Source organism: Strix uralensis, chromosome 4 (genome assembly GCF_047716275.1).
Source record: "Strix uralensis isolate ZFMK-TIS-50842 chromosome 4, bStrUra1, whole genome shotgun sequence".
NCBI classification, from domain to species: domain Eukaryota; kingdom Metazoa; phylum Chordata; class Aves; order Strigiformes; family Strigidae; genus Strix; species Strix uralensis.
In genome coordinates, this window is record NC_133975.1 from 104,607,502 (window position 1) to 104,725,142 (window position 117,641).

Consider the following 117,641-nt stretch of genomic DNA (forward strand, 5'->3'; position numbering starts at 1 on the left):
CCATCAGAAAAAAAAAAATCTGTTTCTCAGTGTGGAATGGACTTCTGTGAATTCCAAAGCATAATGGGGCCATATGCAAATAATAAGGATGAGTGGGTTTATATTCAGACTGCAGGGACCCTGAAAAGGCTCACTCTGCAGTTTTAAAAATCCTGGCCTCCTTGTGCCAGATGCTGACTATATGTATGCATATACATTATAATGCAATTCAGCACACTTCTTCCCTAGGAAAGAATCAGATTTTTTTCTTTTTGCCTTTTTAAAATTCATTTACATGGCATTATAGACACATTCTGTCTTTGTCTGCCATGAACGACTTCATGCCTGTATACAGCTATACCAATGCAGAAAGTTGAACTATTTAAAGCCTCATTTTTCACCAGTGCCATGAACTAATGCCAAGAAGCTGTAAGAAGAAGAATATATTATCCAGTAAGCAGAGGTAAAAATCACTTATTCTGAGCTCTGAACCTTTTGAAGGTTGTTTTCTTTGGATTGCATACTGTTATTAATGTAATCATCATAGTGCTATAACAGATTGTAGGCAATCATTGCTCTACACAAATACTTCATTGCAAATGGGTGCACAAGGAGACTGCATCTCCCGTAGCTCCTATAGGACTGACTAGAAAAGAGCCTATAAAGAAGCTCTCTCCTTCCCTGGTACACAGGGGTGCATAGAAATGTTTATAAATAATGTCACAGACTGATCAGCATTTCAGCTGCCTACTCTGTATTTAAAGCCATTGAACTCATCTCTTTTCCTAAACGTCCCTTCTCCTTTATAAACCAGCCGAAACATGAAGCACTTCAGAGAATATTCTGAGAGAATCATTTTTATCACTCTTCCCAATTCTTAGTATGTCTTTCTTTACAAGAAAGCCAGAATTTCTGGCCTCACCTTTGCTCCAGGCTAAAAGTGATTATAAAATGCATTAAATTACATTACAAAATGCATTAAATTATTGTAACAGATTTTATTATTATAACAGAAACAGAAAAACCTTTCTGTTGACATCACAGCTGAGAACAGGGAGATTCTTTTCCCACGTTACTTCTGTTTTTTAAATTTAGAGCTGCCTGGTTTAAACCCTGGGCTGTGGAGGGCAATAGGAATGCTTTGGGATAGCAGCCTCACAGTGGAGTTTTAACTCTATCAATCAGTAACTGCAATGGTAGGAGCATTATGAGAGACTTCTCCAAAGCAGTTTTATTACTCTTTCCACGTCAGATGTTGACAAGTCTGAGGTAAAAATACCAGAAGGCCATTTACAGTAGTGCTTTCATCAGGGCTAGCACTGATGAGTCTTGTCAGGGCTAGGGAATAATAAAATAGATTCAGAAAAAACCTCAGTATAAATAAGGCCTTGTTGATGAAAGTGTGATCAAGAAGGATAAAAAGCAGATTTGCTAACACTGACCTCATACACGTCATTCCTCAAAGGCCAGCTCTGCCCCAGCAGGCAGCACCACGCGGGGCAGACAAAGCAGCTCTTGTCATGTCTTGTCACTGGTGCAATAATGGGTATCAGGAAGGACTGCACAATGCTGCTTATTTTGCCAGAACAGACTGAATGACACTTTCTGCCTAATTCAGTAGATACCTATTGTTGGGGACTATTAGTCATTATTCTTTGTCATTTGCTCCCTGTTATCTTATTTCCTTTTCTCCTAATACTTTTTTGTTTGCTTTTTCATTATTTTTCCCGCTTTTTTAATATTTAGCATTTTTCCTTCCTAATCTCTTATTCCCCTCCCAACCTGTCTCTTCCTTTCTCTTAGTCAGACCACCCCCTTCTGTGCCCTGATTTCCTTTGGTGTTGCCTGAGGGCAACTGTCCTCTCCAGCTCCTTGCAAAATGACACCTCTCCCCCCACTCCCAAGCCTTCAGGTCCTCTCTGTAATCAGTCCCAGCTCATTCTATTTTTGTCTCTTCTTACTCTGTTTTACATTCAGTCTTCTGTTCTCCTAATGTGCTCCTCACTGGCTTCTTGCTCACTTGAATTTCATTTTTGCCCTCTTTCATGTCTGGCAGGTAGCCACACTCTTCTGAGTTCTCCCCTGAAAACCCTGGATGTCTCTTAGCACATCTTATGGATGCCAGTAGTATTAGAGCATCACCTGCAGCATGAGAGAATGTGATGACCACTGACCTGGTCTGCTTGAGGCAACATTCACAAGCTTGCCAAACAATAACCAGGTGTCCTTTGTCTTCCTACACATATCAGGTGGGCCTTACCTGACCAGCATCCTAAAGACTTTCTGACCAAAGAGGTCTCATTCAAAATGATCAAAGATAAAAAAAGAAAAAAAAAAGAAAAAAAAGGAAAACCCCATGTTATTTCTGATATATGTTTACCAGAGAAAAAACTGAGTTTGATAGATGCCATCAACCAGTATTAAAACAACAATCAGCTGAGGCATTATTTAATGGCCAGGGGCAGCTCTTCAAACATGGTGATGTCTGACTCAAAACCAAAGCTGCTTCCATCTCCAGCTGAATCTGTTGTGACACTCATATTACAGCACAGCTGCATGGGAGCAGCCACCCTGAGACACATCCTCTGTTTCATTCGCAGTCTCAAATGCCTGCTTGCCCAGTGGTCCCGCCAAAAAAAAAAAAAAAAAATAATTCTATGCTGCATCCAAATGTGTTCCTTTCTATATAGTATCTTCAGAGGCAGAGGCCTTAGGACTGACTTGAGGGCTAGTCAAAAAAAAAAAAAAAATCAGGCCACGTAGACATTGGCTGGCCAAGCATATCACCCTCTTGGTTCTTCTTTCCTGGTTTAACAGCTATGGAGATGCAGATGTTTGTTAATTTTAAGTTGTGTTGGATAGCCAGCTGCGGTAAGAGGCACGGGTTAAGATGCAGCCGCACAGAGCACTCACTGTTAGGCTTCACTGAAGTTTTACTTCCAGACGTCTGCTTTTGAGTTAACATCTCCTGAGACAGTTTGACTTGACTGATGATGCTCCCTGCAAAACAGCCAAGATGTGCAGGGCGATCGTAATAGCTGCACTGAATAACTGATTCCCACAGTGTGGCCGCCAGCATTTGAGCTTCAGCCCATGCTTCCAGACAGGCCAGTTCTGTCTGGTTCATCACACCGTCTCTCTGGATCTGGAGATGCTGAACGTGAAACAACCATAGAGCGCAGTTTGGATTAAGCCCACCAAAGGCCACGCTGCTGCTGGAGGGGAAGTTGTGCTCCCCCCATGCGCCTACTCCCTCTGCTGTCCCAGCGCTCCCTCAGTGCAGCCCCAGGGGCAGACAGATGAGGGAATGGACCCAATTTACCTGCTTTTCTTGCAGGATCAGTTTCCAGCCAGCTCACTTGAGCCAGCGCAATAGGAACATAGAGTATGAGGGGTAACACCCTACTTTTCAGCAGCAGTGCAGTTTTAGATTTGCTTAAACCAATCAGGAAACCTCCTTTGCCATTACTAACGGATTATTTCAACCTGCACTTCAGTGAAGATGAGCCCACAGGTCCATTACAATAAAGCACCCTGCTATGAAAACCCAGTGGGCACACCAGGAAAAATTCATGTGGCTCCTGCTATGGTGTTTTAGCGTAGTGTGGTGGTTGCATTGATGGGCAGGACATGTCATCGGGCAAATGCACTGAGCCTGTCTCAGCACCAGTTCAGCTGGGAGAGCTTGCGTGACAGAGGAGGTCTGCACAAAGCATGCGTGGCTGCAGATAACAAAAGCGCTTGTCCATCAGCCTCTAGCCAGCACAACTTTATGATGTTGACCAGGCCAGGCTATAATCTGGAATGAAGGCTAATGGAATAGCATTTGGATCTCCATTAGCACTTTACTGAGTTGCAATAGTCCCGTGGTCAAGGCAAAGATAATATGATACTATGAGAGGTTATATCTTTGTAGGCAGAAATTAGAACTGTAATTCTGTATTTGAGAGCACACAAGCCTTGTGTTGCAATGTGGGGAACTGAAGCGTTCAGTATTTGAGACGCTGACCTGTACTGCATGTGGTCAGAAAGAGAGATACTTGTGATGCTCCTGAGCAGGTCCAGGATCAGCTCCTCAGAGAAGACCTGAGCACTGTTACAGGATCAGGTCTTCAGAGAAGAACTGAGCAGTGCTAGGGATGCTTTTTGTCCCAGATGGTCAATGTGTGGTGGAAGGAAGAAAGGAACGCACTGGTGCTCTGATTTTTGCTTTTTCTACACTTGTGCCTTTTGACTTACAGATTTTTGCATCTGAGTGGGTGAATCTGATGATGAACAGGTCATCCATGCTCACTGAGAATTCTACATGTGGCCAAAGGGAATGTTGGGCCACATGGGTGGCTCTGTGAACAGGAACTGAGCAATGGGAACCAGCCTAGGAAATGCTTCCAGTCCTCCCGCTGGGATTAAGCTCTCTCCTTCCCAAGGTACAAGAACAAATCCAGAACATTAGTTTGGGTTTGGGAAGGTCAGCTGTGTTATCATAACTTCTGTGTTCAGATCTGTCCACAATTATCAGAGCAACTGTAAGGCCAAATCCTGCTGACACAAGGAATAACATGGGCACCAAAAATTCTATCAGGGCAGTGTTTGACTCCATACAAAAGGCAGGGGGTTCGATGTCCTGTTCATTGCTGCCGAGTTCCCAGGCCTCCCTGTTAGCTCTCTGACCCTGTGGTAGACACTGTACGAGTTCACAAAGCAATACATACAAAGAGCAGAGCAGGGACCTGTGTCTCAGGGCTGGTGAGGCATCCTCATCCAGGCCATGGAAAAAAGGGAATAAATTCAGACCCTCCTCCAGAGTGGGTTCCTCATACTTTGTGCACTAGGGCTGTTAAAGACAGCTTTGGCGCTGAAAGTAGAAGGACCTGCAGAATGGAGCTACAAAAGAAACACAGACCCTTAATAATCTTTACTTTTGAGAATTACTTCAGGGAGATTACTCACATGAGCGAGACAGTCAGAAATGCACCTCCTTCCACTCAGCTCTTCTGCTAGTGCAAATCAGTGTTTTTCCATTAAAGTCAATGGAGCTTTGCTGATTACAAGAAGTCAAGATCATTATGTACAATTTATTAGCTGTAGTCATTTGATAATACTCTACAATGGGAAATCTTTTACCTCTGCTTCTTTTATAAAACACAGAGAACTCATACAGTTTCAGATCCTTATATTTTGCTCCAGTCCCACCTTCTCAAAAAAATTCCTTTTGTTATTTCTCACTTGAGGGGGCAGCTATGACTAAGTGGCTGAACAAAACCTTCAGATTTACCAAACCTGCAATGCAGTTCATTTTCCACCATTTAAGGTAATGCTATTCTTGGAATTTGCACTTTGAAATCTCCCCACCCAGAGAATCAGTGCTTTAGGACAAAGGTAGGCACCAGTGTAAAGCCCAATTGCAAATGCACCACGTAAAAGTTTGAGGTTAAATTTTGCCTTTCACATCTCATAGAAAAAGAGTTTCTTTGCTGTATTTCTTATTTTACATCTCCATATAATCACTCAACTGTAGCACAGAAGACCAAGGAGTTCCAGCAATACATCCTGGCAATGGATTTCCCCTCCAGTCTGGGCTGACCTTTCTTAGCTCTGGACTTCATGTATTCCTGTCTCCCAGTCATACAGTCACAAAATCAGCTCTGAGCCACCAACAGCTAAGACTTTTGCTTAATCATGACTACTTTATCTTAGAACGTATGTTAATTTCTGCTCCATAAAACACCTCAGTGTGCTGTAGTGGTACAATACTGTATCAAATCCTCCAAGGACAACAGAGTTACACCAAGTCGGTTCCTGTGGGACAAGCTTATGGGAAAGGACAGCAAAAAGTGTCATAGTGGTAATTCATTAGGTGATGCTTTTTCCTCTGCAATGATTCTGAACCAATGTCCTAAGGTACACAGGGCTCTGACTTCCACATGAATCATAAAATATTTTGGCTGCTTGTGTGTGACATCAGTAATCGTTGTGATGAGCTAAAGCAAATAACAAGAGTAAGTAAGGTTTGATCAAGTTCAGTAAGGCTCTCTGTTAAATCTACACTTTTTCAGATCAAGTCCCCTCCTAGCCTTCTAGGAATTCTTCTAACCCCCTCCTCTTTGGGTCACCTGCAGTTCCCATCTGGTTCTGAACCTAAACCACATCAATGCTGAAATTTATTTTAAGGATGTGCAATGTCACAGCTTAGTCTGAAGCGCTGCCAGCTATTGATGCACATTGGGCAACAAGGCTATCATGTAGGGCTCCACAGTAAGATAACAGCATGCCCCAGAGTTTGAAAGTTGGCTAAATGATGCTTACAGAATTTGTGAATGCCACCCACAATAAAGTTTATAGTTGTTTCATTGTTTTCATATTTCCCCTCTTTTGTACATTTCTGAGACACTGTTTTTTTATAATTATTAATAGAATATTAGAGAATCACTTAATTTTTTCTAATTCTTAGCATTTTTATTTTGGATGAAGTACCAAATATTTGGGGCTTAATTTATTGACAATAAAAGTGAGATACCAATCTCTTAATATTAATTTTTAGATATATTCAAGAAAGAGAATAAGTGAACTAGGCAGCTGCCAAAGCATGGACGCCTGAGCTGAATAACAATCAGGATTTTATGACACATTTGGAATGGAAACATAATAAAAGATAAAGCGGGATATGGAAGTGGGATAAAAATACCCACTGATCATTGATTATTATTATTCTAGACTTGTTTGATGTATTTATTTGATAAAATGATTGGCTGTTCTTTACAGAAATAGACACTAGACCTAATCTCACTGGACTCCTGAATGTATTTTGTATAATTTTAATTAAGATGAAAATCAAGACTAATATATGAACTGTAAAGTATGTAAGAAACTGACTGAAGAGGAGTCTTCTGTCAGGAGAAAGGGGAATTATTAATGGAGTTTCCTAGATTCACTCTGGGAACAATCTTAATTAATCTTCTCATTAATGACCTCAGACCAAAAAATAGGAAGTAAATGACCTAATGAAATCTGCTGACAACACAAAACAGGAAGGTACTAGTGATACAGAAGAGGACTGGAGTATCATGCAGGAAGATCTTCATGACCTTGAGGACTGCAGTAACAGAAATAGGATGGAATTTTGTAGTGAATAATGCAAAGTGATCTTAGGGGCCAAAAGAAATTTCTATAAGCATGAAGAAAGAGCAGAGAAGGAGAAAGAAGTAGATGTATCAGTCACATGATATATATCAGACTTTAATGGAAGAAGGCACAGGATCCTGTGATGCAGAGAAAGCAGTGTATTAATATCTTCAAAACATGTGATAAGACCTGGTCAAACATGTTCAGGAAAGATAGATTCAAACTCGACCAGGTACCAAGAGGTGCTGCTAGGACAATTAAGAGGATGAAGAAGGCTATTTTACGAGAAATATTTTTGTGTGAACAAATAAAAGAATATACCATCAGGGGACAAAAAAAGGGAAAGGGAAGGCTGTTCAAAGTAAAGAACAATACAGGTACAAAAAAAATGCCCAAGAATATACTTAGGCTAGAATTAAAATACGGCTTAAAAACATCAAAGCAGGATTCTGGAACATCATCTCCATCCTAGTAGTAGAAAGGAAAAAATTAACTAATTTTAAGGTGAACTTGCTACATTTGGGAATAAAAAGCGGGGCGCTACATGGCTTGATAGCTGGCAATAGCAAGTTGTTGGAATGAATGCCCTACTGGGTGGCATCAAGTTCTTCATTCCCTGTCAGCTGGATTTGCATAGAAAAATGATGCGCAAACTTTCACATGCACAGCATGGAGTCCTGACCTGTACCACATCTGCTTACTGCAGGTTTGGAGCTCTGTGATCAGACTCACAGACATTTCAGGTGCTGTGGAATATCCTATGGCCAGAAATTGGGTAGGGGAATTCTGTGTTCCTTTGGCTGTGGCAGCCCTATGCTTCAGCAGCAATGCACAAGATCAAACAATTCCCATGTGAGAAGAAATGAACAAAATAGCTTTGACCTGTTCAGCGAGTCCACTCTGCAAGCCCTGGCAATGGCAGTAGTGCTGTATTTGCAGCAGGAATTGATTTTTATAGAAGTAGCTTACAGAGACGCCTCTCTCACTTCCCAGACTGTGAGTATGTGGAAATATTTCTTGGCATCTCATCATTGGAGCTTAGGATGAGAAAAACACATTCAACTCTGATCAAAGACAGTGATCAAGAGATGATTTCTGGAGGAAGTAAATTAAACACACAGTCATGTTACGGCATAAAAATAAATAAAGAATTCTTCTGACAACTGAATCTGATTCTTCAAAAATCTGACCAGTCTTATTAAAGAGAAGTACTAAACAGACAAATAACACAAGTAAGGCATGTGTTAGATGTGGAAATGTTCATGTTATAATCTCTTAAGAGCTGAATCTACAAAGTGCAAAATGAGCTGGATGTGCTGATACATCATCACCACGATGATACAGACATCATCATGTCTGATTTCTAGACGTCAGCTCTCTAATCACTAACTAGTGACTTCTTCATACAGAACATTTGTAATTTTGGAGGCAGAAACCAGGCAAACAAGACCCTAACCAGTAACCAGTGTCCTTCAAGATGTGAAGTTCTGCTGCATTTGGTGTGAGGGTGGCTGTGTGTTAAAGCACTTGAGAGGGTGATGTTTGTATGTTGGCAGCATCAAAGGATGAGTCTTGGCTGTCAGGACAGGCTGACACACAGGTATATCAGTGAAACCCCTAACCTGCAGCCTAAACAGAGACTGGAGTCCACAGACCTGGTTAGGCACTAACATGTGAATTAGAACCATAACTAAATGAGATAGAGGTGAGTTCAGGCTTCTTCCATAATGGGTGGATCTTCTAACGTTTTTTCTTATGGTTTTGTATAAAAAAATGGAGGGGACTCACCTATTTTCTAATTCATATGGCAATAAGACTGGGCTGTCCAATGTTTGTGCTGAATGCAGTGCTGTCAGTGCATGCTAGTCACATTCAGAGTACCCTTATTACACTGGGCCACTGGGGAGACTCAGACAGGAGAGCCCAGCTTCTGCCTTACAAACGGGCCTCGATCTCAGTGCTGTTTCAGAACTTAAATTCACAAAAATGAGGTGTGCTTCTGCACACACACGGGACACAAAGGGACGGTACGTGGGTGCTGATCCAAAAAGGTCATAATAGATATAAATGGCTACATGATGAACCAAAGCATTTATCATTGAATTTTGTGCATTTAAAAAGTAAGCGCTATTAGGTTAAATTAATAATGCATATTTAAAATAATCTTTTGATTAAAAGAATCATGGCTGCATTTCTTGTATATATTGAGACCCATCACATTTCAGTCTGGACTATATTATCTTTGTTGTCTAAAGCTGCAAATCTGTGATGCATGCTCTGAAATACGCATAATGCTGGCAAGATATTTATCTTCATCTACTGTACACCCAGAGCATTCCCCTGCTGACATTAACATCACACCATACTGTTCTAATGATTCCAGACACTAATGAACTTGTAATAAGCATTTCTAACTTCTACTGATTTTAATGGAGCTACCCCTGATTACGCCTGGATTACATCAATCCTGACAAAAAACCTCCAACTTTATATATGCTTAGCACATGCGTGCACCGGTTAAATTCCAAATACACATCAGGTGAGCTATTTTGCCTGTTGCTGTTGTTTTCTAACTACTCTGCAGTAAACTCGTAATTTACTTTTCCACTCAAAACACCACTAGATACAATTCACCTGGAATGCTAACAGAAAGCTGAAGTTGAGCAAAGTTTGTCTCCCTAACTAAATGAACAAAGCAAAACCCAAACTCTGTAGAAGTGCTGACCCTTGGATATTCAAAGCTCTGTGACGTGCTGTACACGGAGCATGCTTGCCTACACCCTTAGGAATACTATGGCATGGCAGGACTCCCAGTCTCTGAAAAGCTTGTAGTCAGGACTTCAGAATCTGAGGAATTCAGTTAATTCATATCACGGATCTTCATGGGGGAAGGGTGGCCAGAACACTGTTAAAAGGAGTAAAGAGAGGAAGCAGGAGCTGGAGTCAGGCATGCACATGTCTGATGTAGTGTAACTCCAAGTTTCACCTTAAGTTAAACATTAAAATGCCTTTGTGAGGCATTATCAGCAGCTGAAATTTGATGGACCAAATTTCACCACTTCTGTATATATGTACAGGAGTCAGAGTACTGAAGAATATGCAGTTTAAAGTATGTACAGGACAAGAAGCTGAGATGCAAGTGATCATCAGGCTTTCCAGACTTTTGACTGAGATTTTCCAGCAGAGACATGTATGACTATGTCTGAATCATTCACTACCTACCAGACACAAACATCCAATGTTCTCATCTATGTTACATATATCGCAAGGGTACATATAGGCTGTGTAATATATGGACAGGGAATGTCCAATTCTTCCTGGAAGAGCCAGACTTACTGTCAAGATGTATGTAATACAATAGCCTGGCATTGCCTGAAAATGCACGGAGCAACACGCAGGAGTGCAGTGGCTGACATGAACATGAAGTAAGTTTAGCTCCTCCGCAGACACCCTACATACCATATACTGAACTACCAAGACCAAGGCTATTCTCAGAAACATCTGAAACATTTCAGGCATCGTGCCTTCCTAAACAAGCAAAAAAATAACCTTTCCCCAAATAAGTGAGAAGTGAGGATTCCTAAATTCCCTGCCTGGGGAGGCATTGTTGAGCACCAGTGGGAAAGAGGGGGAGCATTCAGCCCAGCTTCTGCAGAAATCCCCTTCTCATCCCACACGTGTCATTAGATTGTCCTCGCTATGTTGTCGAACAGCACCCTCAGATGGCCCTACTTCATATATCTCTTCATCACAGACTTTTTTCTTTTAAGATCAGGAAAAGGAAATAAATCCTCATGGCAATGCTGTCAGTTTCTAGTGCTCAAGACTGCAGAGAAAAACTTGAGGGGGTGAAATAAGTGTAATACAAGGTTTCAGAAAAGGAAGCAGATTAAAACTGTCAAAAGATATTGTATTAATATAACTTCTGATTATACCAAAGGCTACTTCTTGCCTTTTTTTGATTTTATGAACATGTAAATCCTTGTGATAGTTTTCTATACATTTTATAGTACAGAGATTTTCTTGATTTGACTATGAAGTCTTAACCGATGAGCCATGCAATTAACTTTCAGCTGTCTGTGTTGATACACAGTGTATTTCACACTATTTCTACAGCTTCAGTTTTCAGTATACATAAATTCATGCATCCCTAGCATCTCCCCACACTGTAAGTACTTACCACTTTTGTGAAAGTTAACAGCTGAAACCAGATGCTTTAATGATTGCAAAAAAAAAGTACAGTTTAAGCTTCTGACACTGAAAAAAAGCATAAAATAACCCAATACGGCAATTCCCCATCTAAACGTGGAGTCTGGATTTCAGAGTAAAACTCCATGAGTGGAGTGAAAGTGTTCAAATAACACAAGAGATTATTTCAAACTCTGACACACTGGCAAAATGTAGACAAGTTAACTCTTTCAACCACTGAAAGTGGTCCAGACACTATTTTAAGAAGAAACCGAGAGGATCTGTATTTGCACATGTAAGATGCTGATGCAAAGAGAAATAACTCATCTTCCCAGTTTGCTATTACAGTGGAAAGACTGGTTATTAACACTATTTCTCAAAAAAAAAAAAAAAAAAAAAAAAAGAAGTGGTAAAAGCAGGAAATTCCAGGTTCTTTAAATATCTATACAAATAATATTTAAAGCATAAACATGAAAAGATGTTATTGCATTTCCTGGACATTAATTACTAAACCTTTGGAAAAATCTTATCGTCACTATTTTCCAAAGGATACAGCTGTTAAATTAAAGTAAGATTCTGAATTACTATCAGTGTAATATCCTGAAGATGTCTTGAGATATTAGTCACTCTGACTTCTGAAGTAGGATAGAGCAGCAATGTATGATTCCTAAAAGAGAAATTCCAGAGTAGGCATAGCCTCATGATGTTACAGAGACATTGCAGGGACAGAGCTAGAGTGCCAGATACTTAGACTCTCACCACAGCTTTTTTTTTTTTCTGGACTCTACCAAGACATGTGCACATCTCAAGTTTGACAAGGTCAAGTTTTGTACCTGCTACAACAGCCACGATAGCTGAAAACAGTCATGGTGCCCGCATGATAATTCCAGTGCTGTATTTTGGCCTTGTGCTGCACAGTGCTATGAGAAGCATTCTTTTCTCCTTCTGGTAATCAGAAAAAAATAAAATTCATAGTTGAGATGGTTGACTGTACTACCATAAGAAAGACCTATAATTGCAGTCTCTTCAATCTAGTCAGAATGAAAAACGAGGTGAAATGCTTTAGACATTGATACCACAGTAACCTCAACATATCCCAGGATAGGAAATTTATCCAGCTATGCAAGAAAGCAAAGCAAACTGCTCTGGTGTGAATTCTACAACACTTCTTCAACCCTATCGTGAAGATCTATGGCAGGTGTTCAGTCAGGAGCTCACTGGAAGACCACTTGACTTTTAAGGCAGTTGTCATCCTCCTTGCAAAACAGACCAGGCTATAGAAATAAAAATGATTTAAATTATTACTAATTTTGATGATGATAACTTTTAAATGCTGTTTATGCTGTGTTGTGATCATTATATTGGCAATGCTGAACTGCAGGCAGTTAAAACTATAATGGAGTTTAAGTGACTGAATTAAAATAATAATGAGACCAAAGCAACTATCAGAATTATCAAAAGGTTATATATCTAAATATAGCTTGCCCTGAAGATACTTCCAAACATTACATCTGTCAAAGTAAATCTATAAAACTGGCTAGAATCAAAGTGAGGTGTTTTTGTCTGAACAGGTAAAACATTTTTTAAAAAGTGGTTATCACTGTGACCCTGATAGCTGTTTCACTCAGCCTTACCAGTGAACAAGGCATTCAGCCAGCTTGCTAAGCCTTTATCTGAGAAAAATTAAGACATTCTTCTCTGTTTCCACAAATTTTCTGGGTGGGGCTGAAGGGGCTGATGTTCTCATCAGAATAACCCAACAGTCAGAGATGGCATGCAGGGCCAAGCATGTTCAGTGGCCACACAGTCTAATGCCATGCATTTGTTTCCTATGGGTGTTCTACAAGATGCCTTTCCACTTTAGTCACACAGAATAAATATTGTTTAGGAATTCTGGTTACTTGGAAGGAGAGTTCTGGGAACTGATTTTGAAGTGTGGATGCAGAGAAATAATGCAGCATTACAAAGGGAATTCACCAACGCAGAAGAATAAAAACCTTCAGGTGACAGATTCTGCATCAGTATAGTCAACGAAGAGCTAAAATTATGCTACTGCTTCTTAAAAGAATTTATGCAGGCAATGAATACTGTGGACCAGGAAGTGTTTCATCTCTAAGTCACGCTTAAATAACAGGGCTAAGACTCTAAAATATGACCATAAATTATATTTGTCACTTGTAGTCACCTAATTAAGAACTATACCCGTTCATCCTCACTCCCAATGTAATAGCTTAATTATTGTATTGGGTGTAATCAAAAAATACACATTGTTATAGGGTTGTTCAAATGTGGCTGAGGTCTATCACCTATATGATATTGCTAACCAAGACCCCCATTATAGCATGGCTTCATGTTTGTAGGAGTAAAACAAATTTCACTGATACAGTGCTGTATCTTCACACGTCATTGCTTAAAAGCATTTAGACAGTTGAGACTGGGGAATCAGCATGTTCAGGCAGAGCGAAAGATAACATAAGCTCAGTCTTTATAGCTGCAAGCTCATGCTGAAATTAAAAGGAAACAAACCCTCTGCTGTAACTCTTCTTTCCTCACCCCACCCCCCCCAGATGTACAGGTCTCTATGCAAAACTGCTTCTTCTAAACCTTCCTCTGCTGCTCTGCTCCTTGTTTGCTACACACACATTCAATTTTCTGTTGAAACAGCCAAAATGGAAGAAAAGCTTAGCTCTCACATTAGCCTTAACAGAAGGTCACAGATGAAAGCAGTGCTGCCACTAAGAGGAAGCAGACACAAATAAGGCTCTCTAAACTGGTTCTCAAAATCACATCTCTTTTTTCAAGCCAATGTATACCCTGCAGCTGTGCTCACCAGAGAGTAACTGATGCTTTTAACTTTCTGCATAATAGAAAAGCTTTTGAGGAGCATAATATTACAGTCTTTAGTTTTTCTAAATCAAACCCCTACAATCACAAACAAGAGAGGGGAAAAATAGATACTAAAAGGTACAAGTGGAGATTGTCCGTAAAGCTTTACAGAAGATGGCGGGCAGATGGTAGGGATTTGCAGTGACACAGCTGTTTTTAAAAATAAAGAGGTGGAAGAAGAGAGGCATGGTTACAGCTACACACACATTCCTAAGCCTGTTCACACAAGAGTAAAAATTAAGCTACCAGCGAGAAATTGAAGTTTGTATTTTATTTTTTTTTTATAATCTGAATTGATATTTAGAAACTTTTAAAAATAATCAGCGGCACCTTCAAGTTTCTTTTCCAATCATGAGTTTTCTAAGTAGCTACAAACCTGACAACAGAAATATTTACCTACAATGAGATATAAAAAAGACATCAAAAGTACTTTGAGTGCCTTCAAATAGCACACATTTTTGCTGTAAGCCTTACAATATAAAAAGATAAATCTATCAAATCATCAAATAAACAACATCAATTGTGTTGTTACCTGTTCGAATTTCCTGTGAAAGGCTTTAATTTTTCACTTTAGTTGTTGGGGTTTTTTTCACAGATGTTATTAGTAGATTGCACAGATAAGCAATGCAAGGAGTAGTAAGATGTACAGGGGTTACTGCAGATTTAATGAGCATGGGAGGTGAGGTAAGGAAATGCCTAAATTCAATAGTATCCAGTATCAAGCACTGAATATATAGTAAGAATAGAACATTTTTTAACTAAGCAGTGATTTGCATAAAAATACTTAATTTAATAAAGAGAGCTTTCACTCATTTTTAATGCATATTCTCATATATGTCCCCTACAGCCACATAGAAAGCTTACGTTAGGTAAACACCAAAAAGATGGTTAATCTACAGTGTGAAAGCCTTCTCTAAAGAATCCAAGGAAGCTGTTTCTTGACAGCTTTGTTCACAAAATTAACTCTCTTCCAGTTAAGCTATTCCTAGATCCAAGAAATTTTACATTGAAAGATACCACTGATACCAGAAGGATAATCTTTTGATCATTCTCCATGGAGTCACCTTTTTCACACTGCATCAGCTCACTTTCGAGTATTCAGAATGACTTGTCAGTGTAAACATACTTTTTGCTACCTTTTTAAGTCTATTTTTCTGAACGTACAAGCTGGGACCCAACACAAGAAAAAGGTTATCCAGCATCAACCCACTAAAAACTTCTACCTATCTCCAGAGCCAATGCTGCTGGCTTTTGCTACAGCTGGGTATTGAACTGAATGGGCTGTTAGGTGAAACCCATCACAAAAATGCATGTATTCCACACATCTCTCCTTTCAGCGGCTGGGCTGCTCCCAATCCAAAGACAACAGCAAAGCAATTCATGTAGGGGCTGCCTGGCAGACAAAAAAACTCAACATCTGAAGACATTTAAATTAATTTTATTTATACCAGGTTTTCAAAATCAGAAATATTTCAAAGAAATTCAATACTTATAGACAGGTGCTACATTGATGATCTTTCATCCACCATTAGTGCCATGTTTTCACTCTACAATCATTAACTCGCCACCACAAACTAAGGGGAACTTACAGAAGTTTATAAAAAATAGGCAGACATGAAAATTTGGTTTATACTGGAATTGGCATAAGAGAGTAAAGCTTATTATCAAATTGTGGCAATTGCTGTATTCCATCACTTGTTCTGAGGGAATGGTACAGCAGAAAAAGACTCTTCCACTTTACAAAACACTTTGGGGTTTAACTGAACATATTCAAAATTCATTTAATAATCTGATTAGGAGTGATTCTTACACTCAAGTCCGTACAAATTTAAGCTTTGCATTTCTAACATCGCCACAAGCATAAACCTCAGCTACTCACCCTTGTCTTGGACCGATTTCCCTTTTTGGAGAAATCAAACCCGTATGTCTATACCTCTTCCAGGATTTACCAAATCAAACAAAACAACTGCTGGTTTTGAAGGGTTTTTTTAGAAGAAAAATGCCATTTCTGCACAAGCTATTCTCATGAAAATTTTATTTAACATTTCTTTATCAATAAAATAACTGAAGCCAAGATACCCAAAAGTCACATCTACACGGAGATACACAGAAGATACTCGAGAGGATTTTCCTCCACTTCTCGATCACAATGAGGCCCTCACCATTTTGCATAATGACAGAAAACAACAGCTGACAAACCATTTTGGAACAGATGCCAGCTGTCTCTCATTTGTTTTATCATTCAAACAGTAACAGTTCTGTAGCACTTTATTGGGGTTTTTTTTGTTTTTAAAAGCAAGCCATCTGAATTGGACCTCACATCAGTCAGTCAGTCATTTCAAGAACAAACTGAAGGCAGGCTGATCCTTTTGGATCCAAAACTTGTTTTGGTAGGAATCTTAACATAAATACAGTTTGTGCTTCATTTTTATATCTACTTGGACTGAGTGAATATACACCTAAGCTAATTTTTTTCTTTAAAAAAAGTAACCTTTAATATTCAACTTAGAAGCCACAGACATCTTTCCAGACTGTTTGCAGCAGAGACAAACAATAATTTTAAACACAGTACTGCTTAAAAAAGTTACTGTCTAAAATGAAATCCAAATGGTTTATTAAAATTTAACATTTTCAGTTTTGGCTTTTTCTAAAGAAACCATTTATACCTTGTGAAAAATCAGTTAAAAGATCATTTCATTATACTGTACTGAACTCAAGTCAAACATAAAGCACAAAGTAGATCTTTACATTAAACTGGGCTTTGCACACAACGTGAATAATCAGAAATAGACTATTTTGAGGAATAAAAAGATTTTTTTTTTTATCTAGACAACATGCATACCATCAGTTACTTCTCAACCTTAAAAGGTACCTGAAAGGAGAGTTTTGTAGAACAAAACCAAGACTCATTAATACACTTAGTAAGTCAGTGGTCATCATGCCTTTTTAGTTAAATGCTAGTAAAGTTTAGTCTACATAGAACAGCTAACACAATGAGGTGTGCAAGTCATAGGGATAGCCAGAAGCCTGAAACAAAGTCTTAAAGTTCTACAGGACAAGAGAGCCTAAACATAGTACCACGAGGTTATTTCAACTATTAAAAAAAAAAAAAAAAAAAAGATTTTGATTATCTGTTTCCTTGTTGAAAAAGGGCTATGCACTGAACATAAAGGACCCATATTTAAAAGCTCCACAGTTCTACTCTACCAACTTTTTAAAGTAAGGTAATGCTGAAGAGCATTCCTTCTAGCAGCATGTACAGTTCAGCTGCAAGTGGCTCCCTAACAGCGCTCCTTTATGCATACCAGGAGAATCATGTCCAGTTTTGCCATTTGTGGAGAACGATGACAAGATACAAAAGCATGTGTTTGCCATAAATAGCTCTGGCTAACGGAGGATTGCTCACACAGAGCAGATCAAATTCTCTATAAGGAGAGCATTATTTGGCTCCCAGCCAAAACATGTCCCCAGTGCAAGCCTTGGTAGTGGCAAACACTTTCCAGTTCTATTTACATAGAAGCTAACAAGTAGAACGGTTCATTTAGGCTATTTCTTGTACCAAGTCTGTCTTAACTGCAACACTCAAGAAACAAAAATATCTACCAGCTTCATATTTTGCATATAATGTCATTACACATCATCTTACCAAAAAAGATGGTGAGGTGTTAAGATTTCATGCAAGGTTTTACTCTGACATGTAGAACTTTAAGAACATTCAGGTATGAAACACGCCATGTGTTTAATTACTTTGTATTTTTATGTTTCTGACGCAAGTGTTTCATGGAACTAATGGTCTCTAGTAGTGGTAGCTTCTTCACTGTAATGGTAAACTAGGATCAGAATGATCGAATGATCAGAACAGAGCCACAAAGTATTGTAAAGCTGTGCCTAAATCATGATTAGGAATGAACAACTTGCATTATCTGAGATTAATGATTGTTTATCTTTACAATACTTTCCATGGAAGTTATCTGAAATATGCTTAAATTAAACATACTTAAAAACTGTATTTTCCAATGAAAACAAGGCAACGTTCTGTAATAAGCCACAAGTTTTATTGCAGCGTGGCCATTTTTTGATCTCAAAAAACAATGTTCCATTTAAGGCTCTTTTTAATACAGAAATTGCCACTATGACTGATGTTTTACAAAACTTTAGTGTTTCAAGACTCACATGGTAAACAGGTAACTTCTACTCCTGTTCAGTAGTGTACATTCAATGGAAAACAAAAGGCATCATAACAGCTACTTCATTTATAAAGATATGCATGTAACAGGAATGAAACTGAGGTACTACAATAATCTGATGACACAGTTACAGCAACTTAATTGGCATTCCTTTGGGGGGGGCGGGTCAAACATATTACAAAAAAGTGCTTCAAATGCATAGTGTTGTGTGCTGCCATGTCACAAAAATAGGCTTGTCAAGGCAGGTGAGGTGTATGAATGCACAAGAGCCTCATGGAACTGCAATCAAGTGCAACTGTAAGTAATACTGTATAGAGTCTACCATCCGACCAGTGGACAATACTTTCAAGGCATTCAATTAGCTTACCCTTTGCTGTCTGCTAGACTATTCACATTAACTATCACATTCATTGTACATGTTGCAAGGAACGCCTGCAACGTCAGTTTTGGCTAAGAGTATGACGTGAAAGCATTCCTTGGATCCTACATAAAACTACCAGGATTAAACAGTCTAATGGCAATCACTGGTAGACTGCTTAACAATGACATCTCCTTCAGGGGCATTAGGGAAGGGACTTATTTTTTGAGGAGGGAAGGGGACGGGGAGACTAATACTATTCCAATTGAACGAGCTGCAGAAATGGAAGCTCCTTAGATCCAGATGGCACTTGTCTGTCTTTTTATAAGGGTTTTCCTTCAAGTGACACTACCACGTTGCCTCCCAATTTCTCTCCAAGTGTTGAACGGTCCTTAATATCATCCAAACCATTTACTTGCCACTCATGTTTAATACCTGAAAGACAGACGGACAACAATGTACCTGTGAGAACCTCAACATCTAAACAGCATTATAATTAATGAGCAAAACATTTTTAGGCCCATACCTGTAAATTTCTTTTTAATGGCATCTTTAGAGCTTGCGTAGATCATCTTGCTTTTTAAAGGTGCACTTTCAGGAGCCCTTTAAAGGAAAGAAGAAAACCACAACAGAACAGTTATTCAGTCACCCAGTGTTAACTCCAGAACACGCTTTTAGCAGCAAGCTTCGCTATTACACACCAGAATATAAATACCAGGTCTTCTTTCTTAGATTCCTTTGTCTCGTATGTGGCATCATACAAAGCGTATCGGCAATCATTCAAAGGTAGCAACTTCACAAAGGCTGTATAGGGGTCCTCCACGGTATCTCCAATGTCACCAACCAATATCTGCTTTGACTCCTCTACAATTATTTGTTTTTTGTCATCACTTAAGCAGAAGAGAACAGCTTTCTTTCTTTTTTTAATCTCTTCTGGGGTTGAAGATTTCCTTACTTTCATGTCATTAAAAACCTTTATGACTTCATCATTCACTGTTACTCCAGAAGCCTGTAAAATGAGATTAAAGGAATAATTTAAACAGCAAAAATTAACACTCACCAGAAAAGATGATAGCCCACAGTGCTAGATAAAGAAGTCTGCCTGCCGCCATAAGAATAAGAATACTCTACTCAACCTGAACACACTATGAATTTAGTAATCTTTGCAGGATTGGAGCAGAAGATATAAAGGAGATGTAAATTCTGTACTCTCTTGTTGCAGATCTCAGCATCTTCAGCTGTGATTCTGGATAGCAGGTTTTTTACAACGAGGCACACAACTGCACTACTCAAGCAGCTTTCCACTGCCTTATCACACATTTGGCTTATTTGAGGGGAGGGGGAGAGTGGGGAGGGTGGTAACTGAACATAGGAGAGGAGTTCATAGTTTTGGGTTGGGGGGGTGGGGTGGTGGTGGTGTTGGGTTTTTTCTCAGTGGAACAAATGCTACAGCAGCAGCTTACATCCAGCACTGTCATGACTCTCATTTTGCTGGGTGATGTAAGGCTCTACAAGCAGCAGAAATGTTTTCTGCATTGTGTCAGCTTCAGCACCGAGCTTTAAAAACTCCTGAATTCTACTTCGTGCTGCTGCACGAGTATTGTTTAACCGATGTTCCTTCACACAAAAATACCAGTTACGATGTGTTCAGCTCCCCGTAAGGCTCGCAAGCCGTTCAAAACGCGAGCCTAAAACAGCAAGACAACAAAACACTGACAGGGCAAACGGGGAACTCACAGCAACGAGAAGATAATTTAGCAAACCCCACTGCGAGCGAGCGAAACCCATCTGCAGCGCCCTTGCTCTCGGTCCAACAATCCCCCCCGAGAAGGCGGGCGCTGCCAGAGCAGGCTGCCGGGGAAAGGCAGGTGCGCGGCTCGCTGGGAGCCGCCGGCTTTGTCCCCGGGGGAGCCCGCCTGCCCCCTTTCCCTGCTTTGTTCGCGGGGTCCGCGGTCGCCTCCGGGGAACGGCCGTCCCGCCGCCCCGCGTCCTCCAGCCCCGCTCCCGGCCACCCCCCCTCCGGCCCCAGCAGCGCCGGCGCCTCCAGCCGACCGCTCCCCCGCCGGCCGGGGACACTCCTCCGCCCAGGCCCGGGCCCGGGCCCCGGCGCGGCCGCAGCAGCGGCTTCCCCCGAGGGGGCGCCGGCAGCCCTTCTGCCCGCGCCCGCCGGCGGCGGCCGGACCCCCGCCCCTCACAGACACCGACAGACAGACAGACACACGCACAGACGGGCGCCCGCACGCCCGGGCGATGCCGCAGGGAGCGCTGCGCCGCCCGCCCGGCCCCGGCCCCAGCGCCCGGCCCCGCCGCGGCCCGCCCCGCCGCCCGCTCCTGCCCCGCGGCCGCTCCCACCGCCCCTTCCCCCCGCACCCGGCTAAAATTAGACTAAAATGGCCGCCGGAGGCCGCGGGGCCGGGCCGCGCCGGGCCGGGCCTGCTCAGCTCAGCTCCGCTCAGCCCCGCGCCCCGCCGGGCCGCGCTGCCGCTGCTCCCGCGGGCCGCCCCCGCCGCCCTCCCCGCTCGGCCGCGCCGCGCCACCCTTACCATGGCGCCGGGTCCCGGGGCGGCGGCGGCTGCCTGCGGTGCGGGGCTGCTGCACGCAGGAGAGCGCTGCGCTGCGCTGGGGGCGAGGCGGGCGGGGACTCGGGCCGGGCGGGGGATGAGCCGCGGCGGCCGGGGAGGGCCGGTCACATGGGCCGCGCCGCCACCACGTGCCGCCGGGCCGCGCCGCGCCGGGCCGCCCCCCGCGGGGCCGGGCCGGGCCGGGCGGGGCTGGGCCCGGGCCCGGGCCCGGGCCCGGGCCTGCCCGCGGTGGGGCCCGCCCGCGCGGCGCGGTGAGGCGAGGCGAGGCGCCGGGTGCGGCTGGCAGCGCCCGGTCGGGCCGCTCCCGCCGCCTCCCTGCGCGGCCGCCTCGGCCTGGCAGCCCCGGGCGTGCCCCCTCGGCCGGCCCCAGGCCTACGCCGGCGGGTCGCGGGCTGCTGTGGGCGATGCAGCCCCTCAGCCGGGCGGGCAGCACAAGCAGCTGGCAGCCGCGTCAGGTCGGGGCGCGACGGCGGCGCGGGCGGTCCCTGCCCAGCCCCGCACCTCCTGCCCGGCGCTGCTCCCTTTGCCAGGGCGCCTTCTGCTGCTCTAAAGCCGCGGTTTTGGCATCGCCCCCTGTTCACGCCTCGTGGCCCGTCGCTGTCTGTCCGTCTGCACAGGCCTGACGAGCCGGCGTCGGGGGCGTTTTGTTGTGGCTGTGTGCCATGACTCCGTGTCCCCCCTGAGCAGGAGCGGTGCTGCTGCCACGGGCTGCGCAGGGAAAGGCCGGGGGGCCTGGCACAGAGGCAGTACTGGTGATTTTGAAACAGCTGCTCAGACGTGTAAGTCAGAAGTAGCAGCACTGAAGGACAGGAAGATGACTTACAGGAAAACAAGGAGGGATAACCTTCCCAAGAGTGTGGCACTTGACTGTGCTGAGCTGGACGGGGGTTCAGGCATGGGACATCAAACTCGGAGCATTTTATCTCTAGCCCCTTCAAGTGGACAAGGGGATTGTCGGTGCTGTGCGGCCTTCTGCTCCCCAAACTGCTGTGTCTGAAAACCAAGAGATCCTAAACATGCAGGATCTCGAAACAGCTGTACGTGTGAGCACCCCGACTGTGTTGTGGCCAGTCAGCCATCTCTCCCCGAAACACCTGGATTGCTAATAGTACTTTGGTGGAAACCAGCTAAGTAGTGTTTGTCAGCATGCATGTATGTATATACATACATACATATATCTCCATACTGCATTGCATGAGGGATGTGGGATTTTTTTCCCCTATCCGTTACTATATGCCACCATGCTGACCAGACAAGCCACTGTGTTTCCAATCTCCTTTTTGAGTTACAGCTCACCCTCACTGTATGCAGAATTCAAGACTGAATTGCATTTATCAATAGTTAAAATTTGGCCCATCAGCCTCGAAATCACTGACCTGGAGCTATATTACCCCTTAGCTCCTTGCAGCCACACATCCAGGACTTTCCACCGCCACCGAGCTCAGAATGGCAAGTCTATTAGACTCAACTTTTTTCCAGCTGATGGCCACTCATTTACTGCCTGTTCAGTGCCAGTAATGTGGGACCCGGGAAGGAGTATCTCTTGCATATTTGCATTTAAAGAGTCAGCCATTACCCAATTCAGTTTTCAAATACAATATGTGCTGCTTTTTTGATCAAACAAGTAACTAGTTAGGATAGATGAAAAGTGTTATGGGAATTATTACCACAAATCCTAAACCAGGTAACTCTCAAGACACAGTTTTTTAGTTGTCTTAAACCAAATAAGACCACAGGAATATCTTGACAGCCTTATTTCTGGGCATCTGCTGCTCTTGTGCAGCTTCATGGACTGGGGTGGACTTAAGCTGTTTCAGATCATCATTGTCAGGATGGTTTAACATATCCCAAAACAGCCTTCATGACACTGCAGCATGTCATGGCACACTGTGCATGACACATGCCCTCCTCCATGTCCCAAACAGAGGTCTGTGTCCCTGCAGCCATACACAATGTTGGGAGGCCACTGCGGCAAATAGCAGCATGGGGGTTCCTTCACCTTTGTAAGCAGATGTAGCTGTGCACATGTGCAGTTACACCCTCCAGTGCCAGTGATCGCAGTCACCACCATGGGCTCAGCAGGCTTCTTCTAACACTTGTACAATACCAGGAAACTGCTGGGTGTGAGTGTCCTGATCTCGTGCCCCTGCAGCACACCATCAGCCACCCACACAGGGCCTCTGCACTGCACACCCCAGGCTCGTAAAACAAAAGGTGAAGAAAGCATTAACAGCTCCAGAGGTGTGTGGCCAGCTAGATGCTCCAGGGATGAAAACTCCAAAACTGTGCATATCTCACCCTCCGTCTTTACTACCATGGAAACTGAATAATGAATCAGAAGTGCTCGTTACTCTCTTCACCCCACAAGATGCATACCTGAGGCACCCAGGCATGCAGGGCTGCTGCTGCACATCACCGACCTGGCAGTTGTCAGAGTACAGAGTACATTATGGCTTTATAGAAATCTCTGAGAAAGAAATAAGTTTACCAGAATTGGAGAACATTTCTCAGGCATGAAAAACAGGTCACAGGTAAACAGAAGGGGGCTCCTCATTTTGAAGAAAATGAGCAATGGACTCCCGGAGACTGCAGCGATCAGAGAAGGGACTTGTGATAGAGCCCAGTGGTGACCTTGGAGGCCACAGAAATGGCCAGTATCCAGCCAAGAGCAATAATGACCAAGCAAATCTTATTGCTGGAGCACACTCAGATAAAGCTGGTTCCCCAACTTGGCATCTCACTGCACTCAGGAAGCATTGAGTTTCACTACCCTTGTGCCACAAGACCTGCATCCCACCAGGCACCACTGAAATAGCCCTATGATTCAGAGAGCCCAGCAGCAGCAGCACTAAAAGCTTTGTGAATGATACCCTATGCGGAGCGCATGTCTCTGAGGAAGCCCTCCAAGCCTCCCCTCACCCTCTGTGGATGGAAGCAATGACTCACCATGAAGCAGAAGGCACTGTTTGTTTGGATTCAACTCCTGGATGCTCATCAGTGCGAAGTGATTATAATGGACTAAGTTGCCGTATGCATTGAAGCTCTTTGAAATCATAGTCCTTTCCTTTTGTACGCTTATATCCTCTTTGCTTCTCTGTCAATGTCATTAAACTCAACGTTACCATTTCAGCCTCATTTCCCATGGAAGCAAGGCCTCTGCTTGGCCTCCCCGGGCATCCCCTCTCTCACTTGGGCTAGTCCTTGTCCCAGTGACTTTTTAACTTGTTATCTTATTTGAGTTAAATCTGGCAGAAGGATAGAGGTCACAAAAGTAATTAAGATCCTTAATTAAGTAATTAAGTTTCATAAAATAATTCGTTTGAGATAAAAGAAAGTGGGGCTCTATGTCGACCAGTCAAACTCAGGAACTTGTTGGTTTCTGCTAGGAGACATCAGATCTCTTATAGTGCAGCCAGATTACCTTCAGGAAGAGAACTACAGAGGGAAAGCAGAGGAACTTGCACAGGTGTACACTGATATAACAGAAGGTCTTAATACCATTCAGTTTAAAAAAATCGATCTGTCAAGAGAGAGAAATCCATAGGAAACAGCATTTGATGAGATCTGTTGCTCAGGGCACTTCCCTTCCCCCTTTGCTCTCCTGCATACCTCTGGAAAACGGTCCAGTTTCCCTCCAACAATTCTGTATTTTCAGTGGGAGTGCAAAGAATGCCAGATAAAATAACTTCTTGTAATGTAAGATAAAAATAACTTCTTGTAATGTAACTTCTTCTAACGTAAGAGCGTATTAGAGAAAACCCCAGTGAAAGGCAAACACTGAGTTTTTATGTCTTCCCGTACACTGCAGATACACTTATTTTAAAAAATTATATGATAAATATACTTGACTATAAGTGGTAGATCCTAGCACAATTTTGCTGCAAGTTAGCAGGACCTGCAGTGTCTCCCATGTGTGCTAATCCTGGGAGCCCGCAGCGAGGGGCAGGACGCGTGTGCTGGTGTGGAGCACGGATCCCCAGTGAGCCCTGCTGTTGGACCAGGAGACAGATTTCCCCCTACGGGAAGCTCCAGCTCCACCGTCCTTGGCAGGGTCACTTCTGCTGGCTTAAGCAGCCTCCTCCGCTGCTGTGGTCCCAAAATCTCTCAGGGGCTCCGAGCTATCAGTCACTTCTTAATGACTTGGGCATGGCTGAGGATGAGCAAGGTGCTGGCCAACTCCTTGAGGAGTCGGGCCATGACTGCTGGCCTCTGCCCACTGCAGAGACAGGAGCGAGCTGTGCCCGTTGCGTCACCCTTGCTGGACGCCCCAGCCTCCTCGTGCCAGGACATTCCTCCGGCTGAGTCACAGTCCAGGCTGCCGCCCCGCTCCTGCCCCACTCGCCGGTCCCAGCACGGCCCTGAGGGTGCTGCCTGCCTGCCAGCTGCCACCCCAGCGTGGGAGGGCTGCCTGCTTTCCCCACCACCTTCCCCAGGGCTCCAGGAGTCCGACCCTCCGAGCCTCTCGCTGCAGCACCAAGGTATGGCTGTAAGAGGTGGGGTAAGATTTCCTCGAGCTGCAATGCTGGCTTGAGTGCTGTGATACTTCAGCTGGTTTAAGCAGCCCCTTTCCCTGCCAAGTGGAGCTGCTCTTCTGACCGTGCAGCGATGTGGCTGAAGAAAAGCCCCTTTGTTCTTTTTCCTTGGAAAGCTCTTCAACCGTCCGCCGCGTTCCTTGGCTGGGCTCACCTTATGGCCATATGCCAGGAGAGCAGGCAGAGGGAGGCAGGAGGAAGCAGCAGCGCTGTCAGCCCGGCACGGCCAGCGTGGATGCTCGAGGCACAGCAGCCACATGCATTTCAGGGCAGGGTGGAATTCCCCACTCTCCCCCTGTGACTCTCAGGGCAGTGCTAGTAAGTCACACGTGCTGGTGAATCATAACACCGGCAGCCACTGACCTGTCATTGGTCAATGGACAATAAAAGGGAGATTTAATTAAAATGTTATGTCTTGTAATGACATCATTTTAGGGATGGTATTTAAACATAACAAAAAAGGAAATAAAAATTCCTCCTGTGAGAGAAACGTGGAAACTAATGACAGAAAAATGGCTAAACAGAACAAAAAATTCCCCTGAAGTCAAATACAGGGAAACTTTGCTCAGCCTTTTTAATAAAAACAGAAGATAAAAATTACTTTTAAGTAATTATCACATATTCTACATTCACAAAGGTTTGCACATTTATAGCACTAGAAGAAGTAACTACTATTTACCCTGCTGGCCTTCATAAATTCCTGCATGCCCTGAAAAATGCATTTTTGCCATGAACAGTTTCTTCCCAAGTCTCTCTTCTTGCTGCCTCTTGTTCACAGCTGAGATAAATTTACACTATAACCTCAGGTAAGGAAGGATTTATAAGATCAGCCACAGACTATATCAATTATTCAATTTATTCACTTTTTTTCCCAGACAACTTTCGCTTCTGTGGTAAAGACAGTATTTTTTTTCACTTCTACTTGTAGCATTGTTATTCCAAGGTCTCAAAGCTCTTTACTAAAATTATTAATGAAGTATCCCTTCTTAATGAGAATTATTTAGCCTGTTCGATGGGCTGCCTGGGGTCACTCAGGAAGGCTGTGGTGAGCCCAGGCACAGGGCACAGAGGCTCAGATCCCCATCCCTGATTTAAACCCCTGACCATCCCTCCTGCTAAGGAAGGAAACGTAGGTCAGGCAGAAAAATTATTTTCTTGAACCCTGTGTTTCAAGTGAACAGCAAAGTCAGACTTTCCTTCTCAATAAGCATCCTCTGACAACATGGTTTGAGGAGTTTGATGTTGGCTGTTATCTCCGACTACTGGTGTGTCAGAGAGACACATATATCTGTACATACAGTGAAGCAGAACCCTGGCTATACAGCAGACATGGATGCAATATGGTAAATCCTATCTAAAGAGAGGAAAGGTAAACAGCAGAATTATTTTGTGGGAGCACAGTAGTTGCTGTGCATCACAGAATAATGCTTATTACAGTGAAATGGCAAGAAGGGAGCCAAAGTGACCTTTAGAAAACCAGGCATATATAGCTGACCTATACGCTGGATAAGTAGATTAGGGGAATTGCTGCCAGAGTGCTTTGGAAGAATGGGCTGTAACACTAAACAAGATATGGATTTTATTATTTAATTATTCTAATAAAACAAAAGTCCAGAAATGTTCTTCAGGCAGCCAAAAAGCAATGGTATAATTTGCTAGATGAATCAGTCACCTGGAAAAACCTCTTCTGGATAATCCATTCCCTTTGTATTCTTGTTTTGTATATGTAACTTTTTCCTATAAAATGAGCTAATGGCAGAGTCCCCTAAAAGTGAAAATCTCTTACACTAAAAGCACACCAGCTGTGAATCCAGTATGAAAAAAACCCAAAACGATTTCTGGTACTGCCAGCTTGTTTTCAGCTGAAGCACACCGCTTTTAGTTGGAAATACGTTATTCTCTCTACCTGTGTCTGCAGCAGCTCCTCTGCTGCACACAGGAGGGTAACGCAGGGGAAGTCACACCTGGGAGGTCCTATGTAAGCGCCTTTCCCCCAGCCCACGGCATCCTCTCACAGCTGCAGACAAACCCAACAGCCTCGTGCTCCTTCCCGGCACTATTCAAGGACATGCATAGGATGCCATTAATAGTTTTGCTGGTTTCTGTCAGGAATTTCTAGTGGAGCTATAAAACTGGGATGCCTAAGGTTAACAGGGATGTTAATCAAACCAATGGTCCCAGGAGGTGCTTCTTCAGTAGCAATTTCACCCCTCACTAACCTCTTCAAGTTTATGGCAAAAATTCCTGGCCTTTGCCACCAGAAGAAAGTTGTCTCTTATTGCAGTGGGTGTTCAGCACTGTCGTATGCCTTGTTCAAGCCACATGTCTCTTACTGCTGCTGTCTCCTTTTGCTATACACGTGCCTCAGGAGCATTCAGCAATTTTTGCTCTTTCTCTCATGTCTTACAAATTGAGTGATATTCCTTATGCTGGCATTCTCCAAGTTTCTCCCTCCAAGCTTAGGAAGGCAAATTCTGGTGCCTCTTACACCAGGATTTCAATAGACTTGCCACTGCTCAGAAGCAGAATTTTCTGTTTCTTTAAAATAAGAGTGGCAATAAAAATGTGGTCTCTTTTCTTACTCTGTGCTGTGGCTCAACAGTTGGTTCTTCGCTTGCTTGCAGTATGTAAAATTTAGTACATATATATAGTAAAACTTACATAAGGAATGAGTAAGGACAACAGTAGTGTCACCAAAATAAAGTCCACATCTCCAACTTTCTTAACAGTGGTTTCATCTTGTTTAGGTTTTCGAAAACTTGTTCAGGCACAGAGCAGCAACTCCTCTCAGCGGAGGAGCAGGACAGCTGGAAGGGGTAATTTCTTGAATGGCTTCAGCCTGGTTCGCAGGAGGATGACTGCCAAAAGTTAGGAAGCAGTCAGACGTCTCAGCAGATGACACAATTTAAACTGGTGTACCTCCAGGAAAAGGTGGCAATGATTTCAGAAAGCTCTTTCCCTTCTGGATAGATGCATGCAGACCTTCAAGACACTGGGGCTGGCTGGCACGTAAGGAATATAATGATTCAACTTTGTTACACTCTTCTTTACAGAAGACCCCCCCAAAAGTGGGCCCCCTGAGACAGCCAGGATGCATCCTTGTTTTCCTGTGGCCGGACAAGTGCAGAGCAGCACACAGATTTCAGGCACTAATCCCAACTTTTACAGCCTTGGCCTGATTCTGCTACTAACTTTCATTGCTCCATGCTTCCCCTCCTACTGGGGTTATGTCATCGTGTTGGAATAAGGTCCTTGGAAAATGGACTGTTTCTAATTGTGATCAGCACTTCTATGACACTGTAGGTCTGATTTAAGGAGACATCTTTGCAATACAAAAAAATAATCAGCAGGAAAGGATCAAATCTTCTCCAGGAGATGGAGGAAACCATCACAAAAGTGCCAAGACAGGGGACATTAATTCTGTTTAGACTGGAAGTTGCAAAGGCCAGACAAAAAGGACAGACACCGTTGGTTCTGAAGTTTTAATACTATTAAAATTGCTCCAGACAGACCTAGGACTCAATTTACAGCATTGCATCTGAAGGGAAGGAAATTCTGTTCGAGGAAGGTCAAACCCAAGGGCTGGTTCTAAGAAACCTCTTAGAAGCAAAGATGAACAACTATGGAAACAAAAGAAGTACAGACTAAACGTATTCAAGCATTGCAAAGCCCCCTCGCAAAGTATGTTGCTTAAAAAGTTGGTCTTGTCTTTTAGAAAGGCCAAGTTTTTCTTTTTCACATAGCAATCTAAAAATAAAACATTAGCTAAGCCTAACATGAAATAAAACATTAGCTAAGCCTAACATGCTAAATACATGAGTTGAGATCACTTTCTGGTGTTTGAGGATGGGCTTTAGGATGACTGGGGCACAGGAATATTTATAACAGTTGCTGGATTGCGGGACCTGCTGGTCAGTGCAAAAGTGTCCTCTGGTGACAGCAGCACTCTCGAGTGGTGCCAGAACTGCAGAGCCCAGCATGTGACTGATGGAGGGATCTGCACAGGAATGCTCGTGAAAGGCAACTATGAAGCCCTGATCCCACAGGCAAATCCCCATGCTGCCCGGAATAAAAGGCAGAACTGACATCCAAAACCCAAACGTTTCAACATCCTGGCTCACACTTCTGCCATTTCAAATGCGTGCTTCACAGCAGCCAAGCCACAGCACAGCCTGTCTCTTCAAAGTCCTTTCCTCTCCAAATGAATTTAATTTGTAAGGCACTTGAGAAGAAAAATCGGGTAGCACTTAGATTATTATATATGTTCTTACAGGACTGTTAATCTAGGAAATAGCTATATAAAGCCTAAATAAATTGGTAAGCTAAGAATAGCAAATTGAGAAAACTCAAGTTGGACTGTGTGTTACCCTAGCAGAGCAGGAATACCCTCTATGAGACAACTTTGTTACAACGGAAATTATGGCACAAGCGTGCCCTTTTCAGTTCCTCCACATGGCACTGTTAAACCAGGCTGTACACAGCGCCAGAATAATTCTGCACTGCAACACGATGATAACAACGTGTCACAGTACACAATATGCCTCACGATAATGCAGTGGTACTCTGTTACTTGAATAAAGACCCTTTCTTTCGTGGTTCTTTCATACAAACCTAAGAAAGGAAAGGCAAATGACTGTAGAGAAGAATAAGTGAAAGCTGATCTTCTGTGAGCAGTGGCCAGCACTTTGGAGAGTATGCTGTCATGTAACATCCTTGTAGGAAACTTGGCCCAATCAAACATTTCTATCATCAAAAGTGAGTGACCTGAACAGCTGGATATACTCTGTGAGCAGGGGGGAGGGCGCAGGAAGGGCGCCGGTGCTCGCTGCCTTCTCGCCCTTCTGGCATGGGATGAGGGGAACTCGCGTGGGGCCGAGAACCTCCCACCCCAGCCAGCCTCCTGCCATGCCCAGAGCCCCTTGTGAGGCCACGGCTGATACACGTCTGTCTTTGGAGGCCCAGACACATTTTTTTTTCCTTCTTCTTTCATACCTAAAAAATTTGAAAGATAGAGTTGAACCTAAAAAAAAAGAGTAATTTAAAATTAGTTTCAGCAATTTTCCAGAAAAGCAGCACTACAAACCCAGAAAATTGATACATTACAGTAGAGAAACAAACCCAAAGTTGGCCTCAGTGCACTTTTTGGCAAACGTATGCAGCTGTGACCTTCTGCCACTGAAAACATTTCAGGTGTAGTTTGTACTGATGTTTAGCAATTTAATGCACTCCAAATATTAAAAAGCATTTGTTTGGAAAAATATCTGTTTGTCAGAATGCAGCTATGGGTGTGCCACTGAGGCTGGAGTGTTTCACCACCAGCAGATCAGATTTGTTTGATTACTTAAAGAATAAAACCAAGTTTAAACACAGACCCAGCCACACATTGTCACTGAAGCTCAGGCTAGTGGGTGCTGCAGGGAGCAGGGGGAGGCAGGAGGAAGCGGGGCTTTGCTCCCAGCACCACTCATGGTCTGTTAAATTAGTGCTTTACCAGCACTTCCTCAGGTATTGGAGATGAACTTTTTAAAGACATAGAAGTTCAACGTTCGTGAATGATAACCATTATTTTAATAGTCAGTGGCTTACAGCAGTTAAAAATACAAAACTTTGCACAAGTATATACACGTACATCCACAAATACACAGACCCATTTTAGGGATGGTGCTACTTCAGCATCGCTATTAGGAACCAAGGTGATAACTTTACTCATCCATCTTTATAATTCTTTTGATTTGCAGCATGAGTCATTTTACCTTTTGCATTGGACTTAATCCAAACATCTTCAAACCTTAGTGCCCCAAAACTTTCTTATCAGTGGTAACTAGAGATTCTTCAAGAGGGGTTGTTATACAGGCCTGAGACTGGACATATATACAATCAAGCACTCGAAGGCAAAATTTTAATAGAGCACTGCTTAAGGAAGCACCACATTAAGGGAGGTGTGTTGCTGATGAAGGGCAGGAGGAAGACGACATCACTTGATCCAATGGTAGAGGGCTGAGAAATCTCAGAATGCCCCCTTACAGCAAGCTGGGTAAAGCACAAGGAGCACCTCTGCAGAACTAGACCAAGTCACTGCTGTGAACATCAAGGTGGCAGTTTAGCAGTGCTGGGGAGAGACCTCATGGAACTACAGCAGGCAAGTCAACTGCTGTACAGAAAACCCCCTGCAGTCATCTGGACACTGGCAATTTTTTTTTTTTTTTTGAGTGAGAAGGCTCTTGCAGGTAGAAATAGTCCTTGGTAGCCTCAAGAAGTGTTAGCTGGAATTGTTGCAATCAGTTATGACAGTGATTTACACTAGGCAACATAACCAGTGTTAAATATTATTTATTTGAATACAAACATATAAAACTTAGAAGGTAGAAGATTGTTGTACAATAGGTTAATTCAGTGGTTACATCAGTGATTCAAAAATCATAAACCACATGTGTAATCTCCTAAATCCTAAAGTACTAGATTACCAGTCTAGCAGCAACATGATGTTGGGCAGGACTCTGGTGTGGTCTGGTGTCCCTAAAGATCTGCTCCCTGCACACGTCCGTAGCAGAATCTCCATTTTTGGGCTGTGATAGTTTCAGACATTGTGGGTTGTGAAGCAGGTGGTGACTACAGCAAGTTGGACTGTTCAGGGTCCTGCAATCTCTTCCTCCCTATAATTATAAATGTCATGCTGGTTTTTGGCTGCTTCATGTTGGTTTCTAATGCCTGTATTTGGTAACATTATGCTAAGGTCATCTTCCTTTACTATTAATACTAACATTTATGTGCTCTCTTCTATGATACTTAAAACTTCACCCTCCACACAAGAACCATTGAACACTGGGTGCAGGGGTGGTGACCCCAGCCCAAACCCTTCACAAAAAGAGTGCCAGCTCACATCTGTCACGTGGTCTGCCAGACCAAAGCAGCTCAAGCTTTCCAGCATCATTAAAGGTTTCCAGGAGTTAAACTTCCAGCAGGTGAATCTGACACTGGATATGCTAGTCAAGGTGATCACCTCCCTCCTAATACAGGTGAAGGGACCTGGCACAACAGCTTCCCTACATTGGTGCTGCTAGCTGACACCTAAACATGAACAGCCACCATCAGCTTGACTGCAACCACCACACAGGCTACATCCAGTATTTGAACAGGCCTTCTCCTTCTGACCTCATCCTTCTTGGGTAGGAAGGGCAGCTTCCAATAACGGAAGCCACTGTAGGGATTTGTCTTCTGCATCTTCGGCAGTCTGTGGTGGCTAGGAGGTGAGCAAATTGTCTTTGAGGAAACACTGAGATTTCTTGGGAGAGAGAGTTCTTTAGGTTGGAGCCTAATTCCTCCAAAGGAACTGGGCCAAAGGTTACGAAAGAATTACATACAAAAACGCATCAGAAGAAATTGCCTAGGGTGGTTAGTCAGTAATTCCTAGCCCTGACATGAATGAAAGGGGCAGAATTTGCACAGCAGGAAAAACAGCTGGTATAGCAGTCTCTGGCTACCTGCCAGGGCTAAGGTATATTGGAGCTACCAAGAAGCGAAATACTTTCACTATTGGATCTTGTCAAAATGCTGCTTGGAGGACAGATACTGGACTTGGAGATCAAGGAAGCCTACTGCCTGTTTTCCTGAAGTGTCTGGTAGAGCCTGATTAGTCAGGGCCTCTGAATCTGAGATGAAGCCGTTGACCCTATCCATTTCTGCACCTTTGTGAAACTTTGGCTTGGAGCTCCCTGCAGATACTGCCCATCCCTTCCCTTACTCTGGTGGTAACAGCACACAGGATGGCTGATCACGGTAAGACACGGGTTTGTCTGGGCGGAAAGATGGACGAGGAACATGAATATCTCAGCGTCTAAGACAAAGGCGGAGATATGAAGCAATTTCCCATTTTCCAAAGGCGTATGTGTGTGGGAAATGAACAGCCAAATAAAAAGACATCTTGACATAGCTCGGAAAAAGCACAGCTGAAGTTTGAAGAAGCTGCAATGAAAGTACCAACTCAGGCAGTCAACTGCCAGGAATGGAGGGCTTGGTTCATGCCCTGTGAGCACCACGAAAGCCAAGGACAGTCAGATCTGCACTGCACATACAGCATATATGAATATTTTAAGCACAGCTGCTCAAAGGAGAAGTGGGCACTTTTCTGTATTTCACCCTCAGCATGCTGAAGTAAGGCCTTAGGCTTGCAAACTTAATGACAAACTGATAACTTTGTCAGCAGAAGCATACAACTTTGTAATTGTAATTGATAACTTTGTAGCACAAGCATACAAACACCACCATCACAACCAGAGATTTGGGTTAAACTGTTCTCACCTGCTCTATGCAAACTCAAAATTATAGTTGTGTTGCTGAAGGGAAGCTACTGAAGGAAATAACCTTGGAGAAAGAGTGATAGGAATGAACAGCTGGGAGTAGGATGGGGACAGTAACAATGTAAATTGCATCTGCCACAGATGGACTTGTTCAGCTCAGTGTGCTTCCCACTCTGCTCCCCCCCCGCCCCACCCCAAAAAAAAAAAAAAAAAAAAAATCACATTTAAGTCAATGGGGACTACTCATGGGAACAAGAACTTGCACAACTGTTTGTGCAACCTGCTAGTCAGGATGTTCATATCCTCTTGGGACTACACAGATGCAGGGATATCAAGTACAACCTATACCCAGCAAAGAAATCTTCTGCTGCTCACATCCCTTACAGAATTTAGCATTCTTTGTGGTGGGAACAAGAAATGTGTCTTTGATCTGGACAGGAGAGAGATATCAGCTCTGAACAAGGAAAAGCTTGCACAGAAACTCTGGAGTATTAAGAGACATTTCTAAACAGTACCGCCCAACTGTTCTCATTCTTAGATTTTTTTTTTTTTTTTTTTTAAGAAAAAAACACCCAGCCAATCAAAAATCCAACACTTGAAACTGGTCAGTCTCCTACCTATCACCATCTGTTCCCTAGGCTCAAGGGAACGCCCATGCTTGCCACCTCTAAGGCAAGGTAAGCCCAACAGCAGCAAAGAAAACCCACAACTACATAGCAAGTAATTGTTCAGGTCTGTAGCATGTCTTAATGCTACAACATAATCTAGTGTAAACACAGGGAGAAGAGTTGGTGCAGCAGCAAGCCTCATTTTTCAGTTTTTCCCACCCTCAGACTTCTGCTCCGTGCTGTTTTCTCAGAGTATCACATACCTCCAGGTGGGCAAAACTGGTTTTAAAAAGGTTTTCAAGCTATTGACTCAAACTGAGTTTAATAAATTTAAACAAATAAATACTGAAAGTAAAATTATCAAGGATAGTAAGGATAGTTTAAAGAAGCTGGTGGTCAGCTAAACAAAGCTATGAGGTTTTACACTGTTAAAGATCCTAATTAAAGAACCATACAGCTTATACACATACTTCTTACATTACTCCTCACATACTGATGAACATTCCCATCACTCAGACCAGGTATCACACTGGCTGCAGCTGCCAAAAAGATGCTGGTTAGGATGTGGCAGGTGCACCCACCCAATGAAAACAGGGTTTCTTGGCTGCTGAAGTGTAGCAGCTCCTGATTGCCTTTGCTCTCCAGGCCACACGGTAGTTGGGGCCTTTGGCCAATGGGAGCCGCTATTGACCACAGATCAGATTCATCCTGGGTATCAATGGAGGCCCCTGGGGAGCCATTTTGAGCTCGTCCCCTGGAGCAGCATGCTGTGGTCGAGGACTCTCCCCTTGGGTCGGGACACCACCCAAGGAAACTCCTCGAGGTGACTTGGGTCAGGACGCTGCCCTGAGCAGGTCCTCGAGGTTGAGATAGAGTGTTTTGGGTTGTCATTAAACCCTAGGAAGTTGTTCTGTTCTCCTCTCACAGACATTCGAACCTGTAATTTGCAGAGGGCTAGTTAATTGTGTTGACAGATTTTTAATTTTTGGTGGTTGGCTGTTTGAGAGCCTCCGTAACGTAGGGTACTCACATTGAAACCAAATTCTGCTGTTTTCTCTCCAGTAAGTGAATGGGAAAGATGGTGTAGCAGTGTAACTCAAAAGGAAATGCCAGAGGCTCAAAATACTTTGAAAAATGTGTCATTTTATTTGTACACTTCCAAAGTTGTACGTAGAAACTTATAGTACAGTCCTGTAAATTTACTCATTGCTAGAAGAACTGCCAGGGACAGGGGAAAGTATTTATTCATTGATCATCAAGTTAGAGGGGAATAAACAAAACAAAAAAAAACCTGGAAAAAATTTTTCGAAGTTATGGAACTCTCTCCTTTTTTTTTTTTTTGTTTTTAATCCCCAAGTACAAATTTTATAAATACAAAACAAATTCACAAATTACTTTGAATGCTAAATAAATATCTACTTAATAAACTCAGACTGAATACTTCCAGCCAGCACTGGTACAGTACTTAAAAGATATGCAGTTGTACTCATTCATGTGTAGTGTTGAGAAGATATGCTCAAACAAGTTTTAAACATACACACAGTTTCTTCAACTGTGCTACAGCAGAAGATTTTATCTGAGTTGATAAAGCCCTCAATACCACAGCTCCTACAAAATCTAGACAATGAAACAAGGTCATTTGGTGCAGGAAAAAACAATGTACTTCTGGAAGATATTTGGACACATGAATGTATTAAAAATGTACAAAACCTCTGTAAACCAGTACTGTATCCAGTACATCTATCAAAATTATTAGACACTGAATAAAACTGTAGCAAAGGTAATCTTTCCTACATTCTCCTGAGTGCTTAATATTACATTGAGAATATAGTGCAGGCCACACTTCAAGGTGGTTAAACAGTTGTTATTGCTTTATACAGGTATGACGACTGCGTGATTTAACATTTCATTTTAATGAACATAACAGATTCCCTCAAAAAATCCTTTGGAAGGCAGAGGTTAGATTCGTGACTTCTTTGCCGCAGGAGCGGCGTGGTCCACATTACCAGATGTGATCGGAAGTCCAAGCTTTTGAGCCTGAATGTGGAAGAAAGCTTGAAGTCTGGTTCCAGCTTTTGCTTCACTTGTGTTACGAGGGTTGTATTCAAAGCAGTTCGAAAACATCAGCTCAATGTCTTCAATGAATTCCGCTAGCAAATAAAAAGTAAATGAATTAATTTAGCATGTCTCAAGTCATCAGAGAGCAGTATGATAAAGGAGTATAACACCACTAAATTCATACAGTGATCCTACAGACATGCAACACAAAAAGTGTCCTTACATGTGTGTCAAGTTTCTATCATTGTATTAGTGAAGTGCCACGTAAACATTCTTAAATTTCTCTGTTTATTAATAAAGGAAATACAAATCAAGTAGTAACAACAGTACCTTCTCTAAATATTTCACCAGTGCCACTCACTGACATCAAGGGCTTGAGAAATTACTCAGCTGCTCATTTCTTATCTCTCTATACATCACATATTTTGATAGTAAAAGAACTATGCTCAACGCATCTTATTTAAAAAAATATTAGTAAATTATGTTTTTTTTAAAAAACAACAAAACCACACCACAAAACCCTAAACCAATTACAGCTTTCTAATCCTCTGACACAGCTGTATTTCAGGACAAGAATATATTTTAAAGAGACAGACTGGGGTTCATTACCTCTTTCAATAAATAATACTTACATGCTAACTTATATTCACATTTATTCACTTTTTCACGGATTATGTTTAAGGCAATAGGTTTTTTGATGATATCATAGTAGTCTGGTACCTTTTAAAAAAAAAAAAGAATGATTCATAGATAAACAAATGGAAGGTTAAAATTCTAACTATGTAAAAAATTAAGCAAGTTGTGCATTAGCACAAAGCATTTTGGTTTTGTTTTTAAATAAACAGGAGACCCAAGCAACCACCTCCATTTCCTGAACTGAATATTAGTTTTCAGGTATTGCTTTTCCATTTTTTATATCATTAAAGTATCAGACCACAACAAACATGAGCCAGCAATTCAATTAATAAATCTAATCCTAAATACCCTGTGAACGACTGTAAGAAACTTGCATGAGCAGATAAGCATTACAGTGTTCCAGCCATTCCCATCTGTCAAGTGCAAAAATTATTTCCAAGATTTAAAAACTTTTCATTTTCCTGTAACATATTACAATATTAAAAGCTCTTTAATCATAAGTAACAACCATTTTTACTCCACTACTATTCACCATCTTACAGCCTTATAAGAGAAATGAAATACTGAAATTCCATTTAACTGCGTGGAGGAGAAGGTAGCGAACCTTTCTGTAGCAAGCAGGATACAGTGTGCAAGTACCAGAGATAAACAGCCACTCAGAACAGTGTTTATGTGATATAAGTGAAGGGAGGAAAAGCATTGCCTAACCCTTAAGGGCATTGATCATTTGGATCACAGATTTTGAATTCCAGGTAAACACCAAGATTAGGGTGATTCTGTCTCACTCAAAGAGGGACAGGGAGTGAAAGCATAACCAATCCAAATTTGACTTTTTTTTTTTTTAAACAAGAAAAAAATAACCACCTGCACCATCACCTATGTTTTAAAACCAAATTCTTGGTTATGGCCTATAACTTTTCTATATCAAGGGCAACCTGCAAACAGACCTAGAGAAAGAATTAGTAGAGAAATAGAATTAGATTGACACATTTTTTTATTCCTTTCCCTTTAGGAGTGCTGTTTACATAAGTACTAAAAAGAAAGGTAATTTTCTCTTTCTGGCTTGCTGTGCACTGATCATTCAATGTTTTCTTCACATCGTCTTAAAGGCAGCAAAAAGTTTAAACCAAAATTTCTCTCATGATGAATAATTTGGGTCACTCGGGTATGGATTTTTCTTTCCTAAATATAGAGAGACTATCCCTTAGTGATTGATTTAGGCAAATCAGAATGCACTGAATTCTAGCGGCTTCCTTTCAGGATCAAAATTAAGTTGAATTCTCCATCCCTCCTTAAGAGGCTTTCTTGCAATTCACCAGATTCTTGCACTTTCCAGTGTAATTCCTGTACTCTAGTAAGCAGACACTAGTCTCTGTTTCATTCAAAATTCCTCTCCTCCTCCTCCTCCACACTTAGATCTTTCATTCACATTTGTACATCATTCTTTTTGTCCACATACATTAATCCTTCCAGCTATCTGTGACTCTGAATTCAGAGTTTTAAGTCTTCATTTAACAACTACCATTGTTAATTTTAATAGAGCACTTAAACACTGAGCTCTAGATCCTGCCAGAATGCCTGTGCAGAGTTGCTCCAGAGGGCTTAGAGAGGACAGGCACTTTGTTAGGGTAGTTCCAGCAGTGCCTTACAGCTGACAAGCCAGTGCAGCCTGCAGAAAAAGCAGACACGCTTTGGGAACTTTTACTCTAATGCAAGTCTCTAAATCAGCGCTTACTTTGGTTACGTAGTTTACCATCAAGTATTTTAAAATATAAACAAGAAGGAAATTAAATTAAGAACTAGCTAAGAAATCATCTTTTTACTGCATTATAGTTAACATCAGCATGAAGTTCTTCCTACATTGTTATTTTATTGCAGGTCTGTTCTCAAAATATCTTGGCATAAATTGAAAACTAATTCAACTACTTAACTAATAACCATAAGCTTATCTTTAGCAGTCATGTGCTCTATTTGTTGTTGGTGGTGTTTTGGGGTTTTTTTAAAATCAAAGCATTTCAGTTTTAAATGCCTGATGGCAAACATATTTAAAGTTTTCCCAATAACATGTCAATCGGAAAAATTATTTCTGGCACCAAATATCTGAGCTGAGATGCAAGACTTCTTCCAAATCCTATTGCTTAGCTGTATTCCTGTTTGGGCAATGCTATAAAATCCCAAGTTTTACTGGCAGCAAACAGGATTCTCAGCCATTACCATTCCCTCTACAGTTCTATCAGTTACCTGGATTTTGGAAACCAGTTTCATGAAAGGCCAGCTGTCATCATGTCGTACCAGTTCCACTACGAGTTGCTCAAAAGCTGAGAGTTCATGCACTCCCCCCTGACGTCCTGAACTTCTCCTGTTCAATGAGGTTTGAGGAGATGATTCTGGAAAAAAAACAACACCCCACCAGATAAACTAAAAACCTGACAAGTAAAATAATAACAAGAAAAGTGAAACATCAATATTCTTGGGTACTAAAATTGTAGTTTCAAGGCACAACTCATGTAGTTTGGCTTCAGGTCTTAACTATCCTTCAGCCTTGTTATTAACCACTAAATGTCTCTCTTGCTGTACAAAATGCTAAGTACCAAGACTTAGCTGGGTTCCTCCTCCATTATCCTTCACTGCATTAATTTTGGAAAGGATTTTTTCACTGATTTCAATTTTAAAACAATTTGTTAAACACTTAAAGAAAAGCCCTATTAGAGGAAAACAGAATAAGCTGCCTGCTCATAACTTTTACTTCCACAAAACCTCTATTCAGAGTGGTTTTATCTGCTTTCAAGAGTAGTCAGCAGGGTAGTTAGAGGATAAGCCCAGAGACTCCCAATGGTGAAGGACAGAAACAGTGCAGAATACAAGGCTGCCACACTGGAGTGCAAGCTCTTTTACACTCTTCAGTCTCACACTGAGTCCTTTTTGTTTTTAAAAGGTTATTGTAGCTTTCCAAGTACTACCCTACCATCAAATACTTGGTATTAGCTTAACAAGCAAGGACACTGTTAGCCCTATACCAGGTAGATGACATTTTCCTTCTGGTAGCAGTTTCCTATTGTACATGTATATTCCCAATTTCACTACCTTGCCTACATCTGTGTTCTTCACTGTTAAAGTCTTTAATAAAACAAACCCATAAAAGCTGTAAGTAAACATCTGCATGGGTTAAGGCATAAATATCACTTCCACATTTTCTATTCACTTATTAGCAATTGCTCCATATTGTGTACAAGTATGAAATTTCAAATATGGATACGATAAATCTTGGAAAATTAAGTATTTGTTCTGTAGATGACAAATTTTTTTTAAGGTTCACTTCTGCCACTGCAAAAGAAGGGAACTGTCCTGCTGGAAGTGGTAAAAATGCCTTCAACCACCACTTCTAGTCTCCTTGCTCCACCACACAAATATTTTGGCAACGAACAGAACGTGGTTTTTGTTCTGGACAAACGCATTTCTCTAACCTGTGGATTGTCGTTTCCTGCCTCTTCTCTTGGGTTCAGTAACAGGAAGAGAAAGCTTTGAAGCAGAAACTGGATACTTCCTAAGCCGTTCATTTGAGTCTGCGGTATCAACAATTCTAAATCCAAGAGAATTGGAGGGGCTGTTTTCCAGTGTGTTATCAGCACTCTTTCTTCCTCTTCGTCTTCTTCGAGGACCGAGTAATTCCACAAATACATCTGCTTGTAATGAACTTTGGCTCTGACGAGTGGTCCGGCTATTAAGTCTTAAAGAAGGCTTTGTCACTGATGAAGGGGCTGGTTTTACCTTTCTTAAACCCCTTCTGGTAACTTTAGATGAAGATTCAGTTTGCTTAGATGTGTTTTGCTGACTCCGAGAAGCGTATCTTGCCTGACGCTGGCTGTTCTGACTTGAGAATGGATTGTTGAGTTTGGCAGCTCTCATTTTTAGTGGAAACTTGACCTGGGGTCTTCCTTGCTTTGATGGGCTACAAGAAGTGAACAATTGTGTTTAAAATTTATCCCAAAATTCCATTCTTCTCTTTTCCCTCAGTTTTCTAATTCAGTATTTAAAAGACCCAACCATTCAAGGTCGGACTGGTGAGCAGCTGGCTTTCAAGATGATACAGTCATTCAATTACCATTATCTTAAATATTGCTCTGAAGTCCCTTAACCAAATATTATGTGGAGCACATACTTCAAAGAAACGCTCAGAGTTCTGATCACCCTTGCAGCTTTTGCAGTATGAATACATTAACTGGAGCACCAGCTATCACTTGCTTATTTCTCGCAGAAACTGAATATTGTTCAAAAATCCTAGCAGTTATCAGCTACATAAACAAACTGCTGTTCTAAAACACTAAGTATAAAAGTTATGCTCCAGTCAGGGTTTGTAAGTAATACTCAAGACTCTCCTTCCATTACAGGAGAGAAGGAAGATCCCAGAGATTTACTTCAAGGAGATGCAAGTTCTCTCCAACTATTGAATCCCAACTGTCAGAGCTGCAAATAATCTTGCTTCAGTCAATTCAAAATACTGTACCAAAAAGAAAAAAATACTCAGAGATCAGGAAAGTTTCCTTCGACTTTTACACTCCTGGCATGTGTATCAAATCCATCACTTTACTGAAATTATCACATTGGATTATTTAGTTGTTTGGGACATTTTTTGTTTGGTTGGTTTTGGTGGGGGGGTTCTTGGTGTGTTTTTTGTGGGGTTTTTGTGTTTGTTTGTTTTGTTCTGGTTTTTATGAACAGCTACTGCAGAAGTCCTCAAGTCCACCCAGCGTCACATAGCCTCTGACAGATGACCTTGTCTTCCCTAATGTTCCAATACTTACTGTATGCATCTAGTCCCCCAAAATTCAAAACTGGACAAAAACAACTCCAGGTTTTCTCCAGAAAATCTTTACTGTTTGAAACTCTCTCCACTTTATATTCAAACAGTAGCTGTACAGAACTGCAACTCCGATGGCCACCTCTCACCCATACATCCAAGGCTGGAATTTTCATCCTGAAAAGTGAGTCTAATTCCAGTGGACCTAACTTTTGTTAATCTTAAACCCATCAGTAACAGCCAAATGAATGACAAGCTGCCATTCTTTAAAATAAACATCTTTTTCAGACTGGATTTTCAAGATATGTGCTTATGTAAACAATTACTCCACTTAATAATCAAGATGATGTTTCAGTAGGAAACCACTTTAACAGATATCTAGTTACCTTATCTCTTCTTCCTCTTGAGATTCATCCTCGTCATCTTGATCTTCTTCATAGTGCTCTTCCTCACTTTGTCCCATTTCATCATAGTTTGCCTCTTCTTCCCCTTCTCCTAGTCGTTCAGCAGTTTCTTCATCACTTTCCACAGAAGGTCTTTGTCTGGAGGAGAGGCGTCTAGAGCGCTGTTTTGGTCGGCACTCCGGACAAAACCAGTCTCCTTCAGGAATGACCTAGAAACAGAATTAAAAAAAACAAAACAAAAGCAAGCATTAGTAATATACAATTAAGTTATAAGAACTACTCAAGTTTTGTGTGAAAAAGAAGCACTTCTTTTTCCTCAAATACCTTCAGCTTGGGTCTGATACAGTAAGTATGATAGCCTCGATCACAGCCATCACACAGCACCATGCTTTCTGCATCGCCTTTCTTTCGACACACTTTACAGCGAGCATTGAGGATGGACTTTGACCAGATGACACTTCGATCCAACGTAGACAGATGAAGGAAGACTTGCGACAAGTTGGTAGAAGAAAGAAGTGATTCTCTCCAGCGATCCAAAACTGTTTTATAGGACCGTCCACCATCACTGGCATCTTCCATTGAAGAAGGGGATTAAAAAAAAAAAAAAAAAGGCAGAATGATCAAACTTCTTTTTCAAACATCCAGGTTATTCTAGACTATGAGGTAAGGTGCTTTCAAACAGATAGCAGTAGTAAACTTAATATTATAACCTTTGTCTTATCTCTTACAATACTTGAATATTTCCTCCTTAGTTTCCAAGCTGCTAAAGCTGTAAGATTTTACTGTTCAATACCAATTCCATTTAGAACTTGCACAGTAGGAGTAAGACATAAATGTCAACCTGGAAACCTAAGAATTTGATTCAATTTATAAAAGTATACATGAAGATTACTTAAGGTTAAAAAAATAAAAATCACACTCCCAATTTACTTTCCCTTGTAGGTACGTTTTGAAATTCCATAATATTTACATTTAAAGAAAATACCTGGCATTAAACAGATTTCACAGGCAAAAGACACCTTCAAGGGCTCTTCTCATCTGCTCTTGCCCCAGTATAGTCTAGCAGACAATCTGTCAGCCCTCTCCCCGTGCCTCAATGCTTTTATTCCTGCCCTGCACTCCACCTTCACAAGAACCTGCACGCCTGTGTGGTTAACCAGATTGTGTGACTGGTCTGGTTGAAATATAACTAACTGTTTTCTTGATATTTTACAAGCAATGTAGCACACATGAATCTGTGGTACACACCCAGTGGCAAACCAAGTAAGACCTGGGATACTAATTAAGTTAAAATAAAGGGGGGGGGGGGGCGGGGGGGGGCGGGGCAGGGCTACAGAAATTATATTGTATTTTCAAACAGGTTTGCAATCCAGGCCACCAAAGCAGCTACACAAATACCCACGCAGAACAGCGCGGGGGGCGGTACAGAACAGGAATGAGCAGCTGGGAGTTACAGAAGCAAATGGGCTGTTTGGAAGAGCTAGAGAAACGAGAAGGTAGAAATTGCACCCTGCACTGCTGCTGCTGAGCAGAAAGGAAATTTCTTTATGAATGTTGAAAGCTATTTCTTGCATTTTAGAGCAAGAAGGTTTAAGGAGAGGATGAGACAATATAGCAGTACTTTTGATTATAGAAATGTCCACAGATTTCCCTTCTAAAAGTGACAGTCCAGTTATTACTGTGTGATCTCTAGCTGATTAATGATTCACTCCAGTATAAAATGCCACCTTGCCTGCTGCACTAGTCACAGTGGGCACAGGAATGGCCTACAATCCACCTGTCTGCCAAATGATTTCTCCTCAGGAATAGGAAGAGAAAATATCTAATAACAAATAAAATGAAAGAACAAAAATGAGACTAATTGCTCTCCTGGCAAAGCCTTTGTGTCTTCTCATCAACTGGCTGCCAGGATTTGCCTAATCTTGCATACATTTGCATTAGCAGCAAGCAGCACAAGAGAAGCGATGGGAGAAGGCAGAGGATAAACAGGAAACACAGCTTCATAAATAAAGTATAGCCACTCCTGAACTGCAAATACAAATCCAGACTTCCTAAAATTTCCAGTTACTTCGTCCTTGGGTTTCCTGTCTCAAGCTCAGTCTTACTACGGATAGTGGACAAGCTCCTTTTCACAGCACTGCAGTATAACTCTCAATGTATTTTTTAAAATTCAGTAAGAAGAAAATGAAAACCCCTTGTCAGGAAACTAGACTCTAATGTGAGACCCACTTAAGTTTCTACTGTAACTCTGGCAAAAGACATTTTATCTTAAGTGTATATATAGTTTGGCAAGCATTTCTTTTGCTGACAATGGCAGCTTGTGCATTATTACCTTTTTTTGGTGGTTATTTTTAGCCTAGATTGGTTCACCAATAAAGTTCATCACACAACACAACAAATATTTCCACTGCAAAACTGCAATATAGACATAGAAATTGCTGACCACAACCTGCTTCAGCACGTCCTGCTGTGGAAAGAAACACACCAAATGACACCCACTGTTTCAGGCTCCAATTTGTAAAATAAGAATAACACTTTTTTCTTCTATCCATCATCTTTCTCATTTATATTGTTAACTTGAAGGGGGAAACGGCCTCTTCTTTTGTGTCTGAGCTGCTCTACATTGCGCAGTGGGATACCCCTCTGTCAGCTAAGCCCTCCAAGCCTTGCTACAATGCAAATGAAGTTGTTTGACAGATCTATGCACTCATCTATCAATAGCTAATTGAGTTCAGGGAAGGGTTTTCCATTTTAGTATTTCTAGAAAGGATATGCAGTTGTACAATGCTGTGAAGTTTCAAAAAAACGACGGCATTAAAAGGAAGGGGAAAAGAAAAGGATTATGTGAACGTGCAGATTTCTGTTCCAAAGTGATAAAAAGAAAATACACTTCTTTATCTCTAGTTGCAGAAAACTTAAAAAAAATAACTTTTTTTTTTTAAAAAAAAATCTTTGAGCTGTATTTGTTTTACTACCCATGTTTAAACCTTTGGCTTTGATACCGCAATTCCTTCAATGTAAGAAACAGGCTACAAAATTATTGAAGTAAAAAAAAAAAAAAGAAAACCTGATAAGATATTCAATATTCTCTAATTCTTAGCAATGCAAGTAGCATTTAAAATTTACAGTCTCTCTGACTAGTCTGGTCTTCCACTCTCTACCTGTTTTTATGCCCCCAGTGGCACCTTTTATCATCATCTGCATTACCTAAGACTAAATTAATTAAGTTATTTCAAATACCTTTTTGAAGTGTGGCAGATTATTTTTTAATTAATTTTTAGAATCCATACTCGTGCAGTCTAAAAATGTAACTAGAACAGTGGTTCCCAACATGTGCACATGTAAAAAGGTAGGCAGGGAAGGGTAAGAGAATCATGTACATGGAGGAATTGCACATCCCAGGATTTACTTTGACTCCCGCTACAAACAGAAGGCTTAAACTGAAAGCTCTTAAACCTACCCTCCCTTAACTTTCTGTCTGTCTCTGGTACAAATGGCTATAGCAGCAGCTTAATGACCACAGGCTTCTCTCTCAGCAAACTTGTCTGTTCTGTGCTACCACAAACTCCTGACATCTCAAAAATATAGTCAGTTTATGGGCACAATCCTCAAGGACCAAGAGAAGTAGCTCGTTCTGTCCACATGAAACAACATACTTAAGACATTTTTGTGCATGAGTGGTCTTGAGTATTAAAATGATGAAACTACTCTCCCAGGAAGTAAAGAGCTATAGTAAACCTCACCTGCTCCAAATACAAGGTACCTTCTCTGATTGCCTCCTCTGAACAATAAAGAAAAATTCTTCATCATAAAAACTGCCCAATTCCACCTTTGCTGCCTCTGCTCACAAAACTCCACAGGGAAGTAATGAAAGCACAAGAACAAAGCATGTGTATAGACTAATCCTACCCCAGTTCACTGCTGGAAGATGCCTGATGCTATTATAAGGAGGACAATTATAAATAGAGAGGAAACAACCTTGGAGTAGAGGAAACAAAAATAATCAAAATCTAGAAAGAAAGGAATGAAATGAAGACAAGCCAAAAGGAGTGAAAAAGTTGGTGGGTTTTTTTTTTGTCCTAGAAGTAGTGCATGGCATGAGTGAAAAAGGAGGTAAATGGTTCCTAACATCAGCCACAAAGGTGCTCCCATGAATTAGAATCCAACCTTTCGTATGGAAATCTGAAGGATGCTTAATGACTGAAGTCCTGCACTAGTGCAGAAGCCAAGAGTTTTTTTGTAGCTGCCTCAAACTCCAGGGCAACGAAATTGCTTCATCATTTTATACCTCAATTTTCACATCTATGTAATAGAAATGATGAGACCAATGTCTCCACTTCAAAGTGTTTTGAAATATAAGGAAAAGTAATTTATACCAAAAGAGCAACAAAATCCACAATTAAAATACATGTATTTCTTATCTGAGAAGTAGCACTTCAGAGTTTCCATCAAGCAGCTATTTTTTTTTTTTTTAAAAAAAAGGCTTTTTTACATCTTAACTCAGAATTTTTACAGGAAAAACATGTGCTGTAAGCTGCACCCTGCTTTTTGTGATTCTCCTCAAACATTACCTTGGGCTGGACTGAAGGAAACAAACCAAAATTTTCATAGCTAATATGTAATTAAAGGATTTCTAGAACAGAATTCATAATTAAGAAATGCACACAATTCAAGTCATGTTACATTTAATCACCAGACAACTGAAGATTAGTGGCCATCTAGCAGTGCTGCCAGGCAGAGGGTGCTGTTTCTGGGGTTTCTAGATCTCCTTTTGCATTGCTATCTTCTGTGTCAGCTTTTTCTTGCTCTTCCACTTGAATATTTGGTATGCACCTCAACTCTAAACTTATCAGAGTCACCAGGGAGGCTCTTGGCAGCCTGATAGAGCCTCAGAACAAAAACGGAGCAGAGGGGAGCAGCTGGTCCTTTTATTGCTTTACTGGGTCCCTTTGTCTGCTCTGCACCCTGCAGGCCACCGGGATAAACTTGCCAGTGACTGCAGTGAATTTCACTGCGCCGTCTTTAATACCAGAAGCTGTAAATAGAGTGAAATCTAAAAATTGTTAAGTATGCCTCTATTCCCTAATAAGAACAGAGCACGGTGAAGGAGGGGCAAAGAGAGAAAAGAAACTCCACAGTGAAGGCAACAACAGAAATCACGGCAAAGACAAAGCACGTTCAGTTTGGTTTAAAGCAGAAATGCAGGCATGCTCTTTTTACCGAAAGCATTCCCCTGTACTGCTACCAAAACAGAACTCTGAACACCTGCTTGACTTCCAACGTTTTTACTTCAGTGGTAATTAAATCAGCCTAAACAGTTGGGTTTGTTAGGTTTAACACTAGAAACAGATATGCAGGCATTTTGTCTAGGAGATGGTTCCATTAAATAGTTGGAGCTACTATGAAAAAAAACTGTTATAAAAAAAAAAAAAGTGTATGGACACAATGATCTATATAAGAACAGGCAAACAAAACCAAAAAACCCAGTGGTTACAAACCAAAAGCTAATTTCTATCATCAGAGTACTGTTGGCCATTTTCTAGAGAGGTCAATGAAAGAAGGCATCAGTTTTGAGCACAAGGCAGTCCCCAAGCAAGAAGCAGTGTCTGCTTTTTATTGAAAGGTTTAGTAACACTACTAACACCTCCTTGTCAAGTCGAGAACTTTTCTTTGCCTGTTACACATATGGAAGTTGCAAACTAAGAAACAGAACTTGCTATGGTAGCATGTGAAGACATGTTTCCAACTGGGGAGCTTAACCTGAATGTAAGATTATGCAAATTTTACACTCTTGTTTTTTTGAACATGTCTGAAACACTTAAGAGTTATATCCAGAAAGGGCTGCATCCAGAACTGCTGCCTGACCTCTAAAGCGCCTAAGTTTGCCAGGTGCCTCTCAAACACACAGGTTTCCTTGACGCTTTGCAGTTACACCTTCTGGTCATGCCCAGCAGTTCCCAAATCAGAGTACCTTTCACATAACTAACTGCCTAGCAGTCAGAAAATTCAGCAGCGAATAGGTGTGTGTTTTAACCTTTCTTTACTACAGAGCCACTCAAAGCCACAGCTCCTCCAAGAGCTCTCTAGTGACAAAACTAAAATACTGCCTTCATTCAGACTTGTCTTCTGCTAAAAGTGGCCCATTACGCAACCAAAAACGTGAGATGCTTGGCACCAAAAAGTAAAGCAAGGAAGAGGGAACCTGACACTGTCACTTAATGTTTAGGGCAGTAAGCCAGAGCAGAGGAGACGTGGGATCCTTCCTGCTCCCTCAGCTATGTAGCTATGTATTCTATACATTACAGTAATCTTACAGTAGTACCATTTTTCAGAGCAGAAAATATGCACAAGCACAGTATGGTAAACAAACGTAAGAGATTTAAGACATGCAAATCATGGAAGACTGCTTTCCCTATATACTTTGTTACACAGCATAAAGCATCTAAAGGAAAACAGAATTTCCAATTAAAAACAAACAAGAAACCCCACCATCACCAAAAAGGCAAAAACATGAACCGTTAGATTATGGCAGAGCTGGGACCACTGAAAAATAGATGCAGGAGGATTGCTAAAAAACTTTCTCTCCAATACTTCAGGGACACTTTTCTTCTTTTAGGCCTCTTCCTCTAAACTCAGGATGCCCGATCTATGGCCAGAACATACTAATAGCTGTGTTTTTCCCCTTAAGGGCACACTGTGGTAAACTTACAGATGTCAGCAACATGCTGTTGCCAAAATACTCTCAAGGGAGAGTTTGGAAATGAAGGCATATACTGCACGATGTATTTACAACCTGCACATGCAGAGTAAATATGACAAACACTAGATGCACTGCCAATTAACTGTCCCATGCACATGTTGTCAATCTAGTCATATAGCAGGAAACAAGCTGTATCATGCCTGGCTTGGAAAGGGCAGACATACTCAAGTTGACCAAACACTTAGCCAAGTAAAGCTTTTAAACAGCTGCAGTTTAAACTACTCCTATGCTCTCCCCTTTCATCTCAATCATTTGCTGTGTTTCCCTTTTCCAGAGGTCATCACACTGATAACGAAAGCTTGTGGAAAGGAACCCATGCATGCGTGTCAGAGTCTCTGGCACAAATCTAGCTCTAACTCATCTTCATAGGCAACTGATATCCAGACACCAGACTCCCTGCAGGAGCAGCCGAGATGCAGAAACAGTTTTAGGTCAACTGTGCCACAGAGCACTAATGCCTAGTGTTAATACACCAAAACCTGCATTTTTGTCTTGAGCTAGTGCAGCAAAATCTGCCAGAGACTATGGATTTTTTACAAAGTCATTATCAGAGGAGAGTATCAATTTAATAGGAGGTGTAGCAGTTTGTGCTCTGGAGGACCCCTGGTATGTGCTGCACTGGTAAATCATGCTGCACTCTTGCAGGCAAGAAATAAAGCAGTCCAGCTGTGCAGAGCTCATCCTCAGTGTGGCATCTGGAAGGGAAGCCTGGCTGGAACAGCTGCCTTGGGAACTATGAACCACCTTTACACAGTTCTCCAGTTCAAAACCCCAGTTTTGAATTGCAAAAGGATCCTCAGGAATCCAGACCTGAGGGATCACTGGAAAACAAAGTGACTTCATGCACTTTGGATCTCCTCTCTCATCCCTAGAGCACATCAGAAGAATTCAAGGAAGGAATACACATTAAAGCCAAGCTACAATCATGCTTTGGTTTAAATGTGTCTTGCAACCTTTTATTTCCAAGTTTTGCAGCATAAACACAAAACCCAAAAGAGCTGAAAGTTTGCAATGTAAATCTTTACGATGTTTTACTGTAAATGTTCTGTTATTGCCAAACAAGGTGATCCAGATAAACCAGGCCTATATGCTTTCACAGAAACAGTATAAAAAGGAGCACACATTTTTACAACCTAAAAAACACACAGAAGAAACTCACTATATAGTTAGTTGCATGATAAATTGGCCTCAACAGTAATGCTGAATTACAGATTATTCCCTCAGAAAGCTCACTCATTTCTGCCTAAGGGTACAATTTGTCTCCCAATGCATCAGTACAATTGTAGGGCCACATACAACGATCCAGGTTAAATAGGCATGTATATGCTATTAATACATGTAATTCAGGACATGCATAATAGTAAGAAAAATATTAATATTTCCTCATAATCTACAGCCTTGTAAAGTGACAAGCTAACGTTTTTTAGTTTTACAATTGTACACAGCAACAGGTTAGTTATTTATTCTTTTCCCTGACATGTCCCTCTAAAGCATCCAGTCTTACAACAGCAGCAAGTGGGTTTGGGGTAGGGTGTTTTTCTGGTTTTGTTACAAAATCTTACACAAAATTAGTTTCAGTTCTGAAAGCTTACCAAGAGGTGCTTTGAGAAACCTGCGCTCAATCCCTTGTTCTATCTGAAGCAGTGCAGATGCCAAGTAGTGGACCACATTATTAACTGGCTGAGGAGTACTTGTACTTGTTGATGCAGCACTTGGAGCTTCAGTTTTTAGCCCAACGAGTCTAGAATAGAAATGTATTTCTATGTATTATCTTTTCTTTTAAACATACTTTGAATTCAACACCATAGATGTTTGTACAGTCTGTATCCACAGTAGATATTTATTTTCACTTCATTTACATGCATGGACTATGGACATGAACACATACTGCACAGGTGGGATTAGTGTGATTAGTTATCCCAGTTCTTGAGTTTGCTTAATTAGTCTAGCTAATCTAGATAAATCATCTGTAGATAACAAAGTTATCTAAATTTCAAGAAATCTGGATGACAAATTTCAATACAATTAAGATTTCCAGAAGATTTGATGCAACATCCATCAGCTAGTTTATGAGAGATTTCTGTGAAGAGCATAGTCCCAGTAATTCTTCAGTGAAAACACTTCCAGTGGTGAGGTGTAGTCTTTTAGAATACTTCTGTCTGCAGAAGCTCAACTACCTATATCCCCACCATTAATAACATTCTTGAAAATAAATAAAACCAAAAAGTAATTTTAGAATGTTAGATCAAGAATTGTTAATTTATATGTTCTTGCCCTTGGAGGATTTTTCGAAAATACTAACTCTTCATGTAAGTGGAAAAAAAAAAAGGGGGGGAAGGGGGGGAAGTGAGTAGGTTTCCAATAAAACAGCCTTCTTTGACCAAAGACTAAGTAATCATTCCAAAATGTAGTTAATCTTCCTGAACCACAAACATTAAGTATAGTTTAGGAGAGTAACTCACACTAATGAAAATAAAATTTAATTTCTACTTGGGGTTTATAAAAAAATAACTAATTAAGACTGTCTGGATTCTGCTTTATTCCAGTGAATAAGCAATGCTTTTGGTTGTTCCTGTTCTTTTTTCACACTTAAAAGCTGTTCATTATATTTTGCAGTCACACACATTTTAAGACCCTGAAAGCAAACAGAAAAAAAGCTGCATAGTTATTTACATTTCACTAGTCAAACTCCAAGGTCTTAATGAGATGTCATTCGCTCTGAGGTGGATAAAAAGCCCAGCATCAAAAGCAATCTGTCACATGATTTCAGAATCCCATAGTCTCTGTTTTAATATGCAAGACTTTATTAGAGTAGACTTTATTCAGAAAGTTTGACAGAGTCAATATCAAATGGGAAAAAAAAAAAAAAAAGAAGCAACAAGCTTCTGCAGTTGAATTGAGAGTTAGCAAAGGAGCAAGTGCCCAAGGTAACTGGAGACAGATAAGTTTTAGCTTCTTAATTAAAACAGGGGAATATTTCTATGTTGTGGTTTTCAGGAAGCAAATCTCCGTAAATTGTGACAATAATATAAAGAAGGATGACCCTATCCATTTTGCATGCAACTAAAGAACTCAGATACAAAGGGCAGTCTTATATGGAAATACTAATTCAGCAAAATGAAATAAAAAGGGAAAAACTTAAAGTTCTTTAAGTTCCTACATCCAACACTGCATTCAAGAATCCAGTCAGAAATCTAGCTTTCATAAAAGTCTAATTGCAGAAAAACTCATAAAATACATAAGCAAAGTGTGTTAGCAGATTGATCACCTCCAGTGAATCTTTTTTCCTACAATATTTCAACATTCACATCCTACCAAGACATACAATTTTATATGTATTAAGTAAATTAAGGTAGATCTTTATTTCTGAAAAGTATGTAACTTCTGAGAAATATTTAGAAATCTTCAGTTCCTATATTTTGATTTCCAACACACACAGAGTCCCACATCTGTCTCAAATGTTTATTTAAAAAACAACACCACACTTTTACAGTTGCAACACTAGATGATTTGGGGTTTCCTCTCTTTTACTATGTTGCAGTTTGCTCTACAGAAGTATCATCATTCACAGAGTTATAAGATTATATATCTCTGTTTTGTTGCAGTGCTAAAGGTTAATCCAGACCATGGTCTGTTGCACTGATGGTTCTTACTGTGACTCATGAAGAGGTACACTGGCCAGTTCCACCAGCAATTTGTTACTATTCCCATTTTCCCTTTTAAACACTCCTACTCTTTCCACAAAGTGGATTTTTTTTTTCTTCTGGAAAACAAAACAGAAATTGCCATATTAACTTTTCTCGGCACTTTAAATGATATTAAAATGAATTTCTGTATTCCTTATTTGATAATTCATGTCAACTTTGAGTATTTTGTAATATCTGAATAGTAGTTGTAAAACTTGGTGTCTTAGTCTTATATGGTAATAGAACAGTGCCATTTAAAAAATATAAACCAATGCAAAAATATCACATTTTACAACTCAGATTAATACATACCATTCCAAAAATGTTGAGGGTAAAAACAATTTGAAGATTAAAAAAAAACCAGAGGACTGCTATAAAACTCACAGGGAAGAGCCATTATTTAAACCATAGCTCTTACCTGTCTTTCACAATAAATTTGTCTTGATCATCAGTTTCCATTTCTTCAGATTCTTCATTCACAGTTTTAATTATACCATTTTCTTTGTTTTCATCATTCAGAAATTCATACCGCCCATGTTCTAAGGCTGCTCTCCAAGACTGTCTGTCTGTAACCTGAAGCAAACATACACATTTGAAGTTTCTAAAGAATCAAAGGCCACAAACTTTTAGTGCCAATTACTGTCTACAGTTAATTTAATTATGCTTTCAGTAAAACCCATAGTATACAGGAGTTCTCATTTAAGTTACAGACTCGACGGCACCACGGTGCTCTTAGGTATTCACAAATACCTTAATAGCCCCCAATGTTCCTTGGTAGATTCTGTCTTCAATATCCAAAAGAAAGTCTCTGAGTCTCAGTTCAAGCTGCTTCTCTGCAGATACATGAGATCCATCATGGGCATTCTGCATCCTTCCCCGTCCTGAAGGAGGTCTGATGTCACTTTGAGGTTTGTCTGCAAGAATACCAAGTAACTTCATGTTAGTGGAGTTTGTTCCCTAAAGTAGCCACTGGTAGTGGGAACAACAGTAGTGCAGGGCAGAACAAACTAAACACACAGGTTCAAAACTCCCTTCCTGTAGTGACAGTTGCCACCACTTACATCTCCATGCCAGTTAAGGCATCCAATCCAACCAAGCGGAGTGTACTTTTAAGGGAAGACCTACAGATTCACATTCACTCATCCCAACACACAGGATGAGAAATTCTTATCAATTTAAAAGTCATTCTTTTGTCTTAAAATGTTTCCTGAAGTTGTAGATAATCAACAATTCTCTGATATAAGTGCAAGGAGGAAAAAAAAGCACCAAGAGTCATATTTCTAGTATTTTTCATATTTGATGGCACTTACTTTACAAAACTCCTCAGGATTTTTTCCCCACATGGATCTTTATCGTGGCAACATTTAAAACAAGCATGTGCAACTGACAATTGCAAAAACTAACAGAACAAGATATAATCCCTTTTGAAAATCTAACTTTAAAACAAAACACATAAAGATAAGATGACACAGGCAAACTAGACTGTGTCCTCTAATTAAAGGAGGGGAAAAAAAGGAAGACAGCAAGATAATGAATTTAAGACATCTCAAATGCAGAAACAACTCCCTCTAACTGAAAGTGACCATGCAAATATTCTCAAAATGTATACTAGCATACTCTGATGTCTGGATGTGGGAAACCTCCTTTTTGGTTTAAAAGAAGAAATGAAATGTTTTTTTCTTGAGCAGAACTGAAACAGCAGCAATTGGCTTGCAAGTAATTGATGAGGAAAAGTTAATGGATACTGGAATAAAAATCACATAACAACACATATCAGTTTTATTTCCATGCTCTTTTGAGTGGGAATTAGAAAACAGAGAAAAGCAATCTACAGCCTAAGAGAATCACAGAATAGCTCTCAGCTGTCCTGCAAGTCATTTGAGTGAAGGCAATAGGGCAGCAGTTAACGTCCACTGCAGTAAAACTCCCTGCAAAGTACAGCTACACATGGCCACTTATCACTGCTTATCACACAGGGGAGGCAGCATTAGTATTGGACCACTGCATTTGAATTTTCTTTATCTCTATTAAAGCGAAGTTCGAAGTTGCCTTTTTTAAAAAAAAAAATCATAAAAATCAACGTTATTCCACAATTGTAACATAGAAAGAAAAATCTATGATTCTGTAAATCAAGTTGCTTCAGGGCAGAAAGCAACACACAAAATAAAGGTGCAGCAACTAGGAAAATAAGGAACCATCCACACAAACGTTAGTATACCAGAAAATTATATTCTCTCACCAAAAAACACAAACATAGCCATAAGGCCTCCAAACAAAGCTTAATTATTATGCAGAAACTCTGTCCTGTGCTAGTTTCCACCAAAAGAAATGGTGGATCAGTTATGGATTTACTACTATTTGACATGTTTGCGGCATGTCCTGGTATACACACACTCCAGTAAAACAGAACTCAGCTATGCTGTGAATAATTCTCCTTTGCCCCAATACAGATACACCGAAATTCTCACAGTAATTTGGCATAATTCAAAACAAAATGCAATTTCTTAAACATTACCCTAGGGAGTTTCATTTTGGTAGCATCCTCTACCCACCAACATGCCACAAACAAGCCATCTGCAGGCTTGTGTACACAGAATTTTACCAGTGATTGGAGCTGATGTCTTGGCAATAAATGGCAAAAGACTTGGCTAAGAGAAAAAAAAAGAAAAAAAACCCCTAAATCTAGGTCTACGATGGTTTTAAGAACGCTCCTACATTTTTAAACTCATAAGAACAATACTGCTTTGCAGATGTCTCCTCCTGTAACAAGCCTCTGACAAAAGAAAAGGGAAAAAAATGAAGAATCACAGAATCTACTGCACTGACGCTAACCCACATAACCAACACAGCTACACTATTTTTCCTCCCAAAGGTTTTAGCATGACCTGCAATATGCTATCATTCCCTTATTCACAATAGGCCAGTAAAGGCTTTTGAATAATTTCATGTCTTATAATGTTATGAAACAACATGTCCTACTCAACAAATCAAGGTAACAGTCGTTGCCTCCCTTTTTGATGTTTCTGTCTCCGGTGTCCTATCTTGTGTCTCCTTTCATCATACCAGAAATGAGGACTGGAAATAAGGATCAATACTATGACTTACCTTTAGCAGATACTAATCTTTATTCCCCAGTTAATCTTTTCCCAAAGCTCAAATTACTTGCTAAAGATGTTTAACAGCCAATCCCATTTTACTAAGCAGACACAACAGAAAAATTGTTTTAACAAAACACCAGAAAAACACCATCAAGATCCATCAGAAGAAAAAAACCCCCCCAAAAAAAAACAGAAAAAAGAAAAAAATAAAAAAACAAACCTGTTTTCCATAGAGTGAAATAATGCTTAAGAATAATTCTTATTTATTTGGAATTACAATTAAATGAAAATTAGAGTTTCTAGAATATTTTATAGAAATTAGAAGCAAATTAAGATCAGGAACCTTACATTTACCTGGAATATGAAATTTTTCCACAGGAAAACTGCTTAGTTGTTCATATATTCTACTTTTCTCTTGTAAAAGAGTTTCTTTTAAGGCACTCTCCCTATGTCCTCGGGAATTGAGAGCCTCTAGGAGTTGGTCCAGTTGTTCCCGAGAATTGTAAAAGCACCAACGGTTTGGTTTATATACTGGCCTTGGCACCTCTACGACAACACTGGTGTGTGAATCTTGGTCAATATTGGAGGTAGATTCAGAGGATTTCAAAGACTCTCCAGTTTTACTGAATACCTGAGGTTCATTTGTGCAAGACTGTACACTATTCTGAAAGGAAGAGGTTCGAGGCAACAACATGTCTTCTGTGAGACCAGAATAGTCCTCTTCTATAAACAATCCAGGAACAGAGGGGAAAATCCAGTAGCGGCGGTACAGACGGTCACGACCTAATGGGGTGATATTTGTGCAGGCTGTTGCATTCTGAATCTTTTCTAACAGTTCCTTCTCTTTCTTTCGTTGCTCCTGTTTCAAAGCTTCTTCGTCTTCAGCAGTAAGAGGTTCACTCTTTTCACAAGTGGTCTCTTCTTGTCTTGTAAATTCTTTATATCCATTTTGTCCTCTCCTTCCTAAAAGTTAAAGGAAAAAAAAACAATAGCAATATGCTTATAAATTCTTTCTTTAACCAAAAACTCAAGTAAAGGGCAGATTTTGGTTCTATTCCCTTCCCTATTATCTAAACTTACACTGTCAAGGACTATCAGCTCAGTCAAGAAACAATACTAGTTTTATTAAAGAAAAATTCAAGTGATTAACCCCCTTCCCTCAATGAAGCAGCAGCCATCTTTAGTGTACTTTCACTTTGCAGGAACTAGACTAAGTCTCATTTACTGACATTGTCATTTTTAACACTGTAAAAAAAACAACCCAAAAAAAATTTTAAGAACTTGAAAGTGTGTTATAAAAGTTTCTTATCATGATAAAAGTAAAATTCTAGCAATTTCATTAATGAATACAAACTATGTTTCAGACTTAATTTATCATACTCAAAATGATCGATTTAAACCCCCCAAGACCTCAAGCAAAACCAGAATCCCTGTACAAGAGCTTTTATTGCAAACTCAGTTACTTTATCCATGTTTTTCAAAAAGTATATATACTACTATTTTTTCTCCTCAACTTTTACCAGCTGAAAACTACTCCAGTTCACATCTTAGTTTACCAATCAGGTCCTGACAGTCATCTAGAAAAGTACATCTTGTAATTAACAGATGCAACGGTGAAAGATGCTGTCAGCACTCAATTTCTACTGATTTCCAGTGTGACCTTTGGTTTCTCCAATTGTAGGAAAGAAATAACACTTGTTTGCCCTCCAGGCACAAGGTCTCAAACATGGGCATTTAAGAAACTTGAAATTCTGTTTAAGACCTCATTGTTTTGCCATCATAAAGCTGTAGTAAACATGCAAACCTGTATTACAGAATTACTCAATTTCTATCACAGGTACTGTTAGGAACCGTACAAGTTTGCAACCTGAAGTCCACAGTCATCCAGGACTTTCATTGGCACAGACACTAGCACAAAGCCTTCACAGGAGAAAGACAGATGAGCTAGCAGCCAAAGCCATCAGCAATTCATCCTCCTGTGGTGCTAGCTGTGTTTAGTTACAAATAGCAGGCTGTGCCGTTTACTGCACTACAGCTCCTACTAGCACACTGCTGAGGAAATTAAATCTGGGGATAAGTCTGGTTGCATTCTTGTATAGAAGGCCTGCTGCTTCATTAACAAAGGCAAACTAAACCCAAACACATAATATAACATTTTCTTTTAAAATACCTGTTGGTTTTGCAGCTTCTTAATAAATAGAATCAAAACCACACTATACCCTAATTAGACAAGACTCCTACGGCTCTCTCTGAGTGCACTACTCCATAACTGTAATGGTTTGTCAGGTAACAGCCTGTTTGAGGGGTTTTTTTTTAAGACAAAAGAGGAATCCAGACAGCAAATATGGAAGACAAGAAGAAACAGAAGTGTGAAAGAACATTCAGCTGACCGCTAGAACTACATCAGGCCAGCTCAATGCAGTTAATAGCTTATTATGATCACGTTTGGGTGGATTTTTTTTCCTTTTCCTTTAAAAATTGAGGAAAGATTGATACTTTATAAAAATTTACTGTAAAACATAAGAACTTCACGGGTGCATGCATGCGCATGTGTGTGCACACATATACACAAATGAACAAATGTATTATAGCGTTACCTCTTCCTCGCTTTTTGTTTGGTCCCAGCTCTTCTTCATCCTCCGTCACTGTGTCCATGTCTTGCTCTTTACGTTCAATTTCTTTGCTCTCTGTACTAGTATCAAGGTCTTCCCGTTCCTCCTCCCTGACACAATAAAATAAACAAAAGGTGACTAACTGACCAACCATGTATTAAAAGCTGAATGGAATGGAAAAAAAAAAACAACAAACCACCACATTAGAATATGGCATCTTCAACACAAACAGTATTTTTTCCTCAGAAGTACTTAAGATAGTCAAAGACCTATAATGCTTTTTAAAAATAAACTTTAAGTCACAGAATATATTAACACCCAGAAGAAACCCACTGAACTGTAAATGGAAAGTTCCATATTAAAGACTAAAACCTGCTCTTTGGTATTCATTCTTTCGTTTGAAGAGCGTTACTATAATCAGATCCTTTTTGGAGACATCTTAATTCAGGTCAGTAGAACTGCACTATTTTTCTCATGTCCAAAAAAAAAATGCTTTCTCATCAAAATGGTATCCATTTTATAAAATGGTTATTACACATTTTTCCCACATCTAGTAAAAGTAATTAAAAACCTACAGAACTACATGCAACCATTGCAGGATATTTATTTTATTATTTTTCTTCAATTACAGTTTCAAAAACATAGCACAAATCTGTCTTTGGCCCACGCTCACCTTTTGCAAGCAGATTTATTTAACTAACTCCCTTCCTCAAGAAGGTAAAGATACAGTGTTGTACATACACTTTGCTTTTATTTCTGGAATCATATACAGCTTCATGTGCATGAATCTTACCACCTGAAACCATACAGTTTTCTTAATAGAACAAAAAACCTCTTTTTTTTGGAAGCTACCTGGGACAGCACATCATTGTGTTAAAAAATGCTATTTGATTCATAAACTGTAATGTGAGGTCAGTATTGTCTAGCTCAGATCAGACCAATTCCTCAAACTAGAAAATGAACTAGAACGGTCTACTATGAAGATATTTATTCATAGATATGAAATCATTACAAGACAAAAAGTAATGCAAAAAAATACAAAGTGGATTTTACAAGTTTCTCTTGTCAGTAGGTAAAACTGTCAAACTTTTAAAAATAAAATCACTTTCATAAAGCAATTGCAGAACACTAGGAAGACTATATACTTAAATTAAAAATAGACCTTTGTATATGATCAACGGCAAATACATAGCTAAGGTCTGGCCACATAACTGAAAAGTGCTGTATCATATGTACACAGTAATACCATGTATCATACCCAACAGATACTTCTACAGCAGGATTTCTTTGCTCCTCTTCCTTCAGCTTTTCTTGCTTCTCTTTCATTTTTAACTCTTGTTCTTTTAACCTTTCTTCTTTCCTCTTACGTATCCTAATAGTAAGAAAAATGTAGAAATCCAGTTGCAATTATCTGATCTGGCCAAATCAATACTGCAGCATCATCTAAAAATAATATAGCGTGAGAAAGGACAATGCTTAGCACAATAAAATTTCACTCCTGTCTAGGGTCTCAAGAAACCAGTACAAAACACAAACACTACTATTGTTTCTCATATGCCTTTTGCAATCAAGAAATTAATTTTGTAGCAACAAAATTTAGCTTTCCATATCCTAGTTTTACCTTGCTGCCGCCGCCTCTCGTTCTTTGCGATGCTGTTCTGCCTTTAATTCTCTGAACTCCTGTTTTGCCTGTCGTAACACATCAACAGAGTCCTCAATGAAATCTCGAGTGGAGACGAGAGTCAGAAGTTTCCCACAGAGGGCATGAAGGATCTTCATCTTTTCTCCTAATAAAATTCAGACCAATTTTTATATTTCATTACACAACTGATAAATAAGCCTTACTCTTACATATTCCAGACTGAAGACAGGTTCTCACTCAAGAAAAAGTGAACAGTCAAACACTTTTAATGCACCTGCTACACTTGCAAAGAGGCATTTCCTGAAATATCTGCTTTGCTCAGAGATGCGAGCCTTTATTTTTAATTTAACTTTTAGCACCGAAAGAACTAAAATGCAATATTATCTTCAAAACTGAGATAAAGGAACAGTAGATAGTAATTTTCTTCCTCCATTTCCAAATAACAAACAAAAGACCCTAACCAGAACAGCAATAAAAAGCGGGGGCTGAATCACTCAGATGCTTCTCGCAGAGAGATCCCCTTCTGCAAGTAACACAACCTTTTTTTTTTTTTTAATGAGATTAAAAAAAAGCTACTCAGAAGTAATGAGACTGCCTAGCTCTGCAATTTCTGATCTGGTGTGACCTGCTTGTGGGGACCAGGGCAAAGGGGGTGGGTGTTGGGGTAGGTGACCTCCAGATGTCCTTTTCAACCTAAATTATTCTGTTACAGTAAATTTTGACCATTACTGATCTGAAGCAGTTACGAAACTGATAACTTGATGAGCAATCTAGTAATCTCTAACATTTATTGTCTTCTATTACCTGGCAACAAATCATACACTGAGGTACTTGAAAGCTTCTTCAAGAGACCAGGGTTACTTAATCTCAGCTCCATGCAAGCATCATCAGTAGCATCAAACCCTCCTCGTTTCTGGTAACGGTATTTTGCATTGGCTGATGTTACATCAGCGCCTGATGCTAGAATGTGAAGTCTGAGAATCTCAGAAAGAGTGCAGCTATCAAGATCCAAGTTTTTCAAATTGCAGCCTACAGTTGAGAAGAATGAACAGTTATTTTATATAGACATTTAAATGTATATAAATATTAAAAATGTGCTTTAAAATACAGAGCAAAATAAGAACAGTAACAAAACAAGAAGTGAAACCCACACATACCCTGATGTAACTGGGGCCATGCAGCTGCCAAAGTTGCAACTGCAGACAGTGCAGATTTTGTGGGGTCTGCATCTTCATCCAAAGCCTCTGTTAAATCTTTAAGGAAATAAACACTTTATTCTAGTGCAAATTAAAACTTGTACTGTGGAAGGGAGGAAAGCAAGCCGTTTTTTAAAAGTTGCAGACAAAGCAAAAAGAGGGCCGATATTTACAAAAGCATCAATGTATTTCAAAACTCAATTCAACATCCAAATTAAAATTTACGTATCTTTAAATGCAACTAAATCCAACTAAAAGCTAAGGACATGCACCACATGCTATACGCTGTTCTCCCTACACATAAGCTGTTAAAGCAACCCCAATGCACAAAACATGCACAATGGCAACATAAAAGGCAGCAAAAACAAATCCATAAACACAGTTGAAAGCAAAAACAAACAACAGTGCCAGAACACCTGTGTTTCATTCCCTCAAATGAACTGTTATTTCCTATCATCATTTTGCTTTCAGGAAAGACCATCCAAACCAATCAGACATTTTGATAGTGGTTATCACCATTCTCTGTATACTTTTAATCTGTAACTTAGATACAGCCTTACTGTTCTGCACAAATACGGCATTACAAAGGAACCTATTTCACCAAAATAAGCATCTACACTTAATAAGGAGCATCACACATTAGCAAACTGACCAGGAAAGCGGGGCAGTGGAAGGGAGAAACAGCAAAATTCCTGTTTCTTAGGCAAAAGTTTCCTTAGCACTTACAGGTATTTCTCCAGAGGGTTGGCAGAATTTTTTCAGCCTTGTATGCTTCTTCAACAATTTCACTTTATTCAAGTCCAAATCATTAAGTAGTTACAAAGTCACCAGTCCATAAAGAGCCACAAATTCAAACTAAAACTATGCAAAAAGCAAATCCAGAGTCTTGTATAATGATTGATATTTGAAAACTGTCAACCAGACATTTGCAAAATTAACCTCTGCACCTCCCCTCTCGCTGTATCTGTATAACAAGGTTTGCGAAAGTACTGTACACACCAAAACCCCACACCCGTGGTGTTCTCCATTGCAGAAACGCTGCCTGGACAGAATTTAAGTGAACAAACACGCTGACTACTACTAGTTTGGTTAGTCAGAACTACAAAGATGAGAATATGTAATTCTTTTACAGGAAAGAAGATGGCTAAACAAGAGTGACAAGAAATGAAAGTTCAAAGGCAAGTAAAAGATAATAAAGTGCCCTGCCCACAGCTCTGCTAAACTAGAAGCAAAATGTAGATTTCTGCAATTGCCAGCAATTGTGATGAAAGTTATATCACATTTTTTCTGACCAGTCCTATGAATAATAAAGACTCTAATCACCCATTATATGATTACCTGATAATGGAATCCTTGCTTATAATGCCCAAGCAATGCTCTCAGTAGTTAAAAGATACAGTTTAATTGATAAATTCAACAGTAATTAAATCACAGTCTAAATTCTTTAACACCATATCAAATCTGTAACTTTATTCAATTAACAAGAGCAGCCTCTATTGCTGAAGATAGTGCCCACGTTTTATATAAAGACGATTTATAGATTGGACATAAATCTTAAGCGTGAGAATACCCATAGTCTTCAAGGGAGGAATTAAAGGAACCTTCCTGCACCTCATGCGTCTGTCTTATAGGGGAACCACAGGATTCTCTTGACCTCAAATGGGGAGTGCTTTTATGTTCCTATCTACCTCTAATGAAATAAAGACTAGCAGGAAGGGTCAAAGCTTCTCCTTTAACTAGTCAGCAAATTTGGCAGTCCATAAACACAGGACCACACAAATTCAGAAGAAAGCCTGCACTTCCTTCTGATAGTGGTTAGTGTATACGAAATGACTCTGAAAACGTGGGCAGCTTCAGCCTTAGAGTGAAGGCCAAAGGCGGAGCAACTGCAAGAGCCTTTACTGGAAAAAAGAGAGACATGGTAGTATCTAGGAGCTGCAGATGCATACTTCTAAGTCTTGAAGGACAATAAATACTGAATTCTCCATTATAGTTGTGCTGGAGAGTTTAAGTTTTTAATCTAGTTAGGTTCAGAATTTTTTTTATCGCTAAAGACCTTTGAGAAGATTTAGGAAAATGCCTTGTTTCCTGACCCTCAGGAGAAACATCTAACAGTGCTGAAGGAAGAGAAGTAAGGTGAAGACAAGTTTCCCTCACCTTCAAGACATAAGCAGTGCTGTTAAAAACTTATTATGCTTTGCTGGATACAATCGTAGTAACAATGTGCTTGCTTTTTCTCTTTTCTCCCCAGACCCCAACCTCCATGCCCAGTTTAAGGCTTTAATTTCAGATAAAAGAGAAAAAACAAGTCCATTTACATACAATATCCATGCATAATAAGACAAGGTTAAACAAAGGAATGCCATAGATCATGCAATTTAAAGTTAATTCCAGTGGAATTTCAGTTTTTCAGCAGTAAAATTAAGGATCTGACCTTTGGTCTCAGCATCAGCTATTTGATCTTTGGCCACTTCCTCCTCCTCTTCGGCCATTGCCTGAAAGATGGCAGTCAGGAAGAAAAACAGCAATTCACATAGTGGGCCTTCAGTGTCATTTCCTACAAGAGCTTCCTCTAAAACTTCTGTGAATAAAGTTTAAGAAGCGTCACTTTTGCCGCAAAGTTGTAAAACAATTATGTACTGAAGAATGAAAACATTTTTTTTTCCTTCAGGTATGATAATCAAGTTACTTTTCCATAATTTACTGCGAATATTCCTAAAGCAGTGGTGTCAGAAAGAGTGCTGACAGAACAACATTATTTTCTTAATATATAACTGCAAGAGTAAAGTACAAATAGACATTTTAATAACTAGATTAACAGCTTCTACATTGAAATTAATTTTGATTTTATAAACACTGCGGAAGTTGACTGTGAAGAGAAAACTGGACTGATATGCACATGTAAGCACTGACACGTTAAAGTTGCACAGAAAGTTTTGTAGCACTGGTACTTGGGTGAACTTAAGTTGTTTGGTAGGAGAAGGGACACCACAAAATTGGGGCACCTTGCCACATAAATGACAACTTGCCTAAAGTAACTCCTTCAGGAAATTCATCTTGAAGATCAAAAAGTTCCCCGAAAGCATATAAAAACTCCAAAACCATCAGAGCATCACCAAAGATCTCAGGTGGAAGTCTTGTCTTCACCGGCATTGGAACAGGAAGTTCCTGCAATCCAAACAGGACAACTTAATATCGTATTCAGTTTCTATAGAGTACACAAGTGATAAAAACAAACAGTCTATGATTCTACAGAGTACATCTGCTGAGTTTACATTTTAGTGAAAATAGTTCTGCAAGACACACAATCAATCATCACCAACATCTGGTAGTACTAACTTTAAAAATCGAAGAGCATGCAACTTGGACATAAATCTTTTGAGATAAAAGTTTATTCATGTTCATGAAGTTGAAAGATTTTGTATCTTTGTTTAAAGGAACTCAAACCCACTACAAGTTAAGAATACTGGCTGTCAAGATTTTTCCTTTAAACCTGTATTATTTCACAAGAGTTTTCAATTTAAGTTTGCTGGAACTGTCCAGACAAGCAAAAACCAAACATATTCTTAAGAAGTTACCCATTATTGCTTGCAAAGACAAGCAAACAAAAACCCAACACATTCATGTAAAAACACACGCATCTAATACTAGCACATGCAAGATCGTGTCTAATGACTGAGTGTTCTGTTATTTGGGTTTTTGCATTGGTAAGTCAATTATGATAGTTTAAGACATTTTAAATGGAGCTGATGCGACTGTGTAATAAGACCACTTAACAGAGACACCACCTCCAAATCACAGATGACAGTGTCTGAGTTTGACTTCCAAATTAATAACTTGATGTAACTTTTCAAGACTTGTCTTCACTTAACATTTCTTAGCAGACAGAGTCAAACAATTCCCAGGAAGATAGCTCCTTTCCAAAGGTGGTAGTTCAAACATTAACGAGAATAACAAATACTATGCTTTCAGAAGAACACAGTAAGGTATTTCATATGTTTTCTGATAATGGAATTTTTTGAAAAGCCATCCTCAACTTAACTCTTCTTTATTCATACTTTTGTCAATTTTCACTGTAGTGATGACACTACTTTCCCACCCCTTCCTTTTTCTTTTCTAACTGAAACACAGCAGCACGGTTTTGTACAGCTTCCTCTTGTTTTGACGATCTCTTCCCTTTCTTCAGTTTCTTCTCCCTTTCTATACACAGCTAAGTTTTCACTCTCATCTTCAAGTGTCTGTACAGCTCTCCTTGAAAATACATCCAATTCTCATATTCCTCCCAACCATCACTTCAATTCATTTAACACTCTCCTCTATTCCCAACTTGTCCTCTTCAACCTCTTCAAGCTTCTGTCGTGTTTCCCTGTGTATCCCAAATAAACCCCCGTCCTTGTGTTTGACAATTTTGCCTCCTTTCGCTAACCCCTGCCAAAATTAATCATAGTGAAGTCTACATAAATGTATAACATTAGACAATCTTCTGTTATGTACAGTCACACTATATTCTTGTTTAGAACATTAAGTTCTTTGGGAGGTGAATTCTTGTTACTTTCTATAGGTTTCCAGGATCATCCAAATGCCTGTATAAGCAAAGATACTGCTAGAGTTTAAATCAAAAGAACGTCACAGGGAGTAACAAGATAATGTCCTACTTCTGCTGCCAAAAACTTGGTTTCGTCATCACTCAAATCTTTTAAGTAACTAAGGTTTATTCTAGGTGAGCTCATTCTGTATATTTAACAGAAATGTCAGGCATATGCAATACTCTCCACTCAGTAAGGTCAGCACTTTAAAAATACAGTTCCACATTAAGACTGAGAACTGCCTGTAAAGTTTTTCTGGAGGGTGGAAATGCAGATGCAGACAATCTTATTATCACCAAAAATATTACATGACTGTAGGTGATTCACAAGCCCTAGTATTCAGGTCACATCTAGATCTGCACCTGGATTAGGGAATCTAGCTTGAGGACCCTGTAAAGTACAAGCTTAAGCTATTCCAAATTGAATCACACCTTAAGATCATCACACTCCATATCTTCTCTAGGCTTACTCCACTGTTTCAGGTATTCCACGTATTTTCTTTTTTCTTCACGCAGCTTCTCTCTTTCCTGAAAAAGAGAGTCACAATTGTATATAAAAAGTGGTCAGATCACCCTGTTACAGTCACTAGAACAGCATCCCTTATTTCAATCACACCAAAAAATAAAACAAAACCATATTTAATTAGAATGAAATAATCTAATAATTTTTATTTTGTATAGAAAGATATTGGCAAAAATGTTTAGAAGTGAACTGTGGTGATACTTTGTTGGATTACACATGGGGTTTTGTTGCAGGTTTTTTTGATTGGTTGTTTGTTTGGTTTTTTTTTTAAATGGAAGCAGGTGACAGAAAAACACCTAAAATAAAGAGTATTTATGAAAAGTTGCCACAAAAAAAGACCATCAAAATCGATAGTGCACATGGCTTTGGTAGAATATAGTGGAATAAATAATTTCTTCATATTCAAAGTGGCAAAAAGTTATTTAGCAATTTCCACCCAAAAAGAAACCACAAGGAAACCCACAACCATTTAATATGCTGTGAATCTGATGCAGTTCAGTGTCTTTAACACTTAAGTAGAAGACAACCATCAAATCAAATACTGTAAAGCATTATTGGCAAAAAAAACGCACCCACCACATTACTTCAGAAGTTCAAAGTGAACTTTTTGTGAACTGAAGTTATAACATAGAGAGTGTTATCCAGAAATACAAATCCATAATTGTATCTTATAACTGCCTATTCTTCAAAAGTGCATTTCTATGAACTGAAAACAGTTAATGGAAAATAAGTTGAAGCAGATAGCAACTGAGAAACAAGCTAGAAAGACATACTGATCCTATATGAAACACAAACTGCAAATGCATTACTTTTTCTTTTTCTATTTTGAGTCTCTCTTTCTCTTCTTTCTTCTTCATCCTTTCTTCTTCCACAATCTTCTTTAATTCTTCTCTCTTTTTTTCCTTATCTTCTTTCTCCTTTTTCTTAGCTTCTATAGCATTTGCCTTCTCTTGTTTTAATTTAGCTTTTTCAAAAGCTACGAAGGAAAAAACAGTTATTTTTCTTTTCTAAAATGTTAATTTTATTTAACTGTGCTAAATAAACTCTTTTTATAATTACCATATGAAAAAGATATTGTTATGAAGACTGAATTGTTTCTATGCCAACCAGAAATTCAATCACTTGAAAGTTCTTTAGAGAATCAGAATTTTAAGCCTAAGTATTATGCATGTTTTACAAGGTTGTCATCATTGCAATAAAGTCAAATTTATTTGTTTTTATGAGTACACAGAAGTTTATTACTTGTTTATTGTTTTCCATCAAGTGACATACAAAGATGAGAACTGATTCCAACTGCATATAATTACAGCAACATATTTAGTAATGACTGCTTAATAAAAGCATGTCACAACTAGGTGTGGAATATAACCATTAAATAAGTGATCTTTAAATACTTATTACTGAATTACTGTAAAGTCAATACATTTAGTATTTCAGTGGTTTTTGTGCAAGTTTCACTTCTGTTATACAGTTTAATCTGAACTTTAATTGGTAATAAATGTTATTGCCCAAAGAGATCCAGATTTCTTTGTCGTTATCTGCACAAGAACAGCAGGATACAAATTTCCACTTTCTGTGGGCAATGTCTGTCAAACCCCACACAGGCTAACAAATAAAAGGGGGTCAGAGGGCTTACCATTTTAATTGAATAAACAAGAAAGCTAGAATCACAAGGGAAGAAAATGAAAAAAGATCCTTACTTCTATTACTAAGTGGACAGCACTCAAAAAAAGATTTTTATTACATTTTCCCATAAAATTCTGAAAGTGGGCTAGATTGCTTTTACAGATAGCTACTACACATAGCAGCAATGGCTCTCACCCAGCAAACAAAAGCAGTGAAGCTCATCCTCCATAGTCTTCTACATACCGAGAGGGTTGATTTTTCAAGGTACTTGGTATTTTCCTACCTTTTCACATTATTAGTAAAGTACTATAGCAGCTATTTATAACAGACTTTATGAATGTCAGTAATTGCCATTCCAAAATTATTTACAGGTAAAATTTATAGATTAATATACTATATTCAAAGGTGTACTTTTAAGTTTATTGTATGGAGGGAATCATACTTTTTAAACAACTGGTACAACATCTTGCCAGTTTCAAATTAAAGAATTGCATCTTTTAAAAAAAGAGAAAAAAAGAAAACAGGGGAAAAATAAAAGAATATATTTATAATCATGGGCCAAGATTGGGCCAAAAATTAACACATAGAATAAGTGTGACACCACAGTATTTTTCTTTTTTATTATTATTACTTATTTGATGCATTCATCATCATTTTGTATCCCCAAGATCAGAAAACTGCTGTGACAGTTGTCTAGTGAGGTGGCAGAAAATACAAAGAATACATTTGGATCTCTATGTTATGCAACTTATTTCAAGGCTGATTATTCTTTCATTGTTTGAAACTATATGTTTCAAAGCCATTGGGGTTTGTGGCACAATAGGATAACACAAAGATAAAATTAAGACAGAATGTGTCTTAACTAGCCTTCTAGAAGCTGCAGCTAACACCACACAAAACAGGAAGCAGCTTTGATGTTGATCAGCCAATACCTTGTTCTGTGCTGTCATTTCCAGCACATAAACAAATAGATGCTAGTTGTGCAAAGAAGTGGACACAAAAGTTTAGTGGAGCCCATTAGACACTTGTGTCCCCACCTCGTATGAAGAAAAGGCCCTGAGCAGCCTCAGACAACCTTGCAGTTATTTAAGCAGATGTTGGACTACGTAATTTAGAGACATCCCTGCCACCCTAAAACTTTCCATGGTAATGGAAATGAGAGGTAGAAACCAGAAGGTCAATGAAGTATTCCACAGATGAAAGCCTGTCCTTAGGAAGGGCATCAGTGCTTACAATCCAGAAGAACATCTCCTTGTCTGAGTTTGGTCTCCTCAAGAAGATGTACCAGTTTATCTAATTAAATTCATACAAAAGGAGGTCCCCTTACTCCCATTTGAAATCAAGTTTAAATAGAACAGAAATGGGTCAAAACTAAGCCAAAATAATTCAATCAGTCCAAAATAAAAATCTCTTAAGTGATTTGTGCTCTTTTAATTAGAAAAATTTGTAAAGAGACTGTAAGTAATCTTGCAGAACATTTAAACACACCTTAAATACCTACACAGAATCTTCAGAAAGACTCAAGATTTCCTTAAGGATTATTACAGGTTTAGAAAGCATTGCAGTTCTTTTAAATTTTGAGGTAGTTTTTCCATTTATGGATTTTCCTCATACAACAGATTGATTTGTGTTAAATGTTCATGCTTTGATATATCTTCAGTTGGTAAAATTTATACATGACTTCAGAATCCAAACTTCTGCAGAAATTTATTTTGCTCTTCATTTATCTGAGATAGAAATCAACATAGCTGGATCACAAGCCTCCTATATTTCCCCAGTTTAGCAAAACAAAAAAATAAATCAAGAAACAACCGTTCTAACCACTGAAAGGAGCACTTTGCAATAGTGCTGTGGCACTGCACTCTTACTACATTTTCCCTTTGAAACATACAGCCCCAAAAATACTCTAATTATGGGCTGCTCTCAGACCTGCAAAAACTGGTTCTACTAAGTCATCGGACTAAACCTCAACTCACCCATAGCTTGCGTATCTTCCTTTTGCTTCTGGAACCTTGTCTTTTCCCTTGCTACTTTACTTCTGTTTCCTTGGGTATTTCGTTTAGCAGTAATCTCGTCCTCCTGATAGAGAATTCAGAGAGGGAGTGGGAAAAAAGAACATAATATCTACAGTGAAATGACCAGCAACAGATATTCCCAATTCTCTCTAAAACAAGAATAAACAGGCTACAAGAGTTTTCCACAAACATACTAAGTACTCACAGATCCTGCCTAATAGTTGCAGGGGGAGGAAAAGAAAACCCAAAACCTTTTCTTCCAGCTTTCTTTTGAAATAAAGTAGTTTAGAGCACTAAGCTTTGCTGTGTTTAAATACAGGCAAGTGACGTAACTGTATCTGAGGGCAAGTGACATAATCCTATCTAAGAGTACAAATTACAGTTTTTTAGCAAATTATTTATTAATCATTCCCAGAAGGGACAAGTAGTCTATGCACCTTCACAACACACAGAAAAGCTAGTTTCTTGGCGGGCAGATAAAAATAAGAAGATAACATATCAAGTATGGTCCCTTTTACCAGCTTAACTATAAAGAATCTACTTCAATAGCAATTATGCAGTTTATCCCAATTCATCTTCAAAAAAAAAAAAGCACATCAACCTTGCATTCCAACTGTTCTGAAAGTTCACAGAGTAAATGGAAGAACTTAAAGACTATGCTGATGTGTCTTCATCTGGAATTAAAAATGTTATTACTTACATGACTAGTAGATGCCCTCTTTGGAGGTCTCCCTCGCCGTCTGCTTGCAGGACTGAAGATAAATGTGGGTGGGTCATCAGGAAAGAAGTAGGAGAATTTTTTTTCTGCTAGATTATATTTTGCAATTGATGTTGCCTTAGTAAGAGAGATGAAAACAGATATTCATTGTGAAATTCTTACATTTTCATAAATATAAGCTAATTAATGAATCATTGATTCACAAAAAAGACAATAAAAATTAACTAGACTCACAACTGGTTAGCTTAGGATAAGAAATAGAACTCTGGAACAGTCTAACTGCAGAGTTAGTCCACCAATAGGGTAGTAATGTAAGCAGCACACATTTGACAATAGCATTTGGCCTCATTTGGTAAGATTTTATTTCTTTAGATGCCTTTTAGCAAACACAACTGGACACAGTCTTCTGAGCAAGTTACTGAAATGTGTTGAAAATGACTTTTGAAGGAGAAAGCCAGAAAATTAATTTACTGAAGAATCACGTAATTCTCTATCATACTTAAACATTTCTGGAGGATGAGAAAATTTAGGACTTCTCTCATTCTGAATTGTCAAAGTTTCAAGTTGGCTTTCTCAACCTGGTGATTTCAGGAAGTCTGCCCTTATCAAGTGATATGGATGAGGATACAAAGGAGACACTCCAAATAGGACATGTTCACATAACTGCTGAAAAGCAAGGGAACAAGGAGACGGTCCACAAATAGCCCAAACAAAGAGAATATGACAAACACACATATACAGAATATAACCATTTTCCTAACACACCAGAAAGCATCGCTAATAGATCACTAGACCCAGCACACTGTATCACATCAAGGACAATGGGATCGCTAACAAGCCCAAGGAAGGAGGTGGTTTATCCCCTTCAGCTATATTTTCTTCTATTTCAATTTCTTTAAAAGAAACAGACTTTAAAAGCTACACACTTATTGAGAAATTAGTTGCCTTTGTTATTTTCCATATCTTTCAGAGGCAAGACTCTCATCGATGCTGTCATGTCTCAGAGCCCTCCTGGGCAGAATGAGCACACAGCCCATATAAAGCTGTATTAGGATTCCTCTTAAACACACACATAAAATACAGGACATAATAAACAAACGTGCTACTTCCTAAAAACAAGATGAAGATAAGAAGGATTTCAGGGTCAAGGCTGCAATATGCAGTGAAAGAGTCCAGGATTTCCTGCAGCACAGCAAGCAAGGCAAGGGAAATTGCTGTAGGAAAAGCTGCTCAATTCCTTGAGCACAAGGAAACAGAAATTCTCAGAATCATCCTGCGCAGACTAAGTTGTGAACTTTAGTCTGAACTTGCACTAAGTATCACCATATATCTCCACATAAGATGACAAAAATATGCATCTTAACATCTTCAACATCTAAGGCCTCATCAAAAGTCCATTCCAGCCATCTGAACTTTTCGGTACTTCTGTCCCACTGAAGAACTGGAGACTGAATTCAATCTACAATAAAATGTTTCCCAGCTACAAGCATTACAACAGAATTATATTAGCTTACTGTACCAAAACAGCAACAGTTAATTTTTATTTGACTTAGAAGTATCAGCTGCATACCTTGAAGAATGAAAACAACTTGTGTTAGACTAAGCAAAAACATATTATGTTTTAATAAATAACATTCTTCTAGGTAAAAGCTCCCATTTTTATTTTGGGAACTTTTCTAAACTGTAACTAAAGAAGTTAGAGAATTAAGTTCTGCTTCATGTACAGAAAAACTACCATCCTGTTTACAAGTAAAACTTAACAAAAACCTGTTTTTACAGAAAAAGTTCTGTACTTATCCTTTTATTTTGGAAAAGTCAAATACTAACTCAATATATTATACTTACAGAAAGCTAAACTTGTAGTTTAAAGAAGCAGCTCTGAGCAGAGAAAAAATAAGACTGAATAGGGTCAATACTCTATCCCACAAATTATTCCTTATTTACCTTCGTTTTAATGACTCCATCATGTGGTTCACAGTGTTGTTTCAGAAAAAGTTTAAGTCTATCACGAGAAAAGAGATGTTTCCTCCGGCTGTATTAAGAAAGAAAGATAGCATTATCAACTAACAATTAATTATTAAGTACAGCTGACCATATGTGCAAGAACACATGTAACAGATCATATGATTGATTAAGAAAATGAAAAAAAGGTCATAAATTACACCCTTACTATTGTACCTAACAGCCACTCTTTGCCGCCCCAATTCAATTAAAAATTTCCTTGTAAACAAAACAAACCCCAAGCAATACTTAAACAGTTGTTTTATGCATCTGTGATTTTTGTTTTGAAGATCCTGGTATGTCCTCTTTTACACACACATACAGACAAACTCCACAGCTTATTATTTACCCCCACTAGATCCTCCAAACATTCCTTTCTATCACAGTAGCTTTTAAAATCCCCAAATAAAACTGAAGTCCAATTGTTTCAGAAGAGGATGAAAACAAGCAAGCAAGCAAACAAGGACAACAGAAAAGCAGCATTCAGACCTCTCAAACAGGGAAGTGAGACACAGAAATCTCAAGCTAACGAGTGAGAGGGGTGAATTCACACACTGCTTGGTCAGGCTGTGTCACTCCTCGCTACAGGGCAGTGTGTGCTCTAAATGCTTCCTGGCATCCCAGATAACCCACACTACTTCATGGGAAGGAGAAAACTGACTACACAGGAGTAGTTAATGAAAAAACTAATCTTGATTTCACCCTGGAACTAAATGGCTTGAAATCACTGAAGTTTTTTTTTTCCAAAGCATCCAGTTTATAAAGTTTTGATGCACAATCTACCCTAAAAACCATGTTTTATCTAAATTCAAGAAAAAATTATGTTATTTAGGAAGAAAAAAAAAAATCTTTGCAGATCTATCTTTCTAACCTTTCTATTTTAAAGCAGTAAAGTATGACTGCCAATGTCTGCTCCAACATTTCAAACAAGTAATGCTACCACACAGAGAGAGCGCTCACAATGCCAGCAGTTCATCAATATTATAGAATAGGGTTCTCAAACATTTTTTGCACCTATTTATCAGTCACAGCAGTAGGCATAGGTATCAGAAGCAACAGCAGGTCTCATCTGTGTGCCAACAAAAGCAGAGGCTTGTAAAGAGTTGGTATCTCTGTTAATACTAGTGAAGCTTGGAACCCATGCTACAGAAAGCCTGTGAAACACAGTATTTTGTTCTAGTCCCTCTAATTACTAGTTCTAACATATTACTTTAAAATGCCATTTTATATCAAAACCATCTAACAGTTAATTACACGACTCACACAGTTATAAAGTACAATTTTAACTTTCATTTACTCATTTTTACCTTAGTTGAGATGCTTTAACGATAACAGTTTCATATAGTTCTTTTTTAATAGGTTGGACTTTGTATTTGAACAAAAGAGGATCAATTATGGCTTTCTTCTCCCTAAAAATATTTTAAAAATGAAAAAGTTAACTACAATCACAAAACATCAGTCTTCTATTGTACACATTTAATATATGTATATGCATACACAATGGACCTCTTGAAAATACCCAGACATATTTAATACAGGCTGTAACTTCCACTGGTATCAAAGAGGACCTATTCACTGCTGCCGACTTTTCTGTCACTAGATTTAGATCCACATCAAACCCAGTTCCTGCAAGGAACAGGAAAAGGGATCGAGGATGTTGGTTTTCTTAGCGGGGAGAAGGGAAGGAAAAACAAAGAGGGAGAGAAGCAATGACACATCCCGATCCCTCAGAAAACCATCGTCTTAATACCCTCAGTACTCATGATGGCAACAGAAAGGCAGGAAAAAGGAGAAAAAGATGATGAGGAAGGAGTCCAAAAGACAGAGTTAAATAAAATGGGTAAAAACAGTAGCCATAGAGCTACAGATCACACCTCAAAATGAATAAAAAACAGGTAGAATATTTTTCCAAAATATCAATTTAGAAAAAACACCCTCACCAACAACATTCTGAAAATAACAGGAATCATAACGCAGTGCATCAACACTTTAAAATAAATGTTTGTTGAGTCACATGGTTTTTTTCCCCAAAGTGTACTTCCCTTTTACAGCTATCGGCTACAGAGAACTAGATTTTTTCCCCATGGCAAATATTTCTTCAGTTTTAACATAACAGTAACTGTTTTCTTACACTTCTTCCTAGAAGAATAACCAACCCAGGTCTGGTGTGCTACCGAAACAAAATTCACTCCTTTAAAAAACAAAGAGAGGGTTTTTGCCATAGACAGTATACTTTAAATAGTGTGGCATATTTATGGACAGACTTAATGAACAGAGTTAAACTACTGACATTTTCTTCAAATAATGTTGCATTGTGCGATTAAACAACAAAACTAACTTCTCCTAGGGTGGTAATTTGTAATCAAAAGTCGTATTGCTTTATTAGGAAGAATTCAACCATCATCTTATTTCATCAGTAGGGGAAGGTGAGGAAGTAATGTGGATGAACTAGAAGATTTACAGCTATGCATTTCATCATCATTGTCAGTCCTTCTGGCATTTACAAAATGCTTGAAGGTGGAGATTGTGACAAAACAAAATAAATCAATATACCAATATGCTATTCTTTACCTCTATGAAGAACACACAAGATGTAGTGAACTGTACTTTGCACGGTAGTTGAATGTGAATGTGAATGTGAAATGTGCTCCGATTCCGATTTTCTACCCCCACTAACTGTGAAATAGAAGCCCAAAGAAATGCAACATTCAGATGCCCACTAATGAATACATATGAATTCATACAAATGAAGTGTAAAGAAACAGTACCTATCCACAGTTAGTGCCATTTTAGATGAGAATAATTTCTGGAGAAAAATAGCTTACAATGATTAAATGATCAACATAGTTAAAAACAAATGAAGGGACAGAAAAGAAGATTTAGACTTGGAAACAGCAACACATCTACTGAACCTACAGGTAAGTACTATGATACACACTGTCTACCTCGCATGATGCTATCCATGTTAAAGTCTCAAGTTGAGTCACTCAGACCAACTCCAGTTTAAGAAAAATAATTTAACCTCCCCCACCCAGCTAGTCATATTAGCAAAACAGAGATAAACTGTATAAACAAAGTAATTTAGTATACCCTCTGGCAAGATTTAAACATCTCTGCCTATAATTTTAAGAGTGTTAGAAGGGGCTTTGTGTTTTGGTCATACCATGACTTGGTCTTCCATGATCATTTTCAGTCTCAAGATAGGAAAGCTAAAGTAATGAAGGCTGTTGCTAGGAATTTCTGGATAGTGTCAAACACAAACTTATTCCCTCACCATACACCCCTGTGTTTCCAGCCCTTTAGTCCAACAAGCTAAAGGAGGACTCAAACAGATAATGTTCAGATACCAAATAAAAGGCAGAGTGCCAATGTTATATACCATAAGTGTGTTAGCTTATTTATGTATTTTTAATTGATTCTAAGCTCTGATTGTCTGTAATCAAAAGCAGGGCCCAAAGAATAATCAAGCTGTTAACTCTTGAACATTACCTTTACTTTTTAGTTTGAGTAAAACCTTTTCTCACCTTCAGTGGATCATATATAATAGTCCCAACCTAATTTCCAAGCACACAGTTTTCTCTGCTTAGTTTCTGAGTTTCCAATGATTGCCCTAAGAAGGTTAACGTATTCCTGAAATCCACCTCTATAAATCCAAATCTAGTCAAAATCTTGCTTAGTGCAGAAGAGGAAGAAAAAGGTCATTCAGTACACATAGAAAGCTTTTAATATATATATATAGATTATCTAGTCGCTTTGGCATAAGACTCATTATTTTTTGCTATATTTTACTTTACAAAGCATTACATAAGCCACGTAAGAGTTAGCAAAGGTTAGACCCATTTCGCAGCAGAAATACCCTCCAGCAAGTCTTCACATGACAGCTTTGACAGACCACCAGATCCAGAGGAAAGAATACAGAATATCTTGTAACTTCACAGCTGAAAACTGGAACTGACACACCCATATTTATCCTACTTTCTACTGCATTCAAATAAATGTGCCTAGCACGTGGCACACTCTTGCATTTTTTGAATGAGGTTATTCTGAACCACCAACAGATAATAATATCACGGGCCCTTCAATTACTTTGGCACAATGACTACATGACCATACATTTCTGCTTACAGTCCTGCTGTATTATGTTCAGACAGAATGGTATTAAGGTAACTTTACCAAGAAACTTCTGAGACCTTATCCTTCTGAGTCACCTTGTGCAGGACACGACTATACTATCTGGTCTGAGTCTTGCTGGAACTACCAATATCTTGTGGTATTAGCAGAACTAGAAAAATTGCACAGAAAAATACTGAGGGTTCGAGGATCAAGAATGCATCTAAAATGAATGCTGTCCTGCTTTTCCAAAAAGAGGCTTCTTCTCTTGACTCTTTTCCAAAAAGAGTCTTCTTCTCTTTGACTAAGTTTGGGGATGGAAAAAGCTCCCTTGAAGAATGCTAGCTAAACAACACAACCATTTATGATCTCCTCATGCTCCAGCACAAGCCTTACACACCTGTCAGTATAATGATTCTGATAGAAAAGCTGGCCTCTGCACACCTTTGAAGGTCGGCACTAACAAGCTACTCTATATTGAGCAATTACAACTCCCCATCTAGAACTGCAAATACTTTCTGGAATCTGTCTAAAACAAGGAAATACAGCAACCTGAAGCCTGTTAACAGCATGCTGGTTATACCGCTCCATGGACAAGACAAGAGCGTTCTGCAATAAAATCCTGACTTTGAACTTTTTGATGAAGATTTTAAGCTACCTTTGATCCAGTACTTTGGTCTTCCTTACAATAAAAAGTGGACTAAGACCTACCATCATTATTAATAGATTCACGAGATGGAGGAAGAAAGGAAAGAGGAAAGATAAGAATTAAAGATAAGGAAAGATTTGTTCTACTGAAGACTTTGTATAGCTTTAATGACAAGCTATGACCGCAGTTTTTGACATACCCTATTCATAATTTCTTCTCCAAATAGAGGCAGAAAACTAGGTTGAGAATGGTAAAAAAATCTGAATGTTAAGGTTCCACTGGCATTATTTCCAAAAACTTTGTTACCTCTGCTTGCATCCCAAAATTTGCAGGAAAAATTAACCCTTCTGTAAAATAAACTTCAAAGTGAATAAACACCCAAATTTACTGCCATGAACTAGCCAGCAAGCCAAAAAGAAATTTTTCTTTTAGTATTTCTGCTGTGGTTGATGGTTCACATGACTCATAGCCCTAGCAGGAGCAATGCCATGAATTAAGTTGCAGCTAGTATTGTATATATTTGGCAGTACAAGTCCCTCAATCTCCAGTCTGCTGCTGAGTGCTAAAGCCAATGCAAGAGTTCAACCTTACCCTTATATGTAGCAGTTCAAGGTATGAACACTGCTATTCCATGATGACCACTATCCTACAGTACCACAGGGTCCCAGGGTATAGTATCAACAGTTTAAGCTCTCAGAAGATTGCTACCTTTTGCTTCATAAACCAGGCCTTACAAGGCATCCTGTTTTTCTGAGGGAGTGCATGAGTGAGAGCGTCCCGCCTCTTTCTCTCCGTACAACCTCAGCTTTTACTGCAGAACACAATAAAAAAGGTCAGCAGGAACACTTGTACAGAGTGCATGGCTATTTCTGCCCCATGCAGACAGGAGTAGGGTCAGAGAAAGGCTGGGATCTCTAGTGACATCTATTTTCAGTTAAGATTCTCTAGCCTTACAGATTCTTTAGGAAAAATATTTGCAGATGGCCCATCAATCTGTGCTGTGCTCCCCTCCCCCTCTCACAAACACACTGAGCATCTGCTGTACCATTGTTTAACGGCACTACAGCTTTGCACGAAAGCTGGGTCTCAAAACCTGGAGATTTGTGTGAAGAGGCAGAACTGTGGTTCTGCACGTATCAACTTGACATTGGTCCCAAGGTAAATAACATCCATACTCTCCACATCCAAGCTTCTCCATAAACATCAAAATGTAGTCCCTGAAGGATTAGGGCTGCAAAATGATGTCTTTCAGTTCAGTGAGATTTCTTATGAGTAAGGGTATAAAGAACCTTAGATGCCAATATACAAAAATTGACAACAATGCTCTACTTTCAGATAGGTTTTACAGGTACAGCAAATAATACTTTCCAAGTTTCCATATACTCAGAATATAACCAGAAACTAATTGAAGTGTTATTACACTCTTGCATTTGTTATAAAAAGACTCACTTAAAACTTCCAGTAAGCATTTTAAAGCTGTAAGAGGTCTACTATTTTAAGCTTGTAGCATAAATGTTAGTTATGCCACAGAACAGTGCTCCAAAGATTTGTATATTTTCACAAGATTTCTCTAAGAGAAATAAATTTTTTTCCCCTCCCTTCTTTGCATTGTCAAAGTAAGTAATCAGCTGAGGAGAAACACAGACTGACTGGGAGCATAAGACTCAGTCTTACTACCAGCTCTGCATGCATGGAAGTGACAGTGACATAAAGGGATCAATCCCACAGTCAGCTCTATGCACACTTGCGTAATTCCAAGAATAACCTCCTTTCAAATTCCATATGGCTTGTGGAACACAGAAAATGCAATTATTGTCTCAAAGATGTAGGACCTCTTCATGAACAACTTGGACACTGCCTTCAAGAGACAGCAGAGAATCTAAAAAATTATTTATCCCATGTTATATTCTCAGCCAAGTGAGGAGCTCCACCCTAGTTATTCAAGGCATGTCAGGACATGGAAGTCCTCATGCAGCAATCAATGAGAATAACTTCTGCATCCACATGACATCTCCAAGCCAATGACAGTTCATGTAAAGCCTGTATGTTGCTAGATACAAGACTGGGCTCCACTTCAAACTTCCTTCTTTCATCAGCATTGTGCTTGTGAAGCACAGAAATATTTCTCCTCATTATACTGCTAGGATAAACTGCATATATAAGCTCAACTACTGGCCCATAAAGGGATTCTCAAAATTAACCACCACAATTATAGCCAAGAAGCTCTTTTATTCAGTGTTATTAAGCTACTCCATCCTATAGGTAGTTCCTTAAGACAAGACACATGGTTTCACTGCACCTAAAATCATAATCAAATCCATTAAATAAAATGGTATATATTTACATGACACATCCACAACGAAGAAAGCTTTGTACATTTTTATATTTTGGACACAAACACATTAAGTCTCTGAAAAGACTTTCCAGAGAGTTCCAGTAAAAGCATGTCCTCTTATTATAAGGCAATCTCAACTCTGGGCCCCATGATGGAAGTGAAGCAATACATCATGCTAAGTAGTACCAGACTGTAGAAATGCACAACACGAGTGCATTTTCCAAGCTATAGCAGCACAGGTTCTGCAGTGCAGAGAGAACTAGTGATAGGCATACATGGCTCTTTCATCATCTCTCAACAGAAACACTGTCATTCCAAACAGATGAACAATGATTATTCTGTACGTACTCCATTTCTCACAACGCACAGTTCTACGTTGGATTACACATCGCGTAACTGGCACCTGTGAATATTCAGCTTCTTACCTTCAGCTGCCTGAGCACTCACAATCCATACTGATCAAGTTTCAGATAGACCCTGCCACACCTGCTTTAGTCTTATTTCCATCCAGCCCAAATGCTTTATACTGCAAAAGTATCATTTACCCATTTTGTGCAGAGCTATTGTGTGTTTCTGAGTCGTCACTGTCGCTGATGACAATTGTGTCTCCATCAGCACTGCTGGCGTGGCCGTTCGCCATTCCATTGTGATGGGCTGGAGCTATGACTTCCAAAATTTTACACTGCAACCTGAAATAAAACACAGACATTACCATCAAAGTCTTTCACTAGTGCAAGGAGTCTAAAGTTGTAGCAGATGTTATTTTAAGAATACATATATAACTGAACATTCTATTGTCTACTAAGTAAGTAAATACTTAAGAGCCTTGCACTGAAATACTAGGTAAAACACTAACTTCATGAGTTCCACCTAATAAATGAACAAATTCATGTGCTTACAAAGCTATTGGTTTCACTACTCAGGACACCAAATCAAGTCACTGGTAGAATTACTTGTGGTTGTATATTTTTTTTTTTCAGTTCTCACTTAAGTAAACTAAAAAGCTAACTTAACGTTACTTTAAAACTAGACACCAAATCTTTTACATTTATTTTGACAGCGATCTAAGAAAAGCAAAAGATTTTCAGATCCCAAAATATGTTTACTTATAAGAGATCATCTTCTACTGCTGTCGATGACCTAAATAAACAAGGCTGAAATGATCACTATGCATCTAATCTTAATAATGGCCCATTTATCTGCTGACACATATTAAGGCTCCATCTGGCATGCACACAATTGACAAAACAAGTCTATCCCTTTGCCATCCTGAATGGTAGTTATAAAAGGCAGAATTAACTACATATTAAAAAGTATAATTAATTGACACTTCATGCTGGGTAACTGTATTATAGCTGGTTCTTAACCACTAACTTTCACCCCTTTCTGAAATTCCATGGTTCATATTTTTATTTTTAATTTCCTAAAGCCATGTCTGCTTCATGAAAATTAACTATTGCAATCAATGGATGCTGTCACATACTACCACTAAAAGCTCAAAGGGCGGGGGGAGAAAGAATACATAATAATTCTCTTCTCTAGGCACCAAACACTGTCACTTGAAATTAAAAAAAATGGAGAATACATGAAGTACAGGGCTTGAATTAGTGTGACATCATGTCTAAGTCAAAAACAAACAAACCAATCCCAACAAATCTGTGACAGACAAATTCTAAGTGTTCTTCTATCTGAACATTGGAAAAAAAAGGAAACAATGTCAAAATATTTCTTCTTAAACACCTCTTTCCGCAAGCAGACAGTACGATCCAAAATCTGCATTCATTGATGGGAAAATACAAAGCTGGGATGCACAGGGAGAAAAGTTGAAAACATTAAAATATCCTTGGTCATATTAACTTGTGAGTTTAGTTAGGAGCAGCAACACGGTGCCTGCAGCTGTCCTCCCCAAGCCTCTCTCCAACAGGGAGAGCGCTCCAGGATGCTCTGATGGAATATGCTATTTTAAAAAATATGAAAATAATTTAAAAAACCCAAAACTATTAACATCCTTATATATTCTTAAAGACAACAATATGACCAGCACTTAATTATCCACAGGGACACCAGAGCTGCCTGCGTGCAGAGGCAGCCTGAGTCTGCTGGACTCGCTGACCGCAGGCACGCTGCCATTCCAATGCAGCCGGTCCCATTTCCAAAGCCGGCTGGTCTGGGGCTGGAAGACACGTTTTCCTGGTGACTGGAGCCCAAGCTAATTAACTGTGCAAATCTAAATAGACTCCGCGTAAAGACCCAAGAACACCCAAGTATGTAATGAGACAGAGCCTACTCTCAGTTCACAAACTAAGTCCAAGCCCAACGAGGCTTATTAAAGACTGGCCCAGAACCAGGCTCCAGCTGAGTCCTAAGAGAAGAGTCCATTATTACAGTATCTTGGATTTCCAATATTCAGAACATCACAGCGTCCCCTTCATACTAAATAATATGGAGCTGATTGCATGGCAGAACGTGTATATTAGGGGTTTTTTTTTAAATCCAACAAAGATCACCTGCTATAAAAGACTTCTTAGTAGAATTATTTTTGTTTCAGATTATAAAATATTTCCTAGAGAGTTCAATTCAATTCAGTTTAAAAACACTTTTAAATTGATTTCTAATGGAAAATAATCAAAAACACCAATGCATACCACTACTTTTTCTAATTTGTTTATTATTTGAAGACCACTAGAGGGAGCGCATATACACTAAATTTGCAATCACGTTAAACAGCCACATGAAAGCTACATCGTGACATACACTACTTAATGCCATGAAAGGACAAAGAAGCTAAAACACACACACAAGAATCAATCCTCCTGGACAAAAAGACGTGAGTATTTAGTCACTGAGTATTTACCAACACTTCATTTACCTGCTTATCCATTGGGCAGCCCTGTAATTTACAGGGTAACACATCTCCTTCTGTAAGAATGGAAATTATATATTCTATACGCTTGATTCAGAGAGTAGCAAAATCCCCAATACAGGTGCCTTTTTTTATTTTTTATTATTAAACAGGGAGAATGACTAATGGAATAAGCTATCACAGAAAGTAAGTGATTCTCCATTCTCTATGCCTTCATTCAAATAAATACCAGAAATCTTTGGGGAAGGAATCAAGTGACACACACGTTACCTGGCTCAATAAAAGCATAATCCAATGAAATTTAATGGTTTCTGATAGACAGGGGATTAAAGAAAGTGATACAACCATTCCTTCTGGCATTAAAGAAATAATAATTTACAAATGAAGACTTTTTTTTAGCCTTGCTACAGTCAGGTCATGGCTAGTAGTAATCAATTCCCTGGGCTAAGCCAGGCAAAGACACTCTGCTTCTAGCACGAACGAAGGTCTGCTCTTCTCAATAACCTCATTCCCTGAGTTCACATTACAACTTAGATCATAAGGCACATAAAACAGCAGAGCTGAAAGCTGAAGCGAGACACTCGAAGCATACTACTTGAAATACTTTCTAAAAAGGATACCTTAAGATCTTTACAGAGCTTATGTCAAAGTCAAGTCATGCTCACTCACTATTTCCCATAAAATAAGAACTGGGGGTACCTCAATCTAAAGAGACAGAGGCATTAAAGTAAACAAATACATACCCCAATATCTCGCTCAGTCAGGAAGCACTTTCTTCAAATAACAATAAATATTGTGAAAAAGCTTACAGCCACACTAAGTGAATCCTAAAGGCCTTCAGAAAAGGATCAGATAAATTGAGACTAGAGCCATCATGAACTTTTACACAATAGTCCCCAGCAACCCTAGCTCACTGACAGCCAAAAGCTAGAACAGTAAACCTGCAAAAGGATTACCCCATACTCCAACATATTTGCATACCTCTTTCTGCACTACAGGCTGCTACCATCAACAGGATACAGGTCTTCTGACCTGTCCCAAGCAGGGCCTTTATGCTCACAGATTTATTTTTTGCTCAGCTCAGAAATCAAGCTCTTTGACGTTCTCTTAAGTTATGGGAAAGGTTCCAAGAAGTGCTCAGCCTGCATGATTAAATCTGTTCTTTTTTGAAGAAACAGAACACCACCAACAGGAGCCCAAGTTTTAAACACAAAGCCAGAGGAGGTATCACCAATGTAATTTGTTTAAAGTACTAGTGCACATCTCTCTCAGATGAAAAAAACTGAGATCTTCCACTGATTTCCATGAATTTCGGGTAGGGCTGATGAGCTGCACAGGTGAGAGAATATAACTGACTCCAGCAATCTGAGGGCAAAAGACACTGACTGGAGACTGTGGCACAGGAAGTATTTTCTCTGGAAACTCAGCTCCATCAGTCTCCCTGGAGAAGAATGATTCTGGGCTGTGCTTTGAAGAGCAGCTTAACACAACTAGCAGAAAACTTAAAGGTAGGACTGAACCTTGTCACTCCCCAAACAGTAAGAAATCAGCAGGCTGAAGGCGTACAAAAGCAATCAGGGTGCTGCTTCATGAGATGCAGAGATGACTTAACAGTTCAACACTGCCAAAAGCGGGAAATCTTCCCTTGCCATTCCTCCTTCCAGCCACATACTTGGTGCAGTGCTTGCTTTTTGTTGCTCCAGTGCTCAGTATCATTTATTGATTGCCATTAAATTGAATTCACTTGCTAACACACACAACAGAAATCCAAAACTAATCCAACATGAAGAGCCAGGTAAGTTTTTGTCCTATCAGCTACTTCAAGCAGCTCACTGAAGGATCTGACAAGAACTAGAGCATGTGCAAGAGACAAATATTGGCAACAGGCAAAAGCAGAGGAGGAAGGAGAAGTAGCAAGACCTCCCTCATTTAGAGTCCCTGTGACACTCTAATTTCTTGAGTAGCTCAGTGATATCAGTGGTTTATCCTTCCTAACTGAAAAATGACCTCTAGGCAAATGAATACTGGGTCACTAGGAGAGTCTGTTCCAGGGAAACCACACACCTAACAAGAGCAAGACACAGTACATGCTTCAAACTTACCAGTAGTTCAAGATCAGAGTGATTCAGGAAAACCCAGAACAAAGGGTAAGTATAACTTACTTGCCATATTTCTCTTTCATTCAGCTCAGCAACTCAAAAGCACACACACAAGCTATTATGAGTTGCAGGACAAGCAGGTATCTCCATCTACCTCTGCTGGAGCACCAGAAAACCACAATTTGAGGAGTAGAAAGAGAAGCTTCACTCCACTATGTAACGGGCCAAAACCAGCCATTGCAGGATGTCAAACAAAAACCTTACCAGCACTTTGATTTAACTTGGAGAAGTTGTTCCCAAATGCTGAGCAGGCCTTTACGTCCAACCAAGGCTGGAGTTGGAAGCTGTGAGAGGAGAGACCACTTCTCGCTGCCCATCAGCTGAGCATTCTGCACTACAGCTTTTGATCTGGCTGGCACTAACTACTGTGATATAAATAACAGTCTGCCAATCTGCTATGTCCTCATTACAGGTCAAAAAACAAGATCTCGTGAAGGCCCAGATGAGTTATAAATGTGCCTCTGTATGCTTTACAGTAAGCAGACAAAAACCATCCATTGGATGCAGAAGACTGTTTCAAATGGGGGCGGGGTGGGAATATTGCAATACTTTTAACAGTATTCTAATAGCCGACTTTTAACATAAAGAAAACAACGTTCAGTAAGTCAGAAGGAAAAGGAAATTCACTTTTTAAAACAGACACCCAAATGAAAGCAATGTTTTTCAAATGACAAAATTAAAAAAAGCACACCTTTTCTAATAGTATGTAAAGTTAGTTGACCACAAAAAACCCCAAAACAGTCAGTAATACAAAAAGCTATAGTCGCAAGAACGAAGAAATACCAAAAAGCCATAGACTCATTCTATTTTGTCAGCTTTTAGTAAGTTTTCAAGAAGTAAATGTCAGGTAAGTGCATTAACTCATATCCTTGTCCTAACAGTTCTCACACACTTGAAAGTAATTACAGAGATAAAAGTGAGACAAGATCTGAAGGAATAAGTGACATCTTTTACTAAGCTAACTGGTACAGTTTAACGCACAGACAAAACAAAGCACACAACAAGGAGACAAGTTTTATGCACATAATGGCTTCCTGAAGTACAGTAAGAGTGTTGTTTTCAAGTTTTAGCATCTTCATTTGTCTGTCAAGTCACAGGTAAGATTGTATGCTTCAAACAAACTAGTAAGAAGCATGTTTTTGCTTAGGACAAGAGAATCATATATACACAGTAGCTGCATCAGCTGTCTCTTGTGGAATTAGGACAGCACTAACAGTAACACCAGTATATGCATTGTTTCGACTGCCCAGTCTTCCGTTCATAGTATTGCACTGATTTAAAAAAAACCCAGAAAAAACATAAAACAAACTAAAATCTGTACTTTTAAATTTATACTTATAAAGGTAGAGTGGGCACAGAAGAGAGCTAACAGATTGACAGTGCCCAAAAATAGTTGTAACAGCTGTTCAATAATCTATAAGAAAGGAGATGCAGGTTCTCTCCCAGATACCATCATCTCATAGCTTCCATTAGTCAAATACAAATAAATTTATTAGCCAACAAATACAAATATATTTATATCCCAAAAGACTTAAGGGCAGTGGAAAGTGAATTCCTTAAACATGATTTTTCCAGGCCAGGAGCTGACTGATCCTTACACAGCAATGCTGGAAGAATGCAAACTGTACTTGTTCTATGAATACGTGAGCTGCTCTCCAATACTGTCAGCTATGCTGTTTCATAAGCACCACACTAACTTTGCCACCGGAATTCAAATTCACCTTTCAAAATAAAGCAGGAAACTTTTTTTGTCTGCAGGAACTTATGCTTAAGCCTTACCACTACAAAAACACACTATAATTTTCTGACTCTGTAGACACGAGCTCTAGTGCCTCTGGATCCAGACAGCTTTGAAGCCTACATGTCAAAGGAGAAAATTTTTTGGTGAACTAGAAAATAATTTGAATTCACTGTAACTTGTTAAATTCTAAACATGGAAGACACTTTGTCTTTTACTAGCTAGCGGTCTTATTTTATCTTACCCTAGTTCTGAGAAGACAATTACATTTATAAGCAAGTAATACTTTGTTGCCAGTTTGAATGAAAAAAATGGGAAATTAGCTTTAATCTTATGTCTTACAAGGATTATCTTCTACCATCCCAAGTCCATATCAGCGAGGCATAGTCATGGCCAGCAACATGCTTCCTGTGCCCCAGTTAAGACTTACAGAGATGAAAACAGTATACAAACCTTTTAATTGGCCTAATGCAGTGGTTAATCCACTATGAACAGTCCTAAAGCACTGCCACACCAGCCAAATAGTTGATGAGTTAAAAAAAGAAGTTTCACTTGCAGACAAGGTTGCTCCATGATTAATCTAGGTTTCCTCCAGCCTGGCACTAGTCAACATCAGATCATTCAGAGCACAGAAAGGATGTTAACTGGATGTTAATTTATACCTAATGCATGATCAGATGCAGCAATCTTCCTAACAGAGAACTTCATCTGCTAGTTCTGTAAAAATGTCCATTTCAAAAACACTGTGTTGTCTTAGAGCATTCTGGTGTTGCCTGCTCACAGACATTAGGCAAATACTCTTTTGCAGTGGTGTCATCTAGTGGACAAATTCAATGAAAAAGACATTCCTTTTTTATATCTGCCATGTTCTGTATGATTTCTTCCTTCTTATACACTACCTTTAAGCAATTTATTTTAGTCTGCAGGTGGTTGACTTTTTAATTAAGTTCCATACTAACTGTTGGACAACAACTGGTTGTCCCCTACCCTCCATCAGGAAGTAAAGGTAACATCACATAAGCTATGTTTAAGGGCAGGGACGGGGGAGCTGAAGAACTAGTAGAGTTGTCCAACCTGAATCCTCAGATCTCTTCGCTGCTCAAGTCAGACTGCAAGCTCACAGATTAACTAATTATCGCACTGCTCACTTGTATACCCTAATAAAGACAGCCATTATTTCTTGTGATAGCATCCAGTCTCACAACACTGGTGACAAATCACAACTGGTTGTTTATACATGCTTTAGATCTAGTTTTTCCTCTGATAAATTAAAATAATAAATAAAAAAGCAGCACACTACTGACTGTAAGGAGAAAGGAACAGGTCCTACAGCTGTGTGAGTTATACAAGTGTAGGTTTCATTTGGTTGGTCTAAGGCATTCACTGAGGTTATTTCAGGTACGCCTTCCACACCACATAGTTCCAACTTCCAGGTAACTGACTTCAGATGCCAAGATGTTGAAAATCAATTTCACGAGTACCAATAATACAACACAGTACTAAGACAGCAACAAATAGACAGGTTACTGCAAGAGATGCCATTACTTGTGGAAAGAACAAAAGGCCAACTAGTATCATATGGGTCTTAAACTTTCAGTTTTGAAGAGCAAATATAAGAAGCAATTCCAGTGATGTGGTCAACATTTTTCCTCTGCTTCAATAAAATGTGAACTAACAACATTAGTTGCTTATTTTACATCTCAACTGGCCATGGTTAACATGAAATATTGCTCTAATTTCCCTCCTCCAACAAAATCTCAAATAATTTCCATGCCTTTTTCAATAAACTACTTTCCATAAACAGCAATTTGACATTCTAAATCACAGTTCTTCATAGTGTCAGCTGTGTTCAATTCCTTGGCAACTCAGACAAACTTAATTTGACATTAAGTTTTCTGTCTATATGATGTTTCTGACTGATGTTTCAAATAATAATTTTGTCTTTTATGAGGCAGTACTAGGAAAACATTACACAACGATGGTTCTTTAATTGGGAATCCAAGCATCTCATGTTTTAAAGCATAGCACAGCTGCCACTTTTAAGAGAAGTCAGCACCAGTTTGTCCAAAAAAGCTGGACACATACAAACCAAAAAAGCCAGCCATTTTTAATCAATACATCATCTGAAAGAGTTAAAGAGCAAGCATAATTATCTCCTTGTTGCTTCTACTAGATTATCAAATTGTACGCATCATTTTCAGACTGCCTGAACAAGTCACGTCACAGGACTGGGGGGGCTTTTTCTGCAATTTCTTTCTGGCTGATAAGGGCTGTTAAGACACCAGACATAGCAAAACAACAGGAAGACAAGAGCATCTCCCAAACTCTGAGTTCCTCCTACCAGACCTCAGCAACAAGGCAGAAGCAGCAAAATTCAAAACTGAGCAGCACAACAAAAGGCTAGAAACCAGAAGTACCTGATAGGGACATAAGATCAGAAAAGCAATGGGACATCTGATTCTGCAACCACCAGAACACACAGGTTGGATACAAGAACCACCAGTCTCAAAAAAAATAATCATCTTCTGCCTCGCCTCCGCACAAAGCACTTGTCCCCTTCCTCTTTCTAGAACACCGGTCCATTGCTTACAATACTATAGACTACCGCATATGCTCAAGACAAAAACATTTACATTAAGCCATAATACTAACCCTTCTAGTGTTTTGGTTCCCTCCCATTTACTTTGCTCAAAATCTAGAAAGCTGCATCAAAGCAATCTATCCTACAAAAATATTACTTGCCCAACATTAGGAGAAGTAAAATATTGATTCTTAAATTGCTTGAGCAACCCCTGGTTACACATGCGTTATGTTGTAGACTTTGCATTAAATGATTGATGCATGGAACTCAGATAACAAATGATCCTGCTGACGTTACATGTGCAAAAAACTTCATACATAAATGCAATGGAAGAGTTTACAACACCATGACACAACTGGGTTTCTATGATCTGCCAAATTCTGTTGGTCTCAAAGGATGCTATTACAACATAGATGGACTGTGACCGTTTCTGACAGAAAAGATCACAGAAACATAGCTGCACAGGACAAACGCACACAAATCACTCTGTTGAACAGCCGTGTTATTTACAAATAACATGAGTTGATATACTTCATCCCTGCTGTAGTACTTCAAAATATAGGTCAAAGTCAACTGTTAACTGGGCAGAAGAATAACTGTGCCTCTCCTCCTTCCACTTTGTATTCTTTAATGACGTATCTCTACGCATAAAAATCCCTCTGCATTACCATGTTATTTGCACTGTTTCCTGGATTTAGTATTAAAGATCTGAACTAGCTTTCTGCTATACATTTGTCTAGAATATCAGTAGCATACAATCAGCTAAGGCAAATTTTTTATGTCTCCTTTTACCAGACACAAATTTATACTTATGTAGTTTTAAAACATACAATCTCTAGCAGGTTAATTTTTGATGGAAATAGATTTTACCCAAATCTTTGGTACTTCGAATGATATCTAGCCCACCCCAACGGCTTAAGAAATTTAGCTTATATCCTATTAATATATTGAACTGTGGAAGTAAAACAAACACAAAATTGTCAGATATGTATTCTCAACACAATTTTGAATAACCAACAAGATTAAATTAAAGGCTGGTAAAAAAATGATAGCATGATATTGATGAGACAGAATCATATCACAACTTTATCTGAACATAATTTAGCTTACACGGTAAGTAGAAACCATTTTCTTAGGGAAAACTTAAAAACTGGTTTACAGTGGTCTAAAAAGAAAAGTGAAAAGGATTCTGAATTTCAAAAGACAAAGAAACAAGACAGACTTGTATTTATTGCATATAAGCCTACTTTTCATTTAAGTTTCAAAAAGCAAAGATGCACACACATAAATACTTTAATGAAGAGTTTAGAAAAGAGAAAGAAGGGGTGCTCCTGGGGAAAAAAAGTTCTAAAGCATTCTTTTTGCTATTAGTTTGGACAATATCATAAAAGATTGAAAAAGACATTTCATTAACCAAATGAAAACCAACAGCTGAACTACACTGACAGTTCATAGTATTCAGGTTTCTAGTTAAAAAAGGAAGAAAAAAACCTTATTCTCTAAGCAAAATGACTGTAATACTAATAGTAACCTGAGTCTAGTCACTAGACGAGTATGAAGATCAGAAAGATAGAAACAAACTTTGGATGTAGGTTTTCTGTACAGAAAGCAGCAACTCTACTCCTGTTCTTGTCCTGGCTTTGCTGACTGGGACCACTGGTTGAAAGGAATAGAACAGGGCAGAAATGGAAAGTTTCTCTATTAAGCACTGACCTTATGTACATACCCATACAACTTAACTCCTGCAGCACATCAACATTTTTCTTCCTGGTGTAGTATAAAATTTGCTTTAAAGAAGATCTGGATGAGTCACTAAAAAACCTCATACAGAATAACTGTGTTCTCCAATGACCATTTTGAACCAGCCTCCTCCTATCACTCAATACACACCAGATTACATGTCAAGACCTCAGGCTACCCACAAAAGCCAATAGGATGTGCCCCATTTACTCTGCAGTGTAAGCTGGCACCTTCCTCCTGAAAAAAGCAAAACAAAACAACCCCACAAACAACAAAAACCCCAGCAACAGCTGAACCCACAAATGCTTTAGCACACATTCCACGGGTGCTTCCAAGTTAAGCATGTTTAAGTCTTTCCCATTTTAAACCTCAGTTAGGTAAAACTGCAAACTCATTTAGACAAAACATGGACTACTTCTAGTACTCTCCCAGAAGGTTCTTTAAAGAAAGACTCAAGCTAGCTACGTGTTGTAAAACAACTTATTTATACTACACAACATATGTACCAATGATATGAGAAAGAAAACATCTGAAGCTCAAAATTCTTCCAAGTTTTTAATCAGTGTAAGATACCAAGGAAAACACTTGCAATACATACATCAATGTAAGAGTAAATGCAACACAAACTCCAAGTGGGAAAAAAACCCCATCACACTAAATCCCAGATAATCACTTATTACAAACATTTTATGATTAATTCCCAACTTCTCTGAGAACAGTCACAAATTTTTGCCACTACCTAAAAAGCAAAAATCCAACTTCCATCGACTCTTCAAGCTTTCAATAGTTCCTCCATTCTGAGTACACAAAATACCATGTCATGAATTACATTCTGGATTATTTCATCAAAACTTTCATATAATTTTAAATTTATAGCTTCCTCTAGTTTCTCATTAAATCTCATTCTACAAGCAACCCACCTTTCTCACACCAGGGAACTGACATTCCTTTGCAAACCCATCACACAGACCAAAAAACTGTAGCGTCAAGACCTGAGAGAGCTGTCCTGCCTCCACAGCTGCCTCTAAGCTAAGGGAAGAGACACCAAGCCCAGCAATACAATCCTACTCTTAACATATGGAGGAGCAGTAGCAGTATTGCTAGCTTAAGCATCACACCTTACTTTGGGTGTGTTTGATGGGAGTTTATTATCCTGATTTTTGGTTTTTAAAAGCACACTCAAAAGCCACCCACACCAAACAAAATTAAATACTTATTTATTTTTAAATATACTTACCTTGCACCATTATTTCTAACTACTTCCACTGTTTCACCAACAAAATACCGGTCCTTGACATAAGCAAAGATTTCATCACAGATCTCATGAAGTCGGGAGCGATGGGTAAGGGTGGCCAAGTAGAGAACTGGAATGATGAGGGCCTCTGGAAAACTTTGAAGATTATGTCTGGCTTTCTTCTCCGATTCCAGTGCTTCCTGATACGTGAGTCCTGGTTTACCTGTGACAGCACAGCTCCACACAAGGCTGTTGCACAGAATGGTGCGTTCAAAAAAATCACTGAAAAGAAAGGGGGGAGGGGGAGAGAGAAGGAAAATGGTTGAGTTCTGAGCAACGTTTTCAATTTGCTCACAATTAATACAGCAGCAAATTTCTTTTACAAGCCTGAAATGCAAAAGCAGCTCTACTCTCAAACAGGTTATAGATAAACAGGGTCATTTACCACTTTTTAGTCATGGCATGGTAAATTGCTATTATGAAAACAAAGTCTCCTCTCACTGCAGGCTACAGTGACAGGATCAAGACCTAGAAGTGCTACAAACAAATATTCACATATAAGAGGCCTTATGTATAAGAATAATCACACTGACTTTAATAGGTGTCATATCCTCCTCACATCCCCCACATTTCCAAATATTTGCAAGAGGAGGGTCTAAAACTGTACAAACATAAAATAACCTTAAGATCATACAAACATGTTGAAACTTGAGTAAGTTTCAGATTTTGAGTGCCCTAGCTCACAAATGAAAAGATGGGAGAAGTAAAAAATTAATGTCAAGTAGTTCTCTAAATAGTTTTTATTCCTTCGCTGTTTGCACTGCTCTTAGAAAAAGCATTAAACTATTTTTTCCTACAGATTCTTCTCCTCCCTTGTTTCATTAGCAAATATTGATTCTCCTCCTTCCCTGTATTTCCAATTAATGCTAAAATTACACTGTTGTTATTGCTTGCTTATTAGATATTATATTAGAATCAAGAAAGAAGTTTCATTAGTCAATTTTTGACAAGTATCAGAAAAACAGCAGTTTGTTAAACCTGCTTCTAGATGAATCAGATGTAGGTATTCACAAAACCATGTTAAAACAGATCATGTACTATGGATCAGCAATCAGACAGCAGAGTAATCTTTCAATATGGCTAGTTCAGACAATGATTTTTATTTGCCTTTTAAATTCTTAATGGACTAGTATTGATAAGTATGCAACACAAAACATGACAAACTGAGTTTTGTTTTGCCTTCTATCAGTTCAACATAGCTATTTCAAGGCAGACACACTGTACTTTCAGAACCCTACATGCTACACAAGGTACCTATACTGAAGTTTCATTCCTTTAAAAAAAAAAAAATGACATCGAGCAGTGTTCCCATTCTTAAAAGGATAGAACTGTTCAAATCATTTCTAGTAACAGGGTTAGAAAGTTCACACTAAGTTTTTTCTTGCAGGCTCCCTGCAAACTCAAGCTGGCAAATGTGCAGCAGTTAGACTGATGGAGATGACTCTATGTTCACTGCAGATGAACAGATGAACCATAACATTTTGTAAATGAAAATGGAAATTCCAGATTGAGGACAATGGAGGGTCCTGGCTCAGATAATCCTTTCTGTATGAGCACAGTATTCGTCTGAGCGAGCAAAAGATGCTTTAGGAAGAACATCGGCTGCGAGAAGGTGAAAAGGACAGCAGAGGAGAAGATATGTTATCTGAATAATATTTAATAGCTGCAAAATTTGAGATTTTTATATATCACTTGCATCTAATATATTTGACAGTACATGGGTCTAACACTCATAAGTTATAAGCAATAATTTTGGTTTGCTTACACTAAACAAGAAGAGGAGAACAAAGGAGAGAGAATGAGAGAAATTATTCTTCAATATATGAAGATGATGGCTGTCAGTCATCCTTTGTGCATAGGACAGAATATTCTTTTTTTGCTGAAAACCATAGTGAATCGGTATCTTTAAGGTATAGAATAGTCACCTAAACATTTTAAAGAACACATTAGATAAAAATATCTTTTTTTTTTTTTTTAAAGTGATGGAATACATAAAACATTATCTCCTCAGGTCTCTTCCTGCCCTACATTTCAATACTTCTGTACTAGATTCACAATAATTTTTAGTAGTCTTACTGACTGCAATGGATAAAGAAACATTTACTCAAATCTTCATGCAGCTGTGAGTCGCTACATAAATTTTTGTGTCTCACCAAAGACGTTCTTGATAATTATCTTTAGCCAGGAAAGAGAAAACCACCCTAAGAGTTATTTAAAAATGTACCAGAACATAATTTCCAAAAATTATGAAGGGCGGGGGGGGAGAGAGGAGAAAGAGCAGAGCAGGAGGGAGAGACTGAGGTTGATGCTGACAGTGTCCCTTTAAGAGCTGCTGTTATTCTTTGTGAGGGAACACCGGGCAGTCATGCTATTTAAAGCAACAGCGTTGAACTTACAAGGAAAAAAAAAACTAAAAAAACCCCCCAACACCCAACAAACCCTTCTCTAAAAATTTTTAATCCATAATTATTACAAGTGCAATTTTCTAAGATTACTGTAACTGAAACATACTTGAGAAAAAGATTTTTCCATTTGCATACAAGAGTAGTTTGTGTATCTAGTTTCATTCTCCCTCATTTCCTCTTTTGTTTTGTGTGGATTTTCCCCCCCCATGAACTTACAAGGAATAAAAAAAGTGCGAAAAAAATTACATTTGATTTTGAAAGCATTATGTCTTTAGCTAGTCATTACCTATAGCACATCAAAACCATCTGTGGCTTAGTCTGTTAACACAGTTTTATTGCAATGTTTTAACGATCTCACTTTAACTTGGTTTGAGAGAGCAGAGCAAACAAAATCCCAACAGTGTAACCGTAAATGTTATTTGTAGTACTCCTTCTGTCCCTGTCTCTCTCTGGTACACCTCAGTTATCACAAAAAAGATTTACAAAGATCAGACACAACAGCCACCAAACCAAAAGGGTAGCAGCAGCAGTGATACCCTTTGTCTTTACTTAAAGAGTGGTAATACACTTTATCATATTCTACATTCCACTTAAAATTCACAACAACAAGGACATCTGCTGCTATGTCACATTTAAAGCCTTATCTACATCTTTATCTAGGGTATTACAGTCTTCTGTTCTACAGTCACTGGTTCAAGATCTCTGTAACTCTTGACAACATGGAGAAGGAAGTTCATACAAAACATGTCCACAAAGCTCACTTGCATGGTCCTATCTGCCCCTGAGAAGTCAAACGGGACTGCAGCACCCTGGTGAAGATGTCCACATCAGCTCAACTACTCAAGGAGCAGGGACGAAAACCCAAGTTGTCTTTGTAGTAGTAATTAAGGCTGACTTCTCAGCTGGATGTCTTTTTTCATTTACATTATATAGTTAGTTTTCTATGCAAGGTAAGGAAAATGGCAAAATTATTGGGAAATCACTGAGAAGTAGTTTAATACTGCTACTTGGTAGGTATTTGATAGGAGGCAGTTCATTAACAGAAGCTAAGAAATAAATTACTTGCAATCTCTGTGCTGACTGCACTTGCAATGGATATAAAAATCCAGCCTAGAAATGACAGATACCTTTTGCTTGAACTAACCAAGTATTCCCCTTGAGTCCAAGACCTACTGTATTTTTAGTGTGTTTCAAGAACATGTTCACTTCCAATCATTTACTTTCATTCATTTTCTTAGCATATATTAAAAAAAGATGGGGGGGTGTTCTTTTTTTAAACAGATTAATTATATATCAGAGAATGTAAAATATGAGAAAGTCACATTAAGTAAGTGAAATTTAAGAAAGAGGAAAAAGCAGAAAAAATAAATCTGTGGAATGGCTAATTTGTAGTAATTGTTATTTTTACTCCTGAAGCCTCTATGAGCCTCTAATATATAATCTATTTAGTCTGTGGTAGGAGGGTAATCAGAGAAGACCAACTCCGCCATTCAGAATCACAAAAGCATTCTGGTACTCTGCCTTGTCTCCAGAACTGGTCAAAATAATACTACTACAAAATAATGCACAAAAGAACCAAACAAACCAGAAAAAACTGAGAAAGATACATTTATTCCTTAATATTTACAGGTTGATTATGCATTAAGGAATGTATTTCAAGTTTCTCTTCAACAAAACAGAGAAATCCACCTAATTTAATGAAGAACACTTTAAACAGCCTTTTGAACAGATCTCTCTGACTCTAACGAAGAATTCCACAGGCCAATCTACTGAAAAGTTTTGGTAAATTTTGAAGATGCAAAGCTGCTCTTTCCCCCCCCACCACCATGTTTTAGAACAAGGAACATTCCTACCACTGTATCTACACTAGTCATTGATTTCTTTTTCAGGCTGTCTTCACAAGCAAGGCTTCCCAGACTTTTAACAGTAGCTTTCACTGCACATCTAGATCAGCTATTAGCTTTCCCAGACAAGGTGTCAAAGACTGGTGGCAATACTCCACTGGTTTAATGTGTTTCTCATGCATCTTGTGCACCCCTGTACTTTCTTTTCCAGCTTCTGCAACAGATCCAGAGACTCTTTTGTTGGTCTGTCCCTCTAACCAGGACTACAACCAAGCATGAAGAACATCACTTCCCCCCAGTTCCTGTTACTCCTGATAAATACATGTGAACACTGCCACCTCACTGCACCCCCCTTTAAAGGGTTACAAAATTATGCGATGGTATTTCAGATTAAAAAGGAAATACATTCTTAACGGGAAAGCCACTTTACAAAATACAAGTCTTGCCAAATTCTCCTTGTATTAGCATAATGATTTCTTATATAGAGAAGAGTAACACTAATGTATGATTTGTGTTCATCTCTACTAAAGCTGCCATGGGCATGAAAGCAGCTTTTCAACACTGAGTTTGTGCTCTGTAAAAAACCAAACCAAACCTCAACCAACAACAAAAAACAAACAAGAGAACAACTTAAGTCTTAACCATTTGTAGTAATTAAAAGCATTCATATAGTTGAGGAAGGGGGTGAATTCAGATTACCATATATATCTATACAGCTCACTTGATCTATTCAGACTCTATAATTTTTAATTTAATTCCCCTCAAAAAACTCAAGTTGCTATTGCAAAAGTAGATTCAGAGAAGCCTGATTTAGACAATGGTTTTCTTTCATGAAACAGCTAATACAATTTTTAAAGAGTGGGTCCTCCCTATCCCTATTAATCTAATTGCCCTTGCTTAGGCAAAAAAAATGGGCAATGTTGTTTTCAGAAGACATTAGCTATTTGAAGCATCACTTTGCAACCAGCAGAGACAAGGATCAGCATCTTTAAAACTTGCTGAAAGATGACCCTATGATCTCCAGTAGATTAGGCCACAAACAACTAACAATCTAAACTTACTCATCCGTGCCAGGATATCTTGCTAAGTAAAAACCAAAAACACCCTAAACTTTTTAATCCAAAGCACAAATTTTACCCCACCTAACAAAAAAGCCAGAAGAGAATTAAAAAAACCTCACACACACTAAAGCCACCCCCACCCCACATTCACAAAAACCAAGCGTAGCAGAGTTTTCCCAAACACCATATTCTAAGCCCTGACCTCTAAACTAACCACCCACTGACATTTCTAGGGATCGCCTGTGTGAACAGAAGTCTAAATTTATCCCTTAATTTGTGAACTTTGGTTAAATATGGAATTTGGTCTTTCATACTTTTTCTTAGTGACATCTTTGCAGTGTAAGTCTGTCAGAGTACTTAAAATATTCACCAAACTCTTTGAAAGCAGAAAGATGCTTTCAAAGGACACTTTTCATGCTGAAATTTTAGCAAAACTACATGTACCTGAAACATATTTCAGTGCAGTGTCAACAAATACAGGAGAGTCATCTAATTATGTGATAATACTAATTGTAACCAGAAAAGCAGCTTTCAAAATATTGGAAGCTGGGGGAGGGGGACTTAATTCCTACAGAAACAGGAGGCTGTCAGCTCTTGCTTGTTAGGTTATTATACGCCCTATAATGAAAACACTCCTTGCAAAACTTCCAACAAAATATTCAACAACCCCCATGTTCCCCCAAAGTATATCGTCCAGGAAACAGTAAGGCATTACCCTCCAAAGTTACTTAATCCAACTGCTTTAAAATTTTATTAGGCGAAGTGTATTTGAGTAAGAAAAACAAGTCTAAACACGAAAAAGATCTAGGTGTGCTCTAATTTCATATGCTGCAAATGAAAAGTATTTCAGATTTAATCTCATTAGTCTGCATGTCTTTTAAAAAAAAAAAAAGAGTTTGGATGCAAAAGCCTTTTTGTAGGCGGGGATGGTGCTGGATCAGACTGGGGGTGAAAACACAAGTATTTATCGGCTTTTGAAAAACGTCTCTCTAAATACTTTCTGTTCATTGTTCTTACAAACGAAAGAGTAAGCAGCAGCAAGTTCGGGACTACCCGTGCAATACGGCTTCAACGGTTAAGAACAATTTCACGATTACCGTTGATCTTTTCTACACACGGTGAAGGAAAAAAAAAAAAAAAAGGAAAAAAAAAAAGAAAGAGGAAGGGACGGAAAGAAGGGCAAAATCTTCAGGAGAAAGAGAGCTCCTGAGGGGACAGGTGTGCCCGCTCGGTTTCAGGCCGGGTTTAACCCCTGGCGGGGCCGCCCGGCCGGGAAGGGAGGGCGACGGCTGCGGGACCCGGGCCCCGTCGGGCAGGTGCAACGGCCCCCGGGCCGTGCCGTGCCGTGCCGGTTGGCAGGGCCCGCCAGCCATTTCCAACCGGGTCAGCCGGCGGCTCCCCGCGGGGCGGGGCGAGCGCGGCCCTGGGCGGCGCGGTGGCCCCGGCACCCCGGCCCGGCGGAGGGCCGTCAGCGAGGGGTTAACGGCGGCGGGAGCCGGCTGGGCAGCCGGGCCGGGCCGGGGAGCCGAGACCCCCGGCCGGCCGCTACCACAACAATAGAGCGGGCGGCCCCGCTGCCGGGCGGACGGCCCCGCTGCCCCGCGGAACCCGGGCCCGGCGCGGCCCCTTCCGCGGCGGCCTAGCGCCGTCCGCCGCCAACACGCGGCTGCCGGCGGGGCGGGGGAGAGCCCGGGCCCGGCAGACGGCCGTTACCGCCCGCCGCCTCCCACACGCGCAACTTTCACTTCCCCGGCGAGGGCAGGGGCACGGGGGCCATACCGCGGGGGGGTGGGGGGAGAAGGAGCCGGGTCCCCTCCTTCCCCGCGACGGGAGGGGGCCACGGGATACCCCGGCCGAGGAGGGGCAGGGATTCCCCCTGCCCGGGCGAGAGATCCGCCCTCTCCCCCCACCCCCCTCGGGAGGGCACAGGCTCGGCGCCAGCCGCGCCCCCCCCTCCCCGGCAGGGCTCCCCGCGGCGCTGCCGGGGAATCCCCTCCCCTACCCGCCCGCCCAGGTGTCAGCCGTTCGGGGGTTAAACCGCTCCCCGCCCGCCGCTGGGGGAGGGGGGGGGGGGAGGACGGACACACGGACACAGACACGGGGCTTGTCTCTTACTCGTAGTCCCTGAAGATCTCGTTAGTGACCCTGCAGTAGAATACGCGCTCGTCCGGCCGAAGGTCGGCGGGGGGCTTCTCCCTCACGAAGGGCTTTCGGTGCAGCAACGGCATCGCCCCGCTCCGCGCTCTCTTCCTGCCCCGGGACCCGCTTCGAGGGGAGAGGAAAAAATAAAATAAAATACGGAGGGGGTGAGTGCGGGCAGCGGCGCCCCCCGGCCCGGGGAGGAGGGAGCGGGCCCGGCGTGTCCCTCCCCCCGGGGGAGCCGGAGAAGGAGCGGGAGAAAGCGCCGGCGGCGGCGGCGGCGCGGCGGCCTTTTGTGTGCCTGACACGCCGCTGCCTGCCTGGGACTGCGCGCGGAGCGAGCGGCGGATCCTTCCTCCCGCCTCCGCCTCCCTCTGCCTCACAATGGGGCCATGACGCCGAGCGGCGGGCGGAGGCGGCGCCCCCCGCCCCAGCCGCGCAACGTGCTCGGCTCGGGGATACCCCGGCCGCCGCCGCCGCGCTTTGTCTTCTCCGGCTCCCCTGCCCCCGGGTCACCCCTTCCCCCGCCTCTGACCTACACACGCCGGGCCGGACACCAACTTCCACTCCCCCGCCGCCTCCGCCTCCTCCTCCCCGCCAAGCAAACACCCAGGAGGGGCAGCGCCGACCACTTCTCTCCCTCCGTCCCCTCTGCCGGGACGTTGCCTAACGGGCGTCCTCGCGCTGCCCGGCCCGGTCGCCGCCGGCTCCGCCGCTGCGGGACGGTGCGGGGGCTGCCCGCGCGCCCGCCCTGCAGCCCTCCGGCCTGCCAGAGCGAGGGGCTCCGGGGGGCTCCCTCGCCTCCTGCCCACCTGGTGCGGCCGCAGGCTGCCCTGGCTGCTCGGCCGGTGCGAAGCGCGGTGCCCCTCGCCGCGTTTCTCCCCTTTCCTCTGCCCCCCCCGGCTCCTGGGAAGTTTTTGATCTACTTCTTCAAGCCCTCAATCAGGAAGAGCTGCGGGGAGGAGCCTTCCCCTGCTCTCCCCTACATCATTATTGGCCGCTCGGTGCCTTCCAGCGTGTGTCACACAGGAAGACAGCGAGCTACATTATTAATTAATGGCTGAGAGGGCGCATCCTCCATTTTTGAATTATCAGCCGGAGATCTCCGGTGCGGGGGGTGGGCCCAGGCCGGCTGCCCGCGGGGGGGAAGGCGGCTCTTTCTGCGCGGTGCTGCCGGTTGTGCCGGGCCGGGCCGGGCCGGGCCGTGCGGGGCTGGGCTGGGCTGGGCTGCGGGCGGCACGGCACGGCGCGGAGGGGCGGCCGAGCCTCCTGCCACCGGCATTGCCAGCGCTTCCGAAACCGTCGCCGAGGAGCCGCCGAGCCCCTGAGAGACCACCGGCCCCTGGGCGACCCCCAGCCGCTCGGCCCCGGAGCGATCCGCTGTCCTCAGTACCTGCCTGCGAGCGGGGCCGGCGGGGCTCTTTCCTGGGGCTGACCCACCGCGGCTGCGGCGTTTGACAGCCCAATTCGGAGACGTTTCTCCCTCAGTTACAGCCCAAGAGCCAGGGAGCAGCTGCTGTCAGCGCACAGGAGCATAGATGGTAGTTTGCTGAAAGTGAGATTGTATGTGATTAAGACGAGCATAAGAGTTGTAGGCGGCCCCCTTAACATTGCCTCAATTTTCTCCAGTTCACCGAAAATGTGACTACATGGTTTTACTAGTGTATTAATTTTTCACCATTTTCTTTTAGACTAATGCATTTACAGTGCCCTTGGTAATTAAAACTGGGGTGTTAATTTAATCGTGTTCTTAAGAGTGCTAGCCAGCTTGAAGACATAAAACCACAGAAAGTCCACATCCATTATAGTTCATCATTGCAAGGTCCAGCACTTACATGAAAAAGCTACAGAATAACTGTAGAAACTCCATAGAACTATTGAGGTGAATAATAACTGAAGGCTGATACCTAAATAGTGTAAGTTTACAACTTAAAATGCTGTTCCTGCAAATAAAGGTCCCGTGCTGTGCCCTGCACCTGTGCATACGTGGTTTTCTTTACCTCTGCAAGTAAAGGCAACAATCGGCACTGCTGTAGCCTGTGTGACTAAAACCTAAAAGAATGTTTACATCAAATCCACGAATTACTTTCCTTAAAAAGTGACCAGGTTTTAATCAAAAGTACTGAGAAATGTTAATGCTGGCTTCTTCTAGTTAAATTTACAATATATGAAGCTTGAGCTACAAACCAGGTTAACTCCTGAGTCCTACCAGTTTATTTTCATTTGCCAGCTGGCTTCACTTTCAGCTTTTAATTACTTTCTAGTAAAGGGCACAAATGCAACTTGAGTTAATGCACTTGTATCTAACATCTGGTAATTTCTAGTTCGTTTTGCATCAAAACTGTACAGTATGCCATAGTTATGACATTTAGTGTTGCCAGCTCTTATGATTACAGCGAGCTTTTGCAACACTTAGCTTTGTTTTAAGCTCTAGCTCTTCAGCAGATGTGATTAAATTGGAACCTCAGGTCCCCTTAAAAATAATTACATTTCTAAATCTCAACTTTGAGAGACAAGCTTGAATATGCGAACCCAAAAGGCTTACAAATTAGAAGGAAAATAAAAGCTTTGAGTTTTGAATTTTTGCAGATCTCATTATCTTTAAGCCAGTATCATGATGTTTGGGAACTTGGCTGATTTTTTTCATGCTTGGATTGTCAGCACAGCATTATTTTAGCACCCATGAAAAATGCATGAGTTGATAGAACTGTGACATCAAAAGCAAATTCCCTTTTCCTTTTTGCTCTCTCTCGCCCTCTTTCTCTTTTCTTCTCACCTTTTCCTCCTCCTCTTGTTCTTCCCCCCTCATTATTCCCTCAGTGATTTTCCAGTGAGCAGATCCTCACTGAGTAGTAGGGTTGCACTGTCTTTTCATGTTCTTAGGATACAGAGGAGCAGTTCATTTAGTTTTCACCTCTGAATCCAGCTCTGTTCTTTAAAATCCATGAATCCAGGCTCTGATTCTGCTCCCAGTAAGGTCAGCAGGAACTAGAACAATTTTTTATGGCACCAGCTAATGCCTACTAAGTGGGCGTTGAGAATTCAGTGGAAATGAATTCTGATAAATCAGAAAAAGTTACTTTCCTTCCATGGGAATATTTATTGTATTTTTACACTGTGTTTAATTTTTGCAATAATTTGGGTTTTTTAACACATCACTGAAAGTATAGTTTTGATTCAAGATACAAGAATGGGATTATTGATGACCTTCAGTGGGGTTGTTGATCTGGATTTTGCCACAAAGCGGCAAGAAAGAAGCTGCTTTCTTTTTAAGAGATGACTTATACACTAACAGCCATACTAAACGGAGTTCCCTAGCCAGGGGGGTGCAGTTCTCATTCACAGAACTTTAAAAATAGTTGCATTGGGAACATACAATCTTATAAAATACTTGTTCTATATGCTTACAAGGGTAGAACAATTTCCTAGGCACAGTGTCAGTCCAGGCTTGGGGCAGCCCCCCAGCTGCTCCTTCAAAGTTCCCCACAATTTGCAGATTTTTTATTTCTTTTCACTTGCTCCCTACTTTATCACAGATTTCTTTCCTTGTCCTATCCTGTCTTTAAACCACCAAGAACTACTTTACACAAAGATACTCCAAAATATATATTCAGATATTCCAAAATACCTATTCAGCTATATCCATTACCACATAATTCCACATGTGACTATTGTTATTCTGGAACAAGTAGAGTACATGGAATTACTTTAAATTCACACCTAACTTTATACTGGAATAACTAATGTTTAGCCAAATCATATCCTCGGAACCATGCAAAAGCAAAAATTTTACTCAGTTTTACCTGTATTATTATGCAATTGGGAGAGTTTTTTCTGTAGAGTATGTTTAGCCACTTGCTTGCTTGCCTTTTTGTTTTTATTTTTTTCCCCAAAGTTGCAACTTTGTTCTCTCAGGGTTTGGCTGAAGTCAGAAAAAATTCATTGGATTTCTTCATGAAGAACTTCCTTGGACTTTGAATGGCATGCTAGGTTCTCAACTCTAATTTTTGTAAAAAACATATGGTTGAAAAGATAATGTGAAAAAATGCACTTATTTGTCTAAATGATGGATTGCTAGTGTGTGGTTCAGTCAAATGACATACATCAATAATCTCTACCTTTTTCTCAGTTGACTGGAGCACGTAAAAAAGGAGAAGTATAATATATAGGTGAGCATTGACTCATTTTAATTCACTGAGTAGATTTTTGGGGGATAGTATCATCCTTTTTCTTTCCAAATGCTGTTTTGAAAATCCTTCATTTCCGTACTGCAAACAAACTGTAGATCACTTTTTTAAAGCTTACAGTATCCAGCAAAACACTTTATTTATCCGATTATGCATTTTATAGCTTACTGATATAGCTTTTTTTCACCTTTTGCCCTTTCTCCACCACCTTGCTGAGCCAATTTACTCTTTTGATCACGTATCTTTATTTAGACTTTAAACTATGTGAGCAAAGACAATGTGCTGGTTTTATCAATCCACTCCAGCTGTGGGTAACAGTAACATTTGGTCTATTGTCTTTTACTGGCTGTAAAGCGCTATGCTCAGTTTTTAATAACATACTCACTTATAAATAACATACCTCAGTAAAAAAAAAAAAAAAAAAAAAAGGAAGAGATACGCAGATGATTTTTCACAACACATTTCATTTTTCTTTCATTCTAGCTCAGTTGTATTTCAACATGCTTTTAAAGCAGTTCTGTAATCACAAGGTTAGGAGGTTCCTTATTCTGCAATTGCTGGATGCATTCAACACTTGTTGCTTTCATGTGAGTCACAAATAAAGGTAAAGAATCAATCCCTGTGGTCAGTGAATTTTTGGTATAGTCGCATTTTCTGGTAGTTTCTTAACAGTCATTCCACAGTTGCAAATACAGGCACAATTTTTGGGTCTGTTGCTATCATGGAGGGCAGTAAGTCATGGCCGGAGTCTGCTCTGCCTATTGCTAAGGTTAATTAACACCCAACAGAGCAAGGCCCATCCCTCAGCAAAGCCCTTGGGGAGCACTGAGATGTTTCTTATATCATCAGAGTCATTCCACAGAAAGGCATTCCATCTTCATTTTTTTTCACAGTTTAATAGTATTTAGACATACAGTTCTCACTGCTTTTAACGGACATTGCATATTTAATTTCCATGCAGCTCCAGAAATTAAGAGATATGTTCCTTTAAAGTTCACTTTAATCATATCCTATTTTTTCCCTCTCAGAAAAGGCTCTTAAAGGTATTTAAGCTGATAACCTTATACAAGTGGGGAGGAACTCTGACCTCATCTACTTTGCAGCAATGACCATGTATGATTGGCCTCTAACCTGATTACAAAACGATAAAATGATGTTGTGAAACCACTATTCATTTCCTAATAGTGTCTCTGAAACCAGCTTAAATTCTGAGAGGATTGGTACTGCATTTTCTTTCTTACAGTTGTAGTGCACAGGATACAGAATATTGACACTACTGTAATTTTCTGACACTAAAATACACTGAATTTCTCATTGCTAACCAGTATTTAGAATGAGTGGTGACTGATGAATGATTTTGAATGAAAGATGGGTGAATTTACTATCTTTTGCTACATGTGCACATTGTCACTACTCGAGTGATGTATGGCATTTTACAATAGATTTAAATATCCTGCATCAGCCTGCTTGAAACCCGGATCTGAATTGATAAGGTATTCTTCATGCAGTCAAATTTAAGACTGAGAACTTTCAAACTGCATATTACTAGGTACCATTTACTAAGTTTGCATTCATCTTATTTGAATTACTTATATTGAACACCTCTGTCCAGTTGATGAGCAGAACCAACAATTTCAAGGATGTTACTTTATGATTTTGTTATATGACTATACAGTCCTAACTTTTTTCAGTAATACTGAGATTAGACAAACCTCCTTGCATATTGAAAGAGATCCCAGGCAGTGCAGTTTCTGTTGAGGAGCACATGAAGAGAAGTTGGTTCAGTAGCTGATCTGGGTTACTTAGTCATTGATTACAGTGATGAGCCAATCTGAAACATATAATTCTGCTCAAATACAGACTATGTTGGATTTTCATAGAGTCATTCATTCCACAAATGCAATGGCTCACGACTGTGACTAGTATTCTGCCTTATTTATCCATTTAATATGAGCCTCCTTTGGCCCCCACCTTATTTTCTGCTGTCCTGCTACTCATCTCTCGTAGAGGGCTTTAGGAAGGATAAGGCAAAGAGATGAACTGCGTAGGGACTATTCCAATGGTAGATGCCAAATAAGAGCAGAACTGAAGAAGTCAGTAGCTGGCTCCATGGGGACTCTGGGTGTCTCCCCACTTGACAACACACAGGCGAGTCATGGTGTGTGCAGGTGGAACAGCCCCATCACGATGCTCCTGCACATGCTTAGACTCTGGCCACCACTGCAGCCCAGGTAGACAAGGGCTGGAGTAAAGCGGTAGCATGCTCTGGGTACAAAATAAGCCGCAGTTTTGATTTCATGCTTTTGCAGGACACTGCTTTTCCATAACTGCTTGTATTAACAGGGTGCTGGCAGAGTGATCCAAGCCTGGTGTGCTGCGTCCTAAAGCTGGAGGGGAGCCCACCATACTATGTCATGGCCGCAGAATATATTCCTTAGCGGAACACTATACTCAAGGGAGATCCTCCGAAAGGAGAGGTCCTGCAGCACAGCCTACACAATCATTCTCCCTCCTCCCACAGATCCAGGGACAAGCATGTATTAGGTGGACACTGCTGTCCCACAATGCGTATGTTGGGGCCTGACACCCAAGAGAAAGTGAGATACTGACAGAATTTCTACATTTCATAAAAGCCAGGCACTCATAAATGTGTTTGGTATATATAAAGCATGCATGTAGAGCAGAACTAAAGGAAAAACCACTTAAAAGGTGGTAAATCCAGTGTGTGCTTTGGTCTTGCTGGCTTTGGAATACTTAGGACAGCTGGAAAGTTAGTAGGATTGTTACCGTACAGTTGCCAAGCATTCAAAGCAAGGAAGAAAATGTAAACCTTTTGGTACTGATACCAATTTAGCACAACAATTGATAGAATGAAATTGTTAAAGATTCAGTAACTCGTGAATTGAGAACTGAAAACTATTTCAGTTCTCATTTCCAGTCATCCAAGAAGTTCCTAAACAAAAAGCAAAGGCTAGACTTTACAATCCTAAGACCGCCTTCACACATGGAAGTCATAGTACCTGAGTCCTCGTTCAGTACAACCCCACAGCGTGGACGTAGATATAATGTTGTAAAAAATGCTTATATCCACATAGTTTATTGTTCTCTAGGAACACTTTCTAGTGATGCAATTTATCGTTATGCATCTCTAAATGTACCCATGTTTAAGGTTGAATTGGTACAAATATCTCAGGCTAAATGTTTGCACCCTACTTAATTACAGAATGTCATAAAAAATTGTATGTAAATCCAGGTTTACAGAGACAGTAACACTTAAAACAGCATACTGACCATCCCATTGTCCCCCAGGAATCAGAAAGTTACTTTTAACTGCAAGCCTCCTTTAGGGCAAAAAAAAGGCCACCTATAGCTCTGCCTAGTCCCTAGTGGATGCAACGGGTTAGACCCCTCCTTTAAAAAAACCTTTCAGTTACATGCAGTACCACTGACTCATCTGAGGTCCAGTGACAAAAATGCAGCTAATAATGAGAAAAAGGAGAAACTGTGCAAGACAGTTCTTTTATACCTTATCTCAGTAAGTACCCCCACTAAAGTAGTACCAAGGAGAAAGGTTTAAAAGGTCAGATCAGGTTTAAAAATGCCCATACCTTCCCATCACTGCCCTGAACTACCTTGATTTTTGTTTTCTTATGTCTGCGAGTGGGTGTGTTGTGCCTCTGTGACAAAATTAAAGTTCAGGGAGAGAATTTCCTGCTTCGTAGATAGGTTTTTAACCATACAGGCACACACATGACCTCAATTCTCCATTTCTTGCCTGTTGTGCAACTGAGAGTTTAGCAGCAAAAGGAGTTACAACCTCAGCACTATCTAATATGTGTGCATATTGCATGCGCACATGCTTGGATAAAAATGTTTAACAGCTGACATAAGTTGAAATAAAACACTTCCCCCCCCATCCAAATAATACTTCATTCACACAGTCTGAAGGAATCTCCTGGCAGAAGTACCATTTGTCATAAAAATCAGGAGGAGGAAAGGGAAAGGTATGCCAGGAAACAGAGCTCGGCTCTGTACCGATGGCTGGATCCTCGATGAGTTCCACAACAGCCTGTGACTACAGCCCATCTCTGAGGCCAACACATATGAATTCTTCTTAATGTTCACATAAAACCTGGTTACAAAAAGCTGTGACTTTCCAAACAACTTTGCAGAAGCAAATAGAAGCAGAGCTCTTCTGGCTGGCAAAGCTCGGTCCCACTGTGTTAATAAGTGAATGCTGCCAGAGAAGTTTTCTCCACTGCTGTCAATTTGTATCTCAGCGTTAGGCCGATGCTGCCACCCCGGCGGGCACCAGCTCTGCAGGCTGGCCTGTCAGTGGGACTTGGACAGAGTTCGGCGGTAACTGTGGGATCTGGAAGAAAAACACTTTCAGGAATTACATGTTTTCTGATGAGTGTGGAGGAGGCTGGAGCTGCTTCCACACCAGCCGGTTTTTAACAGCTGGGGCAGCATGCAGCGGAGGGAGCTTCCACGTGCAGCTCATGGCTTCCCTGAGGAAGCGCTGGCCGTCCGGCTGTTTTCGTGCCCCCTCACGCCTGCCTAAACCATGAGCGGTTTGGCCTTGGTACGGGACGGGGACACCCATCCACCAAGCGTCCCTCGAGCTGCCAGCGCGGTGCGCGTCTGTGCGGTGGGCAGCGGGGAGGAGGCCAGGCTGGCAGGGCAGGCCGCGGCCCGAGGCTCTTCGCCCCCCGCACTGCTGCCCTGCCAGCTGCCCGGCCGCGGGCCCTGCGAGCCCGCGCCGGGGCCCTGCGACCCGGGGCCGGGCCTGGAGCCGGGGCCGGGCCAGGAGCCTGGGCCGGGGCGCACAGCGCGGGCAGGCGGCCCGGCCGGGGCGCCCCCTGGCGGGGCGGTGGGCGCCGCCGCCCGCGCTGGGGGTCCCCGCGTGGGCAGGGTCACCCCGACGGCCCCTCACTGGGGGCGGCCCTGTGGCGGGCGGAGCCTCCGCGGCCTCGCCGGTAGCTGGGGCGGCTGGTTAAAGCGTAACCGCAGCAGGCCGAGGAGGCGAGCGTCGGCGGGAGGGGACGGGTCTAGGGAAAGCCCTCGCAGTTCGTCCGACCCGTCTGCCAGGGGGTGCGCGGGAGGCTGAAGGTCGCCGCGCCCCAGGCGGGCCGCCCCAGGAGGAAGGCTCCGGGATTGCGGCTGCCGGGGAAGGGCCGCGCAGTCCATCGCCGTGACCTCCTCCACGCGTCCAGCGGCTGTCTCCAGATGGCGGGTTAGAAGCTGGGGCAAGCGCCGGGGCTGGTGCTGGCCCCAGCACAACAGTCATGCATTGACAGCCCACCACGAAGTAGGTCACCCCCTGCCCGAGGGAGGCCACAGCCCTGTCCACCTTTTAGGCCTTTGCCGAATTTGGGTAGGAAGTGTCTTTTGGCTCCAAGCCACGTGAAAGCTTTGAAGCATGTGGCTTACAGGCACTGGGTTTGGGCTCCCCTTTAGTCAGCGGTGAAGAAGCGGCACTGGGTTCGGTGCTGTAAGCTGCGCTGTGCCTCATACACCAGCCAGATCACGTCCAGTGCTCGGCATCGGTGCACGGTGTGTGTAAAACCTCTCAGAAGTTAAGAGGTCCTTCTGCTGAGAGTCATAAAACGTAATCAGTTCCAGTGGGGGTCAAACAACAAAATGCTGCTGGGAATACTTTGGACTTTTTCTTCAGTTAAAACAATTAATCTATGTAACTAGTCTTTCATATTTCCATGGTGTGTAGACCTTACGCATGTGACCATCCTGTTTTGTAAAATTAAGTCTGTCCCTTCTGTCCCTTTATTTTGTAAACTATCAATTCATAAGGACTTAGGGAAGGATAAAAGCCTCTGTAAATTGTTACACTTTCACGGCATTAGGGAATGCAGGAGGGAACTTCCCTGACTCCTCCTTTTTTTTACAGTCTACTCCTAAATCCTACTCTTAGATGTATCATGAGCTTTGCATGCAGACCAGACCATGAACTAGTTTAACTAGAGTTATTTTGCATCAGTTTAGCTGCCCTGTTGTGAACTGTCAGGTGGACATACTGAGAAACAAGGTATAAACCTTAATGGTCTTAAAGGTACTTAGTTAAGTAGGTGTAAAAAATACTCTAGATGAGCCAGTGCAAGCTTTGTGCATAGACTAGTTTTAGCATTATTGGGAATGAAGTTCCTTTTGTCTGGAGTTTTCCTGTGTAGGAACTCTGCTTAATCCAGTATTAGATGACTGATGAAGTATATGTTTGTCCCACCAAAGGGGGATTTGCCTTGAAGTATCTGAAATAACCTGACATAGCATGCTTTCCTCCTATAGCAGTATAAAGCTAAAAGTCCAGCCCTATTATCTGACTTACACACTGTTTACACTTAAATGTAATTTATTAATTATTTTGACAGTCAATAGCCATGTATTTCAGGACATAAGCATTTTCCCCTATACACATCTGTTCTAAAGCCTTTGCAAAAGGTCTGTGAGAGGAAAAGCTCATTAGTGTGGTTGAACTTCTAAAGAAATTAAAGATAGAGTGAGCAGTAAGATGAAAAAGTATCCAGAAGAAGGGAATGTTACCCCTGTAAATTCCACATACTAAAATTACTCTTTCATTCATTATGAAACCTGATTATTTTTTCCTAATAAAAATAATATAGGTGAATATGATCTGCAATTTTTCTGAAGGAGTAAGTGAATACACAGACACACAAACCACTCTTGGGCAGGATCTTTAAAGATTCAGCAGTGTTCAGCGTGTCAAAACACTTGAGCAGCTGTAAGATCAGAACCCAAAGGCCTACAAGCAAGGATGCAGCACCTGGGAGGGCGATTAAGGTAAAGTGAAAAATGCTTACATGGGTCCTATTGTAGTTGCTGTTTAAATAATCCTATCTGAACTTAACCATTGTGCTAAAAAAATAATGAAGTCTTGCAGGTTACTTGCACTTATGCAACTTGAAAACAAAATCTATCAGTTGAGCCAGGTCCTTGGCTCTGCTCCAGTAGTTCAAAACAGGTCTAGAGCCAGCTTAACTGCCCCAGCCATAACTATTTTAACTTCTCCAGGAAGAGGTCTGAAGGGCATAGACCCACTGAGACAGCCTACACTTCCCCACCTCTGAATTCTAACTCCCAGAACACATGCAAAGAAACCAATGGCATGGGCAGCATGTACCCGCTCTGCAGTGCCTCTCTGCCCTGGGAGCGCTCCCCTGGGCTGGGAGCAGCTGATTAATTCTTTAAACAACAAAACAAACCCCAAGATAGTTAAACAAAATGTTCACTGTACTTCCTTTTTTTTTTTTTTTTTTTTTTTCTTCATCTTTGGAGATAGGGTAGAATCAGCATTGAGAAAATATTATTTTTTAATGTCAACTGATATGGTTTGGGCATGTTTGCTTTTCCTTGATCTCTAGTGAATCATCCAAAGTATCATTTTAGAGTTCCTGTTGCCTGTTTTATACAAACGTGCTCTCAAGCTTCTGTCTGGTGAGGAAGTAGTGAGAATTTGTGGAGTAATAAAAAAGAGTCAACATTTTACAATGTTGAAAACTGTTAATAATCAACATCAAAAGGCTTTAATCTGCTGACAGTCATATACTTGATTTATACAGCTGACTGCCCTACTGGCTCTTCTTTCAGGCTAACTGGAGGGCGCTCTGAGAGATGTGTCTTTGTACAGCGATAACTCTGGAAACATTGAGGTAGCAGCTACCCAAAGCAATGGGTTGAATCCAAAGGCCCGAGCAAGAAGTAGTCCAGGCAGTATGTTTGATTTCCCCAGGTTGATGTGAATGAATTAAGAGCAAAGGCACTGCCTCCAGGAGCAAAAAAATCCCAAAACAGAACAGAACAGAACAGAACAGAAAACCAACCCTCTGTCTAGCAGTTGCCTAGAGCAAGGGGACGGAAATTCTGTTTTTGTGTTCCTGTTGCCTAGAGTCATGTAAAACCTTTGCCCTTTTACAACTAGCTACAAATCCTGGGGCTGACTGGGTATTACACTGTGTGAGAAGGAAGAAGAAAGGAGAGAGAAAGAGCCCTTTGGGGCATTGAATGGGCCTGAGGGCCAAGCACAGGATTTGGGAACAAGAAATTGCTTACTGTCTGTTTATTTACAAAGACTTTAGAGGAAGGGCTAAAGCTGGTACTACCCCTTTGTCCTCCTGATAAATGCACTAATTCAAAGATTCCAATAATAACTTCTAAAGCCAGGAAGAAAATGTTATTTTCCCCTTTTATGACAATTAGATGTTTAGTGGGAGGAACACTCAATGTGCATCCAAGAGATAGGTGATGCCAGTTATGAGGAAAAGAGGACTTCACACCCTCAAACTAAACTAGTTTGGTTGCCAGTACGGTAAGCAGCCTAAGCAGCACAGAGATAGGTTCATACTCATTTAAAGTGTAGTAGGTAACACATAAAACCCCTTATCTAGAGACACCATAAACCTACAGGGCTTGCTTAGCAAAACGAAATGACAGCAAAGTTTCTCCAGACGTGGGCTAGTCTCTTTCCAGGTTTGACTGAGAAGGGAACAGAACAAGGACACCTGAGAAAGATGCTGATTTCAGCCCATTTAAAGCTGCTTCACTGGCATAAATGATTATCATGTTCTGTCCTGTTTCTGCAGGTGCATGAAACCTTGTTTCAGAGAAGGATTTTCATAAGTACCATATTTTGGAAGGTCAGGCAGTGACAGTGATGAACACATGACAGCAAAAAATTAAAAGGTAACACGGGTACCTGTTTGAAAACTCTTTTGATCATTTCAGCACTCACCTTCTCCTAATTAGTTCCATCTCCTTATCACTTCATGTGAACTTTGTCTTATGAAAAGATAAAAAAAAGATTATGCACCAAATGATTCAGCTGACTCCCTATTCTGACATTCTGCAAGGAAAGTGGTATATAAATATTACCTGTGTAAGGTGAATTTCACCTTGCTTTTTACTGCCTGATTTAAAAAATAGTAGATTTATAACATTTCTGTTAATGTTGCCCTTTTCAGCTTGCTGGGTTTTTTTAATATCTTTGAGCATGTTACAGTTTCCTAGAATTTCTAGTTCCAGAATAATTTAGATCATTAGGAACAATAAATTGCTAGTGTTACTTTAAGTGCATCCTTATCAATCAGAAACACAGCTCAGTGTCGGTAGTGTACTTCAAAAGTTAGCTTGCTCTGATATTATAAAAAGTTTTCAGGGGAGAAAGAAGTCACAGTTTCTTGGGATATTTATAGTATTTAAGAACGCTTTTAAGTAACTTGTAATGGCAGATGCCATTGGATACTCTGTCATAAGTGGTTTTCTTGATCATAACAGGTAATGTGTATTATGGTATGTTCCAAGCTAGGCCCACGTTAAACTTTGTAGAAAAAATGAAGACCATGTCTGTGTTACTGTATGAATTCCACTTGGATTTTGTTAATGCCACATTGTGTTTTTATTTTTGTTTTGAATATAGCTCTTATGTGGGATTTTTAGCCATCAGTTTGGTAGTATAACACATGATGGTCTTCAGTGTATTATGTTTAAAGTGCTAACACAGGTGTCAATGGCACACGCTGAATGCTGTTACCACAGGGTAGAAAATAGACTTGTTACAACAGGACTAAACTTTGAATGGCTTGGGCAAGAGGCCCTCAGAGTGATATTCCTGCTCTTCTGAGTGCTGGTCCCTTTCTCCCTTTTACAGGAGGCTACCTCCTTCTACCTCTACTACACAGCCTCTCCCCAGGAGTGCATTCTCTTCCCCCAGGGTATGTGGTTGTGGATTGCTGCCCCAGCAAACAGGGAGATGGCTACAGCACATCCTGTCTTGGGTTGGAGGAGCAAGAGGGCCGTGGAAGACCACTGGGAACTCAGAAGGGCTGGGATACCAATTCTGGGATCTGAACAAGCTACTACTGCTCTAGAAGGATCCCAGATGTGGAGCTAATAGTTGGCAATGCACTGGAAAGACAGAGTTTGAAATTGTTGACCTGTAAGTGATAGGATCAATTCACAACACCATAAGTCTTCCTAGAACAGGACCAGGCCACATTCTAATAAAAAATGCCTCATTTGACCAGATTTAATGTTTCATTCAGGCTTCTCCAGGCTAGAAAGCCCCACTCCCTTGGAAATGATGGTGGCCTTTCACAATTTGTGTGTGAGGCTCCTAGCACTACTACAAGAGCTTTTACCTTCTTTCAAACGACACATTTCTGTCCTGTGTGACCCAGTCCCACTTACCATCTCTAGCCTTACCTTTGCTTCCAGACCTGTTCCCTTCCAACTGCTGCTCTTAATCATCCAGTCATAAACATCCCTTTATAATGTGTATGCTCAGCTGCCAGCTTGCTTTTCTTCTAGAATGGCTGTGGTTATTGATTACTCAAAGTTAGACTGTAATTGGCAAGTAACAAGTGATTTCACAGCTGTTTAAAAACTTCCAAGAACATAAAGTTGGAAGTTCAGGGGTATGTGGATAAAAATATTTACGGTCGTTGTTAAATAGGTTGAAAAGTAGGTCATTCTTTTATTTCTTCTCTTTCCTCTGCCATTGAACATCATGTGTGAGGATTTTCCTTTTGTAAGCTACATAGCTGCCTTAATCAGCACTTCTTCCCCATCTCGTAAAAAAACAAAGTGAACTGGGAGCTTCTCGCATGTTCTCAGTTGAGGCCTCTAGTCCAAACATCATCTTAAGCACTGTTAGTATGATCCTCACTGGGAAGATGTAGTTCTGCTGATTTCTGAGTGGTTTTTTTCCTTGGTTTTTTTTTTTCTGTTTTAGTGCTCTTACGTAGAACTAAGCAGATAAGTCTCTGCATGGTGTGTCTCAACATGCTACTTGAGTCACTCTGGCTTTGTTGAAGGACTGAACTGACACCTGTCCTGGTTTACAGCTCTATTCATAGCTGCCGAGTCTTGCTTACCACAATCATTCCACAGCCTCATAACTCAACAACCTGTCCCTTTTCCTGTTAACACAGCATTTCTCTAAACAATACTGTTGACCAAACAAATACTTGCAGAGAGGATGAGACTGCTATTGCATGTGTAACTTTTTTAAAAAGTCATCTGCTGAGGTGATGAGAATTTGTGGAATTCTGTGCTATCAATACACAGACGTTTAGGGTACATACATGGCTTGCTTATAGACAAAGCCAGCACTCAGGAGACTTCAGCATATAGACAGAAATATAAACAGGAGATATTTAGTTCTGTCCTAGTGAATTATGTACCAGACACAGAGCCTGGGGATTCTGAGGATTCATTTTGAAAAGTTGAGTGTCTGAGTCCTACACCATTCCTAAATGCTCTAAGTGAAGCAGGAACTGAAAGAAGAAAAGTCAGATTCTGGTAGCAAATGAAATCTTTATATTGCTGCTAGCCTACAGCTTTCAGTTACTGCCTTTAATTATTCTTGAATTGTATCATATTAGGCATGGCTTATTCAGGTGTTTCTCAAGGGCAATGCATGTTTTGTTTCAGCAAAGCGTAAGGGTTACTGAAAGAGTGACTCCCAGCAAGTAATAATTCAGTTCAGAAATGTAGATTTCATTCAGAGGAAACTATTTTTAAGATGTGTCATCACCGACAGAACAGACTTCGGTTGGTATAAGCTAGTTATTAATGGCTTTCTGATGTTAGGCACGGTATAGGTCTGAATGTGATTAAGTTAGCAGGAATTCTGCCACTCTTTGGTGACAATGACGTTGAGTCCTGAACTAAAAAACAGGAACAACATATCAAGAGAGTAGCGATTCTGAATAATTCAACTATAATATTACAAAATTTCAGGGTAAATGGAAAGAGCAGACCTCAGCATGAGTGATTAAAAAGAACTACCGTTGTTAAGATCTAATTCCTATGCAAAGACTGAGAATCTTTAAAAATCCCTAATCTTGCAGTTTACCATTATCAGCCTTTTAAGTACCTTATTTCTAGGTGATGGCATGATTAACATCTAACTATGAAGGCAGCTCAAATTCCTTATAATACTGCTTTAGCTGTTAGTAATACTACCAGCCCTACCAGAATCCCTAAACCTAGTTTTCAGTGTATTAGTACAGGAATAATTTGTTTCTCAACTGTTACTTTGAAACATATTGATTTTTCAGCCTGCACATGTTTTTACTTGTTTGTGATCTTATCTTATTCAAATTTCAGAACCACACAATTCACTGCTGAGATAAAGAATGCAAAATTATCCACCCAGTTTGGCTTCAGACAAACAAATGCAACTTGACACAAACAGAGTGAATTGTATCCAAGCGTTATTTGCTTGTGTTCTTAATATTTCAATACTTTGTGGAAGAAAGCATGTTGGGTAATAAGCTGTTTTGACTTCATATCCAGTACACTTTCAGGTTTCTCTAGTCTCCAAAGCCAAGAATCCAGTCTAAAGATGCCACAAAACTTCAGCATGCTTAAGGCAAGGCAATACCATGGGTTTTTTCGATCTTTGTTGCCATGCTTTGGAATAAAATAAAAGTTTTGCTGTAGATAAAAAGAAAAGCATGTCTGAGACGTTACCTAAATCTTCTCCACCTATTCCACATATGTTTTATGCTCAGAGGACAGAACCCTGGGTTGGAGCTTGTTAGATTTGCTTTTTCTGCTGAAACAAGCTGAAGCGTTTCGTTGGAAACAATCTGCTTTGATAAACTTTCAGCAATCAGAGCTGAAGCCAAGTTCCCAAAAGCGGGGCACCGCTTCAGCCGGGTCTCTGGTCTGTGACCCACTGGCAAATGGACTGTGGATACAGCATCCAAATCATCCATCTCAGTACCTACTGACACAACTTCCTCAAAGAGCAATTTGTGACTTTTCCAGGAAAAGCTCAAGCCTCACAAATGTGGATGTTGGCATGCAACTGTTGCTCTTGCCATCACATAGGAAACGGGGTCAGCTTTGTAGAGAGCAGCCTCTTGACTGCTCTGGGTTACTAAACTGGCAACTTGGAAGCCAGCCTCCCGCAGCCCCAGAAATCTCCTCACGAGCCTGAGCTGCAGCCCTGTGAAGGACTGTACTTTCTAGCTAAGTAAACCCCTTTTTGATTCCTTGTCTTTTAGCGCAGTTTCATTTTGGAGCAACTTGTTTGTCCCCATCAGTACCAGGGAAGACAGGACCTGACTTTTCAAGTAACTTTTGTTTGTCCCCAGCAGGACTTGACACTTCTTGCCCATGTTATGCAAGGCTGTCCTACCGTATGTGTGACAGAACTGTTTGGCAAGATCTACCACCACCTTTCCTTACAGACAGGGCCGCTCTTTCAATCCTGACTGAATGGAAAGTGTTTGTCAATTTGTGTGTGTTTTATTTTAATTTCCTCTGCCCAGATCTGGAGAGTGCCTGCCTATAAATACCTGCTTTGAGGGTGCTTGGAGAACCACTGTTTTCTCCAGGGACTAGATTGTGTTTTCAAGTCATGTCTTGCCATGGAAACAGACAGGTAATGAAGAATC

General features: G+C 40.4%; 2 protein-coding genes across 4 annotated transcripts; both read right to left on the bottom strand.

Annotated features, from left to right (window-relative positions):
* Positions 1-15,597: 15,597 nt before the first annotated feature.
* On the bottom strand, positions 15,598-21,400 carry CFL2 (cofilin 2). Its single transcript, XM_074868275.1, has 4 exons — positions 21,264-21,400; positions 19,422-19,729; positions 19,247-19,323; positions 15,598-19,155 (listed from the first exon to the last, which is right to left on the bottom strand). The coding sequence occupies exons 1-4, from the start codon at positions 21,264-21,266 to the stop codon at positions 19,043-19,045; spliced, it is 501 nt and encodes a 166-aa protein (XP_074724376.1). The 5' UTR covers positions 21,267-21,400; the 3' UTR covers positions 15,598-19,042.
* Positions 21,401-35,862: 14,462 nt separating this feature from the next.
* On the bottom strand, positions 35,863-100,928 carry BAZ1A (bromodomain adjacent to zinc finger domain 1A). Of its 3 annotated transcripts, none has more exons than XM_074868276.1 (27): positions 100,828-100,928; positions 99,992-100,141; positions 92,510-92,788; positions 80,737-80,880; positions 74,405-74,506; positions 73,041-73,128; positions 71,079-71,213; positions 70,340-70,442; positions 67,547-67,713; positions 66,647-66,742; positions 64,659-64,797; positions 64,064-64,210; positions 61,591-61,686; positions 61,238-61,462; positions 60,413-60,578; positions 60,050-60,163; positions 58,777-58,901; positions 56,534-57,142; positions 53,832-53,995; positions 53,500-53,654; positions 50,988-51,136; positions 42,960-43,207; positions 42,618-42,844; positions 40,898-41,382; positions 39,675-39,820; positions 37,430-37,517; positions 35,863-36,889 (listed from the first exon to the last, which is right to left on the bottom strand). In XM_074868276.1, exons 2-27 carry the CDS (start codon positions 100,102-100,104, stop codon positions 36,699-36,701), a joined length of 4,701 nt encoding a protein of 1,566 aa, XP_074724377.1. In that variant the 5' UTR covers positions 100,105-100,141; positions 100,828-100,928; the 3' UTR covers positions 35,863-36,698. The 3 variants fall into 3 exon arrangements, with proteins under 3 accessions (XP_074724377.1, XP_074724378.1, XP_074724379.1); XM_074868277.1 differs by lacking the exon at positions 100,828-100,928 and adding an exon at positions 100,551-100,722; XM_074868278.1 differs by lacking the exon at positions 61,591-61,686.
* Positions 100,929-117,641: the final 16,713 nt, after the last annotated feature.

Coding starts and splice junctions, on each gene's coding strand:
- CFL2 (XM_074868275.1), bottom strand. Junction 19,324..19,421: donor GACCTGGTATTTATATTCTG/GTGTGTAATAGC, acceptor TTTCCTTTAAAG/GGCTCCTGAAAGTGCACCTT. Junction 19,156..19,246: donor CATTAAAAAGAAATTTACAG/GTATGGGCCTAA, acceptor TCTGTCTTTCAG/GTATTAAACATGAGTGGCAA.
- BAZ1A (XM_074868276.1), bottom strand. CDS start 100,104: ATGCCGTTGCTGCACCGAAAGCCCTTCGTGAGGGAGAAGCCCCCCGCC. Junction 70,443..71,078: donor AGAGGGCATCTACTAGTCAT/GTAAGTAATAAC, acceptor ATTCTCTATCAG/GAGGACGAGATTACTGCTAA. Junction 60,164..60,412: donor CGAGAGGCGGCGGCAGCAAG/GTAAAACTAGGA, acceptor TCTTACTATTAG/GATACGTAAGAGGAAAGAAG.